Source organism: Triticum aestivum, chromosome 6B (genome assembly GCF_018294505.1).
Source record: "Triticum aestivum cultivar Chinese Spring chromosome 6B, IWGSC CS RefSeq v2.1, whole genome shotgun sequence".
NCBI lineage: Eukaryota > Viridiplantae > Streptophyta > Magnoliopsida > Poales > Poaceae > Triticum > Triticum aestivum.
This window is the reverse complement of record NC_057810.1, coordinates 447,616,501-447,760,679: the sequence shown is the minus strand read 5'-3', so window position 1 is coordinate 447,760,679 and position 144,179 is coordinate 447,616,501. Positions and strand designations below refer to the sequence as shown.

The 144,179-nt window shown below is 45.8% G+C and overlaps 4 protein-coding genes, 2 long non-coding RNA genes and 1 pseudogene across 16 annotated transcripts; 2 read left to right on the top strand and 5 right to left on the bottom strand.

The window, feature by feature from the left end:
• Positions 1 to 33,552: 33,552 nt before the first annotated feature.
• Positions 33,553 to 34,687, bottom strand: LOC123134223 (uncharacterized). The gene is made up of 4 exons (XR_006465586.1): positions 34,591 to 34,687; positions 34,242 to 34,502; positions 33,939 to 34,159; positions 33,553 to 33,859 (listed from the first exon to the last, which is right to left on the bottom strand). It is a non-coding gene; the product is annotated as an uncharacterized lncRNA (long non-coding RNA).
• A 5,056-nt stretch (positions 34,688 to 39,743) lies between these two features.
• LOC123137419 (uncharacterized) lies at positions 39,744 to 42,238 on the bottom strand. The gene is made up of 2 exons (XR_006468252.1): positions 40,063 to 42,238; positions 39,744 to 39,959 (listed from the first exon to the last, which is right to left on the bottom strand). It is a non-coding gene; the product is annotated as an uncharacterized lncRNA (long non-coding RNA).
• Positions 42,239 to 66,436: 24,198 nt separating this feature from the next.
• Positions 66,437 to 75,148, bottom strand: LOC123137417 (TNF receptor-associated factor family protein DDB_G0290931). 7 transcript variants are annotated; one of them, XR_006468250.1, is made up of 8 exons: positions 74,866 to 75,148; positions 73,344 to 74,277; positions 70,742 to 70,945; positions 70,328 to 70,477; positions 70,119 to 70,242; positions 69,936 to 70,002; positions 69,709 to 69,765; positions 67,053 to 68,952 (listed from the first exon to the last, which is right to left on the bottom strand). XR_006468250.1 is itself a non-coding variant. In XM_044557170.1 (3 exons), exons 2-3 carry the CDS (start codon positions 74,247 to 74,249, stop codon positions 70,787 to 70,789), a joined length of 1,065 nt encoding a protein of 354 aa, XP_044413105.1. In that variant the 5' UTR covers positions 74,250 to 74,277; positions 74,866 to 75,148; the 3' UTR covers positions 70,588 to 70,786. The 7 variants fall into 7 exon arrangements, 1 of the variants encoding a protein (XP_044413105.1); XR_006468248.1 differs by adding an exon at positions 66,437 to 67,025 and having other exon boundaries at positions 67,103 to 68,952; positions 69,709 to 70,242; XR_006468247.1 differs by having other exon boundaries at positions 67,053 to 68,329; positions 68,750 to 68,952; positions 69,709 to 70,242.
• Positions 67,710 to 70,244, top strand: LOC123139259 (BAG-associated GRAM protein 1). Its single transcript, XM_044559055.1, has 7 exons — positions 67,710 to 67,739; positions 68,587 to 68,691; positions 68,809 to 68,955; positions 69,041 to 69,094; positions 69,467 to 69,530; positions 69,636 to 69,697; positions 70,131 to 70,244. Exons 1-7 carry the CDS (start codon positions 67,710 to 67,712, stop codon positions 70,236 to 70,238), a joined length of 570 nt encoding a protein of 189 aa, XP_044414990.1. The 3' UTR covers positions 70,239 to 70,244.
• A 60-nt stretch (positions 75,149 to 75,208) lies between the features above and the next one.
• On the top strand, positions 75,209 to 80,013 carry LOC123137416 (putative RNA-binding protein Luc7-like 2). Of its 5 annotated transcripts, none has more exons than XR_006468245.1 (13): positions 75,209 to 75,525; positions 75,629 to 75,681; positions 76,571 to 76,739; positions 76,841 to 76,904; positions 77,376 to 77,455; positions 77,570 to 77,717; positions 77,815 to 77,876; positions 78,086 to 78,145; positions 78,357 to 78,415; positions 78,538 to 78,583; positions 78,720 to 78,801; positions 78,981 to 79,030; positions 79,123 to 79,275. XR_006468245.1 is itself a non-coding variant. In XM_044557167.1 (13 exons), exons 1-13 carry the CDS (start codon positions 75,379 to 75,381, stop codon positions 79,758 to 79,760), a joined length of 1,233 nt encoding a protein of 410 aa, XP_044413102.1. In that variant the 5' UTR covers positions 75,212 to 75,378; the 3' UTR covers positions 79,761 to 80,013. The 5 variants fall into 5 exon arrangements, 3 of the variants coding, with proteins under 3 accessions (XP_044413104.1, XP_044413103.1, XP_044413102.1); XR_006468244.1 differs by having other exon boundaries at positions 78,535 to 78,583; XM_044557167.1 differs by lacking the exon at positions 78,538 to 78,583 and adding an exon at positions 79,745 to 80,013 and having other exon boundaries at positions 75,212 to 75,525; positions 79,123 to 79,365.
• Positions 80,014 to 89,512: 9,499 nt separating this feature from the next.
• Positions 89,513 to 93,027, bottom strand: LOC123139257 (uncharacterized). Its single transcript, XM_044559054.1, has 3 exons — positions 92,662 to 93,027; positions 91,765 to 91,798; positions 89,513 to 91,137 (listed from the first exon to the last, which is right to left on the bottom strand). The coding sequence occupies exon 3, from the start codon at positions 90,653 to 90,655 to the stop codon at positions 89,513 to 89,515; it is 1,143 nt and encodes a 380-aa protein (XP_044414989.1). The 5' UTR covers positions 90,656 to 91,137; positions 91,765 to 91,798; positions 92,662 to 93,027.
• Positions 93,028 to 115,280: 22,253 nt separating this feature from the next.
• Positions 115,281 to 124,006, bottom strand: LOC123137415 (probable alpha-galactosidase B; annotated as a pseudogene).
• Positions 124,007 to 144,179: the final 20,173 nt, after the last annotated feature.

Here is a 144,179-nt window from a genome sequence, read left to right as displayed (position 1 = left end):
AATACCTAAGTGGTAGTGAAGATGTTTGGTCCCATTCTTTGGTTCTCCTCCAAGCTCCTTATTGCAATAAACACACTTTGCCTTCCATTTTCCAGCAACCTTCACTCTCTTGAACTCAGCCCACACAGTTGAGGTAAGTTTTCTTTTGGAAGCAACTTCTACATTATCCTCCTCCTCTTCAGCCCCATCTTCTCCGGCCTCATCCCCTCCAGCCCCATCTTCTCCGGTCTCATCCCCTCCAGCCCCATCTTCCTCTTCATCAGAAACAAAAATAGGATCTGCAAACTCATGATAATGAACGGACTCATCGAAGTCATCCTCTTCCTCTTCCATGTGGTCAATTTGAGGTACACTTCCTGTCCCAGAATATGCAACTACAGCTTGGTCACCACTTTCTGTTGGTGGTGTCGACATGCTGCCACTGGACAAGCTGCAATTGCCATGATCATGCATTAGGAAACAAACAAGTGATGAACTACACAACAATATATACTAACAAAAAAAGTGATGAACTAGACAACAATATATACTAACAAAAAAGTGATGAACTAACAACAATATATACTAGACAGCAATATATACTAACAAAAAATTGATGAACTAACAACAATATATACTAGACAGCAATATATACTAAGAAAAAAGTGATGAACTATATACTAACAACAATATATACTAACAAAATAGTGATGAACTATATACTAACAGAAAGTATACTAGACAAAAATGGACACTACATCTGCATATATTCCTAGACAAAACCCTAGGTGATGAACTAGTGCAAATGATTCTCACCCAATCTTCGTGCTCCTGTCGGTGATGGACGAGATTGGACTCGGTGGAGACTTGCCGGTGATGAATGAGGATGGACTTGGTGGAGTCTTGCCGCTGCTGGTGATAGACGGGAACGGGATAGTGCTCGATGGAGGCTTCGGTTTGGGGGGGCGTCCTCCTCCTCTCCCACTCCCACGAGCAGCTCGTCCGCCACCCCGCACTGCTCCGGCCGTGGGAGGAGACGGACGGACAGGAGCTCGTGTGGGCGCCGTTTTGCGCCGCTGGGGGTGGAACAGGGAGAAGATGGAGGGGCCGCCGATCGCAGCAGCGATGCAGGTTCCTGGTCTCCTGGATGGAGGCTAAGGCAGTGCAGGGCGGCGAGCCGGCGGCGGAGCTTGCAGCGAGCAGGGCGGTGTCGGGCTGGATCTAGATCGGGGAGTTTTGGGCGTGGCTGCGTGGGTGAGGGAGGGGGAACAGGGGGTGGCGGCTAGGTTAGCGTGCGTGTGTGTGGAGTGGCGCTGAGAGGGGGTGTGGGGTGTGGTTAGGTTAGGAATTGGTGGGCTTTTTGGCCCATATTCTGGCACTTGGGCGGGAGGTCGAAGTTTCGGGATATTAGTGGCGGGAATATTACGGATAAGCCGTGTATCGGGTATGGGTAATGCCATGCCGTCCCCATCCCCATTTACCCATTGGGTAAGGTAGTTCACCCAATAGCTTCCCCATGGGTATTACAATTGGCATATACCCGTGCCCTAATAGATTAATTACCCATGGGGACACGGGTAACGGTTAACCACTGCCGGCGTGAATACTAGTTTAGGGGATCCCCTAGTTTAGTGTATCATCTCCTCTAATCATCCAAGTCGCCATTAACAGATAGGAAAAGATGATTGGTTATATTAATAGTACGCCACAATGATCAACTTACTTAGTAAATACAACTACCCCCCTCCATTCATAAATACATGATGCCATGTTTTGAATATTTTTACAAAAATATTTTCCTTTATGAACTTCGGACATTATGAAACTATTTATCATCACAAGGAAAAGCATAGTATTGTCACCTGACCAATTTGACTTTTTCATACATGGGGTATGTGACCCCTTCATCACGTATTAAGAGCTAAAGTTAGAAAAGTGTGAACGGACGCTTTGCAGGAGGTCGTCTATTTACGAGCAACATAATACTCCCTCCGTCCCATAATAACTGTCTTAACTTTGTACTAACTTTAGTATAAAGTTGTACTAAGGTTGACACACTTATTTTGGGACAAAGGGAATATATACCAAATAAGTCGTGGACATGTAGCCCTAGGCTTTATACTTCATTATAAGCTAAATGATATTTTTGCAACTTATAATTGTTTTCCCATTGCCCGGATCTAATCATCCAAGTCAAACGGCATATACATATATGGATTTATGTGTTACGAGCACGAGATGTAAGCACCACAGAAGGAAAACCTTTTTTTTTCTGAAATGAGTAAACAGATCGATTCTCGTAGAGTCTTTCTTGTTTCTTTTGTCGTCATGTTTGGGCGAAGTTCTCGAAGGAAAGGATGTCAAGACCAAGATGATGGAATGAATCAATGTTCTTAAGAAGTGCAATTTGGATCGTGAAGATTGTGTTAGTTTAGTGCTTCCTCTTCTTCTTACATCACGTTTTGAATCTCGGGACAAGATTCTTATTTAGTGGGGTGAGTTGTCACATCCTTAGAATAGTTGCCTGTAAATAGTTGCATTAATGAGCATAATCATGCATCATTTTATTTTCAAACGAAATTGAATTGAGGGAATTCTCAAAGCGTTAATCATTAAAAATATCCTATCGACCTATGAGGGGGGAACCGGTCAGCTTCTAAGCCCTGATAAGTGTTCAATTAAATTTGGCAAAAAGTGTAGTATGGAAGATCAGGTGGCCACGATGGTCATTTTTAATATTACTGCAGAAGGTTTTGAGGATAAGTACCTTGGTTTACCGGTACCTGAAGGTAGAATGAAGGTTGGTAAGTTTCAGTCGACCAAAGATAAGGCTCTAAAAAGATCATCAGATTGGATTGAAAAATATGCTTCAAGTGGTATTAAGGAAAATCAAATCAAGGCAGTGTTGCAAGCGCTCCCAGTGTACGCCATGGGCATCTTCAAATTTCCAGGTTCATTATGTGATGAGTTGGCTTAGATTATAAAGAATTTCTGGTGGGGAGACGAAGAAGATAGGAGGAAAATTCATTGGTTAGCTTAGGATAAACTCACTAAGCCAAAAAGACAGGGAGGCATGGATTTCCGAGATCTTAGGTTATTTAATCAAGCTCTCTTGGCCAAACAGGCGTGGCGGCTATTGGTGTACCCAGATTCTTTGTGTGCTAAGGTTTTGAAGGCAAAATACTACCCCAATGGCCACATTTTGGATATTGTGTTCCCGCAAGCTACTTCGGTGAATTGGCAAGGTATTATGCATGGCCTGAAACTGTTAAAAAAAGGGGTCATATGGAGAGTGGTTGATGGTAAAAATGTAAATATTTGGAGAGATAACTGGCTACCTAGAAACTCCAGCCTTAGAGTTACATCAAAGAAAAATCGCACTAGACTGAAATGGATATCTGAATTATTCATGAGCGAAACAACAAGATGGGATGAAATATTAATCAGGTACTTGTTCTATCACCATGATGCGGAGGAGATTCTAAATGTACGTATTCAGTCTGGAGGAGAGGGAGATCAAGTTGCTTGGCATTATGAGAAAAATAGTATGTTTTCTGTTAATAGTGCGTACAGACTGGCCTTAAATCTTAAGGACGATAAGGGCAAAACTAGAACGTCCAACACTATTGATAATGAGAGGAGGATGTGGGACGTTATTTGGAAGGCCAAAGTCCCACAAAAAATTAGAATTTTTGTCTGGCGAGCCGCGTCCAATAGTTTGGCGACCCAGGTAAACAGAGTTGCTCATCACCAAATAGTGTTAGATATGTGTACTATTTGTGGTGTGGAGGAAGAAAGTATTTTTTATGCCCTGCTGACTTGTCCTAAGGCGTGTGCATTTCGTTTTGCCATGAGAGATGTGTGGAATATTCCTGGAGAGGAGTTCTTCAGATGTACAGGGCCGGACTGGTTTCTTATTCTGCTTGACCAATTGGGGTCACCGGTTCGCGAGCAAGTTTTATTCATATTTTGGTGAGCTTGGCATCCGAAGGATGATCTGATTTTGGAAGGGGGAAAGAGTCTTTATCTGCTTTTGCTATATTCATGCAAAATTACTGGAAATCTTTTACGACGACAAATGCCTGTGTGCAAGTTGACCTGAGCAACAAAGGTAAGGGGGTGGTTGACAAGTGGAGGTGTGTTACTCAACCCGTAATTGGTCGCCGAGTTTGGGAGTCCCCGGATCCTGGGTATATTAAGATTAATGTTGATGCAAGTTTTGTGGAGAGCATGAGATCTACTAGTGTTGGAGTTGTTGTCAGGAATGACCTGGGCGAAGTATTGGTCTCATCATGGGATTTTATCCGCTCCTGTACTTGTGTGGATGAAGCGGAACTTCGTGCGTCCCTCGCCGGGTTATACATAGGTATTACACTTCACAAACCAATTATCCTGGAAACTGATTGCGCTTTTGTTGTTTCTTGTCTGGCTAGAGATTCCATTGACAGGTCTCCGTTGGCGGACCTGAAAATGGAGGCGTTGAGCGTATCAAAACTCATAAAGAATTTTAAGATCACAAAGATTGATAGGCGGTCAAAAAGGGTGGCGCACGAGATTGCAAAATTCAGTTTTGACAGTAGATCCGAGGGCGTCTTATGTAATAGTATTCCGCCATGTGTAACTGCTTTTGTAATGAATGATTGTAAAAATCTTAATTTACCAAAGTAATATATGGGGGTTTTCAAAAAAAACATTAAAGTTCTCTTCAAACAAGTTCAAGAAAATGTTCCTGTTAGTCTTTAAAAGTATTGGTTTGAGTTAGTGATGCTAGGGCATAGGCAAAGCCGGAGGAATCGAATATGGTGAAAGTTTGCCCAAGGAAGATCGTTATTTTTCCTTTTGGAAGAGAAACATTAACGAAATTCCACAATGTATTCTTTAATAAATAAAAATAAAAATGACATGATATGTAGGGTGAGATAGCTAAAAGTAAGAAAAGTGCACAACACATAAATTATTTAGCCAATCCACATATTGTGATGCATATTGTATTCTGGCATGATAACCAACCATGGCTAGACTGGAGGTGAACGCTTGCGGTAGATCAACAAAATTTCTATTATTTAAAAAAAAAATAGCTATCTCATGAAAGTAAACTGGTTTCCATTGTTAGAATTGCTCCGTGGAAAGATCACCTTCAATAGGAGTAGGCATTTTTGTTGATAGCGAGATGACAGAAATTTCAGTTCTGAAGCTCTGTGAGTCCGGAGTGGTAGCGTGTGTGTGCGCGCGCGCAGTGCATCTAAGTTCTACTTTTTATCGGGTCTTTCGAAAAGAACCATTCTACCTAGCTCCGATCAATATTTTCAATAAATAAACCCTACCTCCCATCCATAAAAAGAAGGGAAAAACTTACAATCGGCCGACCGAAAACACGGGCACGCCCATCGCCTCGCGCGGGCGACGCGTGCCCTTTGGTGCCCAACGCACCACTTATCGTTTTTGTGTGAGACCCAGTGCGCGAGTCAATTACATCATGTAAGCACGAGCTAGGATCTCTCGAATTCAATTGTAGGATTTACTCAGATCTCAGGCTAGTTCATGTGGATTCAAACGAGAGAAGGAGATTACAGCCAAGTCTCATACGCCAGCTATCCTATCCATCTCGGCCGAAGCCGCCAGCCGCCCGTTACAGTGTGGGATGGGGATACATATAACGTGACTATCGGGCCCACTATGGACCTCACGGCCTTGAAGGGGCCTGCGTCCTCCTCTTGGGCCTGGCCTGCTCCGCTCTTGCCAGGTTCTCCTGTAGCTCTTCAGTTCTTGCCGCTTCTTCCTCCTCAGCGCTGCTGACAATCCCCCCTTGAGAGGAAACGGCTTGCCCCCAAGCTGGAGCACGTGGAAACTGTTGATTCAACACATCTTGATCTTCCCAGATTGCCAACGACGCCGGGGAGTGACTCCATTTGACCAGGACTTGAGTTACCGTCTTGTTTCCACGTGAAATCAGTCGACGGTCCAGGAAGCCAGTAGGTACCTGCAGGTGAGATGTTGTCGAGGGCAGAACTGGTAATACCTGTTGGTCTGGTTTAACATGGCGCTTGAGTGAGGAGACATGAAAAACTGCATGCACTCTGCAATTGTCCGGTAATGCCAGCTTGTACGCTACCGTACCAACTCGAGCCAAAATTGCAAAGGGTCCAAAATATTTGAAAGCAAGCTTGTGATTTGCCCTCGGAGCAATGGACGGCTGAATGTACGGTTGCATTTTGAGAAAGACTGTGTCTCCCACCTCAAAGTGTCTCTCTGTTCGGTGTTTATCAACTTGAACCTTCATGCGCTGTTGTGTACGTACCAAGTGCTGCTTGACTGATTCCATGATGACATGCCTATCACGTAGCCACTGATGAGCATCTGAATTGCCTATAGCATCTACAGGAGAGAGGCCAAAGTAGCGGGGAGGATGCCCATATACCAGTTCAAACGGAGTTCTGCTTGTCGACGAATGCCAATTTGTGTTATACCATAGCTCACAAAGAGGAAGCCAGCTGAACCAACGATGCGGGTGGGCACTGATGAAGCATTTGAGATAGCCCTCGACTTGTTGATTCACACGCTCCGTTTGCCCGTCAGTTTGTGGGTGTTGACCAGAGCTCATACGCAAGTGGATCCCTACATATAGAACATGTCATATAGCGGGGAGGATGCCCAAGTATAGCAATTTCTGAGAAGCAAATTCACACTTGGAAAGTTTCACATACCACTTGTCCCTTCTCAAAACTTGCAAAACTCTTCTGACATGTTCTATATGTTGTTGCAAGGTCTTGCTGAAAACAAGGATGTCATCAAAGAAGGCTATCACAAAATTTCTGAGCATATTAGGTTCTTGAGACAAGGATACATTTATGGCCCCTTGGAAAGTGTTTGGAGCTCCTGTCAGACCAAAACCCACAACTAAAAATTCAAAATGCCCATGATGGGTTTGGAATGCTGTTTTATATTCTTCACCAGGAGCTAGCCTTATTTGATGGTAACCAACCCTGAGATCCAGCTTTGTAAACCACTGTGCACCATGTAATTCATCCAATAGTTCATCTATCATAGGCATAGGGTAGTTTCCCTTGATTGTAAGAGCATTGATATGTCTGTAGTCCACCACTAATATCCGTGTATGGTCCTTCTTCTTAACCAAGAGAATTGGTGAGGAGAAAGGACTGTTACTCCTTCTAATTACACCAGAGTCTAGCATTTCCTGGATTTGCTTTTCCACCTCATCTTTTAATTCTGGTGCTAGCCTGTATGGCCTGTGTGAAAATGGCCTAGCACCTGGAATAAGAGGGATAGAGTGATCACAGGCTCTCTCTGGTGGTAACCCAGTTGGAATAGCAAAAACATCCTTGTACTCCTCCAGTAATTCCTGAATTTCTGGCAACACAGTTTGTGCATTATCATCAGTGACTACAAATAATTCTATAATAGTGTAAGCAAATTCCACAGGTGTAGCTCCTTGGATGGTTACTGTTTTTCCATGCAAAGGGAAGGACATCCATTTTTGTTCCCAATCTACAGTCATTGGACTGTGTTTAGCCAACCAATCCATTCCCAGTATTCCATCATAGCAGCTAAGGGGTAAAATTTTGAGATCATGTTCAAACTGTACACCTTGCACTGACCATTTGCAATTGGGCACAAAACTAGAACAACTCATTATCTCTCCATTTGCTACCTTGACCTTCATCGCTAAACAAGCCTGCACTCCTGTCAATATGTTCGCTGTAGTAGTATCCACAAAGGAGTGGGTACTGCCAGAATCCACCAGGAAGGTTTTCTGCTATCCATGGAGTATGACAACCAATTGGAAAGCCTTACTACGAGTTGTTCTTCCTTCAGCTGCCTCCGAAATGGCCATTAAATTAACCTCTTCATCTTCATCCGAACCAAACTCCTCTGAAGATGTGCACTGAAAACATTCTACCATCTCTTGCACCACATGAAGTGACACTGACTGCTTGCATTGATGGTCATGGCTCCATTTCTCTCCACACATAAAACACAGCCACTTAGCCTTACGGTAAGATCTCAAAGCTTCCCATTTATCGTCGCCCAGTTTCTGCTTCTGCACATCTGCCATGTTCCTTCTGTCTTCCGTGGTTTTGCTCGCAGTTGATTTTGCAGTCGATGCAGACTGTGGGTAGTGTTGTCATCGAACAATCTGATGCTGTTGAGAAGTTGAACTGGTTAAGGATTCGTGTAACATGGCCAACTCATAAGCTGCGTCCAAATCTGCCAGCTGCTGTAGTGCAACCATCACCCTGACTGAAGAAGATAAGCCATCGATGAATTTGGTGACATAGTGCACCGACTCAGGCACTGCTTCATATGCAGACAGCTGGTCATAGAGCTCGGCAAATTGCTCCACATAGTCTTCCACTAAACCCGTTTGGGATATACTGTGAAATTTGCGTACCAACGCGTGGTGTTGGTTTCGTCCAAATCTGCACTGTAGCAACCTGCAGAAGTCCTCCCATGGTGCGTTTGGCGCACGACGCTGAACCGATTCCAACCAATGAGCTGCAGGTCCCTCGAACAAGGTGGACGCAAACTGAACCCAAAGCTGTCGCGATGTGCCACTCATACTGAAATAATCTTTGCATCTTGTTTGCCAGAGCCTCGGATTGGAGCCGTCAAAGCGGGGCAAGTCGATGCGAGGAGCAAAATCGTAGGAATCAGAATTTTCCCGTTGCAATTCCGCTAATCCCGAACTGAATGCAGAGTTCTGATCTGATCTCGTACCTCTGGCTGGTGGCGGAACATAGGGAACGTGGTCCTTTCCCTTGGCTGACGGAATCCTGTGGTTCCCCTCGGGCGGCGCGTCACTGTTGCTGGCCGCGCCCTGCTCTATCGGTGGAGGTCGACCCGATTGGGCCGAATTCGAGGCGGTCGGCGGTCGTTCCAAACCGGCGCGGAGTTCGTCCATGTCGACACCGGTCGACATCTTGAGGTCGTCGATGTGCACCATCAGATCAACCACGATGGAGCGCAGTGACTTGGCTGATTCTTCATCTTGTCGCTTGAAGCGAGCGTCGAGGGACTCCGCCAAGTCAGCCTTGAGGAATTCGTACACCGCCTTCGTCGCCGGCGACATGCTCTCCATTACTTCATGGCGGCGTCGTGCCACGAATCTCGTCGCATGTGGGTGGTGGGGTGGGTCTGGCGGCGCCAGGATCTAAGGCTCTGATGCCAATTGTAAGCACAAGCTAGGATCTCTCGAATTCAATTGTAGGATTTACTCAGATCTCAGGCTAGTTCATGTGGATTCAAATGAGAGAAGGAGATTACAGCCAAGTCTCATACGCCAGCTATCCTATCCATCTCGGCCAAAGCCGCCAGCCGCCCGTTACAGTGTGGGATGGGGGTACATATAACGTGACTATCTGGCCCACTTTGGGCCTCGCAGCCTTGAAGGGGCCTGCGTCCTCCTCTTGGGCCTGGCCTGCTCCGCTCTTGCCAGGTTCTCCTGTAGCTCTTCAGTTCTTGCCGCTTCTTCCTCCTCAGCGCTGCTGACACATCCAAACTCCTCCCCATGCTTCTCTTCCGCATGTATCACTGCAGCGGCCCTCGTCCATGTTGGCGTTCCTCCGATCGTCGTCGTTTGTCTCCTCCATCCATCTAATCTCCCATCCTATTCTCTCCCACAATCTATGGCCGTCGTCCCTTGCGCTGCAGGCGTTAGCACTAGTCATCGCTTGAGCACAAGCATAGTCGCCTCCTGTGCACAAGTCCACCCATCTCCTCATCCTCCATGTCGTCCATGGCCGGATGGTGCGGAGGAGCGTGGGGGCTCGCCGTCAATGCTGCAACATGTGTTGTGTTGTAAGAGGTGGAGTGTGGCAAGCTGCCTGCTCGATGATGTTGCCGTCATTGTTGGAGATGATGACAACATGGTCCATATTACAGATCACAACATGGTTTATGTTGTAGTGGGTGACCAAAGGCCCACGTCATTCAAGCGGTTGGTGACTGCACCATGTCCCATGTTGCAATGGATACCAAAGCCCCCATCATGTATATGCACAAGCGTAACAAGGTACGTGCAAAGCAACCGAGCACAACACGGTCATTGTTGCAAAGGTTGCGGCTGACGTGGTGAGAGATCGGATGGATGTCTCGCATGCTAACGTCTGCCGAGGTGGTCAATCAAATTGATTCATAACCCGGCCAACAGTAAATAAAAGTAAGGGAAATCCTTTAAATCAACCGACTGATCAAATGACGGGGATAAGCCGCGTCCCGTGCTTGCCACACGTCCCGACTCCTGCCTCATCCGACGAAGCACCCATCACACGTTTTCCTCCCACCCCATCCATTGACTAGAGCTCCGCCTTCAGTTCGATGGACCTTGCCTGTGCGTGAATGCTTAGCTCCAACTTGACCACACACAACAGTCACAACAACAGCACCTTCTGGTTGCCGTTCGCGTCCACGAGTCCAGCACGCGGAGTTGCTCAACGACTCGCCGCCGGCATTCTCGGTGCCATGCATGGCCTGCTTCGTCCGGATATGAATGCATGCCTCGTGAGAGAAGGACGTACTGATCGAGATGGTCGTCTTAATCATCCTAGATAGCTTCATGTGCCACACACAACATTAGCATGCATGCACGTTACCCGCCATCCAAACCCACCCTCATCGCGTGTGTGCACGGGGACGTACTCGTGACGCTCAGATGAACACCAGACATCTTATCATTGCACTCACTAGTAGAAAAAAGGTCTAATGTGCAGCTCATTAGTCCCGGTTTGAAATTGAGCCGGCATTAATGTGACCATTAGTGTCGGTTCCAATAGTTAGGCGGGCCGCTCTCTTTAGTACTGGTTCGTGCGGAACCTTTAGCACCGGTTCGTGCCACGAACCGGTACTAAAGGGTGTGGTGGCAGAATGTTGTCAGACTGGGGCCTGTCCAGCACCTTTAGTACCGGTTCTTGCCAGGAACCGGTACTATAGGTCATCCTACATATAAACCCTTCGTCCAGCTCGCTTTGTTCTTCCCCCTTTCCCCTCTCCACCTCTCTGTTCTTCCTCTGTTATCCCCTCGAGCTCATCACACATTTTGCCAAAATTTTGTCAAGATTTGAAGGCCCCCATCCATTCAAGTGATCACAAAGGTTAGCAACTTTGTCCTTTCATCTCTCATTGCTAGATTAGCTCTTGCAATGCTTTATATAGTGATTAATTTGTGGGTTTTAATAATTTGGAAGGAATCATATGTGGTAGTTTATTTGATTTATATGCAATTTGAGCTTAAAATAACTCTTAGTTTGCATATGTAGGTGTGGTTTACTTAGTGTCTTCCCGTCTCCGTCGTAACCACCGTCGATCGTCCGCACCGACCCATCGCTGGCACCACCTTGTGGTGAGCCTCTTGTTCTTATCTTTTTTATATAAAAAAGCATGTTTGTGTGATTTAGATATATAGTTACTTGTATAATTATCTTACCCGTACATTGTTTGTTATACATGGTGCCATGGTTTTGATATCCGTCCCCATCGGCCCTCGTCCGTGTTATGATTCAGATGTGGTATATTCTCTTTTAGAACTATTTGTTGCATTTCGTGTTTATGACAAATTGTGCCCATCAAGTTGACATAGATATTTTTATCTAGGAGGTATGTGAACCGGAAATTCCAACCGACCCTAGTGTCGAGAGGTTAAATTTAGTTGAAAGATAAAACGAGTATTTGAAAGAAAAATTGAAAAGAATTGAGGGGGAGAATATGGAATTTGAGTTGCATGTTGCCGATGTCGTCGATGATCACAAGATCAAGATGGAGAAAATGCGGTTGAAGATTAGAAAGATTAGAAAATATGTCATTGATAGTGTGGCTTGGTACCATTATGCTGTTGGATCAATTGTTACCTTAGTTGCGATCTTGATCGCATTTGTTGTTGCATTTAAATACTTTAGCTAGAGAGTTATTTGTATGTTGCATTTAAGTGTTGTATGAACTTGTATTAATTTGGTCTATTCGGTGGTGTGTAATGAAGATGCGCCGGCAATGGATGTATGATGACCGATGCTCTCCCTAGTTCGTTGATGGCGTGCATACTTTTCTGATTGCGGCTCAGGCAAACAAGCGGGCGGATGGTTTTATGCCTTGTCCATGTGCTGGTTGTAAGAATGATCACAATTACTCTAACTCAACAACCATTCACGTCCACCTGTTTGAGTCCGGTTTCATGCCCCACTATAATGTTTGGACCAAGCACGGAGAAAAAGGGGTTATGATGGAAGACAATGAAGAAGAAGAGGCTATCCTGGCCATGGGTTCCCTGAATATGATGATACAACAATGGGGGAAGAAGCTGAGCCGGCCATGCGGGAAGAAGCTGAAGAAGAGGCATCAGATGAGCCCGCTGATGATCTAGGTTGGGACATTGTTGATGCAAAGATAAACTGTGCAAGTGAAAAGGAGAAGAAGAAGTTGCAGCGCATGTTAGAGGATCACAAGAAATTGTTGTACCCGAATTGCGAAGGTGACAAGAAAAAGTTGGGCACCACACTGGAATTGCTGCAATGGAAGGCAGAGAATGGTGTATCTGACAAGGAATTTGGAAAGTTGTTGGTAATGATAAAGAATATGCTTCCAAAGGACAACGAATTGCCCGAGAGTACGTACGAAGCAAAGAAGGTTATCTGCCCTCTAGGTTTAGAGGTGCAGAAGATACATGCATGCCCTAATGACTGCATCCTCTACCACGGTGAGTACAAGGATTTGAACGCTTGCCCGGTATGTGGTGCATTACGCTATAAGATCAGCCGCGATGACCCTGGTGATGTCGAGGGCGAGCGCCCCAGGAAGAAGATTCCTGCGAAGGTGATGTGGTATGCTCTATAATACCACGGTTGAAATGTTTGTTCCAAAACAAAGAGCATGCCAAGGTGATGCGATGGCACGGAGAAGACCGTAAGAAAGACGGAAAGTTGAGAGTACCCGCTGACGGGTCGCAGTGGAGAAAAATCGAGAGAAAGTACAGGGAGGAGTTTGCAGGTGACCCAAGGAACGTATAGTTTGGTCTAAGCGCAGATGGCATTAATCCTTTTGGGGAGAAAAGCAGCAACCATAGCACGTGGCCTGTGACTCTATGTTTGTATAACCTTCCTCCTTGGTTGTGCATGAAGCGGAAGTTCATTATGATGTTAGTGCTCATCCAAGGCCCTAAGCAACCCGGCAACGACATTGATGTGTACCTAAGGTCATTAGTTGATGAACTATTACAGCTGTGGAATGGAAAAGGTGTACGTGTGTGGGATGAGCACAAATAGGAAGAATTTGACCTAAAGGCGTTGCTGTTCATGACCATCAATGATTGGCCTGCTCTCAGTAACCTTTTAGGACAGACAAACAAGGGATACCGCGGATGCACACACTATTTGGATGATACCGATAGTATATATTTGGATAGTTGTAGGAAGAATGTGTACCTGGGACATCGTCGATTTCTTCCAAGAAGACATCCCATAAGAAAGAAAGGCAAGCATTTCAAAGGTAAGGCGGATCACCGGATGAAGCCTCGCCACCGTACTAGTGCTATTACATGATATGGTCAAGGATTTGAAGGTAATCTTTGGAAAGGGTCCTGGCGGACAACCTGTTCTGAACGACGCTTACGGACGTGCACCCATGTGGAAGAAGAAATCTATATTTTGGGACCTGCCCTATTGGAAAGACCTAGAGGTCCGCTCCGCAATCGACATGATGCACGTGACGAAGAATCTTTGCGTGACCCTTCTTGGCTTCTTGGATGTGTATGGGAAGACAAAAGATACACCGAAGGCACGGGAGGACCAGTAACATATGCACGGAAAAGACGGCATACATCAGGGTCATGCCAGCTACGCTCTTACCAAAGAAGAGAAGGAAATCTTCTTTGAATGCCTGCTCAGTATGAAGGTACCGTCTGGCTTCTTGTCGAATATAAAGGGAATAATAAATATGGCAGAGAAAAAGTTCCAGAACCTAAAGTCTCATGACTACCACGAGATTATGATGCAACTGCTTCCGGTTGCATTGAGGGGGCTTCTACCGGAAAACGCTCGATTAGCCATTGTGAAGTTATGTGCATTTCTCAATGCAATCTCTCAGAAGGTAATCGATCCAGAAATCATACCAAGGTTATAGAATAATTTGGTGCAATGTCTTGTCAGTTTCGAGTTGGTGTTCCCACCATCCATCTTCAACATCATGACGCACGTCCTAGTTCACCTTTGCGAAGAGATTAATGTTTTGGGTCCTGTATTTCTACACAATATGTTCCCCTTTGAGAGATTCATGGGAGTCTTGAAGAAATATGTTCATAACCGTGCTAGGCCAAAAGAAAGCATCTCGAAGGTCCATGAAAATGAGGAGGTCATTGAGTTTTGTATTGACTTTATTCCTGACCTTAAGCCGATTGGTGTTCCTAAATCGCGGTATAAGGGCAGACTGGATGGAAAAGGTACGCTAGGAGGGGATCAAATAATATGTATGGACGGGCATTCTCTCACTGAAGAACACTACACAGTTCTACAGAATTCCACCTTGGTGGCTCCGTATATAGAGGAACACATGAATTTTCTACACTCCAAACACCCAGAGCAGTCTGACGACTGGATTACACATGAACAAACAAGGACTTTCGCCGGTTGGTTGCATACACGTGCCATGCATGATGGCGATATTGAAGATGACCTATACTTGTTCTCCTAGTTACCATCTTCGAATATAATGACTTTCAAAGGGTACGATATAAATGGGAATACATTTTACACGATCGCCCAAGATAAGAAGAGCACCAACCAAAACAGTGGTGTCCGCTTTGATGCAACAACCAAGACGAGAAAGAAAACACATCATGGTTACATAGAGGACATATGGGAACTTAACTATGGAGGTGGTTTGAAGGTCCCTTTGTTTCGGTGCAAATGGGTTAATATGACACGAGGCGGGGTAACAGAAGTCCCACGGTACCGAATGACAATAGTGGATCTCAACAATCTTGCGTATGCAGATGAACCATTCGTCCTAGCCAATGATGTGGCGCAGGTTTTCTATGTGAAAGACATGTCTACCAGGCCGAGAAAAAGAAAAGATAAGGAAGAGAATGCATCATACGATGAGCCAAAGTGCCACATAGTTCTTTCAGGGAAAAGAAACATCATGGGAGTGGATGACAAGACAGACATGTCAGAAGATTATGAAAAGTTTGATGAAATTGCTTCATTCAGAGTGAACATTGATCCGAGCATCCAGTTAAATGATGAAGATGTCCATGGTTACGGCGCAAAGGGAAACACGCGAAGAAAAAGTTTCACACCCAAAGATCCCACTCTGCCATGTGATAGGCTTCACCGTCATCACTTTCTTCTGTAGTGACTTTTCGGACTTATATATCTGGAAAGTGCCGCTTCGAACAAACCGGAGGGAATCTTTGTAATAGTTACGGTACTTATGTGCTTTGGTATTTGAAACGCGAAGAAATTTTATGTGCAAAAATTGGATGCACTTCATCTACAAATTAGTTCGTCAAATAATTCAAATTTAAACTATTCAAATTTGAAAACTACTGGCACTAACAGAAAGTAACTTTTTGTAACTATAGAAAAAAATATTTAGAAATAAATAAAGTAGAAAATAAAAGACTAAATTTTTGTTGAGACAAAAACTAAAGAAAAAATTTTAAACTATTCAAATTTGAAAACTACTCGCACTAACAGAAAGTTTGTAATTTTTTGTACCTAAAGAAAAAATATTCAGAAATAAATAAATGAAAATAAATAAAGTAGAAAAAAACATTTTTTTGTTGAGACAAAAACTAAATAAAAAAACCCACCTACTGGGCCACAGCGGCTTGCATACGACTAGTAACCCAACCTGTAGTTGGGCCACGATGCAGGCCCGCAGGGCCCAGTAGGCCCACAGGGCAGAGTTAGGCCCAGAAGCCTGCTATAGAGAGGAGTTCGATAGAGCAGCCGCGCCGGGGCTTTTAAACAGGTGCGGGCACCCCTCGGCTAGCGAGGTGGGACTAAACTTGCCCGCACCGCACCCGCGCCAGCGCACCCCCTTTAGTACCGGGTCGTGGCTACAACCGGTACTAAAGGGGGGGCCTTTAGTACCGGTTGTAGCAATGACCCGGTACTAAAGGGGGTGCGATTCCCGCCGCTTCGCCTGGCCAAAACAGACCTTTAGTACTGGTTAGTGGCTACAACCGGTACTAAAGGTGCCACCTACAAAAGAAACACTTCAAAAAAAATCAGTTTCTCATCTCCCACTTCTCTCTGCCGCCGCCCCATCCTGCGTCGTCGCCGCCCCCGTCCCGCACCGTCGCCGCCCCCGTCTCGCGCCGTCGCCGTCCCTGTCGCGTCGCCGCCCTGTCCCGCGCCATTGTCGTCCGGCCCCTCGCCTCGCCGTCGCTGTCGCCTTGGATTGACCTTGCCTCACCGTCGCCGTCACCTGGACCTCGCCAACGCCGTCGCCTCAACCTCGCGCGCGCGCTGTGAGCCCCTCCCCCGGCCTCTCCTCCCTCCAGTCCACCATACCGCCGCCGCCGCCAGCCGCGCGCGCGCACACACACACACACACTACACGCGCACACACACACTCACACTACACACGCGTGCACGCACATACACACACACACACAATTTTTCTGTTTTTAGTTTTTAGTTTTTTCTGTTTTTATGTTTTTGATACAAAGTTTTAGATAAATTAATAAATTAGATTAGATTAATGTCAAATAGTATATAGAAATGTCAGAAATTTTAGAAATGTTAGTTTTAGCTAGATGAATTAGATTAATTTCAAATTGTTATAGAAATGTTAGTTTTTAGTTTCTTATAGTTTTAGTTATACAAATTTAGAATTTGCATATAAGAAATCACAACCCAATCATTTAAAAATGTTACTTTTGCAGCGTATAGTATTTGTTCTCGACGATGCCCGGCCCGCATCCTCGCTGTCGACCCGTTCGCGACGATGTCCTGCTTCAGAGGACCCATGTCCGGAATTGGGCTCCGCCGGGCTGGCACTGGGAGGTGCTACCTTCAAGGGCTCTCCGCTTGGTGAGGAACCCGGGTCCCATTGTCGACCCTGAGCTCCTTTGGTGGCGTTCCCGTGGGCCACTTTCGGTGCGGAGGGAGCCGACCCCGCCGGAGGTGGTGCGTCGCCGTGTCAGGGAGGAGGACAAGCACGTCTCTCGCTACATGGCTGCTATGGACGTCTGGTTCTCCAATACCTGGCAGCGTCTTTGGGGAGATGACCGGAGCTATGATCATGTGATGGTTCCTTCTCTTTGGGTATCCACCGCCCGCGCCTCAGGAACCGCGAGTGGCCTAGATTATTCTGTAGTATTCGATCTTTATTAGCTAGCTAGCTAGTGATGTATTCGATATATAATATTCGAGACGATGTATTCGAGACTATATATTATTCGAGACGATGCATATTATGTACTATGATTCAGGATTTCCTCTTATTGATTGCATGCATGCATGTAGTAATTTGAATATTAAATTGTTTTATATTTCTTCTGGATTTGTTAATAAAAGCTATGGCGGACAATACCGGCAGAGAGGGAGAAGAGGCCCTGTTTGAGATCATACGCTCCCCTCCCGCGCCAGATAATCGAAATGAAGAAGATGACGGCTCCCAATATCTGAACGATACCGGGGAGGGTGATGATATGATATTCGATCGCGAGGACCGAATTGATGAAGTCATGGATTATGATGGCGAAGAAATTAATGATTATGATGGCGAAGAAATTAATGATTATTATGGCGAAGAAAATGTTGATCTTGATAAAACAGAGACCGGCGAGGTATATTTATATAAGCAGGCATCTGGTGATCATCACATGTTTTAGATGATTTGAAGATATATTAACGAATCGATCTTTCTTCTTTCAGCCCTCCGGATTGAGCAAATCTTCTACATGTAGAGTGCGAGGCCCGGGAAAAAAGTTGAAGGAGGGTGTAAAGTACAACATCGATGCCATCAAAACTAATGGTGAACCAATAGCGCCTAAAAACATTGTGAACAAGTTCGTTCGTCAGTGCGGAGTTCTTATGAAGGACAAACTCCCGATCTCCCTTCAAGAATGGAAAGAGCCATAAGCCTCATCCAGATCATACTTTTGTCAATGACAGAGCAAAAAAAGCGCTTTGGGAAGATCTCATGGAACATTTCACCCTACCAGATCATTTCACAGCTGCAGATGTGGAGAAAGTCAAGGACGCTGCTCTTAGGAAGATGGCAATTGCATCCAACAACCACAAGAAAACTGTATGGAATAACTACGTCAAAGCAGGAAAAAAGACTCTAGAATTCAAGGGAACACTAGAGAACCAAAGAGAACACTGGGACAATTTCATGAAATTCAAGGAATCAGAATTATCTAAGGAGCAGTCCAGAAAAAACAAGGCCAATGCCGCAAAAAAGCAGCAATTCCATAGGGTGGGGCCAGGTGGCTACGCGGTGGCAATGCCTAAGTGGGATAAGTCTGAACAAGAGATGCTGGCTACACAGGTCACTCCAGTTACATTGAGCTGGCCCCCCAGGTGCAGAAGTTGGTTCTATGCGCATGGGGGGGCGTTGGACCCGAAGACAGACGAGGTTTCGAAGAAGGCGTGTCCTAAAGCAGCCGATGATAAGTTAGTTGAAGCAATAGAAGAAGCTCGAAAGGGGGTGTTCACGCCCAACAGAGAGAACGACGAGCTTACGCGCGCCCTGGGAAATCCTGAACACCCGGGAAGAACATGAGGCAAGGGCGTTGTTTCATGGTATGAAGGCTTTTCTGAGTGGAACGCCGACTACAGAAGCCGTGCGAGAAGGATGATGGAGGAGGAGAAGAAGAATAAGCTGGAGGACGAGCAGAGGAAGCAGGAAGCAGAACGCCTTCAAGGCCTAGAATCAGCGCACACGGACTTGGCACTCAAATTGCAGAGGCAGCAGCAGCAGATCGACTCGCTTAGCCAGGAAAGGGGGTCTCAGTAGCGGAAGCAGCTAGTGGATGATCCAGCATTGGATAGCACCGTCCCATCCATGCCGAGAAGCAGCGTGGATTCCGCCCCGGGCGACGCACTGCTGGATAGATACCCTGTGGATGGCATCATGGAGAACACTAACTGTGAGCTACACTTCAAAATAAAGAACATATTCGTGAAGGTGACAGACGACGTTGCTTATACAAATCCCCCTGGAGCAACCTACCATTGCAGAACAATTCCAGCCGGCTATGCTCGTGCCGTGGTTGATGAGGTGGTGGACCAATATTCGGGGTACGGCTTGACATTCCTGGAGGTGACGAGAAGCACACACTAGGAGAGGCCATACATCGTATCATCCTATGAAGAAAGGATTGCATCATCTTTCGAAGGCCACCGACACCGTGTCAACTAGAGCTTGAAATTCCAGGAGGTGACGAGGATCAGACGACTCACGCTCCTCCAACGCGTGAGGCCACTCCTCCTGCTTCAACTCGGCCAACGCGTGAGGCCACTCCTCCTGCTGCAACTCAGCCAACGCGTGAGGCCACTCCTCCTCCTCCAAGTCCACCAATGCGTGCCACTCCTCCTCCAAGTCCGACACCGCATCAGCCGTCTCTGCTGCCTCAGCAATCGCGGAAGAGAGCCGCCGCAGCTATGGTGCGTAGTGCTACAAGTCGAGGTAGTATAGGAGGTACAGGCGGAGGCAAGCGATTTCAATATGGTCCAAAAAGCCTCGCGTCTCTTCCGCAGAGGCCTTACGACATGACCAAGGAGAAAAACGAAGCCATAGTGAAGGCCCAAGTGGATGCCCATTTCGGACCAAAACCGCCACCGCCGCCAAGGGAGAAAGTGTCCGAGGATAAGATTGACCACTTTATTCGTATGGCGCGAGCACCGGCTCCCAAGCCTGTTGACTCAGACTATGAGCGCCAAATCAGGAAGGCACATCGAGCACAACAAAAGGGGTCGAGCTCGAGCTCGAGCCAAGCAGCTGGCCAAAAATGCGGGAAAACCGTTCCCCAGCTAGGAGAACAGGCGGCAATCGATCCCTCCACTTGTTGTACCAACGAGAATGTATGAATTGCATGATTGGTACATGAAAATTACCAAGAGTAACAATCGAGAGGGCCTCGTGATGAAAGTCAAGGAAGAGTATTACTTCAATAAGCTAGCTCTATCCATTGAGTATTCAGAACTATTTCAGTTATTCAATCAAGACGCACTCGACAAATCCATCGTCAGTTGCTATTGTCTGTAAGTGATTTCTTTCTGTAATTCAAGTCTCAAGCTAGCTGTAGTGCTCATTGATCGATCATTACAGTAATTATCCTCACTATATTCTTTTCCGTGGTATTATGCAGGATGAAGATGTATGAAATGAAAAAAGCTGGACGCTATGGCATTGGGTTCATTGACCCAAATACCATTAATGAAGAAACATGGACATATCAATGGTATCAAGCAGATGTAGAGAAGAACATGCTAGAGTTCTTGAAGCGCCTCAATACCAATGAACATATACTACTTCCTTACAACTACACATGAGTCATACTGTCTTGTACTACAAATTCTGTTTTTACTTACTAGCTAGCTAGATGTTAATAATTAAGTGTATAGGATTTAGGGTAGTTGATGAGTGTTATGCACATGCCCGCTTAATTAAGACATGCAAACGTGTGTGCATGCAGTTACCATTGGATCTTGTTAATCATTAAAGTTGATGAAGGAACAGTTGAAATACTGGACTCACTACTTAAAGATAAGAAAGACTACACAATCGTGAAGGGGATAGTCGACAGGTAATTTCAATCATTATTAACTATATGCCGACCTCTTTAGTTCATCATTTCTTGATATCAACTATTTAATAACTCGTTTATTCATTTTCTTTGCCGGCGGGCAGGGCTTGGGCAAAGTTCAGGAATTCGAAAGAGGTTCCAAGCGAATGGAGAGAACAGATGCATTGGTTTCGACCCATGGTATAATTAATTAAGTAATACTATCTAGCTACCTACCATGCATCTCTCTAATTCTAGTTTCAATACCATTAATTATCATGCTTGATTAATTATTATCTGATTAAATTCTATTCTCGTAAAGGCCCTGAAGTAGGCGCAGGGGACTGATGTGTGTGCATACTAGGTTTTCGAGAACATTCGCATGATGACGTTCGAAAGGGCCAAAACTGATAGACAGTTATGGGTGCGCGCGTTTGACAAAACAATATTCACAATTTTTACATCATTATCGATATCTAGTCACATAACTAAGCGTCTAATACACATACATATTGATCTCCTTCTTAACAGTTCGAATCGGTGCGGGAGACGCTCCTACCTGTGGAGCGCATACGAGCACTTCAAGAGGAAATAGCGGGATTTTCGCTCGACAAGGTCATAGATCCCAAAGGGGAATTCTACTACGAGCTACCGCCCCAATGAACTACTCTCAATTGTCATCATGCTCCGAAGGCACCAAGGCAAATGCCACTGGCTCTGAAGGCTACATGTAGGAAAAACTTTATATATATATATATATATATATATATATATATATATATATATATAACACTATTCTGATTACGGGATCAGAATAATATTCTGATCACAACCTGACCTGCCCCGCTAGTAGTACGTTGAACTTCCCCGTGAACTCGGTTGAACTTCCGCCAACATTGCCCAAACAGGGCTTGCGATATACCGTTGTAAAGCTATGGACACCAATAGCATGACCCAACTTAAATTTTTGGCAAAATATAAGTGGTTTAAGAGCAGTTTTGAAAACCGTTTTTTTCTTCGCACAAAAAACGTGAACCGTATTTTCGATCGTATTTCTAAACCGTTTATCGGAATGAGGCATATAATATGGCGTTGGAAAGATGATGCAAAACCTCTCCTTCCACATGTTGAAAGTTTTTTATAATTCCCTATGGTTAAAGAATAATTTGAAAAAACGTAAAATTTCATAAACCGAATAGCTGAGTTTGTTTTTTCGTTGTCATTTCTAAACGGCTAATCCAATGGAGGCATATGATATGGCGTTGGAAAGCTTATGAAAATGCGCTACTTTTTCATCTTGAAAGTATTTTTCTAATTTTGAATGGTTTAAGAGTAATTTAGAAAATGGTCCAAGTCCTACCGAGTTCGTATTTTCGAGCTAATGTTTTAACCGTACGTCCGAATGCAGCAAATGATATGGCGTTGGAAAGCTTGAACAAATGCGAAACTTTTTGGTATGTATTGTTTCTCCCAATTTTTTACAGTTTTAAGTCAGTTTCGAAGGCGAAAACGTATTTTCACCGTAATTTCTACGAACTTTATCGGAATTGGGCAAGTAATATACCGTTGAAAAGCTATGGAAAATGTGAAACTTTTTCATGTTGATGGTTTTCTCTGGTTCCTAGCTGTTTTCAAGTAATTCCGAAAATGGCGGGATCATTCGTTCTGCCTCTATCGCGAAACAGATTCTTCAAAAATGCACCGCGTGAAGAACCTGAACTTCTCGGTGCGTGTACCTGAACTTCACTTTGTTTTTCACGTGATTTTTTTGCTCGTAGATCTTCATCCACTGCTCGTAGCTCTCCATCCAACTCACGGGAATTGAGCGGGTGATATACCGATGGAAAGCTGCTGTAAACACGCAACTTTCCCGTGTTGATCATTTTTTCATACTCGCGATGATTTTGAAAGTTTTTCATCTAAAATTCATTCAGTGTAGTAGGTGACCTTCCTGCTGTTTTCACGTTGAACTTCTGTGACATATTCTCGTTTGTAATTTTCTCATCCATTTCGTCAGTGTTACACAAATGATATTCTTTTTGTACAAACCTCTCTCACAATATTTTTTTTAACTTTCTCCGACCGAGGACTTGAATTTACACAAATAATATTCCTGCCATTTTGAGGTAAATTAGAAAATGGCGAGATCATGATTTCTGCGTTCATCGCGAACGGAAATGCACTGTGTGAAGTAGTAGAACTTCTGGGGCATGTCTGTTTGAATTTCACTTTGTTTTTGACGTGCTGTTTTTTGCACTGCATGAAGTAGCACTACAACAGGAACCCTACTATAGCAACGCATTTTTCCGTATCTAATGTCTATATATGCGTTGTTAGTGGCTTTACCAACAGTTTAGGATGTGTAGCCTTATCCAGTGTTGCTAGTGCATAATGCAACACTTATACTACCGTTGGTAAAAAGGATCGTTGCAAGACTACAACAGATAAAACAGACTTCTACAATACTTTTATACGTTGGTGCTTAATGTACAGGAATCAAAATCCCATTGCTTGGCCACGGAGGATTTCCAACGCTTCACGTGTTGGTATATATATATATATATATATATATATATATATATATAGTGTGTGTGTGTGTGTGAATACTAATATTATTATATAGATATTGCTAGAAATTAAATTAACGCTCCATGTAAAGGTGGTAATTATGTATTAGAAGTGATGGAAAAATAAGAGAATATATTCACGAGAGGAAGAAATCATATATTTGATAAAACTGTTGGATTACAACAGTGGATATTACAGGAGGAACATCATCCAAATGTGATGCATAATCTAACTATTTTCTTGGCATCGAAACTTAAACTGGAAACATCCATCAACATCCCTACAACTTAAATTAACACTTAACCGAGGAACATCAGCCAATACGAACGTCATTCCTCGAATTTTTATCAAATCAATAGAAGAAAGGATCCTTTCCCTGATTTCCTCGATTTGAAAGAGAGATTGAGAGGGATCAAGAATCCTAATTCTCGCTATTTGGAATGATTTTTCAGGCTCTTCAAGAATACTTTAGTTCCTACCTGTTAGAGAAAATCAAAGTTACCATATGAAAAAACAAAACAAAATAGGGGAACATATTAAATGAGTTTGAGCTTACATGTAGTACACTGGTAACCAACCAACTCGGAGAACCACTTTGAGCACTCTTACTCCCTGCATTAGCACCTTTCGTTGTTTTTTTGGTCTGGATGGACAACAATCTGACAGCAAAGAATTAGTGATAAACAAATAAACAAGCTAGCACTACAGTTTGAACACAAATTTGTATGTGATTGTGAAAATATACAGCTCGTTTGCAGTATAAGTTTTTTCTCCCTGACGTGCACTAATATTCTCAACCAAAGTTTCTTAGATACATAACCATCGAAGCAATATATTTTGAACATATTGTGTATGGTAATGGAAATATACCTTATGTGCAGCAGAACTTATTTCCCTTTGCCATGCACTAAAATTCTGATCAGAAGTTTCTTGGTTCTGGACAACATTCTGATAGCAACAAGTAAACACATAAACATGGGAGCACTATAGTATGATCATAATTTGGTATATGAGATTATGAAGATACCTTGTGTGCAACAGAACATTTTTCTAGTTGTCGTGCACTGCCACCATTATGAACCATAGTTTCTTTGTTCTAGGATAAAATGACACACATCAAGTTTTGGATATTTTATATGTAATTGCAAAGAGGGGATGGTTCTCATGATCATTGCATCAGATCTACTTCTCCCTATAACCTGTTTGGACCCTAAGAATTACATACAAAAGGAAACATATACTCACTCCTGCTGGATGTGTGGTTTCCTGAAAAAATAGACATGAAAATCCTGCATTCAAAATAGGGCAAAATCCAGACAAGTTTGACCCTGAATCTTGTAAGGAAGCTTATACTTGTTACCAGTTACAGCAAACTCTCTATAGCAACTCATGTTCATCATATGTCACAATACTTTTCTATCAGTAGACCCTCCCACTCAAAACTGCTATATGGAGAAAGATAGAGAAACAATTACATCAAAAAAAATTCCTGGAACATTCACATATGTGGCACAGGAAACTGAATGGATACACATTTAAAACCAAATCATAAGGTATGAGCCACACCTTTTCCCCTTAAGGATAAACCTTGTTGACGACAAAGAACCAATGTATCCCACCATATCACCTGAAGAAAACATCATAAGCATTACTAATGCACTATCAGGTGATTCCATTACAGTAATAAAATATTCAACCAAATAATACAATCTCCTCGTCTTCTATAATACCAATTACAAATATAGGGCCACCATACTCAACTAGATAGGTCCTATCAACATGTAGAATTAAATAGTTGGCAAAAAATAGTGAAGGTTACAATTTAGTGCTAATAACAGTCTTAATAGACTTACTTTTTTTGTACGGCTCTGACTCCTTTGACTTTAAAGACTGTCCCTAAAAAATTGAACTTGGTTGTTAACATTTGGATTTGAACTAAAGAAATACCAAAGAAAATAGAGAAAAGACCCCCCCTGTTTGTTATCTGGCTGCTTTGTCCCTCTATTTTCACACACAGTTCATATGCAATTGTTTAAGCAAGCATACAGTTGGAGTAGTAGAGTACTTTATAGCAGACATCATTTTATATCTCAATAATCATTAAGTAGGCATGAGGTGAAATTAACTAATGCTACATCTTTCGGATGTATTTATAAACAGCAGCAGTACTGTGAGTATACTCCAACTCTGCTATACAGCTTGTTTACAAAGCTCAAACCCTGAACGAAGAAAACATTTCAGACTTCAGAAAGTACTAGCAGCATTGCACAAAAAATTAATGTAGAATAGCTAAAACATATCTGTCATATCACAAAAAGAAGACGCATATCTGTCATCTCACGAAAAGAGAAGGCCTACAATAAAATTGGTTCTTTATTAATGGTCTGCTAGTTGTGTGAATGTGCTTAAACACTATCAGAGCTGCCGTATTTAATTAGGCCAAATGATATGTGCAACGACAGACTAATGCTTTTTCTTGTCCACTTTACCCAACCAGTGGCAATCTAATATTGACATTATCATCATCCTGAGTCAAGTATGTTGTTCTTGCGTTGTCAATATGTAATTGTCTCTCTCCTTTTCAGCCATGCTCTGCATGTCTTCATTTGCAAGTGATGTTCTTCATGTGTTGTAAACTTGGCCTCGTCCCTTTGTTTATGTCACTAAAAACTATGTCAGATGTTAGTGCTAGATCAGTGTGAATTATTGGAACATTGACACTACCTTTCTATGTTGTGACAGTTTGCTGGTTTCAGATTCACAGTTTTTTGATTGCCACTTCCACTCCGGCAGAAATCACATATTTGACCTGAGGCAGAAATTAATTCACAAACTGACCTGCTTTCAAAAAAAATTCACTCTGCTGACCCTTCGGTGTGACGCCCGATAGCTGGGCGCCGCACCCTACTGTGCAGCGCCCATCACTTAGGCACCACACTTCCTGCCAGCGTGGCAGCCCTGGTCCAGCTGCGGCCCCACACGCACCTGTGCAGCGCCTAAGTCTTAGGCGCCACACATGTAATGTGCAGCGCCTAGCTCGTGGGCGCTGCACAGTCTGTGTTCCACTTGGGCTGGCCCCACCCTCTCTCCCCTCCCACCCCCACCCCACACACCCCCACCCCACCCAAACCCTAAGGCTTGCGGCCCTCCTCTCTTCCCCTCTCCCCCCCTCTCAAATCCTTCTCAAATCTTGCAAATCCGGAGTATTTGACCGTGGATTTCGAAGCCAACCCCTCCCTTAAGGTAATCTCCTCCCATCCCCTCGTTTTCATCCATAGGAATTGTCACATTTGCTCAAATCTTGCTAGTTTGGGGGAAACCCTAGTTTTGACTTGGATTTGCAAATTTGTGTTGAATGATGTTATGTTTCTTTGCTAACTTGGGTTGGTTAAGCTTCCATAGTATGCTAGGGTTAGGGTTATGTGTGTTTGATGTTGGTGTTAGGGTTATGCTATGGTTATGGTTGTTTTATATGTTAGGGCATATGTGTGCAAATATTTTTCTTAAGTATTTACTTGATATATGTGTGTTTTTGATTATTGTAGGGATGGGGAGAACATGTGTTTATGTTCATCATGTGGATAGAGAGGCCTTTTTGAAAGGCAATGTTGAGACGGACCCGAATGAGCTTGACATGGTGTTTGAGAGTAGTCCTAGCTATGCGGAGCTTTTGGAACAAGTGAGGAAAGATTTGAATTGGACGGACCCAAGTGACGTTGTTGAGTTCGAGGGAAGGCATAATGTTGGTTTTGGAATGCACATCCGTTGGAAGACAATGCGTGTGAACTCCGAGCAACGTTGGGTTGCATACAAGGAGACGGTTGCCGAATCTCTAGACAAGGCTCTTGAGTTATTTGTCTCCAAGAAGGTTGAGTCTACTTTGAATTTAGACTTGAACCGGAGCCCCTCCCCGTTGGTTCCTAGCACTCCCCCACCCATGAACCAAGATCAAATGAGTGAACCTCAATTCACGCAACAAGATTGGCCAACATTGAGCCCGACTCCAAACAACCAAAATGAAGGTTTTGAAGAGGAGAATGATGAGTACGAGGAGGATGACAACGAAGTTGACCTCCATGACAACAATGTGGGTGATCTCGACCAATATCATGTGCAAGAGACAATGGACCAATCCATCCCTTTTTCCCGTGCATATGCATCGGACTTGGATGACGATGGTCCCGATGAAGAAGTTGATGAGGAGGGGTTCACGCCAAAGGAGGCCGAAGCATTCAAGAAGGTATTGGGGCGGGATCACAAGACACCATTGTTCAAGGATCTTAGTCTCGCGGATGAAGCCGTTGTGGATGGTGGCAAATGCATATCTCTTGGAGCTAGTCCAAGTTCTCACCGTGATTTGGAAGACGGCAAGAACGGGATATATCTCGGTTGTGAGTTTCAATCCTTCTTGGAATTGAAGATGTGGCTCGACAACTACTCGGTTACACATTATCGTCCACATAAAGTGGCCAACTCGGATGTTAATGTGCGTTACACGGTCAAATGTGAAGTGCCAACATGTCCATGGATTGTGCGTGCAAGGCCATGGAAAGGAGGTCCCACTTGGCGCATAGTGAGTTGTCTACCAACTCACATGTGCCGGCACAAGAATGCGAATGGCAAGCTTGTGCACCAACAACACAGACAACTCACGTCCGAGTTCATTGCTTACAGGATGTCCAACCAAATATCCACACTTCCAATAATGAGCATCAAGAGTGTCATTGACCTTGTGAAAGACATCTTTCATTACAAGGTGAAGTACGGCAAGGCATGGAAGGCGAAGCAAGCCGCATTCAAGATGTTGTATGGCAATTGGGAGGAAGCATACAACCAACTCCCTAGGTTGTTGTTAGCTATGGCCACCACAAACCCAGGCATGGTTCACGTGGTTGAGCCTCATGGGCACCAAACTTTGATTCATTACGGGAGGACCGTCCGAGTATTTGGCCGTGCATTTTGGGCCTTTGAGCAATGCGTGAGGGCTTTTGAGCATTGTCGGCCCGTCATCGCCATTGATGGCACGTTCTTGACCGGACAATACAAGGGCACTTTATTGGTTGCAATAGCAAGTGATGCCAATAACCGGGTGTTGCCTTTGGCTTTCGCTTTGGTTGAGGTGGAGAACAATGATAACTGGGAGTGGTTCTTGCGTCAACTGAGAACAAGGGTATTACCGGCTGAAAGGGAAATTTGTGTCATATCGGATCGCCATGCTGGAATTCTAAATGCGGTGGTGATTGACATTCCCGGACATAGAAAGTTGCATCATCGATGGTGCATGAGGCACTTTTGTGCAAACTTCTATAGGGCATGTGGTATCAAGGAGTTGGCCGATGATCTTCAGGATTGTTGTCTCGCTTTCACCAACAAGCGGTTTTCCACATTGTTCAATGCATTGCTCAGACACAAGAAACTTGACCCCGGCGGTCAGGAGTTTCTCAATAAGAACATTGCCGAAAGGAATATGTGGGCACGTGCTTTCGATGAAGATGGCCGGAGGAACGGTCAAATGACAAGCAATATGGCAGAATGCTTCAATAAGGTTCTCAAGGGTGTACGTGCATTACCCGTGACGGCAATAGTTCAATACACATTTGACAAGATGAATGAATACTTTTTGAAGCACTCAATGGAGACTGATAAGCAGATTGCTGGTGAGAACAAGGATAAGCACAAGTACAATTTCCCACCAAAGGTTGAAGAATGGTTGAAATTTCAATCATGAAAGGCAGACTCCGAAGAAGCTGTTCTATATGACGACAACGAGTGGAAGTATGAGGTGAAAGAGCCCGGAGGAACCACAAATGATGGCCGCCAGCACGGAGGCCGGGCTTTCAAGGTCTCCCTAACACGGTGTGATTGCAGCTGCATGAGGCCGTCTTTGCTTCATCTCCCATGCTCGCACTTGTTAAATGCATCCCGGGTTAGGAATGTGGACGTCAATCACCCTCTAACCATGAGGGAGTCCGAGTTCTCAATCATGACGGTAAAGAAGACATGGACTCCACGGTTCCAGCCATACTTGGACCAATCACAATGGCCGGAGTATCATGGAGTTCAACTATGGCCGGACCTGGAATTGAAGGTCGTTAGCCGGGGAAGACGTAAGACTAAGCGTCTTAGAGGTGACATGGACGGATGGGGCCATGGTGGCGGTGGAGAATACGGCACCGGCCAATTCCAAGAGCCTCGTGAGGAATCCCGTTGTGGGGGTTGCAGTAATGGGGGACACAACACAAGAACTTGTCCCAAACCAAGAAAGAGATCAAAGAAAAATGGTTCAAGCACAAGCCAAGCAAATGATAGCCAACCAAGTGAACCAAGGGGTAGCCAACCAAGTCAAATAAGTGGTGGAGTGCCAAACCACTCAAATCAAACAAGTCAACGAGGAACTAGGCAACAAAGAGGGAGTCAACTTGGTCTTAGAAGAGGTCGTGGTGGTGGTAGAGGCCGTGGTGAAGGTCTTGGCCGTGGTGATGGTTCTGGCCGTGGTGGTGGTAGAGGCCGTGGTGATGGTCTTGGCCGTGGTGATGGTCTTGGCCGTGGTGATGGTCTTGGCCGTGGTGGTGGTAGAGGTCGTGGTGATGGTCTTGGCCGTGGTGCTGGTAGAGGCCGTGGTGGTGGTGGTGGTAGAGGCCGTGGTGGTGGTGGTAGAGGCCGCGGTGGTGGTGGTGTAGGCCGTGGTGCTGGTGGAGGCCGTGGTGGTGATCTTGGCCTTGGCGGCGGCCGTAGTGGAGGAATGTTCTCTTGGCTCAATGGACCATTGCCGTATGTGTCTTACTATGATCTTGTTCTTTTGGCTCAATGCTTGTGTTGTCATTTTGTATTGTGTGACTAACTATTATATTGCCATTTTCGTAGGTATGGAAACAATGAAGGGGGTGGAGGACACGGAGGGGGAAGGTGAGACCCCTTGGTGGTGCGAGGAGGGAGAAGAATAAGAAGAAGAAGAGAGGAAGAAGAAGAAACTACATGGAGACCCTATGTGTGTATGACTATGTGAGGGGACTAATATTTCCGTGTATGATTATGTGAGACCCTATGTGATTTGGACAAGTATATGTGCTATGTGTGTATGAGTATGTGATTTGGACTAGTATTTCTGTGTTTTGGATGTGATTATGTGGCATCTTTATGAATCACAAAACAAAAAAAATAGTAGGTATTTGAAAACATCAGTTAGTGCAGCGCCGAAGGGCAAGGCGCTGCACTATGTAGTGTGGCGCCCAACGGGTAGGCGCTCCACACTGACTTAGCAGTTTTTGTGGTGGAAAAGCTACTGGAACGCTCCTGGTGCTCTCTGGACTGGCATGTCCAGGCGTGCAGCGCCTAAGGTCAAGGCGCCACACTACACAATGCAGCGCCTTGCCCTTAGGCGCTGCACACATGGACATGCCAGTCCAAAGAGCATCAGGACCATTCCAGTAGGTTTTGCACCCCCAAAAACTGCTAAGTCCGTGTGCAGCACCGAAGGTCAGGGCGCCACACTACACAGTGCAGTGCCTAGGCCTCAGGCGCTGCACTGTTAGGTGCAGCGCCTAGCCTTTGGGCGCTGCACACTGACTTAGCAGTTTTCGGGGTGGTAAAGCTACTGGAACGCTCCTGGTGCTCTCTGGACTGGCATGTCCAGGTGTGCAGCGCCTAAGGGCAAGGCGCTGCACTTTGTAGTGTGGCGCCTTTCCCTTGGGCGCTGCACATCTGGACATTTATTAGGCTGCACCAACTCCCTCCCACCCATCCTCACCCCACACACCCCCACCCTCAACACAAACCCGAAGCTCAGTGCCTCCCCTCTGCCCTCCTCTCTCCCCCTCTCAAATCCTTCTCAGATCCGGAGTATTTGACCGTGGATTTCGAAGCCAATCCCCTCCCTTAAGGTAATCTCCTCCGATCCCCTCGTTTTCATCCATAGGAATTGTCACATTTGCTCAGATCTTGCTAGTGTGGGGGAAACCCTAGTTTTTGATAGGATTTGGAAATTTTTGTTTCTTTGCTAATTTGGTATGGTTAGGCTTTCATAGTATGCTAGGGTTAGGGTTATGTGTGTTTGATGTTGGTGTTAGGGTTATGTTGGTCTTAGGTTGTGTTCATTGTTAAGTGGGGGTTAGGGTTGACCAATAATTCTCTGTTTTGTAGGCATGGCTTCATCCGGTTCCATGACGAGGCCACCGTGTGCTAACCAAGAAGACATGCCGAACAAGTGGGAGGATGCATCTTTGGACAAGGTGAAGGAGAAAGATGTCAACATCCTGCAATGTTGGTGTGCAGATGTTTGCAAGGTGAAGGTGTCCACCGACCGAAAGAAAGCATAGACGGAAGGGCGGAGATATTTTGTATGCCCGAACTATGCTTATGATCGTGCACTTCCAACTAACGCCTATGACCAACCACCGGTAAGCTCGAGAAGTAAAATGTTACTCTGAAATGTGTGTCAACACTAACAACAAATTTTTATGCAGTCACCGCCTCCTCTATGCAAGTACTTCACGTGGATAGATCTTGAAGTGCCAGAAGATGTGAAAGAGGACCAATACGCAGATTGTCTTAGGCGGCAACGGAGGTTCGAAGAATCGTTTCGAAGGGGCTTGGAGGAAGAGCGTTGTCAGAAGGAGAGGATGGAGCGGAAGAAACGAGAGGAGGAGAGGGCACGCCAAGCGAAACTTGCTCGTGAGGAGGAGAGGGCAAGAAAGCTTGCAAAGGCTCGCGAGGCGCAAGAGGAGGACTCGGCACGTGACAAGAAGGGGAAATGGCCTCGCTCTACTCAGTAGGGACTTCGCTTCGGTGCACTCCTCGTCAACTATCTTCTAATGAATGTGTTGTGAAGTTGTCAGGGCATGTGAGATGTTGGTGAACTATCTTCTAGGGCAAGCTGCCATTTGTCATTTGTAATGAATGTGTCGTGAACCATGTCGTACTAATGTTTGAATTATCTTAAGTTATGAACATCGTCGGCAGAAAATTTGTGTTTGTTCATATTGCTGTGATGCTGCAGTCATTGTAAGTATTATGGATGTAGTGGGAGTAGCCATGGGAGTAACTGTTGGCTTTATGGATAGCCATGGCAGTAGTGCAGCGCCTAAGGGTAGGGCGCTGCACTGTACAGTGCAGCGCCTAACAGTTGGGTGCCACACAGTACAGTGCAGCGCCTAAATGTTGGGCGCTGCAGTGTTGCTATAAGCAAAACTGCAGAAACAGATGCCATTTTGGGTGGGGTGCAGCAGCACTCAAATAACTAAAACATCAATAAAAGTACTATAAACTGGACATGCTAAGCAAAGAGAACTAATAACTTGAACATCACATCATTTAAGACAATTCAAGTTTGCTTCAAGTTTGCAAACACAAATACCATAACATAACCTCACAAGTTAATCAACCTCACAAGTTCACAAGTTCATCATATAACATAACCTCACAAGTTCATCAACCTAACACAAAGCACTAATGCCTTCCATGCATGTTCCTGGTGCCACGCCTGCAGGTAATCTTCTTCTTTTTAGGAGCACGAGGCTCCTATTCGTGCACTTCCTCCTCCGCCTGCGGCTCCGCCTCCGCCTCCTCCTTCGCCTCATCATCCAATCTAGCCATCCGCGAGGTCCCTACGACCACCTTTGGGTTGCCTCTGTTGTCATAGTCGTTGGGCGTGTACCGGCGTCTGGGCTGCCTAGGCTTGAACACATATGCAGACCGAGCTTGAGCGTCCGCCAAAGTCATGTCATCATCAAGCTCATTGCCCTATCACACAACAAAACAATATGGTGAAGGCCGATGTCGTAATCAAGTGAGAATCACATCTAAAGGATTAGTCATACCTCTTGGGTGATCCCACCCTCATCATCCACATAAGCATATGAGGAACTCACATCGTCCCCCTCATGGTGAGGTGCGGGGTCTGATGGTGTACCAGACCTAGAGGCAGATGGTTCATCATATTCAGGATCACGACAACCGGGAAGGTTCGATAACCGCCTTAACTTCTTGGCCTGACGCTGTAACATGAACAAGTGTGTAAGATATCAAACTTCGCAACATAGACTGGCTCTCATAGTGAATGCGATATGTACCTTGAGGAATGCTCGTAGTGAACCATCATCATTGCCAGTTCCAACCGGTGTCTTCTCCAGAATAGACTGGCTCTCATCAGCTGCTTTCTTGATCGCGGTGCGCTGCGGATGAGAAAAAATGAATGCGTTAGCCATTCAAACATGTGTAATACGGTCAACAGGAAAGTAAAGAGGGGAACACTTTACCACATAGTTAATCGACGGAACAGCAGGCACTCCTTGCCCTAGCCTGACATCTCTGTTGTACTTCCCCTTTGCTAGATCCTCAAAGTTTACGGGTTCTTCAAGAATATCCTCATTATATGCCGGCGGGCATATCTCAACTCGAGTAGTTCCAATAAACCATCATACGTAGTTATCAAAAGCAAGTGAGTTGTGCTCATGAAGCGGGGCGCGTGCAGTGCTACGAGCTTGCTCCACACAAAGCTGGAAGCGGGTAACATACGCAGAATGATGCTTGGCCCAGTCCTTTATCTTCCGTTGCCTTCTCCTGTCCAACCTGCATGGTATAAAACCAAACATTAGCACAATCAAAAGGAGTCCCGATGATTAGACAATACGCACACATGCTCTCTTACCTATGAAGTGCTTTATCCGTGTCCACCCAATCCGGCGGGTGAGGCTGGAAAAGACCAAACTGACGATACACGCGATGCGGAAAATGAAACTCAACCGCCCAGTTGCATATCTATGGGCACTGCATAAGCCAGAGATCCTTATCCCGCAAGCACATCGGGTTGAGGCAGAACTCCGCGGTGTACCCCAAGCTCTCACCCGCGCCATATGGCTGCCATTCCACCTATGAAACAGGGCAACAATGCAAATTTGATAACTATTTTTCAAGCAAGCATGAGAAAGGACTAAAGTAATGACCTCCTTACCTGCTCAGGCGTAATCGTGTCCAACTCGGCAATGTACTTTTGGTACATGAGATTGACATCGTTCGTCATCTCGGAAACGATATCCCACTTGTAAGCTCACGTGGGGCGCCATAATTCGTCATGTTCATCTGCATACCAAGGATCAAACCTGATGCTCTTCGGGCGTCCAACAGGCAGACGCTCCCAGCTCCATACAGAAAGTAGAAGCAGATTACCACCAATGCCTGCACTAGGTGTGATCCTGCAACACGCATCATCCAGCTACATATGAAAGAAAAACAATGTTAACTTGACAGCCAGCTTGCATTGCTAATGAATAAATGAGTTGATCACAAAACAGACCAACTACCTGTCGGTACAAGTAGGCAAGAGTCGCTGAACCCCAGCTCCATTTGCTATCGAAGACGGTCAACGCCTTCAGCCACATCCATGGAGCGTTCTTGCCAGTGGAGTCAGGAAACAAAGTCCTCGACACAATGTACCACATATACACACGAGCATGTGTCTGGATCACATCATCAGTTGCATCCGGAGGGCACGTCGCAAAGTTATTTTGAATCCACGTGAAAGCAGCTCCAGCTGCCTTCCTTTCCCTCTTCTTCTTCTCTTCTCCCTCCTCTACATCATCCTCAGCCTCGGTAGGAGCCATACCGATAAGAGCAATCATCTGCTCGCGCCACCCATCAGAATCGGTGCTCATACATAGAGGCCTCCCGTCGATAGCAAGACCGGTGATCAACGAGACATCCTCGAGCGTCACGGTCATCTCCCCGGTCCGAAGATGGAAATTGTGGGTCTCTGGCCTCCACCGATCAACAAGAGCGGACACCAGTGGAGCGTTCAGATTCGGCGTGGACCGGCTGACCAACAGAATCCACGGGAGTAGTCCTGCCTGCTTGATGTATGGTGTGTACCGCTCATCGTAAGGCATGGCAGGACCAGAGACCCCGTGATACCGAATCTTCAGAGGTTCAAGCTTCTGCAAAAAACAAGTAATGACAAATCTTAGGGCATGTAAATTTCAACTAAAGGCAAATTTGCAAAAGATTTAGAGTACTCATTATTACCTTATCCTTCTCGCGCATCATGTAGGACCGGTGTTGCACGTCGTAGACATGGTCCAGAAGCCAAACCATCCTTACAATTTCAAACAATAAACATACATGAGTTCATCTCAAATATCGGAAAACACTCAACATCTAATATATATCTAAAAAAACTCAACATCTCACATATAGCTACAAAACTCAACATCTCATAATTATCTACAAAACTAGGCATCTCATATATATCTAAAAAAATAAACAATCTAGGTTTAACTAACAAGAATCATATACTACCGGATATGACTACACATCCTCCATCACAACACCGAAAGAGTTTCCACCTAACGAATGAACACCGGATATGAACACCGGATATGACTACACATCCTCCATCACAACAAGAATCATATACTACCGGATATGACTACCAATTCTTTTGGTTGCAATGAATGTGTGCTCATTCTGAAACACCGAAAGCCTGCCTTGACCACATTTGAACAATAGCATTGCTGCCTTGTCGGCTCTCTGCATACTTGTAAAACTAAATAAAATTTTGATAGTTGTTTTCAAAGTACTTGCCATTGATGAGAAAAGGATTCCACATTTGAAGGTCAGACTAGGAAATGGCTCCTGAGATGGATGACTTATCATCTCCAATTGCAATATTACATCAAAAAACTAAATCTGGAACACCGAACGATTTTATGGAGGAAAAGAAAGGGAACGGAGGAGTTTACGTACTAGGAAGGATTGGAGATCGAATCCAGGCCTCAAAACTTCAAATCTGAGAGGGGGTGTGGGGGGGATCCGAAGGGGGCGCCGCCGCCGCCGCTCTCTGTGACAACAGAGCAACTGGAAGAACTGCCTGGGAGGGTCTGGCCCGATGCGGCCTAAGTCAACGTGCAACGCCTAAGGTACGGGCGCTGCAATATACACAGTGCGGCGCCTAAGTCTTAGGCGCTGCAGTGCTGTCTGTGGGGCCGCAACTGGACCAGGGCTGCCACGCTGGCAGGATGTGCAACGCCTAAGTGATGGGCGCTGCACAGTAGGGTGCGGCGCCCAGCTGTCGGGCGCCACACGAAAGGGTCAGCAGAGTGAATTTTTTTTGAAAGCAGGTCAGTTTATGAATTGATTTAGGCCTCAGGTCAAATATGTGAAATTTCCCTTCCACTCCCTCTTGATTTGCGCAAGTAGTCTCAAATCACATCGAATAGTGTACGAGTCAAAGTCTAGTTCCCAAGCCTACCCCCGTACCGCCACCAATTCCCATTCCCCTTGCCTTAGATAGCCAAACATGTTGTACAGTATATAGCACACCGAAATTACAATTCAATCTGGGAGAGACACCAAACATAAGAATTTCGATAGGATCCATGGGAAGGGGTAATCCCAGCACAAAACATAAGAATTCCGCAATCTTGGTAATAAACAATGGTAAAATTTGCAATGAGTAAACCGAACATACCAATGAATGTCAGATTAAACTAGAATCATGATCTCCCTGCATATTGATTGGTGGGTGAAAAAAACAGCTGAGAACCAATACAGAGGGCATGAATTGCAGCAATGAGATGGGATAAGGAGTAGGGCACTGACTAGATGAACTCGCAGCATTGTTGCCACGACCTACCAGCCGGATTTACCTGGCAGGACAGATGTGAATTGATTAAGAACCCAGATCGGTAGAGTAGGGAACAGGACTACAGGAGAGAGGATAGATTGTGGGAGAGTAGGTCGGCAACTAACCTTGCTCAGATCATGGTGATGCCTCCGCCACCAGCCGCCGGGCGTGCGATGATTCCAGTATCAGGCGAGGAAGGGAACTGTGTTGATATGGGGGCGAGGGAGGTTTCCGATCTTGGTGGCGTAGTTACCTCTTCGCGAGAGCTGTCTCCGTCCTTGATTGGTATGGCAGGTGGGGCCGTGATAATCAAGCGCGCGTACCTTTTTTCTAATCAGATTTAGTCGTCAATGGCGGGAGAGAATGGAGGGAAAGAGAAAAAAAATAGGTGCGAACCCAAAAAATAAATACAGTACGAGGGAGTAAAAATTTGAAGCGAAATAAATTCTAATTTTTTTTATTATCATCTGGCCCGTGACAGACACATGTAACATATATTCATGCCAAACTCAACACGCTTCTTCTATGTTTGAAGAAATTTAGTGCAAGATGGGTGAAGTAATAATGATTTCTATTGCTCAAACCGGGCCTGCGTAGTCACTAGCTTCCTCCGCCGTCACGCGCAGGGCAGCGCCAGCCGCAGACGCCGCCCCATTCTGCCTGCCCATTCCCTTGCCCTTGTCAGTGACGAGGGCGGCGGCGCGTAGCAACTCGGCCATGCAGATCTTGAACAGTTGGTCGTTGAGGCGGCGTCGGCGTCGCGCAGACGTCTTCTCGGTGGTCTTGGACCGGTAGATGGCGTAGGACTCCACCAACGCGACATTTGCGAGGACCCAGTATGGCACGAGGTCCGACATGTCTTACATCGCGAACATGGCACAGCGTTGCGCGTTGCACCACTGCCGCCAGTCCGATGACTCGGCCACCGCCAGGGCACTATTGCGACATTCTACTGTCGTCACGTTCGGGGTAATGCACGAGGTGCCCGCGCGTGTTCGCAAGCGCCAAGTATGGCTCCTATTTCACAGTGACCGGGCACCGACAATGCGGCGATGGCAGTGGCGAGGCGGCGAGGGCAGCGCCAAACCATGATCACGAAGGGAACTCGAACTGTTGTTAGGACTCCTCATTCGTTGCGGCAACCCTGGCGAGGAGTGACGGCTGCTGTTTCTGTTAGTCATCCAAGGAGAGCATGACCTCCTCCTCCGATGGCGCAGGGGAGGACGACGGGCCAAAAGACCACGCGCGACGGTGCAAAGAACCATTCGAAATAGCATGTTTGTCAATCTCGTCGGTACAGGATCAGATCGGATCCAACGGTTGTGCGGAGAGGGCCAGAGAGGAGATGAGATGGGGGTGGTTGATGCCGAAGCCCTGCTTAATTAGCCTGGGCAGGTGAACTGACGCTGCTTCAATGCGGTGCAAACGGCCAGAGTAGGCTTCTCGATCATCGTGTCTGCATTGAAGCAGCACCACCCTCCCATCCTGCCTGGTCTCTCTAACCAACATCAAGGTCGTCAAGTCATGTCCGCTCCGGAGTGGCTGACAACATTGATGCGCCGACACAATTTTGAGAGTGGTTATCATGAGAGAAGGGTTTGGTGGGACCGTGTACAGCAGCACAAGTCCGGACGCCCGCAAGCCCCCCCCCCCCCCCCCCCCCGCTTTGCTGCCGCTTCGAGGGAATTGTGACGTGTAATTGTTTATGTGTGTTTTAATACAATTAATATATTATAGAAAGTATATAATCAGAAGTTGCTTTTGGAGGAGCTCCAAATGCAAAATTCAAAATTCGTGAAAATTCATATTTTTTAAAATTTAAAAAAAACTGAAAAAAAACATACAAAGATAGATGAAGGCATTGTGCACAAGTGTGTAAATTTTCAGGATGAAATACGTTGAAATGAGGGCTGTGCAAAAAGACAAAATCAGGGTTTTTTAACACATCATACTATTCATCCTCTTAGACGATGAATTTGTCTTTTTTGTACAGCTCGCATTTCAAGGTATTTCATCCTGAAATTTTACACACATACGCCTCATATCCTTGTATACTTGTACAAGTTTTTTGGATTTTTTTGAAACCGAAATTTTCAAATTTTGAATTTTTCAAAAAGTCGGCCTCCATGGAGTCCGAGAGCCAAAACGCCATTCTCGTATAAAATCATTCTTGTTTTCCGTCATGCCTCATTATTTGTAACCTCGTCATATTTCTCTACAAGTCGCGATATGTAATGGATTCAACTGAACCCACCTACTCGCATCACCAGCAGAAAAGCGGACCAAAGCAAGGAAAAAATCGATGAAAATTTCGAGGGAGAAAATTATTTGTGTTTCATTCAGAAATTTTTGTTATTTTAAAATTTTATTATAAAATAAAGGAGAAATCTTCGTTGTTGCGAGGTTGTTCATTTAGCCTAGTTGTAGGCTACTCTCCTTCCCATCTTCAAGTCTATGATACGATTTGAAGTCCAACAATGCTTAATTTTGCTTTTTATTTCAGTTTATGCCTACCACACACCAAAAAAAACAATGTTGTGATGAGATTATCCATTTTTTGGACCATCTTAAAATTTCACATTTAAGTAACTATATGCTTCTTATTTCTCTACCTTTTGCTCTTTCTCGCTCTCTGTTTTGTGAACCAAAAACATTGTGCAACTCACAATTTATAGATACTACAACTGATGATATATTGCAAAGAAGACGACTAACACAAATGATTGAGTTCGTGGAACCAGCCTATTTAATACTTCTATGCTATTTACGAGATATAAGCAACAACCCGGATATAGGGACATATGAACATGTGTAATTATAAATAGCCACTTCATAGAGACTGTAACTCATGGTATATTGGAAACGAAACAACCAACACGAACGTATTGGGGATCAAGTATTGACACTTTAGGCTTGTCACACCTACAAATCTTGTAGTCCGAATTATAAAGTCCATGCACATCATAGAAAAATAGCAAATAACACTAATGAATTCGTCACTTCAACTAGGCTCCACATTTTCAAATCGGTGACTTTCATTATCCATCGAACCTGCATGCAGAAGCAATAGAGTAGTAAGTTTCATGTCCAAACGGACATAAGTTGCAGCAATGCTACTAAGAATGTAAATAATAGAGTCGCATTGGAAGCTGACCTTTATTGAGGTATTGTGTCATCACTTGGCAGTATAGGAGCATCTACAGTTTCTCCCTCTATATCTCTTCTCATCCCATTTTGTTTCTTATGTGCAGTATCAAAAAGCTCAAAGAAATTGCTGACATGATAAGGTTCTGTTTCCACATTATTCCATTCTCCACACATATCTAAATTATCTCCAGGCTTCAACTTCAAAAAAATTGACCATCCTTGATAAACATGGTCACCCACGTAGAACACTTGGTCAACTGGTGGCAAATACAAAAGGCACATCCTCTGCCTTTTACCACTGTGAATTAGACGAGAGAAATTTACAAGTCTACAGCCATACTTATCTATTTGCATACCTTTTCCTTCAGTAACATCAACCCGTTCACATTTAAATAGCACCAAAAAAATTGGAAATAGTCCAACTCAATTATGTCCACAATCCTTCCAAAGTACATGACATCTCCAAGAATAGGATTTCTATCACGTGCAGAAGAGTAGCTTGATGTTTTTGCTGTCACACAACTCTACTATTTTGTAGATTAATGATGTGCCATCCCATATGACTTCCTCCATAGTTTGAACCTGTGATTTCAATGCAAAATTTGGAAACGGTTTGGACTAGGTTGGATGGAGAGCATGTATATATAGTTTGGTTTGGTCAAGATTCAAGGTGAAAAAATCTGGGTTGGTTTCATTTGGATGTGTGGTGTGTAGTCCTATAGACTACACTGGTTCTAGTCTGGATGTCAAACCATTCCCAGGTTTACCCAAACTCTTGAGTATTTTGGGAACTTCAACCATAAAAAACTAAAACAGTGGATGTGCCTGGCCTAAACTATATTCCCTGAATATTTGAATCAAATATTCTCTGTAAAAACTGAATTCAGAGATGAAGGTTTACTCAGTGCAATGCTTACACTATATTCCCTGGATGTTTCAAGCATTCCCTATACAAACTAAATTCAGAGATGATTGTCTACTTAGTGCAGAGAAACATGGACATGCATGCGCCAATTGACCTGAACTGCACTGGACTAAATTCCAACAGGGCACAAAGAATGATCACCTGGCCACATACCAGTTGCTAAAACACTGTGCACATCAAACATATTAGCAACAACTTGGATGGCTAGGATGGAGGACAACACGTTGGAAAGCGCACATATCGAGTTACAGATGGCGATTTGTCTTTCATTCCTGCTTTTATTCATGAAATCACTAATAAAATTCTAGTGTTTATTCTATCAACTATCTATAACATCAATGCGACTCCCAAAAAAATTAGCTTAAACGACTTGAATCAGCCTACCACATTCCAAGGAGAAATGCTGAACATGTTTTATTGTGAGGACAAGCCAACTGTGAGCTCTAGATCATTGCTCTCTGCTGGATGTTCTGTCTTCGCAGGAGGCGATGGTGAGGGACCACTGCGGGGTCAGGAATACGCTAGTACAGGAACTCAGGTTAGCTTCAAATGTCAACGCACTTGTGTAGCAATCACGGGAGCTATGGAGGTGTCCCTTTAGGGACTGTTGGAATTGGTCTGAACAGCGAGGGTATTCCAAACAACTGAATATAGCCCGGTTGGTATAGTACAGCTCTGAAATCCATCCCCTTCGTCATCTACCAAATCCCCCTACACCCCACAGCCATGTCTCGAGGTGCCCACAAATAAGTTGACTGGATGAGAGGAGAAGGGAAGGAGGGAGGGTTACCTCGAAGGTCAGTCTCGCCGTCGTACACGGCCAGGGAGAAGAGGGGCGGCCAGAGGAACAGCACGCCACCAGCGGGCAGGCTGGAGTGGCGGCCGGAGGAGCAGGGGATGCTAGCAGGTGAATTGCAGTCCCTACTGCGGCCTTGCTGCTTCACCCATCTGCGCTACCCACAAAGCCGCCGCTTCGCGGTCCATCACCGCCTTTCGGCCGCTCTCCAGTCCGTCGCCGCCTTCCCGCCGCTCCCCTGTCCGTCCGCCTTCCAAACTTCCCGCTCAACGAGAGGAGATTGGATGGGATTTCTATCAAAGTTGGAGGGGAGACCTAGATCAATCCGGATATGAAGGCAAATATCAATCTGGATCAGAGATAGGAAAGATGGACTTCCCGCGATTTGGTTTAGCTAGGAAGGTTAGCACAGATTTTCGCGCCATATTCATTATGGATACCGGTGTGTCTAATTATTATTTTTTGAGCTTCATTAACTTTTATTTTAATGAAAATGTTAACGCCCACACGTGTGGGCGTTCACCATCCCGACCACACGCAAGCATCTCCGTTGGCAACTTTGTGCACGAATCTTAGAACAAACCGGCTGGTTTTCTGCGCCACGTAGGACGAGGCGCGTGTGCGGTGTGCGAGTCGGGTCGCCCGCATGTTGGTTGCCATCCCGCGGTCAGCGGTTGCCACTCGGAGGCGTGCGGTGGAACCGCAATGCGCCCGCACGCCACGCTCTGACCGCGGTTGACGTCAAACATGTCGCACACCTCTGTCCCCTCTCCCTCACGGTTCCATTTATCCAGCCGCACGCAGTTACTGGCACAACCCACTCGCATTTCAATCCATTGGAGGAGAAGGCGAGGGGAGAAGCCGACGGCAGAGGCGGAAAAATCGACGGCGTTCACGGCCGTCGGTGGTGCTTGCCGGAACGGAGCGGCTGCGCCGGAGCGCCTGCAGCTTGAAGGTAATGGTCGCTACAACTCTCGCAACCCCTTCCTGCATTTCCCCCCCTTCCCTCCCTGCTTGATTCCTCGATCGAGTTCGTAGATATTCAGGCAATTCTGCGGTGCGTCGGTGTTCCCGCCGGCGCCGAAGTCGTCTGCTAGCCGTTTTTGGTTGCACTGGGCAGTTTCGTCGCTGCCGCGGCGGCAGCATCGTCGGTGTGGTTATGCTTGTTCAGAGGCACGCACTAGTCTTGTCTATGGATTGGGCAGGTGTCTCTCGGGTTGTTTGATGCGCATTTGTTGGAATTTGTGTTTGCAGTCAGTTCGGGGTTGAACTTTGAGGGTGAATTTGAGGTCGCGGTAGTTGCCATTGAACCCTAGATCTAGTTAGTTAGTTTTTGAAACTATAGTATGAGGCGAACTTGGTTGTTTGATTAACTATCATGATTGTGTGGCAACTAACCCCCTGAACAAATGTGATAGTTGCCACAAACGTGATTTCCTTTGCGGCAACAAATTACTGAAATGACTGTGATAGTTGCCACATATAAGCTTTCGCATGTGGCAATTTTTTTTATTGAATGACTGTGATAGTTGCCACACACACGCTCTTCCATGTGCAACTGAATTTGCTGAATTACTGTGACAGTAGCCACTAACATGCTTTTTCATTGTGGCATCAAATTTTTCTGAATGATTTGTGGTAGTTACCACTTTGTGATAGTCGCCACAATCTGTAGTCAATGCAGTTTCAGCAGCCAACTGCACTGGACGGCAACTAATGTGCACTTCAAGTGTGTCTGTTGCCACTCGGATAGTATATTCATGTGGCAAATAGAATGTGAACACACTGTCTGTTGCCATTCTGCAGATACGACAGTGTGGCAAATTGGCTACATAATGTGGCAACCAAATTTGCATATCAATTCTGTCAGATGTCATATATATGTTATTTTTCCTGCATTCACTTGTTGACATTTTCTGTAAGGTGGCAATTGCTTACCTCTTGCATTTACATTTCATCCATGACAATTTGGTCTGTCCCTATCTCAGCGGAATGGGTGGCGATCATCAAAACGATGATGATGATTTCATGGATCCACCACAGCGTAATCGGGTAGTTGGCCGGATAAAAGAGGGTGATGAGGTAAATGTTCACACATCCCCCCCCCCTCAATCCTGCTTTATGCTACTGGTTGACACCTCGAGCTTGCAGTCGTCTGACATGGACTAAAATTTCACAACATTGGAAAACATGGCAACAACTGATCACTTATTGTCTGTTTTTTGCAGAAGAAGAAACGTATTCGCAATAGAGCCTCCCAAGAACGTCTGACTATGTTGACTGACAAATTCACCAACAATCAGAAGGGGGCTGCTACTGAGATGGGTATGCAGTCTATGATGGATGTTCGGTGCACGAACCTTGTCAACCCTATCGACTGGCTTGCTGAGATCTATGAGCCCGCCTCCAGGGAGTTCGTGATTCCGGGACGTGGAAGACTCCCGTTGAACGAGGAATCCGTGTTCTGCACTCTGGGTGTGCCTCGTGGACATATCAAAGTCCCGTACGAGGTCAACAATGAGATCGAGGAAGCGCTGTTCCCCCGTTTGTTTCCTGGGTCGGGATCCATGCCGAACACATCTGCAGTGGCAGATTCGCTGCAGGCCATGACGACGCATGGAGATGTTTTCAAGATGAAGCTACTCATGTACCTCATCTCAGCTGTTTTCGTGCCGACCACCTCTCTTCGCCCAAGCAACAAATGCTTCCCCATTCTGGTGAATGATCCATCTTTACTACTTTATTTTCCTTCAATCTTTCGGCTCCGATGTCATGTGTAAAGTTAGTGACTGCCAGTGTTTTCGATGTTTTTTTCCATTTTTAGATTTCTGATGCGGCAACCTTTTTGCCCTGAAATTTTGTGTGGTGCAGGCGGATCTGAAAAATGTGAAGAACATGAATTGGTGCAAGTTTATTGCCGACTTCCTCCACGATGCATTCTCAAGCAAGATGTACCAAAAGGGTTGTCGACTGCATTTAATGGTATTTTTTTACCAGTTCTTTCTGTGAACACTGTTTTATAACACACTTTTATTCATGCATGTCAACCTGATCATAACAAGATGGCAACTGCCATAATGACAATATGGCAACTGTTATAATGACAATATGGCAACTGCCATCATATTAGTATGGCAACTGTTATCAGACTATGATGGCAACTGCCATCTTAGCAATATGGCAATTGCCATCACACCATGATGGCAACTAGCACATACAGAAGGCAACTTCTTTTTTTATTCCATTCTTTTCCATGCACATCAACTTGATTATCAGGGGAACATACATTAGTTTGTTTTTTTAATTACAAAGTACACATGACGGCAACTGATATTTCTTTCTTTGTAAAATTGTCTTAAATCAGCTCATGTATGTCGACTGTCTTGATCTGTCCACTGTGGATTTCACTGGGGTAGGAGGCTCGCCGCCTACGCAGAAGTTTGCTATTTCTGCGTGGACTATCAACGCTGTCAAGGTTGTGCTTGCCGCAGACAGGGCAACAGATACCAAATATGGAAAACTGCAGGTTAGTTTTGGTTTCTCTCTCCACATGGCATGCTTACAAATTTGACATGAGGGAACCGTCCGTGGTTCATAAGGGATGACCACCTTTTGTTATCTATGGCTGTATGCGTACTGTATCCATGTTTCACCCCACAAGAGAACTCTTTTTCATTCGTGTTGACACTTACCTTCTATCTCTTACATCCTTGCCATTTTTTTTGTTTCTTCTAGCTGATGGCCAAGCATGCTATAGACTACAGCGTGTTTGGGGGGCCTCAAAACTTTGGAAAGTGGATGGACGTGCACTCAGCTCCATTTTGCCCTACTGAGGTAATCAAAATATGTACATCTATGTTTTGCCGTGGATTATTTGTTGATGTTGCGCAAGTGACTGCAATATGGGTGGTTGTTGATGCTTCTTGTTTCGTGCACAGGCGAGGGCACCTGTTGAGCATCTAATTGGGCAGTTTGCATCCGGAATGACCGGCTTGCTCGGGAAGTTGGTTGAGGGGTGGATGTCTCTCAGTGGCTCTGACAGTGACGCGGTTGCGAGGCAGTTCACTTCATTTGTCCCATAACGTACACATCGGCCAACCGGTTGCCGTGGCCAGTATGACTACAACAATTCACAAGAGCCCGATGACACACAAGATGATCTAGATGGAGACACTGGCCTCAGAAAGGATGACGACGATGACATGGAGAATGTGCAACAGGACACCGATGATGATGAACATGCTGAAGTTCGCGCAGGTGGTAACAAGGACAAGGATGCAACAGATGTCCCCCCCCCCCACCGGAGAAAGTCAAAGAACATACAGCTGCGAGAGGCGAGGGGGTGTTGCCATCAAGGAGGGGGAGGTCTCCAGGAGATGTTGGGCAGGGTTCTCGTGGCAAGAGGTCTAGGACCGATCCCGTAGCTGCCAGGAGGAGGTTCGACTTTAAATATATTTTTTGCTGTGTCTATTTTCTTGGAACAGTCTCATCCATTTCTTGCACTTGTTTTTTGTCAAGCGCGGTAATGAGTTTGTTGTCTGACAGTTGCCACCTTTTTTTCACCTCCAACTCATACGTGCAGCGAGCCGACCGCTGGTGGACGAGCAGTTACGAAGAAACAGGCGCCAACGCCAAACCGTGTTTCTGCTCGCTTGAACAAAGGTGCCCCCATTGGTGACACCCCTTCCACCAGGTCTTCTCCTCGTACGACGATGACCAACACCAGGGATCCTATCGTGTTGCCAGACCTAAGGAAGCCAGTCAAGAAATAGGTTTCTCCATGTGCTTTCATTGACATAGCGTTATATTTTCTTGATTTTCCAATGCATCCGTTTAGCTTGTCACATGGTCTTCTGTCATCGTCCCCCACGCGGCAACTGCTGTTTTTCCAAATGATTTCTTCCTTCATTTTAAAGTGTATGGCAACTCATATTGGTTTTTACATGGCAACTGGCATCTAAGCCAAATGGCAACTCTTACTGTACCTAATGGCAACTGCCATTTTTTCCCGTTGGCTTGTGAGCTCATCCCACACCCAGGTTTGAAATTGCATTCATGTCAGATCAGACATTCTTATCATTCTTCAAGTTGGCTAGCATCCCAGCTGCTGCTGGATGGCAACTGCTAATTATGACACATGGCCACTCACGTCCCTCTTACATGGCAACTACTAGCTTTTCCACTTGTTTATAATTTTTTAAAGATTTCTACCATGCCAAACATATTTTTGTTCATTTTTCAATATCTTTTTCATGTGCTTTTTTTTGCAGGGTGAAGAAGACCACTATGCGCGGGGCCAAGCATACCAGTAAGGACCCGCTCGAACGCCTACATTCAAAGTTGTCAACAGGGGGCAACTCAGATGTACATGAGGCACCAGGCGACAGTACTGATGCTGCACCGTTGATCGCTCCCACCAACTCTGATGCAAGTGGTCGACCATCTCCGCCGGCTGCAGATGTGCAGGCTAGAACAACAGGCATCCGTACATCGAGGAGTGACGAGTCGGTATCTGCCAGGACAGCTGAAATATTGCCAACTCTACTGGCAATGAAGCATGCTGCTGTGAGCCATGCCACCCCATCAGCAAGCGTTGAAGTGGACGCTCCCGAGACGAACCTAAGCAAGGAAGATTCCCGCTCATCTGACACTGATTCCAAGCACGTGCATGGTCGCACTCCTGTGTCCACGACAGAAGCGGCTGAGGCGGCAGTTCACAAGGATATGCCATCTACAGGCGAGAGTCCTGGCACAACAGCTCCAGCTCCTGTCGGTGCAGATACTGCTAAGGAGACTATTTTGCGTGCTGGTCTTCCACCTAGGCGCCGTAGCCCCCGTAAGCAACCAACAGACATACCCAACGCATCGGCTGCAGCTAGGAGCAGGAGAGACGAGCCTGGTTATGTTCCTGCGTCCACACTGTTCCCGCCACCTGCCAAAAGCAATGTGATGGAGAAACCGAAAGACCGGAGCACAACTGATGCAGGTGTCAAGCCGGGCACGAGTGACGCAGGTGAACGCCTGGAGCAGACTGTGCCTTTACCCGCATTGGAAATCCCCAGCATAAATCTGCGCACTTCCAGGCTCCCAATCAATGTCGGTGTCCCCTACAGCCCAAACAAGAAGATTGTCAAGAAAGTTGTGGCTGATACCGCTGACAACACGCCCCGCCCTGCAAATAAGCCCGATCATTCTGTAGCGGCCGATTCAGATATGTTTGTCGATCTTTCACCCTTGGATTCTGCCCCGCAAATTGTTCGTGGTCCGGCCAGTAGGAATGAGAGGCACCCAATGGCCTTTACCCCACCGAGCTTCAGCCTTGGCATCAGTCAAGATCAACCGGTGGTGCAAGATCCTATGCCAGTTGCCTTTGCTTTCCCAGGAGGCATGCCCGCAATGATGGTGCAGCCAATGGTCGAGGGCAGGAAGGTTGTCAAGTTCGCAGAGCCGATTGTGCAAGGTACACTTGTCATGTCCTTATGATTTTCTTGCATACATCTTTGTAGTTTGACTTTTGTCCCAATCATATTTTTTTTGGGGGGGGGGGGTTCTCACTTGTGATGGCAACTGACATGTGATGACATGGCAACTGGATTTGATGCACCATGTCACATACATTTTCTTTGCTGCCATGCTGCATTTAACATTTGGGCAACCACGTGGCAACTGAAGTTGTTTCAACATGGCAACTGTAGTTGCTGTCACATGGCAAATACAGTGCATTACACATGGCAACTGGATTTGCCACACCATGCCAACTGCATTTTTTGTTTTCATGCTGCATTTTTTCATACGGCAATCACATGGCAAGTGCAGCTGACACAACATGGCAACTGTAGTTGCTGTGCTATGGCAACTACAATCCAACTAGATGGTAATTACAGTGCAACTACATGGCAACTGTAGTTGCTATGACATGGCCACTGTAGTTGGACCACGCATGGCAACTGCCCCACTTTTTCTGCCCACAATCTCACATCATGCACCCTACCTCCTCACAATCCATCTGTTTTTGATTTTCTAGGTATCCTAACACACTTTTTATTTTTTTTATCATTGCAGCCACCCCTGAGGAGATTTCACCGTCACTTGACGAAGCTTACCGCATGATCGAGGAGGCAGCATTGCATAGGAGGTCCTCACGAGGGCAAGGGCAATCAAGTTCCAACGTGCCTGCAGATACGGTATCTGAGGATACCATTAGGAGTGCCACTCCTGGTTCTGTGAGGCAGCAGAGGGTAGTTCACCCACCTCCCGCGGAAGACTACGAGCCCGAATTCAGGGCCACTAAGGAACAGACCCAGCTGTACGATATCGTCAAGCGGTTTGGAAATGCGAGGGCCAGCAGCAAGCACATGAAGGAGCTGAAAGCGTAAATGACCACACCCCATAATCTCTCATTTTGCTTTGCTCCTTTTTTACCATTCATCTTCTTCGTACTTCCTATACACGATCCGCTTACGTTTTAGTTCTTTCATATATTTTTTACTTAGCAGGCATGATCCTTCCATGTTATATCGTTTTCATACAGCTCATGTTTGGACAGAACCAAAGTCATTCAATGCGGAGCGACGTACGTCGACCTGGGTGATCTTGCCGAGTCCGTGAGGCCAAACGGTAAAATGTCGACGAATGTAGTTGCATGCGGGATCGACTACATCAATAATCATATGGATGTGGGTGCCGACAAGATAATCATGCATTATAGTGTGACCTGTAAAATATGGGATGGTGACTTCCACCACAAAATCCCGAGGAAGAATTTTGCTCAATACGGTGAATCAAGCTCACACTGAAGAAATATGTGAGTACTCCTCCCCTTTCTGCACTGTTTTGTCACATGGTGTGGTTTCTTGCCATCATCTGCACTTGTGTTTATGTGGCAGATGTTTTCATGTGGCAACAGCTGCCGTGCACACTGTCATCTTGATTTTTGCATCCCGTGCAAACTATGTGGCAACTTGATAGTAAAATACACGGCTCATTTTGTTCATACATGGGCGGCAACTTTATGTCAACTACCCCCACCCATAACCAAAACATTCTACGTGATTCTAATTTTTTTGTCCCTCTGCTGTTCTTTATGTGAACTCTGCTTCTCATTTCTTCACTTTTAAATGCAGGTCATGTTCCCCATGTTCCAGGAGCTTGCACCACATGATCAGCAAGACAAGTGTGGTCACCACTATGCCATCTGTCTTGACCTGAAGAACCAACGTTTTGAGGTGCTTGATTCAATCCGTTCGGAAGCTGATGCAGATCTTACTACGCATGCCGAATTCTTCATCAACAACCTCAAAGAGACATGGAACCGTCACTATGAACATTCAAAAGTCTAGATCAGGCATTTCCCAACTAAGTATGTGGCGACTGCGAAGCAAGGGAACACGTAATTTCTTAACCCCCTCCTTCATGTGTCATTTACATCAATCCAACCTCTCTTTTGTTGCCACATCTGAATTGAAGTCTATCTTTTGCTACGTCTATCCTCTTTGCGTGTTCACCTGACTCTTTTTCTCGTGCAGGACGGACTGTGGCTTTCACGCGCTGGAATACTTTGCAAAGTGGGAAGGTAGAATTGTCCCCGCTATCACAGCTGCAACGGTCGTTGAGCTCCGGAAAATCCACACATGGAACTGGTTGACGAATGAAGATTTCAACAAGCGGTCCGGAGCACGCGAGTTTGTGGAGGAAGCTGTCAAGAAAGTCATCAAGAGGTACAAGTGATCACGCGGCGATACACACCGGACGCACACCTTACATTCTGTTGCCGAGGAATGTAAGGTACTATCTCTTTTGTTCTCGTAAAAAACTATGTTCGTGTGCTATGTTATGACTGCAACCCCGCGTAGGCTACTATGTAGTGGTGGTGTGTGAGCGACATTTGAATAGTTTCTGTAATATATGTGTGGATGTGAACCTACTTAGGCGTGACAGCAGATATGTTTTTTATGTTTATCATTATTACTATGGTTTCATCATTTGCATCACCCATTTGCTGTTTCGAATGCGTCACGATGTTTTAAAACATGGCAAATGTAGTTCATCAGACATGGTTAGCGAACGTCATTGTCGTTGTTCATTTGGACGTCTTGCTTCTTCTATTTCATCACTAACTTCACCGGCTAGCATGGTAGGTTTGATCATGTAGCCACAACCTTTGCTGCGGTTTATGCATGTTACGCCTTTTCCAACTTGTTTCCTATACATTGCACACAATACACTATGTGTCTCTAAACCGCGTCGTATTGTCATGGAAATATATGCCATGCAGAGTCATTACAAATACCATGGCATATTTTCAGTACAGCTAACATGGCAGATACAGTACAAACAACATTGCAGATCCAGCATAATTAACACGGCAGATACAGTACAACTAACATGGCAGATCCAGTACAACTGAAATGGCAGATGCAGTACAACTAGCATGGCATATTTGGTACAAAATAGCATGGCATATTTAGTACAAAATAGCATGGCATATTTAGTATAAAATAGCATGGCAGACTAACTACACATAATGGCAACATGGCAGATTAACTACACATAACATGGCAGATTAAGTACCCATAACATGGCAACTGCATTTATCCACTCAATGAATTTTCCTTCCACTTCCGATGCCCCTCAAGAATCATTCTCGCAATCTTAAAAAAATTCTCATCATCTAGGGTAAAAACAAAATGTCCACAAGGACCATGTCACGTCGCCCCAATTTTTGCTCATGGATTGCCCGCCCCTTTCTTTGTTTTCTTGTGTTTTGCTTGAATATCCAATCCCGACTTGTACCTTATCTCTCTTGGACGACCCTTTGTGATGGAACGGGGTGGGTTCCTGACCTGGGTCTGTGTGCTTGCTGTTCTAGATCCTATCTCCGACTTTTCAGACGATGGCCCCGTGGATGAAGGCACACTTGATGTGCGTGGGAACCGGTGTAAGGCTTCCTCAGCTTTCCTCTTCTTGATCTCATCAAGCTCTCTTTTTAGTGCCTTCCTGTGTTTTTCCGCGACTCTCGCTATCTCATCACTCTTGCACGCTTCATCAATTAGCTCAGCATAGTTCTTTGTTAGCACAACGTGCCTCACGGCTTCCATGGTTGACTCAGGTCTCTCGTCATGCACAGCCAGAACTGCGTGTGTTGTCTGTGGCGCCAACGCGTCGTCAGCGTCCAAAGTCTATCGTTGCCGTATGAAATGGCGGGGCATCCGTGTCACAGCGTTCATGTCCATTACTTTTAGTATGTGACATCACACAATGTCGTCCCGTTCGAACTTGCAGCATTGGCAGTAGTACTCGCCTTCGCCTATCGAGGCTTTGACGAAGTAGTTCCTTCCTTTGTCCGGGTCTTCAGGTTCTGAATCTGACATGCCCAAAATAGAACACACCTTGAACGTATGTTCGTCCACCTGGAAAGCCGTGAACATGCTGGCACGCTTTATTTCTTCCTGGAATCTGCAAGTTTTGTGTGTTTTCTGTTAAACTATCGCGCTTTTTTCTTGTACCACCTTATGTTGTCATGTAAGTAGAAATACATTTTTGATTGAACATGGCAAACATAGTTCATTCAACATGGAAAATATAGTACGTTGAACATGGCAAATGCAGTACACTAGACATGGCAAATGCAGTACACTAGACATGGCAAATGCAGCACACTAGACATGGCAAATGCAGCACACTAGACATGGCAATTGTAGTACATTTTCAACTGGACATCGTCATTTTCCACACCAACATTTCCCAATGGAAGCACATTGCATAAAACATGGCAACTGCCCTTTTATTTAAACATGGCATCTACAGTTGGCTAAACATGGCAATTGCATTTCAACAAACATGGCAGATTCACTTTATTAAACATGGCAACTGCATTTCAGCATATGTGTCGCCAACATAACATTTTTCCAGTTGACATTGGCACTTGCATGCCAACATGCCCCAATGGAAGCACAGTGCATTAAACATGGCAACTGCACTTCATTCAACAAGGAAATTGCACCGAGTAAGCATGGCAAAACAGAATTTTCATTGAACATGGCAACTGCAGCTGAGTAAGCATGGCAAAACAGTATTTCATTAAACATGGCAACTGCATATCATGGCAACTGCATTGCACTCTATAAGGCACCTACTGCCTATGTGCTTTTTCTGCAAATAAGACTGTAACGCAACTGACTTACTTGTTAAAGATCTTGTTGGTGTATATCTTGCTCATTTGCCTCTCCATCGGTAAATACGTTAGCAATTTTGGCTGCTTTAGTGCTGTGGTCGCTTCTTGCTGTAGCTCAGATCCCAGAATTTTTTGTTGCAAAGCTGTGTACTGCTTGGCAAATTGTAGCAATGAGTTGCCAGGGCTGACGTACCGCTTCAAAACAGCATTGAACCCCTCGCTGCGCTGCGTAGTCTGCAGAAATGGGAAGAAGCACTGCATGAAGTAGGCCGGCACCCAGTACATTCGCTTCTCCCACAGGTTAGCAAGTGTCTCGTTGTCTTGGACTTGATGTGTTTCAATCATGGCCATCCAGCTCCTTTCAAACTCCTCCACTGTCAAGCTGTGGTCCACGCACAGCTCGAATGCCTTGTGCAGCTCTGGACGGTCAGCAAAGAACGGTCCTAGCGTCTCCTCAGCCTTCTTTATAATGTGCCACCTGCAGTGCCTGTGCACTGCCAACGGAAAGACCTCCTCTATGCCTGCACGCATGCTGAAATCTTGGTCTGTTATTATGTTCATCGGAGCAAGTCCATCCATGCACTCCAAGAAGGTCTTGAACAGCCAAACGTACCCATCCGTGTCTTCGTTCCGGACGAGCCCGCAGCCGAACTGCAACGACTGATTATGGTTATTTATTCCTATGAACGGAGCGCATGGCATCTTGTACATATTGGTGAGGTACGTCGCGTCGAATGAAATGCAATCTCGGAAATGTTTGTAGGCTCTCCTTGCAGCACCATCCACCCAATACATGTTCCTGACACGGTCCTCATCGTCCAACCTTATCCTGTAGAAGAAATCTGGATCTTCCTTCGCTTTCTCATCGAAGTAGGCAATTGTGGCCTCTATGTCTGCCAACTTGCTCTCTCTACGGTACTTGGCCTGTAGGTTTGTGACGTCAGCTGGTATGTACGGCATGCTACTCAGTTTCCCCTTTTTGCTGTGGATGAGAGATAGTATCTGTACCATTCTTGATGGACCGACGTTACAATCATGTAGCAGCTTTACGAATTGCCTTTCGACGGGGGTGAACCCTCTGTGGGCGGTCAGAAATTTTACCAGGTCGAACTTCTTTATGAGTTGGTGGTTGTGCTCGTCAAAATACTCATTGACCACCCACTGTCCTCCATCTACGTTTAGCTTACACCGGACGGGACACTCTGTCTTGAGAATGATACCTCTCTTTCGTTCCGGAACGACAGGCGCAACACCTTTCCCCTTCTTGTTCCTCCGTGCCTTGTGGCACCTCATCTCACCTCTGCTGTACTCGTTAGTTTTCTTAATTTTTCTATGGTACTCGGTGTTGACCGCAAATCCATGAAACTTTGCATATGTTTGGTAGTATTCCTTTGCTTCTTCGAACGATTCAAATCTCTGCCCAATGTACGGTGGCTGAGGTACCATGATCTCTGATTGCCCACCATCTTCATCCCCTTGTGCGTCGTCGTCAGTTTCATCATTCACTTCAGTATCGGCGGCAGTTCCATCTACTTGAGTGTTGGCAGTGCTTGTGTTCAAAGGGGTGCTTGTCGGCATTGCTGGAATGATTGCCATTCCCGACTCTGACTCGAAATTGTTTGCGGCATGATTGTCTGCTGGCTGGTGGAACGCGTCTTCCGTGCGCTCAGAGCTCCCCGCAGTAGATGTTCCCGCGCCGCTGTTCACTGTAGTTGTAGGCCCTGTAATAGAAAAAACAGGTACGAGATTAAGATTTTTGTTTGAATAACATGTGTATCGCAACGGATCACACCATCTTCGAGTGATTTGGCATGACATCATTTCAAACAGCAAGCCGTGAGGCTGCGCTTGGACATGTATGGCAGCTGTATCTGTCCTGATTGTCTACTGTTCAACAAACATGGCAACTACTGTTTTGCCTACCAATAACTACAAATAACAAATGTAGTGCTGTTTTGTGGTTCAGTTTTTCTCCTTACCTTGTTGTGCTGCATTTGACCATCTTGTGTGGTCTGTGACACCAAAATGACATGCTCCACCTGCAGTTTGTGAAGCTTGCCATGAGACGTTTGCCGGGTTACCACCAGCGTAATAACCTGTAAGCATAGTAGTGGTTGGTCAATTCATGGCAAATGCAGTTTGTGCTAGCACGGCATCTGCAGTTGCCCCTGATGTGGCAACTGCAGTTTTACTGGCATGGCAACTATAGTTGCATCGGTATGGCAACGACAGTTGTTCCTTCATGGCAGCTGCAGTTGCCATGGCATGGCAAATGTAGTTGTTCCTCCATGGCAACTGCAGGTGTCTACGGATGGCAACTGCAGGTGTCACGTGATGGCAACTACAGGTGTCTATGGATGGCAACTGCAGGTGTCTATGGATGGCAACAACAGTTGTCCAGGGATGACAAGTGTAGTTTTTAAATCATGGCAACTATAGATGTCTAGTCATGGCAATTGTAGATGTCAACTATGCTCCTTCTACTAATTGAGCATCCGCAACTTCACTTTTTTTGTGGACTCACCTGTGTATGACGTCGATGGCAGGTGCATGGGTGTTGCCTGATGCCACGTGCTACATGAACGCTCTGCATTTTCACCCGTGATAACTCGTGAGTCCTTTTGCCAGTTTTTTTGCATGTTCATTTTTCACGTCCACAGCAGCATGTGCTCTTTTTTCGTTTTGCATTACCTTGATTAGCCATACTAGCTAGTTGAAGTTGGCTGCCCGCACATTTGTCAGTGTTAGCGCCTTGTGACTGAACTTGCCACGGGGGCCCCCTAAGAGTGTTTTGGTCATAAGAACCTGCGAAAAAATGAGAGTGTATGACATAAGTAGAATGTCATCTTCATCGTTGCGAAGATGGCAACTGTTCTCTTCTTTTGTTATCACGCATCATACCTACGCCTGCATACTGTTCTAGTAGTGGCAGCAACGGCCCTGCAGAGATGAGTTGACTGTACTCTGATGCATCCCAAGGGGGCGTTTCTGGCCTTTGAGAACCCCAAGCATCAGCGCCATCTTCGTGATTCATTCTTTTCGTGTCTCGCTTCTTTCCGATGTGCTCTCAATCACTGCATGAACAAGAAGGCATCAACAATCCACAAGAATTATATTCTTCTGCTGCTTGCACATAGAAGATAGGGATGGCAAGCAACAGGTCAAAATAGGTGGCAGCTACTGACAACGAAAGGTGGCAACTGTCGTTACACACAAGTGGCAATTAATTTTTCCCAACCCCTTCATTCCAAAAATTGTCCTTCCTGTCCTTTTTTAAGGATTCCTACTCATCCATTTCATACGCAACTACCTGTGTCAATTATACTAGAAACTTAAGTTAAGCTCAACACGTAGATCACAAAACTACTGGATCTCAGAACTACTGGTGTTGCCACCCCCCTATAGCATGGATCCAGTACAAGATCGGGGAGATTTTCAGCCTGAAGGATGAGAAGGATAAGATAGGGAGATTTTCACCTGATTTTAGCTGATCGTCTCTGAAGGGCTGGGTTGGAGTGGGAGGCTGGGGGTGGGGAGGGGTGGGGTGTGGTTTGCGGTGGGTTTGCCCTACGGATCTGCTCTGGTAGCCATGGCAACCAGAGAAGGCCGGCGACGGAGGTAGGGGTTCGAGAGGTGGGGGACGATGGCGGCAGTCGAGAGAGGCGATCGAGCGGAGGACGGGACCGGCTGGGTCGTGCGGGCAGCGGGTCGTGTGGCCCGGACGGGGTAGTGCGGGCGGGGTTGCCACGCACCGGACGTGCGGGCCGTGGTTTTGTGCGCGCGGACGTGGTCGTGCGGGCCGGTTCCCGTCCATGCCACACGAGGCGTGCGGGCGGGTTCCCGTCCATGCCACACGTGTGGCAGTTATTCGGACCCTATTTTAATTATGTATATTTGCAGTCCTATTTTTTTGAAGGGTAGTATATTTGCAGTCCTATAATAGATATAATTTGCAACCAATACATGGCAACATATAAGATTCGTTGCACCATAATAGGGTCATGAGCTGCAAATCTACAACGCATATGCTGCACCACTTATATGTGTATCTATAGTGAATTTTGCACCGTATAGTCAAAACGTTGTAGAATATTTGTTGCTTTATAGGGGGTTTTCTTGTAGTGTAGTTGAACTTCTGGGGCATGTCTATTTGAACTTCACTCTGTTTCACTTTATTGTATTTTTCTTATATGAAACACACACCATGTAGTACGTGAACTTCCGGTTGTTATCACGTTGAACTTCTCTCTGCTTTGAGAGAGTTATTTTAAAACACAAAAACAACATGTTTTTTATGTATTTTGGACATCTAAATACACAGTGAACCTCTCTCACAAGAATTTTTCAAACTTTTCCTCGTCGAGCACTTGAACTTCTAGCAACCATTTTTTCGTTTATGAGGTTGTTTTTAAAAGTGCAAAAAATGGCGTTGTGTTTTTTATTTTTTGAACGGGTAAATCCTAGGTTTTAATAAACTATGAACTTCTCTGTTATTTCATTTTGAACTTCAACTTTTTGTATTTTGAGTAAAGAATCGTATTCGATTTTTATATGGAAAAAATTGAACATGGAAATACAAGGTGAATCTCTCTCGTAAGAATTTTTAAACTTCTCCGTACAGAGCACTTGAACTTATTTCAACAAACCTTTTAAGCTTTTATTTTTCTATACTTTTATTCTCACCTGAAATGCATTCCTTGCAGTACTTGAACTTCTTGTTCTTCTCACTATGAACTTTTGTCACATTTTTTTGCATACATCGAATTACACGCAATTGTAGATCGGACGCCATTTTTTGCCATTTTAAAATATGTAATTGGAGGTCGGACGTCCCGCAATATAAATTCTGAACCATGCACAGAGGTGCATGTGAACTTCTTGCAACAAATCTGAGTTTTTTTATATACTTCAAACTTCTCTATTATTTTAATTTGAACTTCTTAGTCTTATTCTTAGAAAAAATATTAATTCTTTATAAACATTAACCTACTAGGTTTTTAAAATTTGGACTTCTTGGTCCCTTTTTAACCTCAACTTTTTATTCTCTCCTTTTCCAAACTACAAACAATACTACGATTTCCCTGTAACTTTTCTTCTCCATGAGAGTTGTGCTTTTGCATGGGATAGTTCTCGACTAGAAGCATGTCCCATGATTTTAAAATTTGAACTTCTAGTTTTTTTAAGAGAGTGAGTAAATTCGTTAAAATGGCATCAATATTTTTTCTCTTATTTGCTCGCGGTTTCTCTTCATAAAATGGAAATAAAAGGAATTTTTCACCATAAAATGCCATGCGCCCATGCAACCTACAGACTAGTGTTTTTTTCATTTATTATTGAATTGCCCAGCCCAGTGAATTTGAACTTCAAGTTATTTGTTTGGTATCATTTTTCTGGCGCCTATCTTTTTTCTGCAATCTTTCATGTGAATTTAAACATTTTGATCCTCCTGAAAATCGGCTTGCGATTTTTTTTTCATGAATGATTTTTTCACTAAGCATTTTTAATCAGTTAGATGCATTCTTTCCTAAAACTCAATGATTGAACTCTCTATACAATAATATTTGAACTTCCATAGTACGTCAAAAAATACAAAGTTCTTTAGGTGTATGTAAACTCAATGCTTTATACAAACTTCTTTCCATCAAATCACGCGAAACAACATGCATGAAAAGAAAAGGGGAAGGAGGTACAAGGTCCATAACACACTTTTTGGTATCTTTGTGAAGGTTCCGTAGAATAAACTTAACAAGTTACAAATTCGAAGCTACGAAATGAAATGAGCTAATATGAGTGAGAGGCTGCAGGAACACGGTGCATAGTAATTTCAGTAAAAGTGGGGCCATAGCAAGGGTTTCTGTAGATTTCTAAAGAATCAGAGAGGTGCTTGAGGAGGTGGACAATGACTTGCACTCGAGTATTTTTGTGTGCTCTGTTTTGTGGTAATAACAACAACAAAAGGTGTTGCAGCTGGGGGTGGCGACTAGCATAATCGGCACCACGAGCATCTTTGTTCGACCTGCCACAAGAACTTGGTTTGACCTGCAGATGAGTACAATCCGGATGATCCAAGAAAATCGAGAGAAGGAAGGAGTTTCTCTCCTTACACGCGTTGAGAAACTGCTATTTAGAATGCATTTTTCCAGAAGCCAAATATACAGAAACAATTTTTGCAGCAATTTTCAAGCAAATTCTGAAGTTCAAATCCTCATGGGGGGATTGGTCAGTGTACAAATGGAGGGGCAACACTACTGAAGAGGAGTCGTGTGGTTCAAGTGGTTTGCCATGGTTGTGCCTTCCGATAGTGGCAGGTGGCCGCGGCAGCGACCTAAGAGAGAAGGTAGCAGGAAGGTAGTCGGTGCCAAGCGGGGCGCCCGGAGGTGCATGGCAGGTGGTGGTGGCGGCACCCTGGGAAGGCCGCGGCGGAGGCACCCTGGGGCAGGTCGCGGGGGTGCCCTGGGACAGGTCACGGTGGCTGTTGATGGTAGATGGAGGCCACCTCCGCGGCAAGGTAGGAGGGGTGGTACTGGCGGTGGCCAAATCGAGGGGCGGGTGCAGCGTGGCGGCTGGACCTAGGCACGGGGGCGAAGCGGCGGCCGAACGGAGGCTTGGGGTGGCGCTAGGGCGAGATCCAGGAGAGGAGATGTGCGGGGCTGGATCCAGGCAGGAGGGAGGCAGCTCCAGCCCGGACGAAGGCCGCCTGTGACCACCACAGTCGAGGGTGGAGCAGGAGGTGCGGCCACCACAGTTGAGGGCGGAGCAGGAGGTGGTTGGCCGCGGCAAGGGATCCTGTCGCCACCGTCCCCAATGGATCCCTGGCGGGGGAGCTCGCCGGCGCGTGGTGGCGGCGGATCCAGGGAGGCACCGGTGAGTGGGAGGTAGGCGGCGCTCTGGGATGGGTGGTGGGAATCGCTCGCGTTGGGGAGTGGGGCGATGATGCGGGGTGGGTAGTTTTTTTTTGTTCGCTGTCGAGTTCGGGAACACCTGATCGGGCCTTATATAGGGTGATCGTGATCCAAATAGTTATTCTAATCCTGGGATTAGAATAGTGTTATATATATATATATATATATGACAAATTTTTCCTACTACCGGGTGTAGTTACTCCCACTTTTGTTTAATACGTTTTAGGTAGTATCTATCATATTGGAGTATATCTACGTGTAGTATTTAGTATATAAACATGTTTTGATAGTATATATACTACTTTTTAGGTAGTATGTATTATATTTTGAGCATATTCTTTTTTACATACAAATATGTACGTATTTCACAAATATGATAAAAACATAAGCTCACATGCAATTTTTTCACATGACTCGCTTTGGAGTATCTTAGATATAATATATGAACATACTAAAAATGATAGATTAGTATATATACTACCACAGGGTAGTATATAAGAAATGGGTGTAACTACACCCGGTAGTAGGACAATTGTTTCCTACAAGCAATGGTAGTTACCACCACTTGCGTTTTGTATGTTGTATGTAGTATCTGTTAAAATTGAGAGTATGTACATGTAGTATATAGTATATAACAATGATTGGGTAATATATATACTAATTTTTAGGTGGTATATACAATGTTTTGAATATGCTCTTTTTTACATACAAATGTACGTATTTCACAAATATAACAAAAACTATAGGTTCATATGTAATTTTTTCATGTAACTTGCTTTGAAATATCTTAGATATAGTATACGAATATATTTAAAATGATAAAGTAGTATATATAGGACCACATGATAGTATATGAGACATATGGGGTAACTACCATTGGGTGGTAGGATGGATTTTCCCTATGTAGTGTATATATATATATATATGTGTGTGTGTGTGTGTGTGTGTGTGTGTGTGTAATCGGTTCTACGAGAAATTCTATTTATATATATGCATAACGTGTACAATATGTAGTATCGTAAAATACCAGCAAACGAAAAAGAATTAAATGAAAACACAAAATTAAAGGAAAAATAAATAGTAAAACCAAAAACCCCCAAACTTTTTATAACACCAACCGGTACTAAAGGTCTCCCCACACCCGAACCTGGCTCGTGCCACGTGGTGGCCCTTTAGCGGCGGTTCATGCTGAACCGGTACTAAAGGGGGGGGGGGCCTTTAGTCCCCACCCTTTAGTGCCGGTTACAGAACCGGCACTAAAGGCCCTTACGAACCTGGGCTATATCCCGGTTCTGCACTAGTGACTTGCCGTCCGCGTCCAAGTTGTGATGGTCGTCTGGAGCCGCACGCCGGTGTTGTGATGGTCGCTGCGGTGCTGCAATGGGAAAGTGGCCGGAGCCGCGCGCCAGCATTGTGATGGTCGTCGCGGTGCTGCAACGGGCGTTCAGAGCCACGCATCGGTGTTGTGACGGTCACCGTCGTGCTGCAATCGGCGTGCGGAGCCATTGGCCGATGTTGTGATGGTCGCCACCATGCTGCAATGGGCGTCCAAATCCACATGCCAGTGTTGTGATGGTTGTCGCGGTGCCGCAATGGGTGTCTAAAGCCATGGGCTGGTGTTGTGATGGTCGTCGCATGCTGCAATGGTGTTCAGAACCGCGCGTCAGTGTTGTGATCGTCACGGCAGTGCTGCAATGTGCGTCCAGAGCCGCGCGCAGGGGTGTTGTGATGGTCACCGCCATGGTGCAATGGGTGTTCGGAGCCGCGCACCGGTGTTGTGATCGTCACCGTCGTGCTACAATGGCGTTCGGAAATGTCCGCGGGTGTTGTGATGCTCCTCATCGTGTTGCAATGGGTGTTTGGATCCACATACCAGTGTTGCGATGCTCATCACGGTGCAGCCATGGGCTTTTGAAGCTGTGAGTCGGTGTTGTGATGGTCGTGGCCGTGCTGCAATGGGCGTCCCGAGCCGGATGCCGGTGTTGTGAGGCGTATGGAGCAGCGCACCGGGGTTGTGACAATCACCATCGTGCCACAATGGGCGTCTGGAGCCGCGCATCGGTGTTGTGATGGTCACCGCCGTTTTGCAATGGGCGCCCGGAGCCGCGCGCCGGTGTTGTGCTGGTCACCACCGTGATGCAATGGGTGTTCGGAGCCACGGGCGGTGTTATGATGTTCATAGCGGTGCTGCAATGCGCGTCCGAAGCAGCGGGTCGGTGTTGTGATGGTCATCGCGGTGCTGCAATGCACGTCTGAAGCAGTGGGCCGGTGTTATGTTGGTCGTCGTCGTGCTGCAATGGGCACCAGGAGCCACGCGCTGGTGTTGTGCTAGTCACCGCCGTGTTGCAATGGAGCCGCGCACTAGTATTGTAATGGTCACTGCGTCCAGCAATGGACGTCCGGAGCCGCACACTGGTGTTGTGCTGGCCACCGCCGTGCTGCAACGGAGCCTAGTGTTGTAATGGTCACTGTCGTGCAGCAACGGGCATCCGGAGCTGCACGTCGATGTTGTGCTGGTCTCCACCATGTTGTAATGGGCGTCCAGAGCCATGGGGTCGGTGTTGTGATGGTCGCCACCATGCTGCAATGGGCATCCGAAGCTGCGGTCTGCTGAGGTAGTGTCATAATGCATGTTTGGAGCTGCAGGCTGATATTGTGATGGTCATCGCCATGCTGCAATGCATGTTTGGAGCTGCGCGCTGGTGTTGTGACTGCATGTCCATAGTTGTGCGCCGGTGTTGTGACTGCGAGCGTTGTTGTGATGGTCGCCGCCTCGTTGCAATGGGCGTCCGAAGCTGCCACCGCTATTGTGATGCTCTATTGAAATTGCAGTACGACGCTATGGGATGGTCGTCGCCATGCTGTAACGGACGTCGTGGTGTTGTGAGGCTTTTTTCAAGCTGTGCTATGAGGCACCGTCGGAGGTGCATGTCGGTGCTACCATGGAGAAGACGCTGCTTCAAGACTTACAAGATGGCTCCAGGAACCTGAGATGGTGTAGGTGTTGTGAGCCAGGCGATGGCTATCATCGTTGAAGTCTAAAGTGATGTACGGGAAGGGCCAGAGCTAGATGCGGGGGCTGCGACCGCACTACAACGTACTATGTTAGAGGAGGTGGCGACAACGGGCGGCTGTGATTTACCTCATCGAACGGTGGATGAGGCGGTTTATTTTTGGTTTCCATCAATCAGATTAGGCGTAGCAGCGGCCTAAAAGTAACCGTTCTCAGCCTCCGAGAGGCGTACTTTTTCTTCCCTTCAGCTTCTTAGTTCCCTAATAGTCCCCTTATTTTGATTATCTGTAAAGGTTATATTATCTTTAGGGGTCATTTATATATTAGAGGTATAATCTTTGGGCGCCTCAAGTTAGAAAGTGAATTCTCAGTTGGAACCCATGGAAAAAGGGAAGGGGCTTGGGATTTATCTGGTGTGGCTCGTGGCCATAATAGCTCACTCGATAGTATACCTGGCCATCCGTCAGGCCGGCCTACCAAAGCCCGACACAAGAAACCTAGGCCCGAGCCTGACTCGGCCCGCCCGTCGGGCCTAAAAAATAGGCCCAAGTCTGGATCATCATGCAAAAAGACCGTCAGGCCTTGGGCCAGGCCTCTTCTTTAAACTGTGAATATGACGGGCCTGAGCCCGGCCCAGCCATCGGGCTCAAAATCTAGGCCCAAGCTGGCCCACGCGCAAGGTCGGGTCGGCCGAGTCTGGTCGGGCTGCCATGGCCAGGTTTACTCGATAGGGTTTGTCGGACAATTCTCTTTATTTGGTGATGGGCGTATTCATTAGCCTAAGTTTCTTTCTAAGAGCATCTCTAAATTGGTTGGCACTAAATATTTGAATGATGAGCATGATTGCAATGTTGTTAGTACGAATTCTTTGAATATCCATGATGCTAATGATGATTGCACTAGTTATGATGAAAATATCTCTTATGAGCATGTCAACTTTTGTGGAGTGCATGTTTGCATGAACACACCAAATAGAGAAGATATTTATTGCAAGAGGCATAAGTACTTAGAAACCAAATTTTTGCAAGAAGAGCTAGATGAATGTGCTGAAAGATTCAATATTTTTCGCACCCCTTGTGAACTTTGCAATGAACATGGTCATTTAAAGCTCCAATGCTATTTGTTTCATGATCAAGTCATTTCCAAATATTGTGATAATTTGATTACCCTTGAGCATCATAAAGAGCTTAGCCTTCTTTTGGGTTATGAAGAAATGAAACGTTTAACTAATTATCTTCCAGAATTTGCCCGTTACAAACTTCTTGGTTTTGATCTAGAGGAAATTTATATGTATTGTGCGGTGAATTGTATTGAAAATCCTTATATTGCCAATTACATAAGGAAAAGAAAGCAAATGGAAGATGATGAGAATACTAATGAAAGGGAAGAGGCTTCCCAATCTCCTCCTATTATTTCTTATGATGAATCAGGTAACATGGAGGAGCCTTCTATTCAACATCTTGAATGCGGCTTGCTTCGCCTTCCATGCCTTGCCGTACTTCACCTTGTAATGAAAGATGGCTTTCACAAGGTCAATGACACTCTTGATGCTCATTGTTGGAAGTGTGGATATTTGGTTGGACAGCCTGTAAGCAATGAACTCGGACGTGAGTTGTCTGTGTTGTTGGTACACAAGCTTGCCATCCGCATTCTTGTGCCGGCACATGTGAGTTGGTAGACAACTCACTATGCGCCAAGTGGGACCTCCTTTCCATGGCCTTGCACGCACAATCCATGGACATGTTGGCACTTCACATTTGACCGTGTAACGCACATTCACGTCCGAGTTGGCCACTTTATGTGGACGATAATGTGTAACCGAGTAGTTGTCGAGCCACATCTTCAATTCCAAGAAGGATTGAAACTCACAACCGGGATATATCCCGTTCTTGCCGTCTTCCAAATCACAGTGAGAACTTGGCCTAGCTCCAAGAGATATGCATTTTCCACCATCCACAACGGCTTCATCCGCGAGACTAAGATCCTTGAACAATGGTGTCTTGTGATCCCGCCCTAATACCTTCTTGAATGCTTCGGCCTCCTTCGGTGTGAGCCCCTCCTCATCAACTTCTTCATCAGGACCATCGTCATCCGAGTCCGATGCATATGCACGGGAAAAAGGGATGGATTGGTCCATTGTCTCTTGCACATGATATTGGTCGAGATCACCCACATTGTTGTCATGGAGGTCAACTTCGTTGTCATCCTCCTCGTACTCATCATTCTCCTCTTCAAAACCTTCATTTTGGTTGTTTGGAGTCGGGCTCAATGTTGGCCAATCTTCTTGCGTGAATTGAGGTTCACTCATTTGATCTTGGTTCATGGGTGGGGGAGTGCTAGCAACCAACGGGGAGGGGTTCCGGTTCAAGTCTAAATTCAAAGTAGACTCAACCTTCTTGGAGGCAAATAACTCAAGAGCCTTGTCTAGAGATTCCGCAACCGTCTCCTTGTATGCAACCCAACGTTGCTCAGAGTTCACACGCATTGTCTTCCAACGGATGTGCATTCCTGAACCAACATTATGCCTTCCCTCGAACTCAACAACGTCACTTGGGTCCATCCAATTCAAATCTTTCCTCACTTGTTTCAAAAGCTCCGCATAGCTAGGACTACTCTCAAACACCATGTCAAGCTCATCCGGGTCCGTCTCAACATTGCCTTTCAAAAAGGCCTCTTTATCCACATGATGAACATAAACACATGTTCTCCCCATCCCTACAATAATCAAAAACACACATATATCAAGTAAATACTTAAGAAAAATATTTGCACACATATGCCCTAACATATATATGAATTAATAACCCTAACCCCCACATAACAATAACCACAACCCTAACACCAACATAACCCTAACACCAACATCAAACACACATAACCCTAACCCTAGCATACTATGGAAGCCTAAACAACCCAAATTAGCAAAGAAATATAACATCATTCAACACAAATTTCCAAATCCTATCAAAATCTAGGGTTTCCCCAAACTAGCAAGATTTGAGCAAATGTGACAATTCCTATGGATGAAACGAGGGGATCGGAGGAGATTACCTTAAGGGAGGGGTTGGCTTCGAAATCCACGGTGTGTGGCGGATTTGCAAGATTTGAGAAGGATTTGAGAGGGGGGAGAGGGGAAGAGAGGAGGGCCGCAAGTCTAAGGGTTTGGGTCGGGTGGGGGTGTGTGGGGTGGGGGTGGGAGGGGAGAGAGGGTGGGGCTAGCCCAAGTGGAATACAGACTGTGCAGCGCCCAAGAGCTAGGCGTTGCACATTACATGTGTGGCGCCTAGATCTTAGGCGTTGCACAGGTGCGTGTGGGGCCGCAACTGGACCAGGGCTGCCACGCTGGCAGGATGTGCGACGCCTAAGGGAAGGGCGCTGCACAGTAGGGTGCGGCGCCCAGATGTCGGGCGCCACACCAAAGGGTCAGCAGAGTGAAATTTTTTCGTGACCAGGTCAGTTTGTGATTTGATTTCTGCCTGAGGTCAGATATGTGATTTCTGCCACTTTATGGGAACCAAGTTGTAAATGAAACCTGGCTAGCTAGATCTATCTGCTCAGCATGTTTCCTAAACAGAAGCTGGAACTGAGACGTTTTCGGCAAAAAAAATAAAAAAATCGAAAAAATAAGCCGAGGCACGCATTTGATGCCAGAGACACGTGCTTGCTCAAAAGTGTGATGTATTTTTTACTTTTTCTGGATAGGTAACCATAACAGTTTATGACTGGGACAATGTATGCAAACGCAAAGTCATCGGATCTGTAACTGTAGCCATCCTCGCTGAAGATGAAACAGGAGCCGTTTGGTACGACCTGGACAGCAGATCTGGTCAGGTAGGATATGCATTTATGAATAATAACCAGACTTCCTCATCTCAGTGCTTCATCACAGTAGCCACCGCATGTACAATCCCGCTCACAACACAAGTATCTGGTTGCAGATCTGCTTGCGTATTAGCTCAAAGAAAGTGTTGTCGACTTCTGACAGGTAACATTGATTTGAGAAATACAAACAGCGTTATTTGTGAAGGTAGGCAAACACCCTTCTTATTTCACCAAATGTTTCCAGCTTCTTTAAGCAGTATACTGGAGCCAAGTCCCAGAGAGAGATGATACTCACTAGGCAACAGTTGGCGATGACTGAAGACAGTGGTCCTCTGCACGCTACAATCGAAGTTCCTCACGATGAAGTACTAATTCTCAGCAAATGATAATTGCACATACAGTATTGCATACTCAACTGAACCGAATGATTGCCTTCCTACTTTCAGATTGTTCACCACAGTTATTCTTGTGCTCTGGAGAGGTCTTTCTTGCGCTATGGGCGTATGTGCATCTCCTCATGGCATCTGTGCTTCCAGTCACACGTATTCTCCAAGCAATTAAATGTAAGTACATGTTCTAAAAGTGCAAACCCCAAACTGATCTTTGCATGGTTTTAACTTATGAGCAAGGTAAATAATATCAGCCACGTCTGAAAATCCATGAGGTAATAAATTGTCACTCAATTATATAAATCTTGCTAACTAACACACACTAATCAGGCCATTGCTGCAGAAAATCGGTACAGTATGGATATATTGACAAGCAAGTTCAGATTCTTTTCTCTGTTCACAAATTCATCCTTATATAATTTTCTTATTATCCAATTATTTTTAGGTGATCATTCCGTTACAAGACATATATGAGGTATGCAACCTATGAAGCTCTTATTATGACCTTAGTATTTGATTTTAAATGGTTGAGATGGTTGACACATGCATGATTTCACCCCACAGATAAGGAGGAGCCAGCACTCCCTTATAAACCCAGCTATTACTATATTTCTCCGTACCGGCGCAGGTGGTCATGGAGTATCTCCATTGTGCTGCCAAAATGGTAAACTATTTTCTGTTGGCGTAATCTTGGGCATCCTCCTTGGAACCAAGATTATGAATTATTTTTCGATGGAATCTTTTTACAAAGTTAGATAAATCACACCCCTAGTTGTAAAACTAGATACTATCATGGATTCGATGTGTACGCTTTCTGAAAATTTAGAAGATTTCAGTCACATGCCTAATTGGAAAACCAGGTGTTATTATGGATTATATGTCTGATTTCTGAAATTTTAACTCCAAGAGAGCCTGGACTAGACCATTTCCAATTTGATACTCCTTCACGGGTAAATCTTTACTATCGAAGGCACCAACAGCAAAACAAGTCCTAGAAATATAGATCTGCTGTTGTTGTTTTCATCTTCCATGTGGCAAAACTATTTATAGATTTTTCTATTGATCATCCTTGTCTTAATGGTTCAGGAAGCGTAAGGTACAAGTTCACATCCTTCTGGAACAGAAACCGTACATTTCGAGCTCTAGAGACAGCGCTGCAGAGTTACCGAGCAACATTGGAAGCCGAAAAGCAGGTATTCAGAAAGTAATCTTGTTTGGTCTTTTCATTTGCTTCTGGGGAAACCACCTGACAACCTGTACTTGTACAAGCAGATGGGTTCACATTTGCTTCTTAAAGGAGAGAGTATGAATGTTATTAGCAGCAGAACAGACAACATAAAGACAGAAGACAGAAGACAGAAGAATTGGACTGACTATCACATTTCAACCTTTCATCAATGAACATGTTCTTGTAGACATAACCAGTGTGAGCATCCCAGTTAATTTTCTATTTTTAAATATGCATATTTACTTTTCGTTTCCCTAATTTTCAACATGGTATGATTTTTCAGAATACCTTTCCTGGTACACCTGAGAAGTTTTTCACTGTGATACTAGGTGACGATGCAATGTTTTTCCAGCAGTACCGAAATGCACGAAAAGATACAGATTTAAAGGTGTATTTTGTCAATTGCGCTATTGGCGTATCCTTTTCATGGTCTCAATTTTACTTACCAAGTTGGTTGCTGCTAGCATTAGATGACGTAACAGTCAAATGTTCTTATTTTCTCCAGCTGAGTAAGTGGCATGTCTCAGATGAGTACGGTGGAAATGTTCGGGAAGTAACTTTCAGGTCACTATGCCACAGTCCTTTGTGTCCTCCAGACACTGCAGTAACTGAATTGCAGCATGCTTCTTTCTCAAACGACAAAAGAAACCTGGTAACAAAAAAAAAGATCACTACAAATTAAATTTATGGTGCTATTTCATCCTTTAATGCAAGCATCTGTCCTTATTTGATTTCAGATCTATGAAACAAAGCAGCAAGCACACGATGTCCCATTTGGTTCTTACTTTGAGGTATTTGGATACATCTTATGGCATATTCTACATCCATGATTCTGACATGTAGTAAAAACAGAATAGTACTACCTTTTAAAGTGGTTAAAAATTAAACTTGTGCCCTTCCGGACACGATTTAATAACGTTAGCCCCCTTTCAGTTAATTGTGCACAGTATTTAGAACCTAAACCTGGAGTTTTTTTCTTAACATAATAGTATATTCATACATACCCTACTAAGATATAAATGCTAGTGAACAACAAACATAATTCCCATTTTAACCACTTTTTTCTCGAGGTTAGACCACAAAATACTTGCTTTGGCACTAGTTACGTAAATATTTTTCCCTGCAGGCCAACTGTAGCTGATGCCTTGGTTTCACTGTTACAGATCCACTGCAGGTGGTCTCTAAGGACAACCTCTAGTTCAACATGTCAAGTGGATATAAAGATTGGTAAGTTCAATTCCTATCAAGTTTTCCTTTAGAAAATTCCTACTATGTTTATCCAGCACAAGATGTATCGGGTAAATACTACATTTAACTTTGTGCACCTAATAGGTGTGAACATGAAGAAGTGGTGCATTTTGCAATCAAAAATAAAATCTGGAGCAACTGAGGAGGTATGCCGTACCATCTTGTTCATTTTAAGGTCTCCATGCTGGCAAGATGGAGTACTGATAATTCTCATCTGTAACATGGAAGAAATGGCATAGTTTAGGATTCTAACCATTCGCCCACTTTGAATAATAACTGTATTGGAATATCCAGCATTCAGAAGTTATTTCATCATAATTCAGATTAAAGGGATCAATCTGATAACAATTGATGAAAGAACAAAATGTCCGGGCTTCAGGCAACCTCTTAGTTGTTAGACATCACTGATTAGGAATATGACAAGAAGATGATAAAATGACTCCAAGTTAATCTGCACCACACAACCCTCAATTAATGTAAACAATAGAAACGATATAGGTAAATGGAAACTGTACTTTCATGTTCCACAAACAGCATTTGACAATGTCTTCCTAACATGATCTGGACCTTCTGGTGCAGTACAGGAGAGAAGTTTGCGAGATTTTGGAGGCTGCCAGTGATTATGACGTCAAAGCTGAGTCAAATGGGCCAAATAGGGAAGATATTGTGGTGACATCTTCAGCATAACGGACTGCAGAGAAAACCACCTGCATATTTCTGAGTACGCATACATACAGGACATATTTGCAAAATTTGGAGGCTGCTTGCGCTGTAACCTGAAAGCCTCGTCGAAGAGCCAAGCCAATGATGATACTATTGCAACATGTCCTCCATGAAAATTTGCTGTTAAAACGACCTACAATGGTCCACCGCACACAAAATGCTTCCGACTAAGTGTTGACTGTTGAGAAGGTAAAAAGATACTCCTGCAAAGTAGCATATTACTGTGAATAGCCCAAACCTGGGTAGAAACCAACAAAAAGGAAATGGCAGATGATCCTAATCCACCACATCCCTGTAAAATCCATGTACTTGCTCTATTATAGAAGTGACTTACATCAAATTATCAACTGATCTGAAAACAAGCTGACTTTTCTACAACCTATATTTGTACATGGACAATGGACAACAGGATGGTAAACCTTATGGTAATGCTACCGATTATTTACATATACTACAATGTATGCCACCTGGTTTCCAGTAAGGCTGCAATGATGAGCACATGACAGCAATCATTATTTCCGTGACCTAAGATCGTTCTCGAGTTTCTTCATCCTTGTTTCTTGGGCTTTGAGATCCCGTTCGAGTTTATTTATCTTTGATTCTTGTTCCTTTGTAATCAGAGTGAGGGCCTTGACATCTAAAGCCCCAGCGAGTTCGTTCAATGATTGCACCTGTAATAAGGTTGACAAAAGAATTAATCCAGGTTTGTTTTCTGGAATGGTTTATGAACGATACACATGTCCCATTCAAAATTAACCACCACTTCTATTCAGAATCAAATAATAATCAGAACTATAAGTAGGATTCAACAATTACAACTTGGTGCAGAAAATATTACCCTCTATGTAATGTAGTAGTAGATAACAGTGAAACAGAAAAGTATAGCAGGTTTATTTTGGATAGTGCGTTTATTTTAGACAGTGAATGTATTATATAATATACAAGTATAAACTAGTTGGTCACTTTAAGACAAAACCGAGGGGGGCGCGAATGCAAGCAGTTGGGGGCGCGAATGCAAGTATAAACTGGAGCAGAGTGTGCCGCCCCATCAAGCCCGGGGGCCTTGGCGTGCGAGACCTTGAGCGGGCCGGCCTCGCCCTGAGACTACGCTGGCTATGGTTTTCCAGAACGGACCCGGAGCGAGCTTGGCAAGGGCTCGACCTCCAATTTTCGCCCACGGAACGTGCCCTGTTCTGGGCATCCACGTTCACGATCCTTGGGAATGGGCTGTCCGCCCTGCTCTGGGAGGACCGATGGATTGGCGGCCGATCCGTGCGCGAGCTCATGCCCAACTTATACGGCTGCATACCCAAGCGACGACGAACGACGAGAACTGTGGCGGATGGGCTCAATGGCAACTCCTGGGCACGCGACATACAAGGAAACCTAGGTCTCCACGAGATTGGCCAGTATCTGCAACTTTGGCAGATCATGCAGCGCACCGAGCTTTCCACCATACCGGAAAAGTTGATTTGGCGCTGGACAGCGAGCGGCAACTACTCTGCGCAGTCCTGCTACACGGCGACCTTCCATGGAGCAACGGCCTGCCACTCATGGAAGCTGATTTGGAAATGCTGGGCGCCACCGCGAGTCAAGTTCTTCCACTGGTTGGCCAACCAGGACCGATGCTGGACGGCTGAGAGGCTGGCTCGCCATGGCCTCCAGCATCACCCCCGCTGCCTCCTTTGTGACCAGCAACAGGAAACGATGCGACACCTCATGCTGGAATGCCCTCTCGCCCGTCAGGCATGGCACGAGACACTGGCCTGGCTTCGCATCCCGGCCCCGATCCCCTCGCAGGAACCATCGCTTACGGACTGGTGGAGACAGGCCAACGAAGACACGCCGCCGACACTGCGCAAGGCCCTGAAATCTGTCGCATTGCTTGTGCCTTGGATGGTCTGGAAGCACCGAAACAGCTGCGTCTTTGATAATGCGGCGCCTTCCCTCAACACACTACTAGATAGCATTAGGGACGAGGCCCGCTCATGGGCGGCAGCAGGGGCACCTGGTCTCCGACTTGTGCTGCCCCAAACCTGGGATGTGCACTAATTAACCGGCTGTAACCTGCACATCCTCGGATGATTGTAACTGAACCCCTCCTTTTCAATGCAAAGAAACGCAAAGCTTTTGCGTTTTCTCGAAAAAAAAACATTGGATATTATGGTGCAAGGGCTCTGCAATCAGGCCACTTGTGATCTTGCTTTCTCTCTGGGGTCTTAATGAAATTAGTTGCAGTTCGAATTTAGCAGCAGTTGGGTGCTCCAACTCTCTAAGAAACTGAACCAAACTTGGGTGGAGCTCATGAAATAGTGAATTTCGTAGAAGTTACCTCTAACGCCTCGGCAAAACCCACCGGTTCCTGGCCGTTGCGCCTGGGATCTAGACTGGCCCCACAGACCAACACTAGTCTTTATTGCGCACTTTGTCCTCACTCGTGCGCACCTGGGATCAACTTCCCAGTCGGTCACCCATTATCAAATTGCTCCAAGCCAAGCACACTTAACTTTGAGGTTCCTTCCGGATGGGCTCCCGGAAAAGAAGGTGCACCTTGGTGATATGAGTAGTTTATCATTCCTATTAAGCCGGGATGTCACATACCCCAATTTGATAATCTCGTCTAAGCTACTCCAGAGTGTGGTACTTGAGCAGGGGCATAGAATTGAATTATAATAAATCATGTGTACTCTTTCACCAGTTCAAAGCTATTGAGCTGAATTATCTTCAGCTGAGTTTGCACCTTAGATATCAGGGCAAAAAAGGGCAGCCCCAGTGCATGTAGCTCCCGCTTGCGCAGGGTCTGGGGAAGGGTCCGACCACTTTGGGTCTATTGTACGCAGCCTTTCCCTACATTTCTGTAAGAGGCTGTTTCCAGGACTTGAACCCGTGACCTCATGGTCACAAGGCAGCAGCTTTACCACTGCACCTTAGATATCAGATCGGAAAAAAATAGCAAGCCGAATTGAGAAATGACTTCGCGTTATATCTTGAAACTACTAATGATCACCTCCATTCAAACAACGCTTGGAAGGGCCAATAACAGATTCTATCATTCTAATAAGTACTCACCTTCTCAAGGAGTTGCAGCCGTTGATCCATATCATTAACACAATCACCCTGTCTTGTAATCACCTTGACGACATACATCAAATGGGTTTGTAGAAACCGCGAACAATGGTTATCAAGATTACACTGTGGAAAGGCTGTTTCACAGCCAATTCTAAAAAACGGGCAGTTGGTAAGCTTCATAGGGCAAACTGTTCCACAATGTTTGTCCATCTCAGACCGCATAACATGTTGTTCACACAGCTGCTCGCATGGTAGGAGCTTGAATGGGCAGACAGTGTCATGCTTTTCGATATGAATAGCACAGAAAGAAGCTACACATCCATCATATGTGCAATTCAGTATCCTAAATTTGCATTGACTTGTGTGCTCAGCTAGCTTATCTGGCATGTCAAACCTCTCGGGGCAATGGAAAATGCCTTTACTGTCTATGTTCTCCAGAATAGCCCATGCAGTCGCCTTCCTTTCATCCTGGGCCCATGAGTTATCCGTCTCTAACTTTTGCATGAAGTCTTTAATTTTGTTCAGGCGGCTTTCGCTAGAAAAAAGCCCAGAGACATGGCTCAGCATGCCCCTTTTTGAGGTCACAAACTCATCGATCAAGTCTGACAGGAACTCCGTCGGCCTGGAGGATGCTTTTGTTAATTTATCTGAATGATCCTCGCCTCCATCCATAGATTCGCGAACAAGTGTTTCAGATCTCTGAATCATGTACCCTGATAGTTCGGACTTCATGCCAATAGCTACAGATGCTGGGCTCTTGAACATATCACCAGTGGTGCTGTCCACTGAAGCTGTGGCCAATGCATGAAGTAAGAGCTGTGTCATGCTATGTACGACCTCTATGTCAGATAGATTGCACTGAAAATTTAAGCCTTTGTCCTCTGACGTGTTCTCAAGGTTGTCCATTGGAACTCTGAATCAGTACAACGGCATCCTGAAAGAAAGAAAAAGGTGAGATGAATGAACAAAGAGTTAGGCTCTCATATTGTGAAGTGATCTATTAGGTGTATTCTGTAGCTTTGAATTTCACAAAAAAGTTGACCCTAATGCAATCTAAGATCCTAAAATCAACACGATCCACTATGGCGGATTCAATTATCTTTGAAGGAGTGCAGCACAGAACCTATGAAGTCATTTTTGTATTTGAACAATTTAACATCGATTAGCTTATTTCCAGCTAACTATATTGCAACAACAGAATGTTTTTCTTGGGAGTGGCTAGGTCTCATCTAAATGAGAGTTAACTGAAGTCTCATCTAACTCCCACACCGTTTTATTTTATGCTGAGATTTGAGTATAGGTGTGAATCCTTTTTTTTAACGAAATTCCAACTACAGTACTACGGCACAACCAAACCGAATGGACAAACTGTTAGAGTCAATGATCATCACTCAATCAGCAACTGAGTTAATATCCTGCAAAGTAGATGAAATAATGTGGCATTCGACGGTCTTAACACTACATTAGCCGACGGGTTAGTCGCCATCAACGCCCACAGAAGCCTCCGTGACAACGAACTAACCTCGTGTGGAGGCGCCGACGAGGATGATCCACCGGAAATCAGAGGCAAAAGTCCACGAGCCGCCGGACAGGGAGGGCTGGCCGTCGATGGCGATAGGGAAACGACCGGCAGGAAGATTGCAGCGATTCGATGGAGCGCTAAGACCACCTGAGTGAGTGAGCGGAGAGCCGGCGGCGGCAGCGCCGGGGAGCAGGAACCGGAAGCAATTGGGGACTCGGGGCTCTGTCCCGTGAGCCCGTGACGACGCTCCGTTGGGTACGACCACCCCATTCCCGTTGGGCTATGGTGCAGGGCCGCGGGCCGCGGGCCGCGCCTATTTGGACCGTGTGGACAATCTGTCAACCGGATGGTGCCCACCGTTGGTCCTTTTTCCGGCGGCATCCAGGACCTTCCAGAACCCCAGGTTCCAGCTTCCTTGTCCTCCTCCTCGCCATCACGCCACCGAAACAGCCTCCTCCCCCTTCTCCAGGAACCAAAAACCCTAGCTAAGGGAGGGTCCCACCGCGCGGCGCCATGGACGCCATCCGGAAGCAGCTCGACCAGCTCATGGGCGCCAACCGCAATGGCGACGTCCGGGAGGTCAGCCGCAAGTACTACGACCGCGACGTCTGCCGCCTCTTCCTCGCCGGCCTATGCCCCCACGACCTCTTCCAGCTCACCGTGCGTTTCCTCTTCTGCTGGCACACTGCTGCTGTAATTTCGATCGGGGGGGTAGGCTCGGTCCGGCTCGCTGATATGTTTTTGTTTTGTTGGTGTTTTGCAGAAGATGGACATGGGTCCGTGCCCTAAGCTGCATTCCTTGCAGCTCCGCAAGGAGTATCCTACCACTCGAGTTCCATCTCGATTTTGTGCGTGTAATTTTGGGGCAATATGGACGGATTTGTGGAGATGACCACATTGGTTCAGTTTATTTCCCCTTCTCATAGTGCGGTTTGAATCGAAGAAGTTTTGAGTGCTCGTGTGAGGTGAGGGTAGAATAGGTTGGAGGGACTTTTGATTGTCCGGACTACCTGCCCTTTTTATTTATACTGGGCTTGGATGATTTTATGGAGTCATGGATCATGCAGTTTGAACGACACAACTTAGCTACATCTTGCTTGTCAAGATTATGACCTACATATTGATTAAAATGAACCTTTGAATGAAATTTATTCAAATGTTGATGTGCTGCTAAGAACAATGTGTGTTAAGCTTTAGGTTTGCAAAAGCAGGGCGTGCGTTGTTTCGTTGTATGAGATTTGAGATTGCGCCTCCTGTTGATCGACAATTCGAATATAAATTATAGTATTGTTATGGTGCAAGTTCAGAGTCAAAAGACAACAATGAACTGTGAAGCATTAGGTTTGTGATATAGCGGGCTTCCCCTCTGAATCCAATGTTAGTGCTGCAACCTTTCCTAATCAACCAAATCTAGGTGCCTTCTCTTATTAGGTCACCTTTAATGCCATGGTGAGAAAATGAGGTTTGAATGCTTTATCTTTTTGTTGTTTTAAACGCTTTACTCGTGCATCATTGCAGTCTTTAGTTAACAAGGAATTCCTGAGGAATTAGTGATAGTTGTTTAGTTGTACGCTGTTGTTCTGATAAGTAACAGTGAAGCACATACACGTTTCGTTTGGTTACATTCCCATGCATATCTCTATGGTAGCATGTTTGCAGTTGGGTACGAAGGATCTGTTCTGTTGCTTCCTGAACTAAGTAATAGATACGAGGAGGCCAAAGCCAAAGGTATGGACAACTATGATCGTGAATTGGAAGAAACTATAGAAAGACTGATAGTTGAGTGCGAGAGAAAGATTCAAAGAGCCCTTAAGCGTTTGGAGGAGGAAGACGCCAAGGCAGCTATTGCAATTTCTATCACTGAGGTTACACAGGTACCCCATGTTAATTACTCTTCTGATCCCATTAATACCATGTTTGATTATTTCATTGTGGAAACTGAATGGTGAAAGGTAATGTTTACTTGCAAATCCAGAGTAAAGAGGTACTCGAGTTCTCCAAACAAATTAAGGAGAAGATGAAGGAGATAGACACTTTTGGTAAGTCCTTTTTGTTTCTCCCACAACTATATTGTTGTTCAATATTTTTCTTTGTTACTTACTATATTCTTTTATTTATGCCCAACTGTTCTGTGCTCAGTTTCCTCTGGAATACCATTCTTCCAGTTATTTGTCTTTGTGAAACCTCTGAAAATTCTTCTACTATGAAATTACTTCCTCTGTTCGAGTTTATTAGTCCCTCTCGTATTTTGTGTTAAATTTGGACCATAGATTTAATTAGCAAAATACTCCCTCCGTAAACAAATATAAGAGCGTTTAGATCACTAAAATAGTGATCTAAACGCTCTTATATTTGCTTACAGAGGGAGTATAAGTTACTTGCCACAAAAATAGTATCATTAAAAATTTCTTTTGAATATGAATCTCACATTATAATTTTTGTGGCATATAACTTAAAGTATATGTGTTTGCAACTTAGCATTTGATTCTTTGCGCTTGTTGCTCCTGTAGACTTTGATGGAAACACTGAGGGCAAAATTCGGGCTACTGAAGAGGTTGATAAACTCAAGGAACAGAGAGCTGAAGAGCAGGTACTTCTGGGGCCGCTATCAAATTTTACCACACTGGAGTTGTCTGAACTTAAGTATATAGCTGAATTTATTTCCACCATGTGCCTTCCGTAACGATTTTATTCTCATTTGAAGGCAAAGCTGCTCCTTGAAGCCTTTAATAAGGACCGTGTTTTGCTAGTGAATTCTCTCCAAACTGCTACGCAATCAACAGCACCTGCTGCTCCAGATGCTCGTACACAAGAAATGATTAATGAAAAGCTCAAAAAAGCAGAGGAACTAGGTGTGTTTCATTAACCGTACTACTAGGGCACAAATCATTGTTTATCTGGTGTTGTATTAATGCATAATAATGTACAAACAACATTTGTTCTGAACAGGTGAGAGTGGGATGATTGATGAAGCACAAAAACTGTTGGATGAAGCAGAAGCTCTGAAGAAGGTTAATATCTATCTTTAGCATTTAAATCTATTGTAGCAGCTGACTACTCCCTCCGTCCCATAATGTAAGATGTTTTTTGACACTAGTCTAGTGTCAAAACGTCTTACATTATGGGGCGGAGGGAGTAGATGTTACGGTAGCTCTCGTCTGCTTTAGTTGCCAAAGTACCATTCCTCTTTCTGATGTATTTTGTTTTGATCTCTAACCAGCTGGGTGCGCGGCCACAGCCTGTTCCTGACTCTGCAAAAATATCCACTCACGTTCAAATTGTAAGTAACTCAGATTTTCCTTGTGCAATCCACAACAAAAATTCAATCCTTTTGCTAACTGCATGGAGACCTACTTATTGGATTTGCTATGTGGTAGGACTACTCTTGTCATGAAGTTTCAGGCAGAAAAGTTGTATAGCAATAATAACATATTTAGTTTGTCTCCATTTATTTATATATTGATTTTGTGCATTTGTAATCTTTTGTTCAGACTGATCAAAAGTTGCGCCTGTGTGACATATGTGGAGCATTCTTGAGCGTGTATGACAGGTAAATTAATTTCCTTTGGCTTAACCAGGAATTTCCACCTTGGGGTCATGAGTATAGTGGTGTATGGGGTTTCAAGTGCTTCAGCTTTTGACAGACGCCTGTGCCTCCTTTTTCACCAGCAGGCTTTTGGGTCCAGTTTTACGAGGATTACTTTTGCAGCTAAAGAATGTGCGTGTTTATTTATTCATGTTTTTATCCTTGTGGATCATAGATGTCTTGTCAAGGGTTTAATGTAACTTGCAAACTTGTTAAGAACTTGTTGTTTATAGCTATGCTCTTGGCTAAATTTTTTTCTTCCAAACAGTGACCGGCGTTTAGCAGATCATTTCGGAGGGAAACTCCATATGGGTTATATGCTAATACGGGAGAAGTTGTCTGAACTGCAGGTTAGTTTTCAGAATAATCTTTTGATTGAAGCGTAGTCCTGCAGAGTTACATGTTAGTACCAGATTTTGCTAACATGGCTGGCTTATTGTCTTCCTTTGTTAGTACCTGAATTGTTCTGTACTTGTTTATTTGGGATTATATAAGACTGGTGTTGCTTCTGGCTTTTTTGTGTGTACAGGAAGAGAAAAACAAAAGGCGCAAGGTGGACCGAACTGAACATGACAGAAGGTACTCTTAGGCTTCCTAGCTTTAAAGTCTCCTAACAGAGCAGCAATTTTTGTTAATTATTGTGCTAAAAGCTGCCTTGTACAAACAACTAGATCCAAGGAAAGGAGCACAGAATGTGATAGAGCATCAAGCAGGGACCGTCATAGAGGAGATCGAAGCAGCAGTCGTGACAGGCACAGGGATTATGACCGTAGAAGTAGCCATGATCGCTACCATGACAGAGAAAGTAGATATGGCCATGATAAAGAATCAGGGAGATCTCGTAGCTATGATTCGAGGAGCCGCCGAAGGTCACGTTCCCCAAGGGATAGTTCTAGGGACTATGACCGACACGGGTATGCTTACATCTATTCTAGTTACCGCATAATGTTTGAATTGTGCATATTCCTTCCTCTGTTGCTATCTCTTGCTATTATTACTAGACAAAAACAAGTCAACTGTAACCCCACCAGGTTATGTGTGAATGAAACTTGAAATTACTTGCAAGATATAAATCTTCAGCTCACTTGGTGCATATAAACTTGTAGATCAGATTCCTATATACAGTTCATTATTATATACTCCCTCCGTAAAGAAATATAAGATCGTTTAGGTCACTACAGAGGGAGTAGTTCATTTTATTCTTATTGTGTAATATGACTTAATTATAGCAATAGCGTGTGACATAGTGCAGCACTCATGAAATGCAACTGACTTATTTTGGTGTCTCTGCAGGCGTCGTGACCGTTGAGATGGGCACTAGATGCAGGCAGGCTTACATTAGATTTTCTGAGGGTCCTGCCTAGGATGACAAGAATGGCCGGCTTGCAACTGGAGGAAGGCACATGTTTCTATTAGTATATGTACATATATGTGCATCTTCCTTTACCCCATAACTCATGAACGTGATATGTTAAACCATTTATCTGTTATGGCTTTAACCAGTTGTCAACCTTATGTACTTCATTGTATCCCTTGCCAAGACGTCCCTGTTGATTTCTCAAGTTATTCTTTGTCTTGAATTGAGAGGGGGGAAATTGACCCTGAAACCGTAGAACAATAGTTCTACAATAAATTTTCATTAAATAAAATTTATATACATATTAGTAACAGAAAAAAAAGGAAGTAGTGTAACAACATTCAACCAATGCCCTTTTTTGGAAACATGATGTGCTTTAGAAGAGGTGGTCAGTCCAGAACTTGATGATTGCTGCTTTGGATGGCTTTGATTTTTCTCTTCCACAGAAACATCTCCTTAGGTAGTATATACATCCTTGAAAGTGGGGTACTGCCTGCCTGAAGATTTTGTAATTTCTGATGATGGATCAAATACCCCAGCATCCCATTATCACAAATTCACAATATCTAGGGCAATATCTCTTGCGAGGACCTGCATGGCTAGGCCGATCGCATCAAAGCAAGAAGTACCTCTATTTTTGGTGGGCATGATATATATTTCCTAGCACCTGAGGGCAAACGGGTAGTGCTAGAATAAGTGCATTGAAGTTTCTTCCACCTTGTCATCGTAAAGAACACCGTTGTATCTCAAGGTACTGATTTTCTGTTCAATAGGTTCTTGTCGTTTTGATGCCCAGACTCATCTGCACCCGCCCAGGAAAAAAAACACAAAAAATTCCAATCTTTTTTTGCATGGTAGACAATTTATCACGTGAGGTCCGCTCAAAATTTTAGAGCATTTGGAGTTCTGAGCAGCTCTTAGCAAAAAAGACAAATCGAGTCAAAACAATGCATGAACAGTAAACATTTTTATAGACCCCGAGTTTGTCTTTTTTGTCGAGAGCTATTCAGATGTCCAAATGATTTGAAAATTGGAACGAACCTCACGCATCAAATTGTCTATCACACAAAAAAATGAAATTTTTTGAATTTCTCTAATTTTGTTTTGATTTTTTTCGTCAGGGCGGGTGCAGGTGAGCCTAGGCTCAGAAGTGGATTACTGCCTTCTTCCCCCAAAGTGTTTGTCTGCGATTACCATTGTAATATCCTCGATTTTTCAAACCAGGTCTAGCCAAGGACTTAGCAGCAGCATGATAGATGGCATTTGTGATGATGCAGCAGAACAGCTATGGAGGTGTACGAGCGCGCATTCCATCGGCATCCTTGTGGACCTTGCCGAGGCGCATCACTGGATTCATGCCTCAGCCGCCGCCCGCCGACAAGGCTAGACATGCGCTTTATAATCTTCACCCTGAAACAAACAACATCTTCCTGTCCTCCAATGGCGCAACATATTTCTCCAACTAGAACAACTCCAGGTTTCTCCCTTCGCAGGGGCCGTGTCCTGCAGATTTGGGAACAACGATGCAGGACAAAGGATCAATACTTGTTCATCTTTTCCCCTTGGGATCAATCCAAGAGGCAATACATAGGAACCTCTTTTCACCAACCTCCCCCGACCCCCGTTTCCCTCCCAGAGCCGACATGGTTCTATGGCTTAAATCAACTTTTTTTTTCCTACTGAAGCATGCTTATTCTCATGTAACATTACATTTGGCAAATCAGAATCAAGGTCCCTGAATCGTTATAGTGAAAACATAAATGAAACGAGTGAGTTTTTAGATGAGCGCATGTTCAAATCTGCCAAATACTTACGAGTGCATCACAGAAGGAAGGGCAAGTTCAAAGATTCACAAAAGGTGGTATTGAAACGGCACAAATAACTTCACATACATGATGTCTTAATAATACTGGGAATATATGATCTGAAACATTACACTCATATTTAGGTAGAGAAAATGCAAAGTATTTGGGTAAATTACAGAACTTGTAGCCTTTGGGCAACACAAATATTGAAGGGTTTATTTATTAATATTAGTGCACTCCAAGATGCTACAGGCAATCTTCTTCCTGGAAAACTTCACAAATATCGAAGGCCTTGAGCTCGAAGCTTTATTAAGAGTGCAATCCAAGAGGCCGCTGTCAATCTTGTTCCTGCAAAAAATTCCGATTTAAGAAGTTAGAAATCGTGTGAAAATTGACCATGCAAACTTTTAACAGTATTATGTTGTGCACTTAAATTTTTTGGTTTAATAGCACACAACTTGCATCTACAAGGGCTTTCAGTTCTCCAGTCCTAGTATTATCGATGGAACTAATGAAAGTGCTTCGGCAAACTTGCCCTGAATCTAGCACTCCAGTTGGCCAATTCCTCCTGCTTGTTGTCCCTCAGGTTGCAACTAAAATAGCCCCTCTCCTGCCAAAAGGAAGGTTGTTATGATGATCCTATGTGATTAACACATGCCATAGGTTAATGCACTTCTTTATGCACACAAATCTACTCGCGGACACAGCGGAGAGCACTGAAAAGAACAACAACGCTGCCTGTCCGATGGCCTGCACTTATTTACTACTCCCTCCGTACCAAAATGTATATCTTAACAATATGTACTGGGCTGACATGCAACCATGGAAAATACGTGTCTTCTAAATTTAGGCCCGTCAAACATATCAATGTAGAAAGAATACTGATAACACCAAACTGATACTGATAGATCTCATGAGATACGGTTTCACAATGTATTAATAGTTTCTATTTAAATCAACACATTTCAGAAAGAAAAAAAAATCAATGGCCAATATATCACGAGATACAAGTATTTGGAGACGAACTAGTCACAAACTCGCAGATTAGCGTAGGCAGGATTCCCGGTAGAAAAAAAATGCAGAAACAAGTCACCAAGTCCCTATCTGTAATGCACCTGCAGATCGTTGTCGCAATGCACCTGCTAGGTCATTAGCCTCTTAACTCGGTCAATGCAACTGCAAAATGCAAGGAATTAAATATATTATTATGTGCGACTCAAAGAGAATCATACTGTACATGCAAGGACGGGAGAGGCAGGAAAGTACACAACCTTCTCGGCAAATTGGGCGAGATGCGTTCCACGGCATGCACTAGAATGTCACCCTTCAGGTTTTTATTATCTGTTACATTCAGCAATTCTCTAGTGTCTTTTTTTTCGAGAAAATGCAAAGGGCTTTTGCATTTCATTGCATTGAAAAGGTGGAGTTTTGATACAATCCTCCTAGGAGGTTAGTTACAAGTTACAGCTTACAGCCTTGGTCAGCGATACTAGTGCACGTCCCAGGTGGCGGCAGAATGACGCGTAGGCCGTGGGCGCCCGCTCTTGCCCACTGCTTGGCTTCCTCTTTGATCTTCGAGACCAGGACCTGAACCAGGGGCTGGGCGCCCTCAAAGATGCATTCGTTGCGCTGTTTCCAGATCATCCATGGTCTCAACAGAGATGGAGGCTAGGCCCTTACGCATCAGTGTTGGCGTGTTTTGCCTTGCCTGCAGCCACCAGTCCATCAATGAATCTTCGTGGCTTGGCCCTGCAGTGGTCATCCGTAGCCAGGACAGGATTTCGTGCCAAGTCTGCCTGGCGAAGGGGCACTCCAAGAGGAGGTGGCGCGTCGTCTCGGGAGCCTGGTCACAGAGTGGGCATCTTGGCTGATGCTGGAGACCGCGTCGAGCCAAGCGGTCGGCCATCCAGCACCGGTCTTGGCTGGCCAACCAGTGAAAAAACTTCACTCTTGGCGGCGCCCAGTTCTTCCATATGAGCTTCCACGAGAAGCAAGTCATGGATCCCTGGAAGGTGGCAAGATAGCATGAGCTAGCAGAGTATATACCGGAGGCTGTCCATCTCCAAACTAGCTGATCAGGGGTGTCCGAGAGCGTGATATGCTCGATGGCCAGCCAGACTTGAAGGTACTGGCCAATCTCGTGTATGCCCAAGGTCCCATGAATGTCCCTGGCCCAGCTATGGCCTTGCAGTCCTTCAGCGACGGTCCGGATTTTGCGCCGGTGCTTGGGTATGCGCTTGTAAAGTGACGGGGCGATCTCGCAAATGGATTGCCCATTTATCCAGCGGTCTTCCCAGAAATATGCCGTTGTTCCGTTTCCGAGGGTCATCGTGGTGGACGCGAAAAAGAGCGCTCGCTCCTCGGCAGAGAATTGTAGGTCCAGGCCATTCCAGGCGCGCTCATGGTCAGTGCGCGAGAACCATAGCCATCGTAGCCGTAGAGCAAGGCCAGCGCGCTCCAGGTCCTGGACACCCAGGCCTCCGTACGATATGGGGCGGCAAACGCGGCGCCAGTTGACATGGCAGTGGCCTCCATTGGCGGCAGCGCGGCCGGCCCACAAGAAGCCGCGCTCAATCTTCTCAATTTGACGAAGCGTCTTCTTAGGCGGCGCATAGGCGAGTAGTTGATGCACGGGGATGGCGCTCAGCACAGACTTCACCAGCGCAAGCCTCCCAGGCTTGTTCATCAGGTTGGCCTTCCAAGAGGGGAGCCGGCCGGCAATCCCATCAACTAGGGGCTGCAGTTGGGCAGCAGTTGGTCGGCCTACCGTGAGGGGGATCCCGAGGTAGGTGATCGGCAAGTTGACGATGGGGCAGCCTAGGTGCGCAAGTGCTGCTGTCGCCTCGTCCGTGTCACAGTGCAGCAGCGAGGCAGAGCTCTTGGCATAGTTCACCCTTAGGCCGGAAGCGCGGCCGAAGAGCGTCAGGACCTCCCGCACGGCAATGATGTCGCTGGGCGAGCAGTGGCAGAATAGCACCACATCGTCCGCGTACAGCGACATAGTGGGAATGGAGCGCCTCGGGTGTAGCCGTGCCATGACTCCCATGTCAATAGCGCGCTTGATGAGCCTGCCCAAGATGTCAACGGCGAGCACAAATAGCTGTGGTGACACAGGGTCACCCTGCCGGAGCCCCTTGCGGTGCCAGATAGGAGGCCCTGGCTCACCGTTCATCAGTATGCGTGTGCTTGCCGAAGATAGGAGGATGGCGATCCACTCCATAAATCTATTTCCGAAGCCATATTGGCGCAGGGTTTCCATGAGGAAGGGCCAGGCTAGGGAGTCGAAGGCCCGCGCAAGGTCAAGCTTGAGCAAGACTCGCGGGGCACCCAACTGGTGGAGAAGCCGGGCCGATTGCTTGACTAGAATGAAGTTGTCGTGGAGGCTCCTGCCGGCGATGAACGCATTTTGGCTCCGACTCACAAGGCTGTCCAGCTTCGGGGCGAGTCGTAGGGACAACACTTTGGCGAAGATCTTTGCCACTAGGTGAATAAGACTTATAGGCCGGTAGTCATTCAGTGTGGTCGCGTCGGCGCGCTTCGGCAGCATGGTGATCAGCGCTTGGTTGAGTTTGCTGAAGCCGCGGCCCCTCATCTCATAGAGCTGCTGGAAGACATCCACAAAGTCTTGGCGTACCGTGGTCCAGCAGGCTCGCACGAACTCGGCAGTGAACCCGTCCGGTCCGGGTGCCTTGCGCGCCGGAAGCCGCTTGATCGCCTCCCAGATCTCTGCAGCGCTAAAGGGGGCATCAAGGTCTGCCAGGTCAGATGGCGTGATCAGCTCCGATAGGTCCAGCGTGCATTCACGGTCAACTGCGGTGCCCAGCAATGCATCATAATGTGTGAATGCCGCTTCAGCCATGTGCTCATGATCGGTGACCACCTGGCCATTCACGGTCAGGCTGAAAATCCTATTCTTCTGCCGCCTGAAGGAACATTGCAGGTGGAAGAAGGCTGTACTGGCATCACCATCTTTCAGAGTGGCTATCCGTGCGCGCTGCCGGGCGAATGTGCGCTCCATGGACGCGAGGCCAAGATAGCCGATCTTGAGCTGTTTGCGTAGCCAGTCCTCATGTGGCGTCAACTGCCGATCTTCCCAAGCTTTGTCAAAGCGCGAAATGAGTTCACGCGAGATTGCCATCTTATGTTTAATGTTGCCAATTGATCGTGAGCTCCAGCTTGTCAACTTGCGTGCTGTAGCCTGCAAGCGAAGCATCAGCCGGCGAAAGGGGTCAACTTCATGCACAGACCTCCAAGCCGTGTCCACCGTCGCGTGGAAGCCGTCCATGCGCAACCACAAGTCCTCGAAATGAAAACGCCGAAGGGCAGCCGGCACCGGGGCACAGTCCAGAAACAGCGGGCTATGGTCTGAGATCACAGAAGCGAGGCAGCGAAGGTTGCAAGCAGCATGGGCTTCCTCCCTGCACTTATGTCTAGATGCACAAGTGTTGGGGGGGACTGCTCGTTCGACCAGGTATACCGGCGGCCATTGAGATAGACCTCTTTCAACGCAAGATCATTGATCAGCCTCCGAAATCTGCCCATCATACGCCTATGAAGGTTGCCATTGTTCTTGTCTTCGTCGCGGTAGATTAGATTGAAATCCCCGCATAGCATCCAGGGTCCCTGGCACGCACTCCGGATGTCACGCAGCTCATGGAGGAATGCGATTTTATCCGTGTCTTCCTGCGGTCCGTAAACCACCGTCAACCACCAAGGGGCAGCAGAGCCAGCGGAAACCTTGGCGGTGATCGCGTTCGTGGAGAACTCTGGGTCCGTGATGCTCACGGCCCTGCTCCTCCAGGCGAGGAGGATGCCGCCTCTCGTGCCAATCGCTGGCAGGTACACGTAGCCATCGAACTCTGAACCAAGAGTGTCCAGGATCACCGAGGAGCAAATCATGGCCATTTTTGTCTCCTGGAGACAAACAATGGTCGCATCGGTAGAGGCCAGCAGTGACCGAACAGCAAATCTCCGTGCGCGGGCGTTGAGGCCACGAACATTCCAAACGACAATCTTAAGGCCGTGATCCATATGCAACAAGATCAACGGTAAGAGAGTGCCACTCAACAAGGTCTAAGTCTCGCAAGCATCGACGCTGCGCGTGGAGACGATCGGCGGAGGGGCCACGTCGGCAGGGAGCTCGCGGTCGACAAGCGCGGCAAAGGCCGAGAGGATGGCAAGCGGGATGGGCGCGGCGAAGATGCCGTCGTAAGTCTTCATCTCTGCTGCGGTGATCCGCTGGTCTGTGCCCACGATCCCGAGGGTGCGGAGGATATTAACTTGTGCCCGGCGTTCAGCAGTTGGCGGCACTGTCGTGGGCGAGCGTGCTGCGGAGGCTGATCGTCCCTGACGAGGGGTGAAGTTCGAAGGCCGCCGCGGCCTTTTACCAGGCGCAGGCAGGGCGGCTCCGATATGCTTTGTTGCAGCAGCCAAGAAGTCGCCAAGCGTCCATGTCCTGTCAGCGACCCGAGCCGTGGAGCGGCGTAGGGCAACAGGTGGAGATGCGAACCGGCCAGCAGAAGCACGCAGGGAGGCATGGTTGGGCGTCGTCTCTTGCGCATCCCTGTTTGGCCCAGCCATGGGCGGCACGAGCTGCTGCGATGGCCCAGCGCACGCCGGGGTGGGCGTGGGCGTCATGGGCCGCTGTAGCAGAGTGAAGGGCTGTGGGGGCAGCGGCCTTGGCCCATAATTTACAACCAGACGGTGGCTGTTGGCGGGGGCATCGTGGTGTGTTGGCACCGGGTTCGAATCATGCGCACCCGCGCCAGCTGTGGTCGCCGCGGTCGCGGGGGACCGGGCAGCAGAAGCCTCCAAACCAGCGGCAGGCGCTGACGTTTGGGTATCGCCGCTTTGTCCCGACAAGATATCGACTTTGTCTATGGGAGAGGAGGTGGGGGCCGGCGGCTGAGAGTCTGGCACTTCACTGACAGAGGCAAAAGCATCTGGATCCCGAGGGGGGCTGTGGCAGGCCAAGTCAGAGCTGCACCCAACAGTAGCGGTCTCACGCGCGCCAGGCGACGCGGAGTCCAAGCCACGGGATGAGTCTAGGGTGTTCTCCACCAATGGTAGGCCGGCAGCGCGTGGGACCAACGGGGGAGGGGGCCCAGCCGGGTCCACGTCTGCAGTTGCAGCGGCACGGTCAGTAGGGCCTCCCTCCACGTCTGCGGCAGCATCAGCTTTGTCGGCAGGCCCGCTCTCCAAACGCAGCCTTTCTTTCCTTCCCGCTTTTCCTTTTCTGGCACGATGACGAGGTCGACGAGCCCCACGCATGCAAGGCCAAGGTAGCATCTCCTTTTCCGGCGCACGTACGGGCGGTGGCGCATCCTCCCAGGAGGAGGTGGAGACGCCGTCGGCCCGCGCGGAGCGGCAGTCAGCGCGCCAGCCATTGGAGTCGACCGCCATGCCGTCGGCGCGTCCAGAGGGCTGCGTGTCGAAGCGGCGGCGCTTGCGGCCACGGCGTCGCTGGCGTCCAGGGTCAGGGCGAGGGCCAGGACCGGGAGCATGCCCAGGGGGAGCACCGTCGTTGCCGTCTCCGCCTTGAGCCGCTCCGGGGGCGTCGCGAGCTTGAGCGCGGTCAACCTCGGAGCGCACGACGGCGATGGAGATGGGGTGCGTGAGGGTGCGACAGTCGGGGCAGAGGACGGATGGCTCCGCTTCCGCTCCGCCCTCTCGCCTCTAGCCTAGCCTGAGCCCGCCCACCACCAACCTCGCTGCCGTCGACTCCCCGCCGGTGGCCCTCCCCACCTCATTCCCTCCCCATGGCCGCCTCCGACGCCCGCTCCCTCTCCGGCGAGCGTGTCTCCTCCGGGGACGGGCGCTAGTTCGACTCGGAGGGGGAATCCTCCGCACGCTCCTACAGCGACGTCGTCCGCACGCCTCCGGCGCCTCGGGCCGCTGCCCCGGCGCTACCTGCCCCTGCCACCGCGCCGGCGGGCGCCCGGTTGCCTGCCTCGGCCCGCCTCGGCCCCCGCTCGGAGGTGCATCGTGTTTCGGGCGAGGCCGTGGTCGACGACGACGGGTTCCGGCAGCCGCGCCGCAGGAATCACCGCCGTCCGCGCCGCGCCCGGATGCCAAGCCCCACCACGCAGCGGCAACGCAGCCCATCGCCGGAGGAGGTGGCCGGACTCTGCTTCCGCTGCCTCGACCACCGTCATCGGGTTCGTGACTGCACCAACGGCATCCGATGCAGGTGCTGCCTCACCTCCGGACACGACTCCCGCGGCTGCGCTGACTACCATCGACGTCTTGGCCGCACTCCTCCGGCCGCCCTCAGCCCTCCCCGCCCTACGCCACCACCTCCACCCCCTGCTCCGGCGCCGCAAGTGACCGTTGCCGAGCCGGCGCGGGTCATCATTGCGCGCTCCGTCGAGATGGAAGAGGCGGAGGGGGTGCTCTCCCGTGCGATGGTGGCCACTATCACGGGCAACAGGCCCCGGGTGTCCTCCGGCGACGTCTCCGAGCTGCTCTGCAGCACATTCGAGTTCCAGGAAGGCGACTTCACTGTCCACACGCACCGTCCTGAGGATTTCCTCATCATATTCGGCTTCAGAGCTTCCATGGACCGCATGCGCGGTGACCACTTCATCAGCTGCCCGCGTTTTGCCCTGTCGCTCCGCCCGTGGTGCAAGCTAGCTCATGCCGGCTGCGGTGGGTTCGAATACCGCGTTGAGCTTGAGCTCCGCGGCATCCCTGCCCAGGCCTGGCACTTGGCCACGGCCGAGCACATCTTGGGGCGGAGCGTCTGGATTGAGCGCCTCCACCCGCAGACACGCTCCCGTGCCGACCTCGCCACCTTCCGGCTAGCTGGACGTACCCACGACGCCGCTGGCATCCGACGCGCCACCACGCTCGAAATTGTCGAGCAATTCTCTAGTGTCTAGCAAAGGAACAAGAAGCCAATCAGCTTACTCTCGACTTCACACATGCAACATATACCTGAGAGGAGTAGGACAACAGAGAAGCTACAACGATACCCCGCAACGTACGTTGTGGACCTTCAGAAACCAAGCCCCCTCCAAGATAATGTCTGGTGAGCACTTCCACTTCGCCGTTCCCTACAAGTAGCCATTTATCCAAAATTTGTCCAATGAGCATGTGGGCTGCTGTTGAAGTTTCATCACATATCTCGGAGAGATCCTTAGAGTGCACTGGCGTCTTCAAATGATTGGTATCAACAGCCTCCTCCAAAGCAAGGTTGTCTCTGTAATGTGGAGTGGCTCCAGAGTTTTCAGTTCCTTCACATGGTTTCCTGAAAACCTCCTCTAATTTGGAATCTAAATGTTCAGCTTCTTGAACATGATGTGCAGCTCTGGTAGATTCAGCCGAACAACACTCGTCCATATCAACAACTTTGGGTGCACTATTCGAAGAACAAGGCTCATCCATATGCTGCTCAAAGTTATAGTGGAAATAGTTGGTCTCGGGGAGTATGAAATCATTATCCCCGCTGCAGTTGACACTCCCTAAGCTCATCAACTCGTCCTCGTCTGAACAGTCATCGATATCATAATATACGAAAGCTCTGAGTTGACTGCTTACATTCAATACAGAATCTACTTCAGCATTCTTCCTTCGTTCTGTCAGACAGGCACTTTTACATTGAGAAATCCGATTTATAAAGGCTATGGCTTGATGGGCCTCATCTGGCAAATCACCTTCATCAGATTCAAACAAGCATTCTAACAAGTACTTCCTCAAAGCTACTCTAAATTGCATCTTTCGAAATTTAGGATCTGGGTCCAATATGGGACGCAGCAATTTTAGGTCATCATGCTGGAGTTTTGGAAGCAACCAAAGAGCATTCAGGACATCATTTTGCAAAGACGCTGTTTCTTTTGAAAAGGGGAAGTACTCTAACTGAGAAATATCCATGGATCTCAACTTCTGCTTCCAGTATAGGTTCACCACTGACATGGCCTTTGCTAATCTCTTTGGCATGTAACCTTCCTCAATACGCGCTATAATCATTTTGCATCTTTTCCTCACTATTTCAATAAGATGCCCTCTACTGGAAGACCGAGGCGCATGCCAGAATTTCGGCATACATGTTTTTCCTATGAGTTTCCTGTTCACTGCAACAAGAGCTTGGTCAGGAATCCCATCAAGTCTATCCAAAGCTTGGTTGATAGATGACAGAAGCAGTGGTGAGTGGTGACACAGGTGTGACAAGGCTCAACGAATCAGATTGGTAGCTGCCAGGATTTCTCAAAATTTCAGACAACTCAAACATGATGACATCTTCATGATCCAGCTTGGCTAAGTAACACGGAAGATGGTATGTTACAATTTCTCTTAACAGTGGTCTAGTCTTATTAAAACTACACTTGGTGCGGCTGATGATTTTAGCCACTGATTGAAGTGCTCCATTGCTTAACTTATTGATTGTGCTATGCATAATGTTCAGACTTTCTGGACTCAATGAGCCATCTTCCCCTCTTGGTAAGTTAAGAAGCCTGAGACCATCCTGAACCAAGTGATGGTTGTGGCCACCGCGCTGCAGACACTGTCACTTTTTGGCAAGACACCTGAAAGAAAGGTTCTTTAAGTCATATGTATATATTTCTCTAAAAAAATAGCATATTTAGGGAAGCATGAACTGAACAATGGAACTAATGCAGCCGAAGTTGCTATTGAGGTGGCTTGTCAGAAACCACGTGTCAAACATGTTTTGTATTTTGTTGTAATATCATAGCAAGTAAATAAAATTACAACGCTAGGAAATTTTGTCAATGTGACTAGAATGTAACCATGCCGATAAATCAAGGATAGTATGGTAAAGTTCACATGATATGCCATATACAGAAGATCCCAGCTAGACAGCATCCAATAGGGCATTATTTACCATAGTTCTAATTATTCCACGTTATAAAAATCAAATTACTGAATATACATCTGAGTTGTTTGATGCTACCTCTGTTCCTAAATACGTCTTATATTTAGGAACAGAGGTAAGTAGTAACATTTATACGAAGCCAAGTGTCTCGTTTGATCACTTACATAGAAATGTTGTCTAGTAACTTGTAGCTGTACAAAATGTATATCCATTACATGTTTTTCTTTTACATTAACATGAGTACATGTTAGCCCAAACGGAAATAGATACAAGCTATATAAGGTAACCTGTAGTTATTCTTACAACAGCAAGAGCTTACTTCGTCACTCCGTATATCTGATTCAGCCAAGAACCTGTATATAACCACAGAAGGCTAGCAATTAGACTTTCTTGTTACTACATACAACCGGTTGCAACTGTTGGCCAAAGAAATGGAGGCATCTTGCCATCTGGGGATTTTTTTTCTTTCTTTCTTTCAAAAGACTAGGGTCTATATCATCTGAAAACCGACATTAATTATTACTCCCTCCGTCCCATAATCTAAGACGTTATTACAACCAATATAGAAAAATCCAAGATCTTATTACAACCAATATGATTATGGGACCGAGGGAGTATTTTTCAAGAACATGCAGGACAGCTACATGTAAATATATTAAGCAGGGAGAAAGCTAAACCACCCGGAGGCGGAAACGACATTAATTGCTACTCCCTCCGTCCGGAAATACTTGTCATCAAAATGAATAAAAGGGGATGTATCTAGATGTATTTTAGTTCTAGATGCATCCCTTTTTGTCCATTTTGATGACAAATATTTTCGGACGGAGGGAGTACATATGTTTAAGCATCCAAAAAAAAAAGATCATAGAGATAAATCACTTTCCCTAAACCATAGCGACAGCAAATAGAATTTCCATTTAGATTGCTACGATTAGTGGCGGAGACAGGCCCCAGGCAGCCCGGGCGGCTGCCTGGGGCGTGGAGGCTGGTTCCTTCGTTGCCTATAGCACCAGTGTAGCTACAGTGTGACACTGCAGCTACAGTGTAAGGTGGCCTGGGGCGTTTAGGAATCCTGCCGCCGCGGCTGGCTACGAACATCATGGCAGTATGATAAATTACAACAACCGTTGTCGCTATGAGCAACATCCAGAAACAAAAGAGAAAACCGAATTATACTACTCCTGTCAGAAGAAATAAGAAAGTGCCGCAAACCTACGCATCAGTCAAGAACTTTGGTCGCTTCAGTCGTGTGTTGCAGCCATCCGATTTGGGAGTGGGAGTCATCGACTCCAACCACCTTCGTTTCTTGTCAACCAAGACCTCCTGCTTCCGAACAAGCGACCATAGCCTTTTGCCATCCTCGACGGAGAAGTCCATCGCCAGCGCTGTCCGCTTGGTCGGGACGATTGTGGAGATGGTAAGAGGAGAGAACACAAAGCAGGGAGGGAGATGGTGGTGGTGGGTGGTAATGCGGGGAGAGCCTAACGGACGGCGAGGGAGCTCCGGTAGTTGGAGCCGCCAGCCAGGTGCCCTCGAGAGAATCCAGAGACCCGGCGAGTTGGGTTGCCTGCCTGACGGCTGCCGCGGCCGGCGGCGTCAGCGACGGGTTGGAGAGCCGGACCGGCACGGGCCTTGTTGGGCTTGGGCCGCTGAACCTTCTCTACATGGGCGGGCTACTGGCGCGGCCCATTACCACATATGTTTATCTTTTTTATTCTCTATATCTCCCTGCTAGAGTGGGGAAATATCTGGTACTCCCACCTAGGGTGCTCCCGGTGCTCCAAAACTTGGTATCACATTTTTAAATGTTCGAAAGATTCTGAAACGAAATCCAGCACATTGAGACAACATCGAAGTATGTTTTCAAAAAATATAAAATCAAAATTCGAAACATAGCTTGAGAAACATAAAAGACAAATTCGACAGTAAATAGTACACAACATAAATTGGGCCTTAGATTAGGCCCATTATCACATTGATGTCCATTTTGTCATTTTTGTACCTCAAGAGCAATGTTTTGAATTTTGATTTGAATTCTTTTTAACAACATACATTGATGTTGTGTCAATATGCTGGATTTTTTCATTCTTTTGAACATTTTAAAATGTGCTACTAAGTTTGAAGCACCGGGAGCACTCTAGAGGTGGGTGTACCAGATATTTCTCCCTGCTGGAGTTGTTGGATTGTTTACCCCTCAAAACAAAAACTACTGGACCCCTCAAAAAAAATACTGGAGTTAGCTAAGAAAACACCGATGGAGAATTTTTTTTATAAACTATTGGAGTATCTAGGAGTTTCCAACTGCTCCTTTCTTTTGACATCAGTACAGACACAAGCGCTCATATACACGCGCGCACACTCACCCCTATGAGCGCGCACGCACACCCTACCCCTATGAGCACCTCCGAAAGACTGAGCCGGCATATCATCTTGAGATTTACGAAGTCACCATAAGCGCCTTGTCATCGACGGGAACGTCTCCTCCCACTGAATGCGCATCGCCGAAAATCCTGAAATAAATCCAAGAATAAATGCGAGCACCGAGATTTGAATCCTGGTGGGCTCGGGATACCACAATCCTTTTAACCATCCAACTACAGGTCGGTTCGCCCAATTGCTCCCTTAGTAAATGGCATGCCGACGTGTGGGGCTCACGTGAGCCATATGTGGCCCTTCTATATCAGAATTTTTTTAGATAACCGGGCGTAGATCTACTCCGGAGCCCAAATCTCTGATGAACAGTGAAATGAATAAAATAGTAAATAAATTCAAAGGATTCTGTTCTTTTTGCCAAGCTTTGACAAATATTTTCTGTAAAAAAGTTATCATGAAATGACGTTCGTGAAAATCATGGCAAAAAAACAAAATCGATGTTACAAAAGTGTAACTTACGAAAGCATTTTGAAGTATTGATTTTTTTAATGACTTCCATGAAAACATTATGAAAATTGCAAGCACTCAAAACATTTGTCAAAGTTTGCACCCAAAAAAATATGTTTGCGAAATGCACCAGAAGAGACCAGACCCAGGCAGTCCGGCTCCTCTGTTGCCCTCTCCTCATTTTCTGTGGCCCTTCTATATCAGTGCAACCCAATGTTTTCATAACCCTGAGTTGATCCATAATTATGCAAAGGGAAGTGTTTATAAATGGCGCGCTGGCCGAACCTTTCCGCCGGACCCTTCGGCACGCACCGCTGCTCATGGGTCCACGCGGCCACTCGTCCTGCCCACACGCGCCAAGTGGCTGGGGATCCAGGCAACCGTCATCTTCCCACGACCTTCTCCTCTTCTGCAGCACCACGACCCCTTCTTCTTCCCTGCTTCCGCACCATTGACGGCGAGGTCTCGAACATGGCGCACTCCCCTGCAACTCCGACGCTACTATTTTGTGACGCCCGGATAATTAAGCTACAGTAATTCTCTGCTAATGATGCCACGTCACTTTGATTACTGTTGCTAATCTCACGTTAGTTCGAAACTGATTCAAATTCAAATCCAAAATCAAGCAAGCAATAAAAGTTTTCGGATATTGAAAGTAAAATGTTTGGAATGATCCAATTAATGCATAGGTAATTATGGTGGAGAAACCACATTTTTATAAAATGTTTAAATACCCTTAGGTGAATAAAACAGTATCAAAAACCAATATTTAAATGCTTTTGTAATTAACAAAATACTAAACTAAATTGTTTTGGGGTAAAACCTTTTGTTGTAGTGGGTTTTAATGTATTACTAAATTAGGCATCATTTTAATATTAGATAAAAACTAAATGGAAGAGAGACTAGAAATAAAACAGAAAAGAAAAATAGATAAAGAGTAAAAAAGAAAACCCCCCACCTACCAGAACCCTAATCGCCACCTCCCACTCGCCCCCACTCACCCACGTCTCTCCCCCTCTCCTCTCGATCCCATTTGGATCGGGGAGGGGCTCAACCCCGCCGCGCCTACCGCGTCGCCCTCGATGGCCCGCCTCGTCCGCCGTCGCCCGAAGGCCTCCCCGTCGACGGGCCTCCCCCCGCATGATCCCCTCTCCTCCCTCACTTCCCCTCGATCCGGATCGGGCTCCGACCCCGGGGCCCCGCTGTCCGCCTCGCTGTCGGTGTTCCCAGGCACCGCTCGTCGTCTCCGCGTCACCCCGCCCTTGCCGCCTCGACCTCGTCGCTCGCCTCCCCGTCATCACCCCCTCCCAATCTAGAACTGGACCGGGGCACGACATCGACGCCGCCGCCTGGACCACGTCGGAGCCGCCTCATCGGAACACTCCCTCACCGGACTGCCTCCCCTGCGTGCGTCGTCCCCGTCCCCCACCTCGAGCACCACTGCCTCGTCCCCTACGACCCGCCGTGAGGACCCCTCCTCTCCCCCTTTCCCTCTGTCGCCGGCGCCGTTCTCGGCGCCCGGCCTTCTCTACCGCACCCACGCACGCGCCGCGCCCGTCGCGGCCCTCTGCTCGTTGCGCCGCTTGGAGCCGCACCCCGCGCCTCGCCCTTCACCCATATTCGTCGCGCTCCAGCGCCCGCTCATGTCCGCGCGCACCGCTACGACCTCGTCGCGCCGCCCCGCTCCGGCCATGGTTGCCGGCGCTGGGCCACGCACCGACCCCCCCCTCCTGGCCACGCGCTCCGGCGCCCGGCGCACGCACCTGCACCATTAGGGCGAAGCCCCAGTTTGCCCAGCGCCCACACCCGCTAAGCAGCGCCCGTTTGGCCCCTAGGGCCTATGACAAAAGGGGCCCAGCCCCAGAACGTTTCTTTAAAATGAAAGAAAATAAAATAAAAATGAATTAATAAATTATTAATTAATTAATTAGTGACTTAATTAAGTTAATTAATCATGTTTAGTTAATCTAATCAACTAGTTAGTTTAATTAAATAGTAATTAGATTAGCTAAGTCCTAATTAACCTAAACAGTGTATGGCAGGTGGGTCCCGCACGTCAATTTGACCAGTCAACACCTCTATTGACTGCTGACATCACGCTGACGTCATGCTGATGCAATAATACTAATTTCGAATTAATTTAATAATAATAATTAGAAAATGAGTTAAAACTTTAAAAATTAATATAAAATAAACCGTAGCTCAGGTGGAAATACTTTCTACATGAAAGTTGCTCAGAACGACGAGACGAATCCGGATACGCAGCCCGTTCGTCTGCCACACATCCCAAACATAGCAAACACGCAACTTTTCCCTCCGGTTCATCTGTCTGAAAACGCGAAACACCGGGGATACTTTCTTGGATGTTTCCACCTTTCGCCGGTACCACCTACTGTCGTGTTAGGGTAGACCTAGCACCGCGTATTGCCATCTTACGCTTTGTGATACTTTGATTGCTCTGTTATTTATTGTGTTCCCCTCCGTTACTTCTTTCAGGTAGACCCCGAGACTGCCGGCGACCCCCAGTTCGACTACGGAGTTGACGACCCCTCCTTGCCAGAGCAACCAGGCAAGCCCCCCCCCTGATCACCAGATATCGCCTATTCCTCTCTATAGTGCTTGCATTAGAGTAGTGTAGCATGTTACTGTTCGGTTACTCATATTCTGTTGCATAGCCTGTCATTGTTGCTACAGTCATTGATACCTTACCCGTAATCCTAAATGCTTGGTATAGGATGCTAGTTTATCATCATTGGCCCTACATTCTTGTCAGTCTACCTTGCTATACTATTGGGCCGTGATCACTCGGGAGGTGATCACGGGTATATACTGTACATATATACATACTATACAGATGGCGACTAAAGTCGGGTCGGCTCGTTGAGTGCCCGCGAGTGATTCACGGATTGGGGGCTGAAAGGGCCTTTGTCCCGACGGCCCTCTGTGTGGATCTTTGTGGTGGAGCGACAGGGCAGGTTGAGACCACCTAGGCGAGAGGTGGGCCTGGCCCTGGTCGGCGTTCGCGGTTGCTTCATAATAACATGCTTAACGAGATCTTGGTATTTGATCTGAGTCTGGCCACTGGCCTATACGCACTAACCAACTATGCGGGAAAGATATGGGCACTCGATGTCGTGGTATCAGCCGAAGCCTTCTAGACGTCAACGACTAAGCGGCGCGCGCCGGATTGGAACGTAAGCCTGCTCTTGTATTAAGGGGGCTAGTTCTGCTTTCGGCCGCCCACGCAACATGCAGGCGTGCAATGGGCGATGGGCCCAGACCCCTGCGCCATAGGAGTTAGACCAGCGTGCTGACCTCTCTATTAGGCCTAGGTGGGGCTGCGACGTGTTGATCTTCCGAGGCCGGGCATGACCCAGGAAAGTGTGTCCGGCCAAATGGGATCGAGCGTGTTGGGTTATGTGGTGCACCCCTGCAGGGAAGTTTATATATTCAAATAGCCGTGTCCCTCGGTAAAAGGACGACCCGGAGTTGTACCTTGACCTTATGACAACTAGAACCGGATAATTAATAAAACACACCCAGACAAGTTCCACAGACAACCCGGTGATCGCTTTTCCACAGGGCGACGAGGGGAGGATCGCCGGGTAGGATTATGCTATGTGATGCTACTTGGAGGACTTCAATCTACTCTCTTCTACAGCTGCAAGACGGAGGCTGCCAGAAGCGTAGTCTTCGACAGGATTAGCTATCCCCCCCTTATTCTGGCATTCTGTAGTTCAGTCCACCGATATTGCCTCTTTACACATATAACCATGCATATGTAGTGTAGCTCCTTGTTTGCGATTACTTTGGATGAGTACTCACAGTTGCTTTTCTCCCCCTTTTCCCCCTTCCCTTCTACCTGGTTGTCGCAACCAGATGTCGGAGCCCAGGAGCCAGACGCCACCGTCGACGACGACTCCTACTACACCGGAGGTGGCTACTACTACGTGCAGCCCGCTGACGACAACCAGGAGTAGTTTAGGAGGATCCCAGGCAGGAGGCCTGCGCCTCTTTCGATCTGTATCCCAGTTTGTGCTAGCCTTCTTAAGGCAAACTTGTTTAACTTATGTCTGTACTCAGATATTATTGCTTCCGCTGACTCTTGTGTATTCGAGCTTATGTATTCGAGCCCTCGAGGCCCTTGGCTTGTAATATAAAGCTTGTATTATTTTAATTTGTGTCTAGAGTTGTGTTGTGATATCTTCCCGTGAGTCCCTGATCTTGATCGTACACATTTGCGTGCATGATTAATGTACGATTGAATCGGGGGCGTCACAAGTTGGTATCAGAGCCGACTGCATATAGGAATCCCCCTTCCACACTCCTTGGCCGAAGTCGAGTCTAGACATTGCAAAACTTTTACTTACATGGTTGTGCGGCCCATGGGCCTACGTCGCCATTGGGTGGTATTAGGATCTTTTACTCCTCGATCTTTACTCTGGGACTCTAATCTCTCCCCCATTCGGGTTAAATGATTTTGCTAAAAAGACTAACTTTAGGTTCTTGAAAGACTTTCTCCCGAAGAGCCCCTCACTCTAGATGATCGCTTGCTGCACCAGAAGATTCCGAAGATACTCTTCGAGGTTTTCCCGAGACCCTTGTGCCCACCGACTTTACAATCCCCTACCATCGATATACCCTTATGGATAACTACCTACAATTGTCGTTCATACCTTCATCCTCAGTTGCTCTTGTTATTACAAGATGCCCCAAATTGCTCTCCATTGTTCCGAAAATCCTTTAAGCTTACTGCCTTGCAGTTCTTTACCACATGAATATCCCTATTGAAAATTCCTCACACTTATTGAGTATCTGTTCATCCTCAGTTGTTCGTATGCTTCATAAGATACTCTGAAATACTATCCGACCTTCTGAGCATCCTCTTCAAACTATTGCTCTGCAAATACTTGTATGCTTACATTATGGATGCTCCCATATCACTAGCATATTCACTAGTATCTTTTGACACCGTCATTTTGATCCCATTGATTCAACATGTGTGCGAATGCACACAATCATCTATCAACCCTTCTAAATTATCTTTCCGGCTCAAACGTCATTTTGAACATGAGCTGGTTCTCGACCAAACTATTTATCGTCAATTGTGCTTCTGGTCTATCCAACTTATCCATCCTTGATTAGAGCGTCTGCTTTTGATCCTTTGTTTTGGAAATCATAATTCCTTTGTTATCTTTCTGGAGTACCGATACTCACATCAGCTCTGTTGTGGATCGCCCGATCCATTGTTGGATTTCATCCGACATCGTCCTTCATATTCAATAACCTTGTGAGCCTTTCCACGGGTATATAATGCCTTTGGTAAATTGTATCCTCTGCTTTGTCAATCATGCTCTACTTTCGAGCTGGTGATAATTACTCCTGATGTTTGTGGTATATGTTCCTAAGATGCCCCTATGGGTTGAACCTATGCCATCCCTAGCCGTATGCACCCGAGAGTTTTCACGAGTCATACTCTTCTAGTGTTTTGCCAGATAATATTTCAACACTACAACTTCATCGAAAGCGAGAAGTGAATGAAAGGGTATGCATTGGAGAAGTGGGAGTCGACCTTGAACTCTGTGTTCATGCCCATGGACCCGATGTGGAACTTATCATGGAAGCTTCTTGCCAAATATTTACTCATTCGAGTAATTCTTTCGGTGTCATTAAATTGGACCCCTTGTAGTTATGGTTTCGACCATATTGTTCTTCTTTGTTCCATTTCTCAGGCAAGTTTAAACATTTGTCTTCTGCGGATCAATACCCCAGTCCAACCTCTACTTTGATCCGTCTTCGAGTATTACCCCCTGGTATCTCGAGATTATCGTGGAACTACATAACTTCTTATTAGTTCTTCATCAAGTGCTACATTCTCACTGATTACAGTTTTTCATGGGCTCTGAGTTATTAAACACTCAAAGACACCGATAACTGAACCGAGTTTGCACTATGGTTCAACAACTCTTGATAATCTTCTTTAAGTACGAGTTTGTACCCGATCACGCCATTCCTAGCCTGATCGGCCATATCATTATCGTGCAACTTTTTAACTGTGCTACTTGGTCCTTCTTCCCGGAGCAAAGTTTTCGATGATGAGCTAAGCTTACGCCGACCTTGCTCATCATCTCATTTCGCCTTGAATAGCAAGCTTGATTTTGAGTTGTGTCGTACTCGTGGTTCCAATAACCTTTCACGTCATCATTCCTTTGACTTGATGTCATCGCCAATTGATTACATCTTCATGAATTCTCTCGACAAATGTTTCATGCTCATCATCAGCATTCTGAACTCTTGTAGGATATCAATAGAATTCATGATGAGAAAGACAATCCTTGCCCTCGATGATTAGTGTTATCATCGACCCCTCTACTACCTTTCCTCCAATACATACTTGTTCTTGTTTTGTGTTATACCTTGAGTTCCTTGCTATCCAGCAATTGTTCTTCTTTACCTTGGAGTATACCATCTTTTATGTCAAGAATGTCGTGAGAGTTTCACCGCCTCTTAGGGAATTCTTGATACAGTGATGCTTCTCACCATCATAATTCTTCTCTTGGTCCTCGTGTTGAGTGAACTCTGTTATGAGAATTTAATATCTCTAGCAACCTTGTTACGTCAGAGTTAATGGACAATAATTCCAATGTAGTGTGCTGGTTGCTAAATTTCCATTCCGACGTTGGTCGTGCAACCCAGCCCATATTTCGGGTGCCCCTTTCAACCAATATTTAATTGTGTATGTTTTCATCAAGCATACATCATTATATCGTTTGATCTGACAAGTGTTGCCACCTTGTTCACATCATTGTGGAAATCCATCTTTTGTTAATCTCGATGAATAGTCGTTGAGTCCATCAGCCAGCTCCTCGTCTTCTCCTTGGTTTAATGTTGAACTCTTGTTTCGGAATTCACTTCCATAGTTCATTTTCCAAGAATCTTACAATGTCATCTCGTCAATTTGTGTTGCACATTTTCTTCTCACACATCCTGAGTCTGAGGTATCCTGACACCAATCAGATCTGAATCTCGGTCAGATATGATGGTTGGAACATATCCCCAAGAGTTATAGCATTGGTCTCTACATAACCCGGTTAGGTGGTGTCTTTGCTTAGCACCCCTGGTCAAAGGCCCTATTGTTATAGATTCCTTTTTAGCAAGGTTAACCATTCTTCCATAAGGAAATTGTAAGACCTATTTTATAGGTTGTTCCTGGTGAATCCTTTGTTTATCCAAGTCCGACTCTTGCTTGAAGACCATATCAAATCTATCTCGAAGCATGTCTGTGGTACTCCGATCTTCAATAAAAACATTTGAAGCCCAATGCTAAATGTTTCTCGCTCGATTATCCAAAACACCGTTGTATGGGTAATGTCATGACAATTTCTCTCCCCCTACCTAGAGGGTTTTCTACATTATATCCTGTCACGGATATCATACTCTGTTTGTCCTTGGGAAGGAAATACCCCTGAAATAGGTGTTTTAACACATTTTCCTTTCCGTTGTTGTTTAATCTGATGATCACATTTTCCCTTCCATTGGGCTGTTTAACCTTTCTTGTGATCTATATGATCTAAGCAGTAATATTCTCCTACTTATGTAAACCCCTTGGTGTACAGTTCTGTCAGCAAGACCATGTTTCTATTGTTGATGACTTTTCGGTAACCGCTGATGGACGAGAACTTTGCCTATTGGTCCGCCTCGTTCAACGAGCAGGAAAATGGTTCTCTTCGTCCCTCGCCCTTGGTACCGATGTTGTTGCCGACATAACCGACAGGCTACCCTTTGACATGTCTTGCTATCATGATCGTGCAAGATATCAATGCTTTTCCTACTTTTAACCACATGGTGGGCCCATAACCCACAGTTCCACAGGATCAAAACCTGACTCTCCTATACACCCCCGGTTTCCAAAGTTAATTCCTCGTACTTGGCCTCGTATGTGATTCACGAGCCACCTTCTAAGAGATCATCAATTCTGGTATCAGACACATTACTTATTCCCATTCCTTTGAATCCCTTTCCACGCCCTATTTCAGGCATCGAATGATTGCTTGCCCGCTGGAAACTTCCCATGATACCTTCTTACTTTGCTCTCGATATTTTTGTAAGTTTCAATTCGAGAGATACTTTCGCCACCTTCCTCGATGTTATCAACCAGATTGTCGACCTTGCTGAGGTCTGTTCTCCCGGTATGCCCACCCTTTATTCTTTCGTAAGTACGATGGAGTTCTTGAAGAAAGGACGCCGACTTCATCATGATGACCTGAAGCAGAGAAATGAAGACACCAATGTATTGGACCGGCCTCGTCGAGAAGAGCAAGCCAGGATGAGAAGGCCCACTAGATTCGTTACCAACCTCCCCCCTTTCACTACCTCTTAAATCTCAGGACGAGATTTCTTGTAGTGGAGGAGAATTGTGATGCCCGGATAATTAAGCTACAGTAATTCTCTGCTAACGATGCCACGTCACTTTGATTACTGTTGCTAATCTCACGTTAGTTCGAAACCGATTCAAATTCAAATCCAAAATCAAGCAAACAATAAAAGTTTTCGGATATTGAAAGTAAAATGTTTGGAATGATCCAATTAATGCATAGGTAATTATGGTGGAGAAACCACATTTTTATAAAATGTTTGAATACCCTTAGGTGAATAAAACAGTAGCAAAAACCAATATTTAAATGCTTTTGTAATTAACAAAATGCTAAACTAAATTGTTTTGGGGTAAAACCTTTTGTTGTAGTGGGTTTTAATGTATTACTAAATTAGGGATCATTTTAATATTAGATAAAAACTAAATGAAAGAGAGACTAGAAATAAAACAGAAAAGAAAAATAGATAAAGAGTAAAAGAGAAAACCCCCTGGCTCCCCAAGGGCCTTGGGCCACTGGCCCAGCTGGACGGCCGGCCCAAACCGGCCAAGGCCGCCCCCCTCACTCCCTTATCCCCCCACCTACCAGAACCCTAATCGCCACCTCCCACTCGCCCCCACTCACCCACGTCTCTCCCCCTCTCATCTCGATCCCATCTGGATGGGGGAGGGGCTCAACCCCGCCGCGCCTACCGCGTCGCCCCCGACGGCCCACCTCGTTCGTCGTCGCCACAAGGCCTCCCCATCGACGGGCCTCACCCCGCACGATCCCCTCTCCTCCCTCACTTCCCCTCGATCCGGATCGGGCTCCGACCCCGGGGCCCCGCTGTCCGCCTCGCTGTCGGTGTTCCCCGGCACCGCTTGTCGTCTCCAGCCTCGCCCCGCCCTTGCCGCCTCGACCCCGTCGCTCGCCTCCCCGTCCTCACCCCCTCCCGATCTAGAACTGGATCGGGGCACAACATCGCCGCCGCCGCCTGGACCACGTCGGAGCCACCTCGTCGGAACACTCCCTAACCGGACTGCCTCCCCTGCATGCGTTGTCCCCGTCCCCCACCTCGAGCACCACTACCTCGTCCCCTACGACCTGCCGTGAGGACCCCTCCTCTCCTCCTTTCCCTCTGTCGCCGGCGTCGTTCTCGGCGCCCCGGCCTTCTCTACCGCGCCCATGCACGCGCCGCGCCCGTCGCGGCCCTCTGCTCGTTGCGTCGCTCGGAGCCACACCCCGCGCCTCGCCGTTCCCCCATCTTCGTTGCGCTCCAGCCCCCGCTCATGTCCGCGCGCACCGCTACGACCTCGTCGCGCCGCCCCGCTCCGGCCATGGTCGCCGGCGCTGGGCCACGCACCGACCCCCCCCTCCTGGCCACGCGCTCCGTCGCCCGGCACACGCGCCTGCACCATCAGGGCGAAGCCCCAGTTAGCCCAGCGCCCACACCCGCTAAGCAGCGCCCGTTTGGCCCCTAGGGCCTATGACAAAAGGGGCCCAGCCCCAGAACGTTTCCTTAAAATAAAAGAAAATAAAATAAAAATGAATTAATAAAATTATTAATTAATTAATTAATTTAGTGACTTAATTAAGTTAATTAATCATGTTTAGTTAATCTAATCAACTGGTTAGTTTAATTAAACAGTAGTTAGATTAGCTAAGTCCTAATTAACCTAAACAGTGTATGGCAGGTGGGTCCCGCACGTCAGTTTGACCAGTCAACACCTTTATTGACTGCTGACATCATGCTGACGTCATGCTGATGCAATAATACTAATTTCGAATTAATTTAATAATAATAATTAGAAAATGAGTTAAAACTTTAAAAATTAATATAAAATAAACCATAGCTCAGGTGGAAATACTTTCTACATGAAAGTTGCTCAGAACGACGAGACGAATCCGGATACACAGCCCGTTCGTCCGCCACACATCCCTAGCATAGCAAACACGCAACTTTCCCCTCCGGTTCATTTGTCCAAAAATGCGAAACATCGGGGATACTTTCCCGGATGTTTCTCCCTTTCGCCGATACCACCTACTGCCGCGTTAGGGCACACCTAGCACCGCGTACTGCCATGTTACGCTTTGTGATGCTTTGATCGCTCTGTTATTTATTGTATTCCCCCTCTGTTACTTCTTTCCGATAGACCCCGAGACTGCCGGCGACCCCCAGTTCGACTACAGAGTTGACGACCCCTCCTTGCCAGAGCAACCAGGCAAGCCCCCCCCCCCTTGATCACCAGATATCGCCTATTCCTCTCTATACTGCTTGCATTAGAGTAGTGTAGCATGTTACTGTTCGGTTACTCCTATTCTGTTGCATAGCCTATCATTGTTGCTACAGTCATTGATACCTTACCCGCAATCCTAAATGCTTAGTATAGGATGCTAGTTTATCATACATGCTATACAGATGGTGACTAAAGTCGGGTCGGCTCGTTGAGTGTCCGCGAGTGATTCACGGATTGGGGGCTGAAAGGACCTTTGTCCCGATGGCCCTCTGTGTGGATCTTTGTGGCGAAGCGACAGGGCAGGTTGAGACCACCTAGGCGAGAGGTGGGCTTGGCCCTGGTCGGCGTTCGCGGTTGCTTCATAATAACACGCTTAACGAGATCTTGGTATTTGATCTGAGTCTGGCCACTGACCTATATGCACTAACCAACTACGCGGGAAAGATATGGGCACTCGACGTCGTGGTATCAGCCGAAGCCTTCTAGACGTCAGCGACTGAGCGGCGCGCGCCGGATTGGAACGTAAGCCTGCTCTTGTATTAAGGGGGCTAGTTCTGCTTTCGGCCGCCCACGCAACGTGCAGTTGTGCAATGGGCGATGGGCCCAGACCCCTGCGTCGTAGGAGTTAGACCGGCGTGCTGACCTCTCTATTAGGCCTAGGTGGGGCTGCGACGTGTTGATCTTCCGAGGCCGGGCATGACCCAGGAAAGTGTGTCCGGCCAAATGGGATCGAGCATGTTGGGTTATGTGGTGCACCCCTGCAGGGAAGTTTATCTATTCGAATAGCCGTGTCCCTCGGTAAAAGGACGACCCGGAGTTGTACCTTGACCTTATGATAACTAGAACCGGATACTTAATAACACACACCCAGACAAGTTCCACAGACAACCCGGTGATCGCTTTTCCATAGGGCGACGAGGGGAGGATCACCGGGTAGGATTATGCTATGCGATGCTACTTGGAGGACTTCAATCTACTCTCTCTACATGCTGCAAAACGGAGGCTGCCAGAAGCATAGTCTTCGACAGGATTAGCTATCCCCCCCTTATTCTGGCATTCTGCAGTTCAGTCCACCGATATTGTCTCTTTACACATATACCCATGCATATGTAGTGTAGCTCCTTGCTTGCGAGTACTTTGGATGAGTACTCACGGTTGCTTTTCTCCCCCTTTTCCCCCTTCCCTTCTACCTCGTTGTCGCAACCAGATATCGGAGCCCAGGAGCCAGACGCCACCGTCGACGATGACTCCTACTACACCGGAGGTGGCTACTACCACGTGCAGCCCGCTAATGACGACCAGGAGTAGTTTAGGACGATCCCAGGCAGGAGGCCTGCGCCTCTTTCGATCTGTATCCCAGTTTGTGCTAGCCTTCTTAAGGCAAACTTGTTTAACTTATGTCTGTACTCAGATATTATTGCTTCCACTGACTCTTGTGTATTCGAGCTTATGTATTCGAGCCCTCGAGGCCCCTGGCTTGTAATGTAAAGCTTGTATTATTTTAATTTGTGTCTAGAGTTGTGTTGTGATATCTTCCCGTGAGTCCGTGATCTTGATCGTACACATTTGCGTGCATGATTAGTGTATGATTGAATCAGGGGCGTCACAAGTTGGTATCAGAACCGACTACATGTAGGAATCCCCCTTCCACACTCCTTGGCCGAAGTCGAGTCTAGACATTGCAAAACTTTTACTTACATGGTTGTGCAGCCCATGGGCCCACGTCGCCATTGGGTGGTACTAGGATCTTTTACTCCTCGATCTTTACTCTGGGACTCTAATCTCTCCCCTATTCGGGTTAAATGATTTTGCTAAAAAGACTAACTTTAGGTTCTCAAAAGACTTTCTCCCGGAGAGCCCCTCACTCCAGATGATCGCTTGCTGCACCAGAAGATTCCGAAGATACTCTTCGAGGTTTTCCCGAGACCCTTGTGCCCACCGACTTTACAATCCCCTACCATCGATATACCCTTATGGATAACTACCTACAGTTGTCGTTCATACCTTCATCCTCAGTTGCTCTTGTTATTACAAGATGCCCTAAATTGCTCTCCGTTGTTCCGAAAATCCTTTAAGCTTACTGCCTTGCACTTCTTTACCACATGAATATCCCTATTGAAAATTCCTCGCACTTATTGAGTATCTATTCATACCTAGTTGTTCGTATGCTTCATAAGATACTCTGAAATACTATCCGACCTTCTGAGCATCCTCTTCAAACTATTGCTCTGCAAATACTTGTATGCTTACATTATGGATGCTCCCATATCACTAGCAATATTCACTAGTATCTTTTGACACCGTCATTTTGATCCCATTGATTCAACATGTGTGCGAATGCACACAATCATCTATCAACCCTTCTAAATTATGTTTCCAGCTCAGACGTCATTTTGAACATGAGCTGGTTCTCGACCAAACTATTTGTCGTCAATTGTGCCTCTGGTCTATCCAACTTATCCATCCTTGATTAGAGCGTCTGCTTCTGATCCTTTGTTTTGGAAATCATAATTCCTTTGTTATCTAAGCATTGAATTATTCCGATGTTCTATAATATGACGCCCGTGCATTCTTTCTGGAGTACCGATACTCGCATCAGCTCCGTTGTGGATCGCCCGATCCATTGTTGGATTTCACTGACATCGTCCTTCATATTCAATAACCTTGTGAGCCTTTCCACGGGTATATAATGCCTTTGGTAAATTGTATCCTCTGCTTTGTCAATCATGCTCTACTTTCGAGCTGGTGATAATTACTCCTGATGTTTGTGGTATATGTTCCTAAGATGCCCCTATGGGTTGAACCTATGCCATCCCTAGCCGTATGCACCCGAGAGTTTTCACGAGTCATAATCTTCTAGTGTTTTGCCAGATAATATTTCAACACTACAACTTCATCGAAAGCGAGAAGTGAATGAAAGGGTATGCATTGGAGAAGTGGGAGTCGACCTTGAACTCTGTGTTCATGCCCATGGACCCGATGTGGAACTTATCATGGAAGCTTCTTGCCAAATATTTACTCATTCGAGTAATTCTTTCGGTGTCATTAAATTGGACCCCTTGTAATTATGGTTTCGACCATATTGTTCTTCTTTGTTCCCATTTCTCAGGCAAGTTTAAACATTTGTCTTCTGCGGATCAATACCCCAGTCCAACCTCTACTTTGATCCGTCTTCGAGTATTACCCCCCTGGTATCTCGAGATTATCATGGAACTGCATAACTTCTTATGAGTTCTTCATCAAGTGCTACATTCTCACTGATTACAGTTTTTCATGGGCTCTGAGTTATTAAACACTCAAAGACACCGATAACTGAACCGAGTTTGCACTATGGTTCAACAACTCTTGATAATCTTCTTCAAGTACGACTTTGTACCCGATCACGCCATTCCTAGCCTGATCGGCCATATCATTATCGTGCAACTTTTTAACTGTGCTACCTGGTCCTTCTTCCTGGAGCAAAGTTTTCGATGATGAGCTAAGCTTACGCCGACCTTGCTCATCATATCATTTCACCTTGAACAGCAAGCTTGATTTTGAGTAACGTTGTACTCGTGGTTCCAATAACCTTTCGCGTCATCGTTCCTTTGACTTGATGTCATCGCCAATTGATCACATCTTCATGAATTCTCTCGACAAATGTGTCATGCTCATCATCAGCATTCTGAATTCTTCTAGGATATCAATGGAATTCATGATGAGAAAGACAATCCTTGTCCTCGATAATTAGTGTTATCATCGACCACTCTACTACCTTTCCTCCAACACAAACTTGTTCTTGTTTTGTGTTATACCTTGAGTTCCTTGCTATCCAGCAATTGTTCTTCTTTACCTTGGAGTATACCATCTTTTATGTCAAGAATGTCGTGAGAGTTTCACCACCTCTTAGGGAATTCTTGATACAGTGATGCTTCTCACCATCATAATTCTTCTCTTAGTCCCCGTGTTGAGTGAACTTTGTTATGAGAATTTAATATCTCTAGCAACCTTGTTACGTCAGAGTTAATGGACAATAATTCCAATGTAGTGTGCTAGTTGCTAAATTTCCATTCCGACGTTGGTCGTGCAACCCAGCCCATATTTCGGGCGCCCCTTTCAACCAATATTTAATTGTGTATGTTTTCATCAAGCATACATCATTATATCGTTTGATCTGACAAGTGTTGCCACCTTGTTCACATCATTGTGGAAATCCATCTTTTGTTAATCTCGATGAATAGTCGCTGAGTCCATCAGCCAGGTCCTCGTCTTCTCCTTGGTTTAATGTTGAACTCTTGTTTCGGAATTCACTTCCATAGTTCATTTTCCAAGAATCTTACAATGTCATCTCGTCAAATTTGTGTTGCACATTTTTTTCTCACACATCCTGAGTCTGAGGTATCCTGACACCAATCAGATCTGAATCTCGATCAGATATGATGGTTGGAACATATCCCCAAGAGTTATAGCATTGGTCTCTACATAACCCGGTTAGGTGGTGTCTTTGCTTAGCACCCCTGGCCAAAGGCCCTATTGTTATAGATTCCTTTTTAGCAAGGTTAACCATTCTTCCATAAGGAAATTGTAAGACCTATTTTATAGGTTGTTCCTGATGAATCCTTTGTTTATCCAAGTCCGACCCTTGCTTGAAGACCATATCAAATCTATCTCGAAGCATGTCTGTGGTACTCCGATCTTCAATAAAAACATTTGAAGCCCAATACTAAATGTTTCTCGCTCGATTATCCAAAACACCGTTGTATGGGTAATGTCATGACAATTTCTCTCCCCCTACCTAGAGGGTTTTCTACATTATATCCTGTCACGGATATCATACTCTGTTTGTCCTTGGGAAGGAAATACCCCTGAAATAGGTGTTTTAACACATTTTCCTTTCCGTTGTTGTTTAATCTGATGATCACATTTCCCTCCCATTGGGCTGTTTAACCTTTCTTGTGATCTATATGATCTAAGTAGTAATATTCTCCTACTTATGTAAACCCCTCGGTGTACAATTCTGTCAGCAAGACCCTGTTTCTACTGTTGATGACTTTCCGGTAACCGCTGATGGACGAGAACTTTGCCTATTGGTCCGCCTCGTTCAACGAGAAGAAAAATGGTTCTCTTTGTCCCTTGCCCTTGGTACCGATGTTGTTGCCGACATAACCGACAGGATACCCTTTGACATGTCTTGCTATCATGATCGTGCAAGATATCAATGGTGTTCCTACTTTTAACCACATGGTGGGCCCATAATCCACAGTTCCATAGGATCGAAACCTGACTCTCTTATACTTCCCCGGTTTCCAAAGTTAATTCCTCGTACTTGGCCTCGTATGTGATTCACGAGCCACCTTTCGAGAGATCATCAATTCTGGTATCAGACACAATACTTATTCCCATTGCTTTGAATCCCTTTCCACGCCCTATTTCACGCATCGAATGATTGCCTGCCCGCTGGAAACTTCCCATGATACCTTCTTACTTTGCTCTCGATATTTTTGTAAGTTTCAATTCGAGAGATACTTTCGCCACCTTCCTCGATGTTATCGATCAGATTGTTGACCTTGCAGAGGTCTGTTCTCCCGATATGCCCACCCTTTATTCTTTCGTAAGTACGATGGAGTTCCTGAAGAAAGGACGCCGACTTCATCATGATGACCTGAAGCAGAGAAATGAAGACACCAATGTATTGGACCGGCCTCGTCGAGAAGAGCAAGCCAGGATGAGAAGGCCCGCTAGATCAACCTTCCCCCCTTTCACTACCTCTTAAATCTCGGGACGAGATTTCTTGTAGTGGAGGAGAATTGTGACGCCCGGATAATTAAGCTACAGTAATTCTCTGCTAATGATGCCACGTCACTTTGATTACTGTTGCTAATCTCACGTTAGTTCGAAACCGATTCAAATTCAAATCCAAAATCAAGCAAACAATAAAAGTTTTCGGATATTGAAAGTAAAATGTTTGGAATGATCCAATTAATGCATAGGTAATTATGGAGGAGAAACCACAGTTTTATAAAATGTTTAAATACCCTTAGGTGAATAAAACAGTAGCAAAAACCAATATTGAAATGCTTTTGTAATTAACAAAATACTAAACTAAATTGTTTTGGGGTAAAACCTTTTGTTGTAGTGGGTTTTAATGTATTACTAAATTAGGGATCATTTTAATATTAGATAAAAACTAAATGAAAGAGAGACTAGAAATAAAACAGAAAAGAAAAATAGATAAAGAGTAAAAAAGAACCCCCTCCCCGGCTCCCCAAGGGCCTTGGGCCACTGGCCCAGCTGGACGGCCAACCCAAACCGGCCCAGGCCGCCCCCTCACTCCCTTATCCCCCCACCTACCAGAACCCTAATCGCCACCTCCCACTCGCCCTCACTCACCCACGTCTCTCCCCCTCTCCTCTCGATCCCATCTGGATCGGGGAGTGGCTCAACCCTGCCGCGCCTACCGTGTCGCCCCCGACGGCCCGCCTCGTCCGCCGTCGCCCGAAGGCCTCCCCGTCGACATGCCTCCCCCCGCATGATCCCCTCTCCTCCCTCACTTCCCCTCGATCCGGATCGGGCTCCGACCTCGGGGCCCCGCTGTCCGCCTCGCTGTCGGTGTTCCCCGGCACCGCTCATCGTCTCCGGCGTCGCCCCGCCCTTGCCGCCTCGACCCCGTCGCTCGCCTCCCCGTCCTCACCCCCTCCCGATCTAGAACTGGATCGGGGCACGACATCGACGCCGCCGCCTGAACCACGTCGGAGCCGCCTCGTCGGAACGCTCCCTCACCGGACTGCCTCCCCTGCGTGCGTCTACCCCGTCCCCCACCTCGAGCACCACTGCCTCGTCCCCTACGACCCGCTGTGAGGTCCCCTCGTCTACCCCTTTCCCTCTGTCGTCGGCGCCGTTCTCGGCGCCCGGGCCTTCTCTACCGCGCCCACGCACGCGCCGCGCCCGTCGCGGCCCTCTGCTCGTTGCGCCGCTCGGAGCCGCACCCTGCGCCTCACCCTTCCCCCATCTTCGTCGCGCTCAAGCGCCCGCTCATGTCCGCGCACACCGCTACGACCTCGTCGCGCCACCCCGCTCCGGCCATGGTCGCCGGCGCTGGGCCACACACCGACCCTCCCCCTCCTGGCCACGCGCTACGGCGCCCAACGCACGCGCCTGCACCATCAGGGCGAAGCCCTAGTTAGCCCAGCGCCCACACCCGCTAAGCAGCGCCCGTTTGGCCCCTAGGGCCTATGACAAAAGGGGCCCAGCCCCAAAACGTTTCTTTAAAATAAAATAAAATAAAATAAAAATGAATTAATAAAATTATTAATTAATTAATTAATTAGTGACTTAATTAAGTTAATTAATCATGTTTAGTTAATCTAATCAACTAGTTAGTTTAATTAAATAGTAATTAGATTAGCTAAGTCCTAATTAACCTAAACAGTGTATGGCAGGTGGGTCCCGCACGTAAGTTTGACCAGTCAACACCTCTGTTGACTGCTGACATCATGCCGACGTCATGCTGATGCAATAATACTAATTTCGAATTAATTTAATAATAATAATTAGAAAATGAGTTAAAACTTTAAAAATTAATATAAAATAAACCGTAGCTCAGGTGGAAATACTTTCTACATGAAAGTTGCTCAGAACGACGAGACGAATCCGGATACGCAGCCCGTTCGTCCGCCCCACATCCCTAGCATAGCAAACACGCAACTTTCCCCTCCGGTTCATCTGTCCGAAAACGCGAAACACCGGGGATACTTTCTCGGATGTTTCCCCCTTTCGCCGGTACCACCTACTGCCGCGTTAGGGCACACCTAGCACCGCATATTGCCATGTTACGCTTTGTGATGCTTTGATTGCTCTGTTATTTATTGTGTTCCCCCTCTGTAACTTCTTTTCGGTAGACCCCGAGACTGTCGGCGACCCCCAGTTCGACTACGGAGTTGACGACCCCTCCTTGCCAGAGCAACCAGGCAAGCCCCCCTTGATCACCAGATATCGCCTATTCCTCTCTATACTGCTTGCATTAGAGTAGTGTAGCATGTTACTGTTCGATTACTCCTATTCTGTTGCATAGCCTGTCATTGTTACTACAGTCATTGATACCTTACCCGCAATCCTAAATGCTTAGTATAGGATGCTAGTTTATCATCACTGGCCCTACATTCTTGTCAGTCTGCCTTGCTATACTATTGGGCCGTGATCACTCGGGAGGTGATCACGGGTATATACTGTACATATATACATACTATACAGATGGTGACTAAAGTCGGGTCGGCTCGTTGAGTGCCCGCGAGTGATTCACGGATTGGGGGCTGAAAGGACCTTTGTCCCGACGGCCCTCTGTGTGGATCTTTGTGGCGGAGCGACAGGGCAGGTTGAGACCACCTAGGCGGGAGGTGGGCCTGGCCCTGGTCGGCGTTCGCGGTTGCTTTATAATAACACGCTTAACAAGATCTTGGTATTTGATCTGAGTCTGGCCACTGGCCTATACGCACTAACCAACTACGCGGGAAAGATATGGGCACTCGACGTCGTGGTATCAACCGAAGCCTTCTAGACGTCAGCGCGCGCCGGATTGGAACGTAAGCCTGCTCTTGTATTAAGGGGGCTAGTTTTTCTTTCGGCCGCCCACGCAACGTGCAGGTGTGCAATGGGCGATGGGCCCAGACCCCTGCGCCATAGGAGTTAGACCGGCGTGCTGACCTCTCTGTTAGGCCTAGGTGGGGCTGCGACGTGTTGATCTTCCGAGGCCGGGCATGACCCAGGAAAGTGTGTCCGGCCAAATGGGATCGAGCGTGTTGGGTTATGTGGTGCACCCCTGCAGGGAAGTTTATCTATTTGAATAGCCGTGTCCCTCGGTAAAAGAACGACCCGGAGTTGTACCTTGACCTTATGACAACTAGAAGCGAATACTTAATAAAACACACCCAGACAAGTTCCACAGACAACCGGTGATCGCTTTTCCACAGGGCGACGAGGGGAGGATCGCCGGGTAGGATTATGCTATGCGCTGCTACTTGGAGGACTTCAATCTACTCTCTTCTACATGCTGCAAGACGGAGGCTGCCAGAAGCGTAGTCTTCGACAGGATTAGCTATCCCCCCCCCCTTATTCTGGCATTCTGCAGTTCAGTCCACCGATATTGCCTCTTTACACATATACCCATGCATATGTAGTGTAGCTCCTTGCTTGCGAGTACTTTGGATGAGTACTCACGGTTGCTTTTCTCCCCCTTTTCCCCCTTCCCTTCTACCTGGTTGTCGCAACCAGATGTCGGAGCCCAGGAGCCAGACGCCACCGTCGACGACGACTCCTACTACACCGGAGGTGGCTACTACTACGTGCAGCCCGCTGACGACGACCAGGAGTAGTTTAGGAGGATCCCAGGCAGGAGGCCCGCGCCTTTTTCGATCTGTATCCCAGTTTGTGCTAGCCTTCTTAAGGCAAACTTGTTTAACTTATGTCTGTACTCAGATATTATTGCTTCCGCTGACTCTTGTGCATTCGAGCTTATGTATTCGAGCCCTCAAGGCCCCTGGCTTGTAATATAAAGTTTGTATTATTTTAATTTGTGTCTAGAGTTGTGTTGTGATATCTTCCCGTGAGTCCCTGATCTTGATCGTACACATATGCGTGCATGATTAGTGTACGATTGAATCGGGGGCGTCACATGTTTTTTGAAAGCAGGACAACGGGGGGACAAGGAAGCTGGATGTTTCCATCGGCGGAAAGGAAACAGAGACCTCCAGTGCTAGAAGCGGCTATGGTGGAGAAGGTACGACAACGGCTATGGCGGAGCTACCACCGGCGACTTTTTGCTGGAACCCGGACTATAGGTGCTACAACCGGCTATGGCGGAGCTACCACCGGCATTTTTTTTGCTACAACCATTTGCGGATTAGCTGCGACCCATGTCGTCGTGCTGGGCAGCGATGGCGATTTTGCTGCAACCGTAATTTGTTGTTGCTACTACCGGCGAACTGTTTTGCTACATCCATCAAGTCGGAGCTGCGACCTCGCGACGGCGTTTTTGCTGCAACCGTTGTCAAGTTTTGCTATGTCCGGCGAAGTATTTTGCTACATCCGTTCAATGGCGTGATTGGCTGGTGGGAGTCGTCGACACAATTCCCTTCAGCGAGCATCAATGGCGAGGGATGGCGGCGGAGCTACAACCGGAGCCGCCGAGAGCTGCAACCGCAGGTGCAACTGTTGCATGGGTCAAGGCAGTGACGAGGATGACCGGCGAGGGTGGGAACCAACGACGAGGACGGCCGGCGAGGGTGCGGACCGGCAACGAGGAAGGCCACCGGAGGGGAGATGAGGCACCGGAGGGGAGCTGCGCGAGACGGCGGAGATGCGGGGATCTGCATGAGCGCGAGATGCGCGAGGAAGAAGATCTGGGACGAACCGTCTTTTTTTCCGCTAGATCAAACGGCCAGAAAAAGTGGCATCCTGCAGCAGCTAGGATGCGACCGGCCCAAACTTTGGGCCGGTGCGCCGGCGCAGATCGCTCGCCTTATGCAAACCCATCCCGTTCTAGCACGGGTACTGTTTGACCAAGGTCAGCTCGACCGCTTTCAAGCACTGTCCTGGAAACGACCTACCCAATATTGTTCAAGGTTCACGCTGTTCAGGATCATATCATATCATGGGATTGTAGTAGGCTCCCAAGATTATTCCCCCCGTGAGGAAGTCTGGCAAACCTCAACACATGAGTTCGAACACCACGCAGCCGTGTGGGTTCACCGCCGCTGAGATCTCTTCCTCGAGGAGACCAAGATTCCTCCCACTCCAAACTTCACTGCAGCTGCATGAGTGTTTTCGTACGAAGGCTGTCCCAAGAACCTTTTCCAGGTCCGATATTCTCGCGGTTATTTTCCGGCTCACCGAGTCGAGGTTGAAGAACGCAAGGTAGATTTCCCCTGCGACATAAATTAAAAATTAAACATCATGAACTACTTCTTGTGTATTACCATGGAGGTTCATTCTGAAAGACACGCGCGTAACGAAGAAGCCAGAAATACCAGCACCCCAATTAGGTCTCAACGCAAAGAAATGAGCAAATAAACATTTGGAGACTGGAACATTCCTAACACAGTACTAGAATAACTAGATATCACATAGTCAGTATGACAGGTTGCATATTCGTTAACGAAAAATAGTACTCCCTCCGATCCGTTCAACCTTAGTTCAAAACTGCGACACTTATTATGTATCGGAGGGAGTACCATTTTCGTAAATGCCAGCTTAGGGAAGGTAATATGTCTCATGTTTTCGCATCACTGCTCTCTGAGCCCACATAAAATTCCGCTCTACTCTTTTTCTTAAATTCCGCATATCAATGTCACGAGAATGAGCTACCACTATTAATATTACAATGTTATATTGTTCTGTTTTCAGCTTACAAAAGATTACAGAACATGAATCTTACAACATAAAATTTCTGCAAACATTTCAGTTCTCTTCAGCTTTTCTGTTATGACTGGCATATTAGGGGCTTAGCCCAGTTAGTTGTGGCCCAGTTTATCGTATAGTTTAGGGGCTTAGCCCAATTGTCTTATTAGAAGGATTATATAAACTCGTTTAAGGACCCGTTTTGGGATTAAGCAAGAAACAATCATATTTGCTCGGCTTCCTTAGGGAGCCGGGAGACCTAACCCTAGCCGCCGCCCCTGCTCTCTCTCTCTCGCGCGCGCACGCAACGACGGCGCCCCAGCGCCGGCGACCACGCCTTCCTCCACGCCATCCCTCCTTCCACCCCTACAACCTGAGACCACGCCCTGGTAGGGATCCGGTACCTACCAATTTGTTATCAGATAGCTTCGGTGCGATCATGTCCTCGCCGCCGCCCACCCCGACCCTCCCGCTGCCGACCGCGACGACCGCCCCGATGGCCACCACGGCCGGCGCCCCGCCCGTGCCGGTGCCGGTCACCTCCGCTGCGCCCGTCCCCGTCGTCTTCACCCCGGAGGAGATGACGGCTGCCATCCGGGATCTCACCCAGGCGGTTGCGGGCATCTGCACATTCCTCGCGAGATCCTATGGGCTGCAGCCGCGTGTGCCCTTCGCCACCGCCCCGCCGCCGCAGCAGCCGCCGTGGCAGCCACTATCCTCGACGACCCCCGTCGCCGCCGCCATGCAGCAGCTGCCGTGGCAGCCGCCACCAGCGACGAACCCCGGCGCCTCCACCATGCAGCAGCAGCAGCAACAGCTGCAGCCGCCGCCGGCGGCGACCGCGGCCCCGGGCATCCCGACGACGGGCCCGGGGGTGCCCATCCACCAGGTCCGGTTTCCCACGTCACCGTCTCCGTTACCGGCGCGGCCTGGCTCGCGGGGTCCCTTGCGCCGGTCTACACGACGGCCTCGGTCGGGCCGCACGTGCTGCCCCCACCGGTGACGCACCCGGCCATGCAGTTTGGCGGGTCCTCGGGCTCCGCCGAGCCCTTCGCCAGCGTCGACGGGCCCCTGTTCCAGGGCGGCACCCTGATGCCCGCCTACTCAGTCCCGTCATCCTCGTTGTTTCGTGCTGACGAGGCGCACCCGCCCGTCGTCCACGCCCAACCGCCGCCGAGATTCTCCAAGCTGGAGTTCGCAACCTACGACGGCACCGTCGACCCCCTGAATTGGCTCAACCAATGCGACCAATTTTTCAGGGGGCAGCGCATGCTCGCGTCCGACCGCACCTGGATCGCCTCGTATCATCTCCGAGGAGCTGCGCAGACATGGTACTACGTCCTCGAACAGGATGAGGGCGGCATGCCACCATGGGAGCGCTTTCGCGATTTGTGCCTCTTGCGCTTCGGTCCGCCTATATGCGGGAGCTTGGGCGTCTTCCGTTCCTCACCTCGGTGCAAGACTTTGCCGACCGCTTCCAGGCACTGGCGTGCCACGCCCCCGGCGTTTCGGCTCGTCAGCGGGCTGAGCTCTTCGTCGGCAGCCTACCGGACCACATCCGCGTGGACATAGAGATGCGCGGGCCACAGGATCTCCAGACGGCCATGTACTACGCCCGCGCGTTCGAGCGTCGCGCGGTGGCCATCCAGCAGGCGCCACCGCCCTGGGCCGCTGGGCCACCACCCTGGCCGGAAGTTTCCACGCACGGTCGGCCTACCCAGGCTTCCGCGGCGCCCCTTGCCGCGGCTGCCCGTTCCGCCAGTTCCGCCAGCTCACCCCGGCCAAGCAACTCGAGCGTCGCCGCCAAGGGTTGTGCTTCAACTGCGACAAGCCCTATGTACCGGGCCACATCTGCCCACGACTCTTCTACCTGGAGGTTGCAGACTACATGGAGGAGGACCCCGCCGCCGCCGGGCTCGGCGACCAGCCCGCCCCAGTTGACGCGGAGGTGTTTGGCGGCCGTTGATCTTCCCCGCCTTCCAGCTCGAGGACGAGCTGTTTGAGCAGGCGGGGAGAGATGTTATGACCGCCATATTAGGGGCTTAGCCCAATTAGTTGTGGCCCAGCAGTTTATCGTATTGTTATTAGGGGCTTAGCCCAATTATCTTATTATTAGGAGGATTATATAAACTCGTGTAAGGACCCGTTTTGGGATTAAGCAAGAAGCAATCATATTTGCTCGGCTTCCTTAGGGGCCGGGAGACCTAACCCTAGCCGCGGCCCCTGCTCTCTCTCTCTCGCGCGCGCGCACGCAACGACAGCGCCCCAGCGCCGGCGACCACGCCATCCCTCCTTCCACCCCTACAACCTGAGACCACGCCCTGGTAGGGATCCGGTACCTACCATTTTCACTAGTTTATATTTCCTGGGAAAAAATAACTCAATTTCATTATTTTTAGTGCATAAACAAGACACACTGTATCAATGAAGCATAGTCTTCTAGAAACAGATCTAGCAAAAATGTTCACTCCTATCACAATTTTTAAGGATTGGATTTAGGATCTTCTGAGACTGTAGTACATGATCACTAACCTTTACTTCCAGTTGCAATCCATGCACGAGCTCCAGTAATACCTACTGCATAAAGAATTGTGCCAACCATGTAATATTTTTCCTAACCAACGCATACAAAAAGAATGATGCCATGATTACCTGCTTCCTTGCTGGATTCTACTGTGGCACATAATCTTGAATAGCTGCTCACAAGGTTACCCTTGTCATTCAGCTCCCACATCTAGAGAAATTTGATGCAAGACATTATGAGCTAGTTGCCATTCATTTAGTAGTGTAACCGTGACATAATATCAACTACAGAAAAAGAAGGCTGAAAAGTATTGATCTCCATGAACTTGTTTCAAAACAACATTTAGTGCAAATTTACATAGTTACATGGTTATGCGTTGGCGTTGTGAAACCAATATGGTTACCACAGCTGCCATGACAGCGTAATATAATAAGGAGCATTACGTATTTAACACATCAGCCAACAGAAAATGGGGTTTCGTGAGTAGTTTGTTCAAGTACTGTAAGAACCTCTGAAAATCTAAAAAGAATTCCATCAGTCCTAATGAGAACAGGACTAGTTAGTGTTAGGGCAAATCTATTTGCTGTGTACCTGCTTTGCATGCCATTTGCACCTGGAGAACATGGGAAGCTTAACCTCTGAGGCAGTCCGCCGCCGACTAGCAGATGCATCCAAACAAGAATCGTTAATATCTGCAACTGCCAGATGGAACTTTGTTTGGTCTTCTTCCTTTTCCATGATATCATCATCCCTAGAACGTATAGTGTGTGATCATACAAATTATAACACGATTACTTCTCTATTCATAATTGGGTTGCACTTACGAGGCAAGAAGAGGTTTTCAAGCAAAATGAGACATTTTTGCCATTCTCTGTTTCATAGATCCTGCATATATGATCTGACTTCCCATCTTGTGGAAATACAAACCATCCATTAGCTTGGCCATTGGTGCAGGAAGTGAGACCCACGACCATGCCATCATGTTTTGTCAGGTTTACAGGATATCGAGAACTCAAGTGACCAGAATGTATGGTATTAGAAGACGTCTCACCATACACATAATGGAACTGAAAGAAAATCAACAGCTCAGCTTATTGGCCATGTAAGTGTACATATTGTTGTAATAAGAATCCTAAAATGCAGGTACCTCCATGTTATTTTTACTGTAGTAGTTTATCTTCAATAGAGTAGGATTGGTTATGATGCCGAATGTACTATTGTCGAGATGTCTCAGATCTCCTCCATACATGAGAGGCGACTTAGCCATTGACCAAAGTGTCATCTGCAAGGTCATATGAAAAAAAGATTTCAGTGGATAAAGCCAAATGAAAATCAGGCACGAAAATCACCAAGTGCAAACCTGTGCTTTCTGTTCATCAAATGTAAGGTTACATGGCCTATGAGGGCCCTGATTGACACCTGTATTATTAAAGGAAAAAAAGTATGTTAATAGTTATAAAACCACTTCACAGAACCAGCAATTCGTATCCTCAAAAAAGAACAGCAATTTGTTCAGTACCACAGAAAATATCAGAACATCACATGAGTTGGAAAACAGCATCGATGTGTCACTGAGATGTGGCATCAGGCCCTACATTTAAGCCTCACACTGGATATTTTCCAGTTTACAATGGTACAAGCTAAGTTTCCTTTTTCAACGAAAACTAGTGCATAAGTTATAAGTTATAGTTCAGGAATTAAGATCAAATTAGTTGAAATTTTTCAAAATTAAGTATACTGAATGAGACATGTCATATTCCAGGTATATTTATGAAGTTTTAAGACATGATTTATCATCCTGGTCCCAATCAATGAAAACTAGCAAGCAGAGATACACATAATCTACAGTACCGATCCAATAGACGCAACTAAATATTGAGTTGGTGCAGAACAAAAGCAGCATGAGTAATGCTGCATTGTACAGTTCTTATCTAGTGTACTAAGACAATTATTTACACTTCTCTTTTTGGCAAGGTAAGTGACTTACCATCTTGATTAGCAGCCACAGAGGGCAAGGGGAATCACAATTATTATGATAGTAAAGTAAAGATACAAATTGTTACCCGGATCAGTTAGCCAGCCAAATGGAAGCATGTCTAAATCTGGCCAAGATTTTCCTCGTAATCCGGCGGCCCCAATCTTATTCGCAGCAGAGAAGGCACTGTGCGCAATATGCAAACAAATAAGTTCTTATTTACTAGAGAATATTTAAAAAAACTGAATACAGAAATAAGGAGTATATAATGGATATACAGAGAATATCTGTTTTGATTTACCTTGACACAGTAAAATGTGAACTAACATCTTTCCAGTTGTCCCAATCATCTCCTGTTATCCTATACATATTAACATGTTCACTGATGTTTTCAGCTAATGGTACAGTGACTTCAGTTCCTGGTGAGATGGATAGTACTATTGGGCGGTCAAGCTCTCGCAGGAGCTGCAATGGGAGAATCAACTGATTCTGAAGGTGCACCAATTTCAACGGGACTTGTGTAACTAACTCTAGGATGCTAAGTTATTTACCTGTGAAACAGTTATTACTTCTTCCGGGCTATAATCAGTACCGAAGATACAATCAACCTTCACTGCAAGAATGGTACATATGGAATAATCTCTTCAAACTCAAGTTATGTCAACGCTTAAGAAATGTCAACTACTCCCAAGGTGGGAGCTCTCTACCATACCATATTGTCATGAGGATCATCAAACTAACGAAAAGTACAGATTTAGAAATAGCATACCAAAATCAACACCCCAATCCGCATACTGTCGGTAAAGAGATCTTAAGAAGGCCCGTCCAGCTCCAATATCCGTATTTACACTCATAAATCCATGTGGCATCCATGCACATGTTTTATGGGTCAGGCCAATGTCACGAGCTGCCCATTGCCGACCATTCTCTACATAGGGTTTTCCCTGAAAAGGATAAGACACCACATTAACAATAATAAAATGAAGTTCTATGGCATTCTTTGAAGTGCGCAAAAAATGATTTATGGACAACAATAAATGCTCTCCTAAGGACAGCATCATTTGACAAAGCACATTAGTGCCTCCTTTTAATAATATGTCTATAACAGTATGGTAGATACAGTATGATAGACCCTTGAAATCCATGGAGGTATCTCCACTGCTCCCATTATCATATCTCTTCATTTCATTTCACAAATAAATTTGTAGATTGCAACGCATGGTCAAGAATTGTCATTTGTCTTCTGTTTTAGTAACAGATAATTCTGAAATAACAATATTTGCAGTATAATAGCAATTGAAAGGAGGAAGCATACCGTCTCAATATCCAAGATGGGTGTGTTCGCATTAACAGCCTGTGTACTTATTCCTTCCATTAAATGGATGCCGAATTTCAAGCCCATCTCGTGAACCTTATTGGCAATTTGACTGAACCCTTTATCATATTTGGACGATGGAAATCTTTGGAGGTCAGGAAACGGTCGACCCCACTCATCAATGTTGTCAAACCCATACGAATCTGTATATGCCCCATCAACGTACCTTCGGTACCACAGGTAATCAATAACTGCATACTACAAGTAGATAATGAACATAAAGTTAATCAGAATTATCAGTGTTCATATTCTCTTATGGCCCTGTTTGGATCATGGAGTTAGAGCTAGTTTGGGTTAGTTGGGGGCTCAAATAACCCAAAAGTATCCAAACAGGGAGGGTTAGAGTGGGTTAGTTTCATCTAACCCAACTATCCCGGTAGAGAGGTGCTTATTTGGGTTAGACTAGGTTAGAAAATAACTCTAACTCTAACTGTGTTAGAGTATCCAAACAGGGCCTATGTCATTAAGCACAAAGTAAAAGAATTCTGGTTTCGCAAACAAAAAAATATCTGGTAGATAACCTGATATCCATGTGGTAGTAACTTTTCTGCCAAAACCTTTGCATTTTGCAAGTATGCATTTTCATCAACCGTCCAAGAAAAAGAATCATAGGAATTCCATCCTCTTGGTGGTAGTTCCGCATGTTGTTTATTTGTCTCGGATGATGTAACCCTGAAAATGTTCAGTATGAACTAACTAGAGTCATTTCTCTTCAGCTTATAATCTGTTTGGCTGTCAAACGATTAAAAAGTATTGTCCAAAGAGAATATTTTCTTCTCAACACTTATCTTGTAACGGTCTTATATTAGTTTACAGAGGGAGTACTTGTTTCACATTCATACAATTATGTTACTTTAGACTGGAACAGAAATGAGTAGACAACAACGGAGAAATGTATATGGCGTTAATTTATTTGAATAATCTTCTAGAAAGTCATTAATAAATGCAAGGAGGAATAATGTGACATAAATAAACAGAGGTGAAATCTTGATCAACAGGAGCAAACAGACTGTGTAAGAGAAGAAGAAACATTCACATATCAGTGATGCAGCCATCCTCCTTTTCTCCATAATCTCCTAAAAGAAAACTGCAGGAGCTTTATAACCAAAGTGGTATGTATATTAGGATCATTTAGAATCTGCTTTTTTCCCCTTCTGTTTTTGAGCCGGAATTGGTGTCCCACATGTTGTGCTAAATTATTCCTTATCATGGCACAACACAAAATTGAGATGTATTTCCCTACTGTTTTTCGTTAAAAGGGAAGATGAGAGATTTGAAGCCTATAATAATCTAAGAACACAATCTTGTCGACAATCAGATGCGCAGTAGGAAATCTCGAATCAACCAATAATAACCCAAGGGGGCGTACACTACAGAGCTCTGGAAATATTTGGGACCCAAACAGAAGAGAACGCATTCCGCCTAAAAAGACGCTAACTGTGCGCGAGTGACACCCAGATGCGGCGAAATAATCAGGAAAACACACAAGAAACGCCACGAAAAGCGCATCGTTCTGACGCATCCAGGTTACGGAACGAGATGGGAGCCACACTGACCAGAGGCAGAGGAAGATGACGAGCGCGCGGAAGAGGAGATGGCCACGCCATGGCGGCGGAGAAGTTGGAGCTCCCAGTCCCAGTTCCATGCCAAACCTTATGGAGGTGAGCTGAGCAGAGTGGAGTGGAGACACAGGTGGCATGGTGGTGAGATGGACGAGGGATGATTGATGCAGGTGGAGGTTGGGAGTTGGGACTCCCTGTGGTGGGGCATAGAGGGAATGTCGTGTCGTGCTACGCGATGCGGTGCGGTACGTGTGCCGTTCCAGGTGTGAGAATTGTGCCGTGTATGATCCCAATCAGGCTTGTTAGGAGGAACGACGAATCAGCCGTTTCCTCTCGGTTAGGCTCGTCGCGTGCAGGGGAGGGAAACGCGGCGTCGAACTCATGCTAGCAGAGAGATGGCGCGAGCTCACGCGTGTTCTCGTAAAAGCGGTGAGAGAAATTGGGTCATTTTTTGCTGAATCGGTCACCCTATTTAACCCCCTTTAACTCATGAGCGAAACCAAAGTCGTCATTTTTCCCTCCAAGCTCTATGTGGCGTTGTGGGTGGATTCTTACTGAAAAAGGCTTTTGCGTCGCTTTATATATAAAGCAAATCACTAGAGACAAACGAGTTCATACATAGAAACACCACACCACACAACACAAAGTAGCACACAAACATAGTATGAAAGGGTTTTACTAAGGGCACATTTCAACAAGCCCTCAAAAGTACATAATAAATAAGCGGCGGCTGCGGCCACGATGAGTCCTAGGGACTAATCCGGCTCAGGAGGTGGTGCTGGTAGCGTCAGTGCCAAACGAAGAGCCAACGCCCGAAGATCTGTAGTGAAGATGTTGATGGCATCCCGCTCCGGACCACGGCTAAGCGGTTTTCCATAGCTGCAAGTAGCCACACATTTTGTAGATAGCATCAGTCGGTTGACGAAGAGGGGCACGCTCAATCACAAGCTTATTATGAATCGACCACAAAGTCCACACAAGAACCGTAATGCCCAGCCACCTAGTGTGGAGGGTCCTACGTGCGGATGCCCGAAGTTCCTCAAAGAGGTCTGGGAAGTTGGTGTTACACCATCTCCCACCAACCACTTCTCTGAAACATCTCCAAAGGAATTGTGCCATCATGTAGACGAAGAAGGTGTGTTCCACGGTCTTGCATAGTGGACAAATTCTATCCCCTGGACCATTGCGCTTGAGTACCTCCACCCCTGAAGGTACCCGACCACGGATCCATTGCATACAAATATCTTAATCTTAAGCAGGAGTTTAATGGACCAAATTTGCGCAAGGGGCTCCGGACTTGGAGAGGTGGCAATAGCCTGGTAGAGCAACTTAGTGAGAAGCGAGGGGCAAGAAAGCTAATTTTATGGGGAAATCACCCTCAAAATTTCAACCTAATCAGAGTTACGGATCTCCGGATATTTAAGAGACGGTGTTCGGATAGAAAACAGTAGCGGAGAGAGAGAGAGAGAGAGAGAGAGAGAGAGAGAGAGAGAGAGATCGGAGGGGCTCCCTCCCTCCGGGAGCCATGGCAGCCAAGGACCAAAGATGAAATCCTCTCCCCATCTAGGGGATAAGCCAAGGAAGAAGAAGGAGGGGGGCTCTCTCCCCTCTCCCCAGTGGTGTCGGAGCTTCAGCGAGGGAACCATCGCCACAACGACCATCTCCATCAACTTCGTCGTCTTCATCAACACGTCCATCACATTCCTCCCTCTATATTCAGTGGTCCACTCTCCCACAACCCATTGTAACCCCCTACTTGAACATGGTTTTTGATGATATAAATTGTTATCCAATGATTTTTCTCATCGCTATTATGTCTTAGTAGTTTACTTTTGTCATATGGGTTAATTGGTGATCATGATTGGTTTGAGTTGCATGTTTTATTTTTTATCCTTTGGTTGCCATCATATGAGCACGCTAGTAAATGGATTACGCTATAGGGTGTTGTAATATTTAATGATGAATTGTGCCATCATGCAGACGAAGAAGGTGTGTTTGGAATGTTCCACGGTCTTGCATAGTGGACAAATTCTATCCCCTGGACCATTGCGCTTGAGTACCTCCACCCCTGAAGGTACCCAACCACGGATCCATTGCATACAAATATCTTAATCTTAAGCAGGAGTTTAATGGACCAAATTTGCGCAAGGGGCTCCGGACTTGGAGAGGTGGCAATAGCCTGGTAGAGCAACTTAGTGAGAAGCGAGGGGCAAGAAAGCTAATTTTATGGGGAAATCCCCCTCAAAATTTCAACCTAATCAGAGTTACGGATCTTCGGATATTTAAGAGACGGTGTTCGGATAGAAAACAGTAGCGGAGAGAGAGAGAGAGAGAGAGAGAGAGAGAGAGAGATCGGAGGGGCTCCCTCCCTCCGGGAGCCATGGCAGCCAAGGACCAAAGATGAAATCCTCTCCCCATCTAGGGGATAAGCCAAGGAAGAAGAAGGAGGGGGGCTCTCTCCCCTCTCCCCAGTGGTGTCGGAGCTTCAGCGAGGGAACCATCGCCACAACGACCATCTCCATCAACTTCGTCGTCTTCATCAACACGTCCATCACATTCCTCCCTCTATATTCAGTGGTCCACTCTCCCACAACCCATTGTAACCCCCTACTTGAACATGGTTTTTGATGATATAAATTGTTATCCAATGATTTTTCTCATCGCTATTATGTCTTAGTAGTTTACTTTTGTCATATGGGTTAATTGGTGATCATGATTGGTTTGAGTTGCATGTTTTATTTTTTATCCTTTGGTTGCCATCATATGAGCATGCAAGTAAATGGATTATGCTATAAGGTGTTGTAATATTTAATGATTTGCTTATGGTGGGTTGCGGAGTGATATAAATCTAAACCCTAGTTTGTGAGTCATTGCATATGGGATGAAGGGGGGTCAATTTATCTTAATGATGTGGTTGAGTTTACCTTAATGAACTTGTTATTATTTGCGGATGCTTGCTAATAGTTCTAATCATAGGTGCATAAAAATTCGAGTAAGGGATGACATGCTAGTAGAGGCCTCTCCCACATATAAAACTGCAATGACGATTATCGGTCTAGTTATCAATTGCATGGGGATAATTCCGCACATGCTACCATCACTTTTCCACACTCGCTATATTTACTTTATTGTTCTTTTATTAAAACAACACATAAATGTTATTTTTCACGTTCTTTATTATCTTGCAAACATATCCCATTATACCTGCAAAGTAGTCTTATTTCTTGTTTCTAGGTAAAGCAAGCGTTTAGTGTGCGTAGAGTTGTATTACTGGTTGATAGAACTTGAGAGAATATTAATCTACCTTTAGCTACTCGTTGAATTCAACATTCTTACTTACCGAAAGGGCTGCAACTAACTCCCTACACTTGTGAGTTATCACTAGGCTGGCTTTAGGTGATATTCATATTGGTGGTTTGGTTACTCGTATCGCTGAGCGTTTCCATATTGATTTGGAAAAGCTCAAACATGTTCCTAGAATTACTATGCTCAATAGAAAGATTGTGATTAACTGTAAGTTTATTGGGCCTGATCCCGAACATGGAGGGGATAATTCTTACAAGTTTCTGTTGCCTGGTGCAGCCAGGACAATTCGATTGCCCCTTGTGCAAGCTTTTTCAGTGAGCACTCGCAATGAGTGGGTACTCACCCTTGCTGAGATTAACGCGTTTAGGAACAAGAAAGGTTTCGAGGCCGATTCCCATGTCGATCCAGCTCCTGAGTGGGATGCCGCAGCAGAGGGTGTTGACGCCGGTTTTAGCGCAGGACCTGGGCACGGTTGGGGTGCCTGCAAGGAGAGGCCGGGTGGAGCGCACCACCTCAGCACCCTTATGGCTATGGTGGTGAGTACATCCCTAGGGGTGAGTACTAGCAGCTTGTCCAGAGTGGTGGCGGGTATCCGGACTGACCTCCAACTCGCCAATGACAACATAGGGCTCCTCTCACAAAGCATGGAGATCCCCATATCCCTCTAACCTCCTAACGAGCAGCCCAACATTGCACCATCGTCACACTGGTATAGCGAGGTGCTATACAAACGGTTTTTAATCCCTTTCCGCAATGGCATTTGGAACCGCCACCTAGTGAGTGTGGGCGATAGGGGGTCCTTTTCACATGACCCAGAAATCGTCGGAATGGGCGAGCGGCTACTGACGATCCCCATAGAACAAATGTACGAGAAGCTGCACCAGTCCCACATGTTACATCTCGACGTTACGTTTCTGATCAGAGAGACATCCCAAACGATTAGGCCGCTATAATCGTGTGAAAAAGGTGGACATCAACATTTAATCTGCTGATATGTTTATGATAGGTACGTTATCGCACACGGATCAAGAATGTAAAATGTGTGCGGTGCCTCTACTAACGCTGATGTGTACATTTTTGTAACTATGTGCGATTGGTATTCCTATCACACACGCACACTGGTTTAAAACATTTGCCGTATTACCATGAATCACACACACATATGAGACGAAGCCGTGTGTGTGCGTCCGACGAGCATCGCAAATGTTTCACGTTAAAGAACCGTCTGTTTTCTTTTTTCATCACACACGATGTTTTCTTTCTAACCGTGTGCACATTATTTTATTCGCTCATGTACATTTTTTTGCTGTAATTTATTATTCAAATTGGAAATTTTGAAATATGAAACATGCAATTCAAATTCTCAGCACAATGGTTCAACAACGAATCCATAAATAAAATTGCCAGTATATTTTTTTAGTAATTACAGGATTAGATAACAATTAACTATGATGAACCACAATATTTATAGGCGGTAAAGGTGAAGAAACAAGTGTAAATCATTTTGACTGCCGATGTTGTTGAAGAAGCGGAATACCCGTAATGTGCCTTCCTGCATGCCATAGGCATGAACAACTTTTGTCCAACCCCTTGTGACGATCGCCCACCCATCCTTCATCGTCTTCAGGAAAACTTCTAGAGCATTATCATGGTAGCATGAATTATATACTTTAACCTTAGTTGCCTCCACTCTGGTCATGTAGTTTGCAAGGTAATCATCAGCAAATAGCTTCGGAAACCACTAAAAAGATAAAAATATTAAATCATGAGGTCTAATAGAATAACTTGTTGTGGGCAGGGGGAAAAGGCAACAGATTACTTACCATCCTAAAGTTCATTGTTGTCTTGGACAAAGTGTAAATAAAGAGCTTGATTTTCATCACCCATTTCTTTCGCCTAACAATCTTTCGTAGTTTCCTCACTTGACGCTTGTTCATTAATATCTCATTGCCCCATACGCAAAAGGGATCGAAGCGTGGATCAGTACCGCTCATATACGTACCTACAAGCAACCAGTAAATGTTAGAAGCTAAATGAGATTGCACAAATGATGTAAAATACAACTACCTGCATTCCTAAGTACAAGTATTTTTAGAGATTTCAATATGAACTACATACGGATGTATATAGAATTATAGATATAGTTTAGGTTAGAATCTACATTCACTCATTTTGCTTCTTATGTAGTCTATATTGGAATCTCTAAAAATACTTAAATTTAGGAATAGACGCTGTATAAGACATGGGATGCAGTTAACCTCAATGGCAAACAACAGCATCGCCCATTGTAGCCCTGTGTAAGTACATGGAAAGCCAATATTAACTACAACAGGGTTAACATCCACCAAAAATAGCAAATGGTAATAAAATGGCAGCATCTATAGTGATATCTTCATTGCGAAAGAGTAACACGGTAGCAAAGGGACGGATTAAAAAATGGATACAACTGTTAATTGCAACAGGCTTAACAACATCCTAATTCATGTTTTGTAAGTTTGTAGCCATTGAAAATGGATATAACTGTTAACTGCAACAGGCTTAATGGCCATTGAAACCGGTACTGATAAAAATGCAATTGGCAGAGCTAAACATCACAAGGCAGGTGCTGCCAGAATAGATAATGGCCCAGTTGTCTATAAAAAGGTAGGGAAAATAGCTAAAACGTGTTAGGCATATTTACTACAAGATGCTTAAGACATGGACCGTACAAAACATAGCCATTAATTGCACCTGGTATTGGTAAGATTGAACTGGTGAGTTCATACTTGATAAGTCCTGAGAGGTAGTTGCTGGGGCACTTCATCTTGGACAGAGCCCGCCCAAAGTCAGCAGCATCGGAGGCGAGCTCTTCCTCCGGGTCGAAGCGTGGATCAATGCCCTCGACATGTGTACCTACAAGAAGCGAGTAAATGTTAGAAGCCAAATTACAATTGCACAAATGATGTAAAATACTGTAAGACATGGGGTGCAGCTAACCTCGACGGCAAACAACAGCATCGCCCGTTGTGGCCCTACTTAAGTACATGGATAGGCATGTTAAGTACAACAGAGTTAGCATCCACCAAAAATAGCAAATGAGCAACATCTCTAGTATATCTTCATTGCAGACAGTAGCATGGTAGCAAAGGGACAAATTAAAAATGGATACAACTGTTAATTGCAACAGGCTTAACAACATCCTAAGTCATGTTTTGTAAATTTGTAGCCATTGAAATACAACTGTTTAAAAATGGATTCAACTGTTAATTGCAACGGGCTTAATAGCCATTGAACCCGGTACTGATAAAAATGCAATTAGCAGAGTTAAACATCATAAGGCAGGTGCTGCCAGAGCAGATAATGACATGTTAAGTACAACAAGGTTAGAATCCACCAAAAATAGCAAATATGCAGCATCTCTAGTGATATCCTGAGTCATGTATTATAAGTTTGTTGCTGGTATTGGTGAAACTGAACTGAATAGTTAATACTTGAACATCACACAGTGTGTAGTACTAAAATAAACAAGGCATGAATATGCTTAATACATGAACCGTACAAAACATAGCCATTGCAAGTGGTATTGGTAAGATTTAGCTTGTCAAATCATACATGTTAAGTCCTGGGGGTAGTCGTCGGGGCACTTCTTCTGGGCCAGAGCCTGCACCATGTTGGCGGCGATGGAGGCGAGGTGTTCCTCCGGGTAAACACGCACAGCGGCCATCGCGCCATGGACTGCCATCAGCTCCTCGACCTCCATGTGATATGTGGTTGGGCTTGTGCGATGATGCTCTGGAGGTAGGGACGGTGGGGATTTGGAGGCATGAGGATGTTTCGTAGGCGTCATTTAAGCAATCAGGCCGGGGTCGTGATAGAAATCGGTGGGTTACCTGACTGGATCCGAGCAGAACATAGATGTGGTTGCGGCAACGGTGGTTTGAGCTGCCGGTAGGGGGAGGGGGGAGGTGAGGGAGATACTGAGGAAATTTGATGGGTGGGGATGTGGTTGGAGGAATAAATTCTGAAATCGCACGCCTAATGAAAATTTTGCTGTGAAACTTGAAACTTAGGCGGGGGAAACACACAACACAGACGAAGCACGTAAAATACTCGTGTGCAAGAAAACAGAAAATTGGCAGTTCCCGTGTCCAAAAAAATGTACACGTGTAGTCGATTTTTTCGGTCAATGCTACGCCTGGTTTATTAGGAACCATCGCACAGGTAACAGATTTATGGATCATTAACGCAAAAAACGCACACACGTATGGCATAGAAACCGTGTGTTTTGTGATCTTCTAATGATTAACGCAAAAAACCGCACACGGTCACACATGCTAATCAACGGTCAAAGCCCTCAAAGGATGCTCTTACCGACATTGTACGTTAATACTACAAACTTATAGTACTACTTGTAATTTGCTCTAATACTACAAACTTAAACTACTTCTCACATGCTGCCATCGGGGCATGCTGGCCAGACGCCGGCGTTCTCCTTCCCGACCTTGTAGGCGGCAGCCAACCATGTTTCGATCTCCACCAAGCTCTCCTCACCACAGCGTGCGACCTCTTCTTTCTTGCGGCGGCGGGACTCTCTTTTCTTGACTGCTTTCTGCCTTTTACGATCCTCCTGTGCGGCTTTGGCCGCCTCTAGATTCACCACCCATTCGGCCATGGCAGCCTCAAAGTCCGCCCACGTAACTGTGTGGCCGCCGGCGGTGATGAACTCGGCGCGGCAAGATGCCATCGCTTCCTTACCATGTCTGCGGTCGCGAACGGCGAGGAACGCGGCGCGGCGGGATGCCATCTCTTCCTTACCAGTTATTATGCGCCGTGGTGCCATGAACGATGCTTGGAGAGAGCTCTGGGACGGAGGGGCTGGGCAGCCGTATAGTGCAGTGGTTTTTAAGAGCTCAATGACAAACGACAAAGGAAATTTTAGCTTCCCTTACAATTTTGCTCGTTCATTATCGCACACAGTTCATCTCGGTCGCTACCGGAAACAATGTGCGCTGAGGCTATTGTGTTTGCATCATGATTGGCCAGAACCCCAGCCACACGGATCGCGTGTGTGCATCGTAGGATGCACCATGATTGAACAACAATCCACGTCCCTCACATCACATCCGTGCAGCTATAGGTGGATTGGATTTATATGCGCCAAATGCCTAGAAAATGCACATAATCCCTTAAATATGGTAAATGAGCCCGAAAAAAATGCCAAATTTGAACACGGTGATTTGCAGGGTGTATGTTCTTCGTAGAAAAAAAACTCCAGGGCAAAGAACAAAGAAAATTTGGATTCCCCTTCAATCTTGGTGATTTCCTTCTCAAAAGCGTGGAACTTCCCCGACGATAGTTCGATTTATGAAGGGCGTGCATGACGACATAAGCCAAACCTTCTCAAATTTTTACCAGGGATGGTGAGGTCATACCATGGCACCATGCCAAGCGTCATGTTTTTCAATTATTTATTTCATTTTTTCTATAGTTGAAAACCCAATAAACAAACATTTGTAGTTGACTATTGCCACACATTTCATCGGAATATCTGTCCATTCCTTGTAAAAGGTATGAGAAATTACTAAATGGCACGAACATCGTTTTCCAGACTGTTCTTGTGCACCCTTTCATGCACCGATGTTTGAACTTGAATTATGTGCATTAATGCCTAGAAAATGCACATAATCCACTAAACATGGTAAATGAACCCGGAAAAGTGTCAAATTTAAACATGGTGATTTGCAGGGTGTATGTTCATCATAGGAAAAAACTCATGGACAAAGGACAAAGGAAATTTAGATCTCCCTTCAATCTTGGTGATTTCCCTCTCGAAACCATGAAACTTCCTCGGTGATGGTTCGATTTATGAAAGGCGTGCACAGGGTTGGAAAAAGCGGTAGGTGTAAGCGAGGCGGTTGGCCTTCGCCTAGTGCCTAAGCGGTGCTTAAGCACCCTAGGTGCAGCCTAGGAGATTATATAATTTTTACTATTAGGGTGTATATGTGGTTATTACATGTGTATTTTATTAATTTGGGGCATAAAAGTATGTTAACGACTAGGTACTACGATTGGAATATGGCCCTTTTGGCATATCAGTGCAACATGGCATCATTTCTCGCTTGGGTAGACAATTTCTTACTTGCTCTGCCTAGACTTCTGCTTATGCCCTAGGTGAGGTGTTGGGCCATTGCCTAGCGCCTAGGCGTGCCTAAGCGCCTCCTAGGCACTGCCTTTTCCAACAAAGAGCGTGCATGACGACATAAGGAAAACATTCTCAAATTTTTACCAGGGCATGGTGAAACCATACCATGGAACCACGCCAAGCGTCATGTTTTTCAAGCATTTATTTCATTTTTTATATAGTTGTTAACCCAGTAAACGACGCGTTTATGGTTGACTATTACCACACATTTCCTCGAAATACCTGTCCATTCCTTATAAAAGGCATGAGAATTTACTAAATGGCACGAGGATGGTTTTCCAGACCGTTCTTGTGCACCTTTTCATGCACCGATTGTTTGAATTTGAATTATGTGCATTAATGCCTAGAGAATGCAAATAGTCCGCTAAATATGGTAAATGAACCCGGAAAAGTGTCGAATTTGAATATGGTGATTTGCAGGGTGTATGTTCATCGTAGAAAAAAACTCATGGACAAAGGACAAAGGAAATTTGGACCCCCCTTCAATCTTGGCGATTTACCCCTCGAAACCATGAAACTTCCTCGGTGATGGTTCGATTTATGAAAGGCGTGCATGACGACATAAGGAAAACATTCTCAAATTTTTATTAGGGCACGGTAAGGCCATACCATGGCACCACGCCAGGCGTCATGTTTTCCAAGCATGCATTTCATTTTTGTATAGTTGTTAACCCAGCAAACGACACATTTATGGTTGACTATTGCCACACATTTCCTTGAAATATCTGCCAATTCCTTGTATAAGGCATGAGAATGTACTAAATAGCATGAGGATGGTTTTTCAGACCATTCTTGTGCACCTGTCATGCACCGATTGTTCGAATTTGAATTATGTGCGTTAATACCTAGAAAATGCAAATAATCCCCTAAATATGGTAAATGAGCCCGGAAAAATGTCAAATTTGAACATGTTGCATTTGAGGCAGTATGTTGATCATTGGAAAAAACTGAATGGCAAACTAGGACGACAATTTGGATTCCGCTTCAATCTTGGTGATTTCCCTCTCAAAAGCATGGAACTTCCTCGGTGATGGTTAGATTTGTGAAGGGCGTACATGACGACATTAATCAAACCTTCTCAGCTTTTAACTAGGGCACGGTGAGGCCATACCATGATGGCACGATGCCAGGCGTCATGTTTTTCAAGCACATATTTCATTTTTCTAAAGTTGCTAACCCGGTAAGTGGCGCGTTTTGGTTGACTATTGCCATGCATTCCCTTGAAATCTTGCCCATTCCCTGTAAAAGGATTGAGAATTTACTAAATACCACGAGTATGGTTTTTCAGACCGTTCGTGTGCACCTTTTCATGCACCGATTGTTTGAATTTGAATTATGTGGATTAATGCCTAAAAAATGAACATAATCCCCTAATATGGTAAATGAGCCCCAAAAATGCCAAATTTGAGAACGTTGCATTCGAGGGGGTATGTTGATTGTAGAAAAAACTAAATGACAAGCTAGGAAGGAAATTTGGATTCCCGACTCCTTCAATCTTGCCGATTCCCCTCAAAACCATGAAATTTCCTCGGTGATGGTTCGATTTATGAATGGCGTGCACGATGACATAAGAAAAACATTCTCATTTTTTTACTAGGGCATGGTGAGGCCACACATTTCCTTGAAATATCTGCCCATTCCTTGTAAAAGGCGTGAAAAATTACTAAATAGCACGACCATGATTTTCTAGACCGTTCTCGTGCACCTTTTCCGATTGTTTGAATTTGAATTATGTGCATTAATGCCTAGAAAATGCACATAATCCCCTAAATATTGTAAATGAACCCAGAAAAGTACCAAATTTGAACACAGTGAGTTCATCGTAGAAAAAAACTCATGGACAAAGGACAAAGGAAATTTGGATTATGATTCAATCTCGGTGATTTACTATCGCACACGATTCATCTCCGTCGCCTCTGCGAGCCGTGTGTGTTCACTCATACATGCAAAAGGAAAAAAGAAAACCCTCGACCCCTTCGTCCCCACCCACTCGCCGCGGACTCCTCTGCAACTCGGCACCTCATCAACTTCTATCGTGGCGGCCACCCTAAGCTCGACGGCGCTGTTGTCGGCGAGCAGAGGTCGCGCTCCAAACGGCACGAGATTTCTCCCCTACCGCTTTTTGCCGCCTAACTGCACCAACATTCTAGACTCTGGTCGACTGGGATTTTCTGCGGGATTGGCCCGGGGATTTTTCTCATGGAGAAGGTAATCAACTTAGCAAAACATTTACTCATCTCTTATCGCAGTCCGTCCATCACTGTTATCAACCGGCGGAAATCACCGTGGAATCATTTTTGTTCTAGCTGATTCGTGGGTGTTCATTCATGTGTCCACAGTGCGAGCACAAATTGGGCAAGTGTGGTCGCGGCCAGTCAGAAATGAAGTTCTATCTCACCATTCCGGATGACTTCAGGGAGCGCTCGGTATGTTCAATCTCAACCTACCATGGTCAGCATGTCCTAAATATGTGAACATATACCGTCTGTTGCTACATTATCTATATATTTGCACAATCTTTTTACATTATCTATTTTTAATTATATATTTTTGTACTTTGCTTTCATCTATATATTGATCTATTCTATCAGTTACTCCCACATTTGCATCTTGCTCTATTATTTCAATATATCTAATTTACGATCTTAATTTTCATTTCAAGCAGTACATCCCTTGCTTTGCAAGAACAGGAGTAGAAGGAAATCTTGGGCTTTACTTTGTTGATGACTCTCAGGATGTCATATTGATTACGCAGCATGGACATACAATGACGGTTAGTGTAAAATTTGATAAAGATGGTCACTCCTATTTTAATGCGGACCTTTGGAGAAAAATGTCCAAGTGTTATGAACGGAAAGCTGGCAATAAAATTCTAGTGCGTCCACCACAACCTGGTCTAACTAACATGGATGTTTACTTCCCCAACGTCATCAGCCGATCAAAGTCTGATCGAGGTTAGTGTCCTTTCAACTTTCTCCATGTTGTCATATTACTTAGCAAAATCGGGGTATTTGTTCTGACTAATTAATCACTATTTAAGGAACCAATTGTGATTTCATTTTCTAACTCCGTTCCTAGGTAATAAAAAATTCTATTTACCAAATTATGCACACTATATATTCTTCTACCATGTTCGGAATAAATAATATCTTTCCACCTTTTAAGCAGGATATGTTGGATGCATAGTGAACGATCTGTATGTTACTAAGTGTACCAAATTTCACTGGAAGGACTTGAAGCATGTCATAAACTTTGTTGATAATCTGACAGAGATAGCACATCGTATGAACGCTGGATTTTGGATGGGATTAATTATACCTATGGTGCACACATTGAACAAGACCAATTGTGTGCACAAAGCGCTAGTAAAAAGTCTTATTTTAATGTTGATGCTCATAAACTATATATATCTTCAATGATATGGTACAATTGGTTTTTATTCTATATTTCAACAGAAATTGCCCGCTGTAGCAGTTCCTGGTTTGATTTCTCGGCGTGGTCAAATTACACTTGTGCCTGCTAATAACGCCAAAGTGATTGCAAGGTACTGCATTTCCCGTAGAAATGGAACCATTCAAATTAACAAGTTCTCGCTTGTCGTGGCAAATGCATCCATATTGGAAAATTGGAGACACTATTCTACTCATGCTCTATCAAGGCACAGGAGGGCTCTTCCTTTTCATTGACGAGATGCCGAGTCGCCGTGATCAAGCTGCTTCCAGCGGATAGTTGTGGTTGTTGGCCCTCAGCCTCTTAAAATGTGCTAGCTGTTACTATGTTGAGTATGTAGATATGGACCATATGGTTGTTGGCCGTTAGCCTCTTAAAATGTGATAGTTGTTACTATGTTAAGTATCTAGATATGGACCATATGATTGTCAAAACCGTGTTATGAAGATCCTCCTTTTGTCAAATAGTGTAACCACTATATATATGTTACTCAAATGCTGTTAGCCAAGTTCTTAATTTTTCATGGAAAGCATTAGTATCGTACAAAGTTCTTTGAGTTTAAGCGTGTGCCCGATGTCCATAAGGTGTTTGTATATTAACTGTCCATATTGCAAATTCACACACATGTTAACATAAGGAAACATATGTGTAACTTACTAATCATCGCAACGACACTACAAAAAAAAACTTCCATGATGATACGTGTTTGTCATAGTAGGTCGCGTTTTTTGTCATGCATGTACATCCATGACGATTTTATGACAAAATCAAGATAGTCATACATGTGCTGTCGTAGAAGTGTTCCATGACATTACCAAAATTATCATCACGGAAGTGTCCACTTCCATGACGATAAATCGCGCGTCAGATAAGTGCTTTCGTCAAGGGTGACCGACACATGGCATCCACCGTAACGAAACGTTGTTAAGCTATCGGGTCGGGTTTTGGATCCGATAACCCGTTAATAGCCTAGGCCAATGGAAAATTTCCACGTGTAAAATTCTTATTGGCCAGATGAAACACGTGTCAGCTTGTCAGTGGGTCAGATAGGCGCTATGATATGTTGACACGTGCCATGGCCCACCACTGGCTCATTTAGCTTACAAAGCCGGCCCGTTTGACTTGGTCAAAAGTTAACAGGCTAGCCCATGAAATGCCTGTTAATGGTCTCTTTGCAAATAGCCCATTTTACGACCCGGTAACTCACGGCCTGTTAGGCCCTAACGGAAATCGGCCCAACAACATCATGTGGACCATCGAATATAACACCAGCCCATTTCACTTTCGGCCCATGTATGGTCCACGACGTCTTTCGGCCCATATGAGGCCTTCGTATCTTTAGGCCCTTTAGAGGCCCACGGTGACTCTAGCTCATAATGAACAGTAAATTTCTTTGTACCCGTTAATGGCCCATGATTCACATGGGCCATTTCCAGCCCGTGTTAGCTTTCGGCCTATTGACGGCCCATACATTCTTGGGCTCCTTTCCTGCCCTCGATTACTTCCGGTCCGTTACTGGCGTGTTCCTCTAATGGGCCAAATTCGGCCCATGGCAAGAGTCAGCCTGTTTCTGGCCTGTTAACCTGTTGCGCCATTTCCAGCCCGTCCTATATTCTGGCCCATTAACGCCCCGTTATGCCTGTGACAAAATTAAGCCTTTGCTGTCCTCCACCTGTTAACGGCCCGTTACCATGCTGGGCCGATACCAATTACGCCCGTTTACGGCCCAGTAGACCCATTTATCCGACGGCCCGAGGCCCACCGATTCTACAACCCTGTTGGAGGCCCATTAATCGACGGCCCGTAGGAGACCCATGGATCCTACGACCCGTATATGGCCCATGGTTGTTGCCGCCACTAGCAAACCAGGGAAAAAGAAGACTAGGAAATAAATAAGGCCGAAACTAACACTAGGCTATTAAGGCGATTGCACAGATTACATCCACTCGGCATCAAAGATCGCCACCAGTGCAAATATAGGGAACACCATACACTATACAAAAATGGCTTGCTGTTTTCTTCAGCCGGTGGCTGCACGTTAAGAACAAATTCCAAAACAAATTACAACTATATAACAAAAGGAAGGTTGGCATAAAACTTAACAGTCTAGCAGATAAATGCACCACCAGAAGTTCAGAAGCTCAGTTCATTTGACCTGACTGTTATGTTTTCATGTTGTATTCTCCTATGGAGCACCATAACCCTCGCCTTCATTTCTCCTAGGCTCCTGAACAACATAGCAAATGTCTGATAGTCTGGTTTCAAAACCATGCATATCTTAACGACATCGAACAATGTCTCTCCTTGTTTCACAAAGGGTCTCTGTTAGGGAATGAACTTGTGTCTGGAGTGCAGATACAACATTGCTTTGAGCTTGCACATCTTGATCATGAGGCAGTTTGGACGAATTGCCTTAACAACCAACCCAGTATTACGCAGGAACGTGCTTTTGGCACTGTTAGTGGACATGTACTGACCCACTGCAGCAAGAGCTGACATTGCGGTTATAGTTGCCTCGCCACCTTCAGAAGGTGGCGGTTCCACCATTTTTTCCATAGCTTGCTGAAAAGTTGAGTTTTTACATTAGTAGTACCAGAATAGAAGGTATTAAGGAGGCAGCAAAACCAAACAAAATAGCTTTGGTCTATATACAGAACTTATTCTAGTGAACCCATGTAAAATATTAGTTGTATTTTATTACAAAGTACATAATAAAACCAGGTTCCAAACATATGACCATGTACCATCGCTAATGTATTGTCTATTTCTTCACATTGTATTGAGGGCTAAGGACAAAGAGAGGAAGTTTATAATACAGTAAGCATAGTATGACATTGATACGTCTCCGTCGTATCTACTTTTCCAAACACTCTTGCCCTTGTTTTGGACTCTAACTTGCACGATTTGAATGGAACTAACCTGGACTGACGCTGTTTTCAGCAAAACTGTCATGGTGTTATTTTTGTGCAGAAATAGAAGTTCTTGGAATGACCTGAAAATCCACGGAGCAACTTTTCAGATTTAATAAAAAATACTGGCGAAAGAAATAGTGTCAGGGGGCCCACACCCTGTCCATGTGGGTGGGGGACGCGCCCCTCCCCCTGGGCGCGCCCCCTGCCTCATGGGCCCCCTGGACGTCCACCGACCTCAACTCCAACTCCATATATTCTCTTTCGTGGAGAAAAAATCAGAGAGAAAGTTTCATCATGTTTTATGATACGGAGCCGCCGCCAAGCCCTAATCTCTCTCGGGAGGGCTGATCTGGAGTCCGTTCGGGGCTCCGGAGAGGGGGATTCGTCGCCATCGTCATCATCAACCATCCTCCATCACCAATTTCATGATGCTCACCGCCGTGCATGAGTAATTCCATCATAGGCTTGTTGGACAGTGATGGGTTGGATGAGATTTACCATGTAATCAAGTTAGTTTTGTGAGGGTTTGATCCCTAGTATCCACTATGTTCTGAGATTGATGTTGCTATGACTTTGCCATGCTTAATGCTTGTCATTAGGGCCCGAGTGCCATGATTTCAGATCTGAACCTATTATGTTTTCATGAATATATGTGAGTTCTTGATCCTATATTGCAAGTCTATAGTCACCTATTATGTGTTATGATCCGACAACCCCGAAGTGACAGTAATCGGGATACTTCTCGGTGATGACCGTAGTTTGAGGAGTTCATGTATTCACTATGTGTTAATGCTTTGGTCTGGTACTCTATTAAAAGGAGGCCTTAATATCCCTCAGTTTCCATTAGGACCCCGCTGCCACGGGAGGGTAGGACAAAAGATGTCATGCAAGTTCTTTTCCATAAGCACGTATGACTATATTCAGAATACATGCCTACATTACATTGATGAACTGGAGCTAGTTCTGTGTCACCCTATGTTATAACTATTACATGAGGAATCGCATCCGACATAATTATCCATCATTGATCCAATGCCTACGAGGTTTTCACATATTGTGCTTTGCTTATTTACTTTACCGTTGCTACTCTTACAATTACTACGAAAACTGCTACCGTTACTTTTACCACTGTTACCGTTACTTCCGTACTACTTTGCTACTAAATACTTTGCTGCAGATACTAAGTTATCTAGGTGTGGTTGAATTGACAACTCAATTGCTAATACTTGAGAATATTCTTTGGCTCCCCTTGTGTCGAATCAATAAATTTGGGTTGAATACTCTACCCTTGAAAACTGTTGCGATCCCCTATACTTGTGGGTTATCAAGACTATTTTCTGGCGCCATTGCTGGGGAGCATAGCTCTATTCTTTGAGTCACTTGGGATTTACATCTGCTGGTCACTATGAAGAACTTGAAAGACGAAAGAACTAAAAAAATTCCCTCAACTACGAGGGGAGGTAAGGAACTGCCATTTAGCTCTGCAGTAGATTCTCCTTCTGTTTTGAGTAAGCTTGCGACACCTAAACCTGCTTCTGCTATTAATTCTGATATGTCGCATGTTATTGATGATGCCACTTCTACTATGCATGATACTTATGATGAAACTACTTCTATGCTTGATACTACTTTCCCATTAGGTTAATTTCTTGATGAACAACTTGCTAGGGTTAGAGAGAATGAAATTATTGAAGATGAAATTATTGAAGATAGTGATGATGAAGGTTCTCCCCCTAAGTATGAATTGCCTGTTGTTCCTGAGGGTTATGTTATGGATGAAGAAACTACTAGAGCTATTCTTGCTTGCAATGATAGATCTGATCTTAAGAAGTTATTAGCTAAATGGAAACAGAAATCTCTAAATGCTAGAATGAAATATGACCCTGCTTTTGCTACTTCACCTATCTTTGTTACTGATAAGGATTATGAATTCTCTGTCGATCCTGAGATAATTACTTTGGTTGAATCTGATCCTTTTTATGGCAATGAATCTGAAACTGTTGTGGCACATCTTACTAAGTTAAATGATATAGCCACCCTGTTCACTAATGATGAGAAATCTCGCTACTATTATATCCTTAAGATATTTCTGTTCTCATTAAAGGGTGATGCTAAAACTTGGTTTGATTCTCTTGATCCTGGTTGTGTGCGTAGTCCCCAGGATATGATTTATTACTTCTCTGCTAAATATTTCCCTGCTCATAAGAAACAAGCTGCCTTGAGGGAAATATATAATTTTGTGCAAATTGAAGAAAAGAGTCTCCCACAAGCTTGGGGGAGGCTTCTCCGATTACTTAATGCTTTGCCTGATCATCCTCTTAAGAATAATGAAATACTTGATATCTTTTATAATGGACTAACTGATGCTTCCAAGGACCACTTGGATAGTTGTGCTGGTTGTGTTTTTAGGGAAAGAACAGTCGATCAAGCTGAATTGTTATTAAATAATATGTTGACTAATGAAAATAATTGGACTCTCCCTGAGCCAATTCCTGAGCCAATTGAGCCAACTCCTGAGCCTATTCCTAAACCCACTCCGAAGAAGAGGGGGGGGGTTCTATTTCTCAGTCCTGAAGATATGCAAGAGGCAAAGAAATCTATGAAAGAAAAAGGTATTAAAGCTGAAGATGTTAAGAATTTACCTCCTGATGAATAAATACATGGCCTTAATATACCAACTATTGAAGAAACACATTGTCTTGATAACCCGACACAGGTAGTAAAGGTAAATTCTCTCTATAGATATGATAAAGTTGAAATCCCGTCTACTAAGTTTCCTAGCCAATGTTTGGATGAATTTGATGACTTTATGGCTAGACAAGAAAATTTCAATGCTTATGTTGGTAGATAATTAAAGAGTAATTCTTACATGATTGGACGCTTGAGTGATTATATGGCTAGAGTTAAAGGTGAACTTAAACTCATTAGTAAATATGCTTCTATGGTTACCACTCAAGCATAACAAGTACTTAAATCTCAAAGTGATTTGCTTGATGAATTAAATAATAAACATGATTTTGCTGTTAGAGTGGCTACTAGAACGGGTAAAATGACTCAGGAACCTTTGTATCCTGAAGGCCACCCTAAGAGAATTGAGCAAGATTCTCAGAGAAATAATTTAGATGCACCTAGTCCTTCTAAAAAGAAGAAAAAGAAAAATGATAGGACTTTGCATGCTTCTAGTGAACCTGTTGTAGACACACCTGAGAATCCCAATGATATTTCTATTTCTGATGCTGAAACACAATCTGGTGATGAACATGAACCTAGTGATAATGTTAATGATAATGTTCATGTTGATGCTCAACCTAGCAATAATAATGATGTAGAGATTGAACCTGCTGTTGATCTTGATAACCCACAATCAAAGAATCAACGTTATGATAAGAGAGACTTTGTTGCTAGGAAGCACGGTAAAGAAAGAGAACCATGGGTTCAGAAACCCATGCCTTTTCCTCCTAAGCCATCCAAGAAAAAGGATGATGAGGATTTTGAGCGCTTTGCTGAAATGATTAGACCTATCTTCTTACGTATGCGCTTAACTGATATGCTTAAAGTAAATCCTTATGCTAAATACATGAAGGATATTATTACAAATAAAAGAAAGATACCGGAAGCTGAAATTTCTACCATGCTTGCTAATTATACTTTTAAGGGTGGAATACCAAAGAAACTTGGAGATCCAGGGGTACCAACTATACCATGCTCCATTAAAAGAAACTATGTTAAAACTGCTTTATGTGATCTTGGAGCCGGTGTTAGTGTTATGCCTCTCTCTTTATATCGTAGACTTGAATTGAATAAGTTGACACCTACTGAAATATCTTTGCAAATGGCTGATAAATCAACTTCTATACCTGTCGGTATTTGTGAGGATGTGCCTGTTGTGGTTGCAAACGTTACTATCTTAACGGACTTTGTTATTCTTGATATTCCCGAGGACGATAGTATGTCGATTATCCTTGGGAGACCCTTTTTGAATACTGCAGGGGTTGTTATTGATTGCAACAAAGGCAATGCCACTTTTCATGTTAATGGTAATGAGCATACGGTACACTTTCCGAGGAAACAACCTCAAGTTCATAGCATCAATTCTATTGGAAAAATTCCAACTATTATTATTGGAGGTTTTGAATTTCCTCTTCCTACTGTCAAGAAGAAATATGATATTCTTATTATTGGGGATGTTCATATCCCTGTTGAGGTAACCTAGTGTTATTCGAAATTTCTCCGGTTTCATGTTATTCAGAATGAGTTTGTTAACAAGACTTGATCAACCTTGTTAGTGGATTCCTTTTGATGATCATGAGATGGATGAAACTAGAAGGCACAACCTTCTATACCCTCTTTTTACTTTCAGTTATTTAGATTAAATAAAGTAAAAATAGTATTTTCTGTCTGTTTTCTAAATTATCCATGCAATAAAAAAATATCCCGAAAATAAAAGTTCTCCAAATGCACTGCCAATTTAGTATGATTTTTTCTGAGATATTTAAGAATATTTGGCACTGAGAACACAACAGGGGGAGCTGGCACCTGCCCACGAGGGTCCAGGGTGCGCCCCCTGCCTCGTGGGCCCACGGTGGCCCCCTCCACTTATTCCTGCACCCA

What these genes read in the sequence shown, in the direction of transcription:
- LOC123139257 (XM_044559054.1), bottom strand. Translation starts at nt 90,655, where the DNA reads ATGCCGAAATTCTGGCATGCGCCTCGGTCTTCCAGTAGAGGGCATCTT.
- LOC123139259 (XM_044559055.1), top strand. Translation starts at nt 67,710, where the DNA reads ATGGAGTATCTCCATTGTGCTGCCAAAATG. An exon ending in GAAAAGATACAGATTTAAAG is followed by an intron (nt 68,692 to 68,808) that starts GTGTATTTTGTC and finishes TATTTTCTCCAG; the next exon opens with CTGAGTAAGTGGCATGTCTC. An exon ending in TCAAGTGGATATAAAGATTG is followed by an intron (nt 69,531 to 69,635) that starts GTAAGTTCAATT and finishes TGCACCTAATAG; the next exon opens with GTGTGAACATGAAGAAGTGG.
- LOC123137416 (XM_044557167.1), top strand. Translation starts at nt 75,379, where the DNA reads ATGGACGCCATCCGGAAGCAGCTCGACCAGCTCATGGGCGCCAACCGC. An exon ending in TCCTTGCAGCTCCGCAAGGA is followed by an intron (nt 75,682 to 76,570) that starts GTATCCTACCAC and finishes ACTAAGTAATAG; the next exon opens with ATACGAGGAGGCCAAAGCCA. An exon ending in TTCTTGAGCGTGTATGACAG is followed by an intron (nt 78,416 to 78,719) that starts GTAAATTAATTT and finishes TCTTCCAAACAG; the next exon opens with TGACCGGCGTTTAGCAGATC.
- LOC123137417 (XM_044557170.1), bottom strand. Translation starts at nt 74,249, where the DNA reads ATGGACAACCTTGAGAACACGTCAGAGGACAAAGGCTTAAATTTTCAG. An exon ending in GGCTGCAACTCCTTGAGAAG is followed by an intron (nt 70,946 to 73,343) that starts GTGAGTACTTAT and finishes ACCTTATTACAG; the next exon opens with GTGCAATCATTGAACGAACT.